Genomic DNA, 144179 nt, shown 5'->3' on the forward strand with positions numbered 1-144179 from the left:
CAAGTGAAATCAGTGCAACGCTTAACAGAGAGCTGCAGTTAGTTTAAGAATGGGTGGCAAGGAATAAGTTAGTCCTAAATATTTCTACAAATAAAAGCGTTGTAATAAATATTGTGGAATTCGAGCAGGTTGAGGTGACTAAACTGCCTGGAGTAACCCTGGATTATAAACTGTCATGGTCCAAACATGTTGATACAACCGTAGCCCCCCTTTTACACCGCTGCTACTCTCTGTTGTTATCTTCAATGCATAGGCACTTTTAATAACTCTACCTATATGTACAGTACATATTACCTCAACTAACCGGTGCCCCCGCACATTGACTCTGTATCGGCACCCCCTTGCATATTATCTCGCTATTGTTATTTTACTGCTGCTCTTTAATTTTTACTTTTATTTCATATTCTTCTTCTTTTTTTTATACTACATTGTTGGTTAGGGGCTCGTAAATAACCATTTCACTGTAAGGTCCTGTTGTAGTCAGCGCATGTGACTAATAATATTTGATTTGAATCATTGTTTTTGAGACAAGTGAAAAGCAGTGAAAAATGTTTTCTTGCAACAGCTCCATCGTGTAGATCCCCCACATAGTGCCTAAATTCACCCATGATATTGTGCTCTACACTGTGAAAAACAAGTTTTATTTAAGAAGACCAGGAGTGGGGCTTTTATTGCTCATTCGTGCTGATTCAAAAACAAAAAACCCATAGAGTCACTTTTGCTATACTTAAAGGGGCAATCTGTAGTTGCTGTATTCATTTTTGCACTTATAAATGAATAATACATACTCAATGATTCTTGAAGAATATAACTTATAAATGCCTTATAAGCTTAGTTCAACTGTCACAAATTGAGATTTTGTGTCACTGGCCTACACACAATAACCCATAATGTCAAAGTGGAATTATGAGTCAATAAGTATTCAACCCTTTTGTTATGGCAAAAATATTCCAAAACATGCACCGTTTGCCAATAAGTCACTAAAGTTAAACTGCAAAAAAAATGGTAAAGAAATTAACTTTATGTCCTGAATGAATAACGTTATGTTGGGGCAAACCCAACACAACACATCACTGAGTACCAGTCTTCATATTTTCAAGCTTCATCATGTTATCGGGTCATCTGCAAGGACCAGGGAGTTTTTTAGGGCTAAAAGAAAGGAATAGAGCTAATGACATGTAAAATTATAGAGGGAAACCTGGTCTGCTTTCCAACAGACACTGGGAGACAAATTCAACTTTAAGCAGAACAATAACCGAAAACATAATGCCAGATATACACTGGAGTTGCTTACCAAGAGGATTTAAATCGGCTTGAAAATCAATGGCAAGACTTGGAAATGGGGCGGGGGGATAAGTTGTTAGTATCAACTGCATTATAATAAATCCAGTGGTGTAATTGGAGGGTAAACACAGTTTGTGGCACCCAAAATTGATTTGAAAGTATAGGAAGCGTTACTTTTTTTCACCGTGACGGTCGATCAGAGTTTACACACCTATTACAGAGTTTACCAGAGTGTATTAGGTTGAAATGGGGACCCTTTTAATCCTCATATCTTTACTCCTACATGGAGTTGTAAGCAATCAAAGACCCTGATATTTCTCCTTATATTGAAAAGAGTCTCGTAAGATGTGCTGGTGCTGAGAAATACACACAAGACTAAAGTGTGACAACCGACGCCGGTCTTCTCGAGTTGCCATTGTCCCTGTCCTCACCCTGCACTCGAGAGACTCAACAATGGGGCAACGTCAGTGGCTGACCCTGGCCCCACACTAACTTTGTGCGGAGCGTCTCATGGGAATGGCGGGCAGGAGAGTGCTATGTCAAGGCTGCCGCGAGTTTAATCTCCTGCCAAGGATCATTGAGAAGTGCTGATTTTAAGGGGTGGGAGAGGAAACAAGACAGCTATACTTTTTGTTCCTTGGGAAAAAAATATGGTTTTGAGGCAGCAAACACATGATCCAATGTAATCATGTGCGGACTTTTGGTTTCAAGGCTGAGAACAGCATATCGCCACAATTGTCAATGTGGGCAGATTTTGTTTGGTCTGCAAATTTAACAATATAGGAGAGGTGAGTGTTAGATTGGAAATCTAACACTCACCTCTTTTTTTATTGAATAAAATTAGAGCAAGTAATATAATAATAACCTCCCAGTCCCCACACATACGATTTCTCTCTTCTGCTCTCTCTACACAACACACATACAGTTAAACACACTGACACATAGTTGCACGCTGCATGTCCAAAGTGCCGTGCTGCCTACTTGCGATTGTTGCACTGATAGCTGACATAAGAAGCTGCGTGAGGGATGAGAGCGGCAGGTTGCTGCAGGTAAACACAGCCGCTCATGTGGTTCTGTCAGGTTTGACAGCCAAAGACCATCAATCACACGCTCCCAGCATTCTTTCCCAAACAATCCAGAGCACACATTGGCAGCACAAGACACAGGTGTTTGCCATTTATCTTGCCGTTTACTGATAATCATGGCAGAGCATCATTTTATGAGTTAAATGAAATTCACCATAATACACTGTGTTGATCTTGTACCCCGATGTTCTCTATTCAAGGTGATTTTTGGAAACAATAGAGAGTTCCTGGAAAGGGTTCTTTCCCCTGGCAGTTCTATCAACCTGGTTCAACACTTTAACATTAATTGTTAAAATACAATGAACTAATATTGAAATGGTAATTTCACTTTGAGTTCTTTGAGATTCTAACACAAACGTCTCTATGTGGAATTTATACCAGCTAGTTATCAATTGTGTTGAATTATTTGCTCTTAGTACCAGAAAGTATCTATTGTTACCACATAGTTTCTTATTTAAAGTCATGTAGGCTGTAAAATAACATGTTACAGGTTTTGCTATGGATTAGTTTGCGACAATTTAAATGAGCATTGCAAATCAATATTTTTTTTTACAAGTATCCATTTGCCTCTCCTTAATTAAAAACAGGTGTCGCATTCCTAAACTCTAGCCGCCTTCCTGAGACCAGGACCTGTGTGCAGACTTTTTCATTTCCTGGTTCGCTATCATTTTACGCTTTTGTCCGAGAGAGCCGTCAAAATAGGATTATGGTCTTAATAAAAAATGATTTCAAAGGTGAGGATTTCATTCCCATGAGAGGGATATGGCTAGTATATTACTTCAGTGTGTAAGACCAACATCGCTATTCCTCTATGCAGTGAGAAAACCACAAGACGGGGGCCAACAGGAAGAATGTCTCATTCAAAGTTAGGATTCCTCTTTGTTTGCGTAGCCACGTCTCTCTCTGCATAGGCATTGAGTTTAAAGTCTTTGTAGCGTAAATAGACTGCTGCTTTCCATACAGTATCTAGAGAGGGGAAACGAACACAAATTAACTTAGCGCTTTGGGCAGATAGAAAATGAAATCAATTGGATCCATAGCATGTAGCGTTAATAATTTCTTCATTTTCGATTGTACAGTATCTCTAAGTGACTTAATTGTTCCATTACACAATTACAGACATATTCATTTCGAGACAAATTATTATCAATAGTCCATTATATCATTTGGCAGCCCTTATATGGAAATGAGAATCTGTTTTGATGTGCTTAAGTCTAATCACATTACAATTATAAACGAGTTTGAACTACCACACATATACATAAATGTGAGGACACAGAGAACCTATGATAGTGAGCCAGGGATGGTCTGCAATTGTCAATGAATGCTGTGTTATGAAAATTCCAGTGGACCGTTAACAAAACACTGAAGTAGAACCACTTCTACATTCAACAAGGAGTTCCGACCATGGTCTTTGATATAACTTGGAAAAGCATGCACTGCTAAAGAAAGTCCTTGAATATAAAGCAAGAAACATTGTTTTTGAGTAGTGCCCATTTAATAGTGAAAACAACTTCTGAGCCAAAAGAGCCTACCAACAGCAAAAGCATTAACCAATGAGAGTCAGCTAGTTTGAATTTTGTATAAGCAATACGTGACCGACCGCCTTGATTCGGTCTTACGTAGCAAAATTTGAAATTGTGTTTTTTACATTGGAAAAAACTACAGAGAGCTCTTCTTTGTCTACACCCATTCAGCATCGTTCACACCCTCTTAAGACTTAGCCCCACCCATCTCTTTCAGGGTTGATCTGAGCGTTCTGTCCTAACAACAACAGTCAAGCACCCAAGCTAACTGGCTAACGTTGGCTAGCTTGCTAGCTATTACCAAACACAAATGTGAGAGAACAGCTCACTGACCATTTTACTCGCCTGAGCAGAGCTGGTTAGGCAAATTGTGTTATCCAGAGAGTTGGTGACTGCAACTGTGACGCTGGCAACAATTTATTATTTTTTGCCAACGTTTACTGACACAGGCCATATTCAATGGGTGTTGAGTGTTCGTAAATTTGACAGTTATTCTGCGCTCTGGCACACTCAGACGAGTGTGCTCTGAAAACGGAGTTGATAGCCAGAGCTAATTTACCAGCTATGTCTATTGGGGCAAAAAAAGTATTTAGTCAGCCACCAATTGTGCAAGTTCTCCCACTTAAAAAGATGAGAGAGGCCTGTAATTTTCATCATAGGTACACTTCAACTATGACAGACAAAATGAGGAAAAAATCCAGAAAATCACATTGTAGGATTTTTAGTGAATTTATTTGCAAATTATGGCAGAAGATAAGTATTTGGTCACCTACAAACAAGCAAGATTTCTGGCTCTCACAGACCTGTAACTTCTTCTTTAAGAGGCTCCTCTGTCCTCCACTCGTTACCTGTATTAATTGCACCTGTTTGAACTTGTTATCAGTATAAAAGACACCTGTCCACAACCTCAAACAGTCACACTCCAAACTCCACTATGGCCAAGACCAAAGAGCTGTCAAAGGACACCAGAAACAAAATTGTAGACCTGCACCAGGCTGGGAAGACAGAATCTGCAATAAGTAAGCAACTTGGTTTGAAGAAATCAACTGTGGGAGCAATTATTAGGAAATGGAAGACATACAAGACCACTGATAATCTCCCTCGATCTGGGGCTCCACGCAAGATCTCACCCCGTGGGGTCAAAATGATCACAAGAACGGTGAGCAAAAATCCCAGAACCACACGGGGGAACCTAGTGAATGACCTGCAGAGAGCTGGGACCAAAGTAACAAAGCCTACCATCAGTAACACACTACGCCGCCAGGGACTCAAATCCTGCAGTGCCAGACGTGTCCCCCTGCTTAAGCCAGTACATGTCCTAGGCACGTCTGAAGTTTGCTAGAGAGCATTTGGATGATCCAGAAGAAGATTGGGAGAATGTCATATGGTCAGATGAAAACAAAATATAACTTTTTGGTAAAAACTCAACTCGTCGTGTTTGGAGGACAAAGAATGCTGAGTTGCATTCAAAGAACACTATATCTACTGTGAAGCATGGGGGTGGAAACATGCTTTGGGGCTGTTTTTCTGCAAAGGGACCAGGATGACTGATCCGTGTAAAGGAAAGAATGAATGGGGCCATGTATCGTGAGATTTTGAGTGAAAACCTCCTTCCATCAGCAAGGGCATTGAAGATGAAACGTGGCTGGGTCTTTCAGCATGACAATGATCCCAAACACACTGCCCGTGCAACGAAGGAGTGGCTTCGTAAGAAGCATTTCAAGGTCCTGGAGTGGCCTAGCCAGTCTCCAGATCTCAATCCCATAGAAAATCTTTGGAGGGAGTTGAAAGTCCGTGTTGCCCAGCAACAGCCCCAAAACATCAAATACCAGCAACAGTGTGTGAAAAGCTAGTGAAGACTTACAGAAAACGTTTGACCTCTGTCATGGCCAACAAAGGATATATAACAAAGTATTGAGAAACTTTTGTTATTGACCAAATACTTATTTTCCACCATAATTTGCAAATAAAAAATCCTACAATGTGAGTTTCTGGATTTCTTTTTCTCATTTTGTCTGTCATAGTTGAAGTGTACCTATGATAAATTACAGGCCACTCTCATCTTTTTTATGTGGGAGAACTTGCACAATTTGTGGCTGATTATTAAATACTTTTTTTGCCCCACTGTATGTCATTGACATTCATTGTCATATTCAATTGATTCTATAAATACCTTGGGCAAAGAACAACCTGTGTCATATTTGTCCTTAGTTCTAGGAATATTCCAGTCTTTGACGTCTCAACCGTGTTCTTTTGGAGTTAAAAGAGCTCACAATGACTCCATCTAATTATGACGTGACTAACAAAAGGCCAGATGCTCATTTATTAATGTGTGAATAAACACAACAGCAGGTTTCTACTACCTGAACTTTATAAAAGAATGCATCATCATTATAAGCGCCATTATGGATTTGACTAGTCTATGCTTTTCATTGATAGAAAATGGTTGACATTTCCTCCTAATGCTTTCTTTGAGGGTCATTAGCAAAGGTGGTTGAGGCGGAAGACGGAAGATATTAGAGAAGCAGAAAGGTGACGCGCATGGGAGACTTATATAACTTTCCAGATAAATCTGAATGAAATGGGACATTTCATTGTCAAAGTGACTCTGTAATTGGGCTCGTAGCTCCGGTACAAAACCCATGGAAACTATAACCTGGAGTCGTGGAACGTGATGTTCTCTCTTCTCTTCCACCTGGGGGAAGCTGACATCTCACCCATTCAAGAGGTTCTGACTCACCATGGGGGCTGAGCTCTCAGAATAGGTGGAGATTGATTGGCATGATGGCATTTCACAGAGGAAGCAGGGGAGAACTGATCATTAGCTTGGTGATGAGCGTGGTTGCCTATTATCCTACCATTAAAAATGAAGACATTACTTGGGGCCTGTTTGATTGGAGTCTCGGATCCTTGCAAGATAGCTTGCTCAGTGGTGGTGGGCAAGAAGCTAAATGGGAATTTGAATGACTTCAAAGAATGAGCCGATGCAGCAGACATTTTGCATGAGGGGATTGGGGGTGCATGCACTCAGGCCAGGAGATGGAATATCCAACCTAAAGCCAACCTACTGCTAACTCATTATTTATACAGTATCATCAAATTATATTAGATTGAATTTCCTTTTGATCAAATTTATCAAATCAAATGAATGTTTCTTTATCACATGCGCCGAATACCACAGGTGTAGGTAGACCTTACCATGAAATGCTTACTTACAAGCCCTTAACCAGCAATGCAGTTAAAAAAATAGAGTTAAGAAAATATTTACGAAATAAACTAAAGTAAAAAATATGAAATAAAATAAAAAGTAACACCATAAAATAACAATAATGAGGGTGTATATAGGGGGAGCTCCACCGAGTCAATGTGCGAGGGTACAGGTTAGTCGAGGTAATTTCTACATGTAGGTAGGGGTAAAGTGACTATGCATAGATAATAAACAGCAAGTAGCAGCAGTATTAAATTAAAGGGAGGGGGGGGGTGAATTGAAATAGTCTGGGTGGGAATTTGATTAATTGTTCAGCAGTCTTATGGTTTGGGGATAGAAGCTGTTAAAACCTCTTGCGACGAGCAATCCCGGATCCGGGATCGTAATCATAGCCTCAAATGCATTAGCATAACGCAGCGGACATAAATACCCCTAGAAACTTTTCCTATTCATGAAAATCACAAATGAAATGAAATAAATATATTCAATCACAAGCTTAGCCTTTTGTTAACAACACTGTCATCTCAGATTTTCAAAATATGAGTTACAGCCAACGTTAGACAAGCATTTGCGTAAGTTTATCATGGCATAATGCTATGCTAGCTCTGCTGGAAGCAGGCAACATTTTCACGAAAATAAGAAAAGCAACCAAATTAAATCATTTACCTGTGAAGAACTTCAGATGCTTTCACTCAGGAGATTCACAGTTAGATAGCAAATATTCCTTTTTTCCAAAAATATTATTTTTGTAGGCGAAATAGCTCCCGTTTGTTCATCATGCTTGGCTGAGAAATCGACTGGAAAATACTACCACGACAACGCCAAACTTTTATCAAAATTAACTCCATAATATCGACAGAAACACGGCAAACGTTGTTTAGGATCCATCCTCAAGGTGTTTTTAAAACATCGATTCGATTATATATCCGTCGAGGCAATTGGTTTCTCATAAGAAGCGATTGGAAAAATGGCTACCTCAGTATTTTACGCAAGATTTTCTGTGGGAGACACCATGTAACCACTTGCTATATAGGGTCCCTTACGGCTATTCTTCAATGGAAATGCGTAAAAAGACGTCACAATGCTGTAGACAACTTGGGGAATACGTGGAAAACGTAACCTCATTCGTAGCTCATTCACAGCCACTTCCTGGTTAGATTTTTATCTGGGTTTTGCCTGTAACATCAGTTCTTTGGCACTCAATATCAATATCTTTGCAGTTTTGGAAACATCAGAGTGTTTTCTTTATATGCATAGTCGAGCATCTTTTCGTGACAAAATATCTTGTTTAAAACGGGAACGTTTTTCATCCAAAAATTAAAATAGCGCCCCTTAACACCTTTTTGGTCCAAGACTTGGCTCTCCGGTAACGCTTGCCATGTGGTAGCAGAGAGAACTTCAGTGTCTACGGTCTTTTTGGGGGCCTTCCTCTGACACCACCTAGTATACAGATCCTGGATGGCAGGAAGCTTGGCCCCAGTAATGTACTGGGCACTACCCTCTGAGGTGCCTTAAAACAGTTGCCATACCAGGTAGTGATGCAACCGGTCAGGATACTCTTGTTAGTGCAGCTGAACATTTTGAGGATCTGGGGACCCATGCCAAATCTTTTCAGTCTCCTCAGGGGGAAAAGGTGTTGTCGTGCCCTATTGACCATGATAGCTTGTTGGTGATGTGGACACCAAGGAACTTTAAAGTTCTCGACCCGCTCCACTACAGCCCTGTCAATGTTAATTGGGGCCTGTTCGGCCCTCATTTTCCTGTAGTCTACATTGAGGGAGATGTTGTTGTCCTGGCACCACACTGCCAGATCTCTGCCCTCCCTATAGGCTGTCTCATCACTGTCGGTGATCAGGCCTACCACTGTTATGTCATCAGCAAACGTAATGATGGTTTTGGAGTCGTGCATGGCCACACAGTCATGGGTGACCAGGGATTACAGTTGGGGACTAAGCACACACCCTGATGGGCCCCAGTGTTGAGGATCAGCGTGGCAGATTTGTTGCTGTCTACCCTTACCACCTGGGGCAGCCCATCAGGGAGTCCAGGATCCAGTTGCAGAGGGAGGTATTTAATCCCGGGGTTCTTGAGCTTTGTGGGCGCTATGGTGTTGAGCTGTCGTCAATGAACAGCATTCTCACATAGGTGAGATTTGGGGCGTTGGGGCGGTATGTGAATTGGAGAGGGTCTAGGGTTTCCAGGATAATGGTGTTGATGTGAGCCGTAACCAGCCTTTCAAAGCACTTCATAGCTACTGGCATGAGTTTTACGGGTCATGAATAATTTAGGCAGGTTACCTTCGCTTTCTTGGGCACAGGGACTATGGTGGTCTGCTTGAAACATGTAGGTATTACAGACTCAGTCAGGGAGAGGCTGAAAATGTCAGTGAAGACACTTGCCAGTTGGGCCGCACATGCTTTGAGTACACATCATGGTAATCTGTCTGGCCCTGCGGCTTTATGAATGTTGAACTATTTAAAGTTCTTACATCAGCTACAGAGAGCGTGATCACACAGTCATCAGTGTTGCTTCCCATGAAGCAAGCATAAAAGGCATTCAGCTCGTCTGGTGGCTCGCGTCACTGGGCAGCCGGGTTGGGTTTGCCTTTGTTGCCCGTAATAGTTTGCAAGCCCTGCCACATCTAACGAGCAACAGACCCTGTGTGGTATGATTCAATCTTTGCCAGTTTGATTGTTTGTCTAACCTGTTGCGACGAGCAATCCCGTATCCGGGAGCGTAATTATAGCCTCAAGCTCATTACCATAACGCAACGTTAACTATTCATGAAAATCGCAAATCGCAAATGAAAAGAAATAAATATATTGGCTCACAAGCTTAGCCTTTTGTTAACAACACTGTCATCTCAGATTTTCAAAAAATGCTTTCAACCATAGCTACACAAGCATTTGTGTAAGAGTATTGATAGCTAGCATAGCATTAAGCCTAGCATACAGCAGGCAACATTTTCACAAAAACAAGAAAAGCATTCAAATAAAATCATTTACCTTTGAAGAACTTCGGATGTTTTCAATGAGGAGACTCTCAGTTAGATAGCAAATGTTCAGTTTTTCCAAAAAGATTATTTGTGTAGGAGAAAATCATGGCAAAAGTTGTTTAGAATCAATCCTCAAGGTGTTTTTCACATATCTTTCGATGATAAATCATTCGGGACAGTTGACTTTCTCTTCTGAACCAAATGGAAACGTGCATGCACCTGGAGATTACACTCCGGTTTTGTTCATCACATTTGTCTAAGAAAAAAACGTGTCCGGGAGTGTAATTATAGCCTCAAGCTCATTACCATAACGCAACGCATCTTTTAACTATTCATGAAAATCGCAAATTAAATGAAATAAATATATTGGCCCACAAGCTTAGCCTTTTGTTAACCACACTGTCATTTTTGAATATCTTGTTTGTAGGATAGTCTTAATCTTAGATCATCCAGGTTATTTTCCAATGATTGAACGTTAGCCAATAGTACGGATGGTAGTGGTGGTTTACTCACTCGCTTACGAATTCTCACAAGGCACCCCAACCTTCGCCCCCTTTTTCTCAGTCTTTTCTTCACACGAATGACAGAGATTTGGGCCTGGTCTCGAGAAAGCAGTATATCCTTTTCGTCAGACTCATTAAAGAAAATATCTCTGTCCATTTCGAGGTGAGTAATCACTGTTCTGATGTCCACAAGCTCTTTTCGGTCATAAGAGACGGTAGAAGCAACATTATGTACAAAATAAGTTACAAATAATACGAAAAACGAACAAAATAGCACATTTGGTTAGGAGCCCATAAAGCGGCAGCCATCCACTCTGGCGCCATTTCATTGCAACACTATTTAACCACAACATTCTTCTGCAAATGTTCCTTTGCTAAGTGAGCTCTCATGCTTCAATAACGGTTGACTTGATAAAGTGTTCAGAGTCTGTTTTTTGTGTTTTAACCTTACCATTACGACCTCTTATTCTACTCCTATCCCTAACCCTCAAATAATGGGCTTGATCAATGACCTAACCTTAAAGTTGAGATAAGCATAAGGTGAAACAGCATCACTGATCGCCCCAGGCGCATTTGTTATTGTTTTAATGGGGAGCAGGGAAGCATCCTGCATTGCGGGAAAAACAATCAGTACATTTGTACACTTGGTTGACAGTGATTTTATTTGTTGTTATGTATTGATCATTACAAGTGTTCCCATGTCTGTTGTCCCAGTTACAGTGGGTATCGCCCCCTTGGATGTTTTCACATTTCGTTGCGTTACAAAGTTGGATTGAAATAGATTTAATTGTGGATTTTTTTTGTCATTGATCTACACATAACACTCCAAAACCTCAAAGTGAAAATAATTAAAAGAAATGTATAAAAATGAAATAACTACAATATGGGTGTTGCATAAGTATTTACTCACTTAGTTTAGGCATGCATAAATTAATTCAGGAGTAAAGTTTGGCTTAACAAACATCAAAGATACAGTCGTCCTTCTGAACTGCAGGACATCAGGATGTCACCATGAGGCCATTGGTGATTTTAAAACAGCTACAGAGTTCAATGGCTGTGATGGGAGAAAACTGGGGCTGGAAAAATAACATTGTAGTGAAAATAAGAATACAAATACAGTGCCTTGCGAAAGTATTCGGACCCCTTGAACTTTGCGACCTTTTGCCACATTTCAGGCTTCAAACATAAAGATATAAAACTGTATAAACTGTATGATTGTGTCCCACAACAAGTGGGACACAATCATGAAGTGGAACGACATTTATTGGATATTTCAAACTTTTTTAACAATTCAAAAACTGAAAAATTGGGCGTGCAAAATTATTCAGCCCCTTTACTTTCAGTGTAGCAAACTCTCTCCAGAAGTTCAGTGAGGATCTCTGAATGATCCAATGTTGACATAAATGACTAATGATGATAAATACAATCCACCTGTGTGTAATCAAGTCTCTGTATAAATGCACCTGCACTGTGATAGTCTCAGAGGTCCGTTAAAAGCGCAGAGAGCATCATGAAGAACAAGGAACACACCAGGCAGGTCCGAGATACTGTTGTGAAGAAGTTTAAAGCCGGATTTGGATACAAAACGATTTCCCAAGCTTTAAACATCCCAAGGAGAACTGTGCAAGCGATAATATTGAAATGGAAGGAGTATCAGACCACAGCAAATCTACCAAGACCTGGCCGTCCCTCTAAACTTTCAGCTCATACAAGGAGAAGACTGGGAGACTCTGTCCATAGGACAACAAGCAGTCGTATATTGCATAAATCTAGCCTTTATGGAAGAGTGGCAAGAAGAAAGCCATTTCTTAAAGATATCCATAAAAAGTGTTGTTTAAAGTTTGCCACAAGCCACCTGGGAGACACACCAAACATGTGGAAGAAGGTGCTCTGGTCAGATGAAACCAAAATTGAACTTTTTGGCAACAATGCAAAACGTTATGTTTGGCGTAAAAGCAACACAGCTCATCAACCACAACACACCATCCCCACTGTCAAACATGGTGGTGGCAGCATCATGGTTTGGGCCTGCTTTTCTTCAGCAGGGACAGGGAAGATGGTTAAAATTGATGGGAAGATGGATGGAGCCAAATACAGGACCATTCTGGAAGAAAACCTGATGGAGTCTGCAAAAGACCTGAGACTGGGACGGAGATTTGTCTTCCAACAAGACAATGCAAGACAATACTTCCGCAAGGCACTGTAGCTTGTCCAAAAAAAGTGGTATCTTGTCAAAACGTACCTCGGGTATGGGGTAAGTTGAGCATAGGGTCAAGGTAAGTTGAGCCGCCTTGGGGTAAGTGGGCGATGGTGTCCTGTGACCAGGGATTAAGTTGGGACAGGCCATGCCGGGTCCGAGACCCGGCACTTATGATCCAAATGAGGGCCAGGCAGAGCTGAGACCAGGTACCTTTGGTTATTTGAATTATCTAATAAAATGTTTATCCACGATTAATTTCCCACAGCCAACAACGAGTAAGCAACAGCAAAATCAGACAACCCCATTGTAGAATAGTTTACCTATTCAATTGTTCAGCCTGATCGCATTCGATGCAAGAAAATAATTTTCCTCAAGGCACTGTAACACTCGTCTGATGAAGAAGGAGTGGACCAAAGCACAGCGTCGTACGTGTTCATGATATTTATTTAAATCTGAACACGACAACAAAAATAACTAAGCGAGAAACTAACAGTTCTGTAAGTGTAACGGTTTTCGTCGTCGGATGAGGAAGAGTAGTCGGACCAAAGCACAGCGTGGTAAGTGTTCATGTTTCTTTATTAGAACTGTACACTATAACAAAATTACAAGAGAATAACTGAAACCGAAACAGTCCTGTAAGGTGCAAACACTAAACAGAAATTAACTACCCACAAAAACCATGTGGGAAAAAGCTAAATAAGTATGTTTCCCAATCAGAGACAACGATAGACAGCTGTCCCTGATTGAGAACCATACCCGGCCAGGTCGAACCGGGCTGTGGGGGAGCACTGGAGATCTGGTGCTATTCACTCGCACCTCTCCATTTGGCCCAATGCCCACTTTCGCGCAGGCATAGGATGAACTGAACCCTCCCAGCACCCCAGAGACACAGTACGCAGAGCCGGTGCAGGATACCCTGGACCGAAACAGCGCACCGGAGACCAAATGCGCTGAGCTGGCACAATCCGCCCTGGCTGGATGCCCACTCTCGTATGGCACTTGCGGGGGGCTGGCATGTAGCGCTCTAGGCTATGAGCGGGCCCTGGAGACACCGTGCACTTCACCACATAACACGGTGCCTGACCAGTACCACGCTGCTTCTGGTAAGCACTGGGAGTTGGCTCAGGTCTTTCGCCTGACTCCGCCAATTTCCCCGTGTGTACCCCCTAAACATTTTTTGGGGCTGCCTCTCGTGCCTGCTGTGCTGCCTTGACTCATATCGCCGCCTCTCAGCTTTAGCTGCCTCTAGTTCTTCCTTCGGGAGGCGATATTCCCCAGCCTGTCTCCAGGGTCCCTGTAAGTCCAATATCTCCTCCCAAGTCCAGGAGTCCTGAACCCTCTGCTTCTCATTACCACGATGCTTGGTCCGTTTGTGGTGGGTAGTTCTGTAACGCTCCTCTTCCTGTAAATGACTGGACCAAAGCGCAGCGTGGTACGTGTTCATGATATTTTATTAAATCAGAACACTTGAACAAAAATAACAAAGAGGAAAATGAACAGTTCTGTAAGGAAACTAAACAGAAAACAACTACCCACAAAAACCCTGTGGGGAAAAGCTACCTAAGTATGGTTCCCAATCAGAGACAACGATAGACAGCTGTCCCTGATTGAGAAACCATACCCGGCCAAAACAAAGAAATACAAAAACATAGAAAAAAGAACATAGAATGCACACCCAAATCACACCCTGACCAAACCAAAATAGAGACATAAAAAGCTCTAAGGTCAGGGCGTGACAGTAAGGTAACTAAAACTATACAGAAAACAACTACCCACAAACCCAGATGGGAAAAAGACTACCCAAGTATGATTCTCAATCAGAGACAACGATAGGCCGATTGAGAACCACACCCGGCCAAACACTAAGAAATAGAAAACATAGAAATAAAGAAACTAGCATGCCCACCCGAGTCCCACCCTGGCCTAACCAAAATAGAGAATAATAGCCTCTCTATGGCCAGGGCGTGACAGGCACTTTGTAATTGTGAGTGTCACACAGGGGGAGAAATATGCATGCCTAGTCATTGTACAACATTATTAATGCAGTCATGGGAAAACACACCGTTTTGATGGCCACTGATAAAATAGGTGGATGACGGAGCATTCAAGTGTTACTAGGCTACACTTATTTCTTAAATACAAAAAGGAGTAAAATGCAACATTTTACAGTCAGAGTTTTAGCAGCGGCATGGTTTATGTCATTATGTATCATTAGCGCTTGCCAATGGCACCAATGGCATTAGATGCATAGGGAACACAAGGGCTAAATGTAACATGGACCAGGTGTAACAGATAGGGGGGGTCTACATTATATTCACAGTATAGTCCAACATCAATATTTTGCTAACTAGCAACAAGATTATGACCATAGAGCTTGTGTTCTAGCTAATGATTAGCCCAATGGGGTAAATGCAGATTGGCAACCCTCAGCCCATTCAGCCTATTTATAGCTACTATGCTGCATCAGGTGGGCTACATGAGGGGATAATGTGTATCACTAAATAGCGCATCTGACTGATAATATGGACCAATATACTGGAGGGGGAAATTATATTTTAAATGTCAGCATCATTTTATTTGAATTCATTTTGGAGTAGAATTTCCTTTGAAAATGTCACCAGAACTGACCATCTCACAGTCATTCTCCCCCCTACAAATTGCAGGTCCCTCCACAACCTGTAGTATGCAGTGACGTGCTTTTGTCAGTTTATCTTCTTCAGGTGATCTGCAAGATTATTGACATGCTTAGCCAGTTCAGACTCCATGTCATCAGATAAGACCTTGTGTGCCTCTGCTACTCTGTCATAGTTATCTTCTCTTTCACACAGTCACTTGTTCTTTTTGTCTTTTTTTGTTGTCAGTGTACCGCTTCAGGTTCATTCATTCATTTTTTTCATCCCTTGCTGCTGCTCAAATGGACTTCCTCCCTCCTCTCACTTATTTGTCTGCTCTCACGAGAACCTCATCGGGGCCAGAGCCCTCGTTATTTTACATTTTGTATATTGTAAACGGGGAATGACGATGTCTGCTCTGTAACAATATAATTCACTATCTTGAGTTTATATGCATGACACATTGCAAAAATACTATCCATTCTATGCATAAAACCGATCAAATGTAATAAAAATGTAACCCATAGCCATTGGCTCAACTCATCCCAAGGCAAACATTTAGACTACATTAGCCCACACAGCTACAAGGATGCACTTTCATGCTATGTTTACGACCTCATATTGTAGATTATGGTGACCCCAAATGATGTTCAAAACAAACTTTAAACAATTTACTTTGGTTTAAATACAATCATCATGAAACCTATAACACAATCAATTAATTTGACTTTGTTAAAATCTGATTTTTGGACATTAGCTGCTTATCACTATTTCCATGTGGTTTCTTCTTTCAGAGACTCCATGAAATCATGACCTTTTTCTAAATATTAGGTCACGTGATTCATTTTGTATGTGGTTTCCAAGAAACAAGGGGTGGCTCAACTAACCCTTTGGCTCAGCCCCACCCTCCCCAAGTGCTCCTGGTCTGGGACTGGTATAAGGTGGACATCTTTATTGGGAGGAAGCTGCCACAGATGGCAAAGTGCTAAGCTTCGGTACAGGTCGTACATTTCGCCAGAATTTCCCAAAACATTTTGGACATAGTTACACATTCGACCATAACCTTGACCTTTGAGCACCACAGAGGCTTATATTACAATCCTAGGCCAAAAGTGGACATTCACATCAAGGTATAGGCCTATAACAGATGTTTTATCTTTTTTAGATTAGGGTTAAAACAAAGTGGATAGCAGAGAACATGTCTACTGTTTACTCTCACTTCTTGGACAGACCAGAGCTTTAGATATGCAGTTTTAGAAACTGATCTTCATCCTGTAAGCACAGAGCTGCTGGCCAGAAGGTTGTGGGTTTGCAGACAACCGTGGACAAGAGTAGGGGAAGAAATACCTCCTTTCTACTAAAAGCATTGCATAAATCTAACATCATATTTGCTGGTCCGAGAAAACAATGTCTTTGTAAAGATTTCATTTTTGGCCTTCCAGTTATCTTTTTGGCCTTCCAGTGACATCGGGTAGTGTAGGTGTCCTGGAGGGCAGGTAGTTTGCCTCTGGTGATGCGTTGTGCAGACCTCACTACCCTCTGGAGAGCCTTACGGTTATGGACAGAGCGGTTATGCCAAATCAGGTGGTGATACAGCCCGACAGGATGCTCTCGATTGTGCATCTGTAAAAGTTTGTGAGTGCTTTTGGTGACAAGCCAAATTTCATCAGCCTCCTGAGATTGAAGAGGTGCTGCTGCGCCTTCTTCACTACGCTGTCTGTGTAGGTGGACCAAGTTTGTCCGTGATGAGGAACTTCAAACTTTCCACCCTCTCCACTACTGTCCCATAGATGTGGATAGGGGGCTGCTCCCTCTGCTGTTTTCTGAAGTCCACGATCATCTCCTTTGTTTTGTTGATATTGAGTGTGAGGTTATTTTCCTGACACCACACTCTGAGGGCCCTCACCTCCTCCCTGTAGGCCGTCTCATCATTGTTGGTAATCAGGCCTACCACTGTTGTGTCGTCTGCAAACTTGATGATTGAGTTGGAGGTGTGCATGGCCATGCAGTCGTGGGTGAACAGGGAGTACAGGAGAGGGGTCAGAACGCACCCTTGTGGGGCCCCAGTGTTGAGGATCAGATTGGTGGAGATGTTGTTACCTACCCTCACCACCTGGGGTCGGCCCGTCAGGCAGTCGAGGACCCAGTTGCACAGAGCGGGGTCGAGACCCAGGGTCTCGAACTTAATGATGATTTTGGAGGGTACTATGGTGTTAAATGCTGAGCTGTAGTTGATGAACAGCATTCTGACATAGGTATTCCGCTTGTCCAGATGGGTTAGGGCATTATGCAGTGTGATTGTGATTGCGTCGTCTGTGGACCTATTGGGGCGTAAGCAAATTGGAGTGGGTCTAGGGGATCAGGTAGGCTGGAGGTGTAAATGCTTAAATGCTACGGGGCGGTAGTCATTTAGCTCAGTTACCTTAGCTTTCCTGGAAAGCCCTCTTGTTGTTAATAAAGTCTATCTAAAGTGAAGATGGTTGAAATTAATTTTACCTACTCAAATGTACCTACTTTCAGCACCATGAGCTGTCCATTTCCAATTGATTGTGCCGCAGTTGCTGCTTCAAGTTTCCGCACCACAATGTAAGTTACTTGAATCTGGCTTATTGTGAGGTCAATAACTCTCAGAAATATATAATGGGCAAGAAACATAATGTTTTTAATGAAATCAATTATAGTAGTAGCAAGCTATCAAAGTTGACCTCCGGTCCTCCTTCTCGTCTTCGCTCTCTCCTTCTCAAACTTAACAGAATATAGGCTATAAGCTAGTTCGCGTACAAGATAGTGAATTTTGTAGACGAGACCCAATTTAAAATAATTTATGGAAGAAGCCTTTGACTCTCCTCCTGAACTGCCAACGTAAACCTAAACAATACAGCCGTTGGTTAGGCATCACACAAACACATTTTTGACCAGCAAGAGCAGAGCATGCAGGGACAGGGTTAGAATATCCATTGCGGTGTGCAATACATCCTAGTTTTATTTCTACCATCCCAGCAGCTATCTTAGAAATGTAACTGTGCTCTGTGCTTCTCCGAGCATGCCCTTTGTAGCCTATATGCTTGAGATCACACTAAATATCACATAGGCGCATTTGATATTGTGCACCCAGTGGAGACTCAGAGATGAGGAGCATACATTGATATATAGCCTAATAAGCAACTCATTCTAAAACACTGAGAAATATTGAAATTACATAACCCTCCTTGGACTAGATATAAAACATACTAAACTCTCCCCTTGATTGAAATTGAAACAGCACAACCCTCTCTCATTTTCCTCCAGGTAACCATTCTGTAAATGTCGATCTGTTGTGATAAGGAATTTACACTCTCCATTATTGGGCTCACAACTTGAGTTCCGCCCCAAATAAGGTAACCAGCCAAGCCACCACTGCCCTATAGGGACGCTGGTACAGTTGTACCTAGTGAAACAGTCCCGCATGGAAACGGTAAGAAGAACAGTTCCTGTATCTATGGTGACAGTAAAGAGGATAAGACATCTGTATTGAGTATCAAGACTACCCAAGGGAAAAGTCAAGTCAGATATGGTGTTGTTTCCGACTTGTCCCCGTTTTGATTGGCAGAGACTGTGAGATGTTTACACTACTGATGAGGCAGCATCAGCACGTGATTGCCATGGCTCGCCCCGCCCCAACAGGCCGACCCAGACTCAGGCCCACCCACGCATCCCTACTCCTGCTCCTACTCCTGCAAAGACAGCCAGAAAGTGGCAGCCTGCTTTAGAAAGGGACTGAACAAGCCTAAAGGGGTATGCTATGCCGTGCGTGCCATAGGGTGCAACTTCCTGGAGCCCACCCACAACAAGCAGCACTTTGGCATCACTGAAAATGCAGTTAAAGAAATCTGACACCTACCGGTGAGGCGGAGAGTGCCCCATTCAAGAACATTTCCAAATGAACTGTTTTCCACTCAGTAACCGTGTTTCAATCCGACCATTTATTACAGATGGATTACCTGACAAATAAAAAAATTAATGACAGGCCTAATGGAAACAGCATTTTTTTTTTCAAATGTAATGTCAACAACACAAAATACACCTGTAATGCACTATATTTTTTTGTTAGGTGAAATAGATTACCTAACAATTGCTGTGGAGACACGTTAATGTGCAAATATTCATATAATAACCATGATGTCAAAGTAAACTTGGAGTCATTCAATATGCTGTATTTTCCTCCCACCTCGACGTGGAAAAGCACGAGTTCATTAAGCAGATTAAATAAGTTATGATGAACTTCACATGGTGATTAAGTGCCCAGTGATGAGCTTGATGCACATTTCCAATACATATAAAGGATATTATTTGTATGCTGGGGATGTGATGATGGGTGTCACAAGTAGTCTTGAAGTATCCAGCTATACATGCACTCATTTGCTTTGTCTTATGCACAGTGTCCCCATTTGTAGTGCCTGAAGTGGAATGAGAAATGGTGCCTGTACTCATTTTAATTGTACAGTACCTGTGTTAGTATTGTATAGCGAATATTCTATTGTTTTGCATGTCACGCCAGCCTTCGCTATGGTCCCCTTCCTATCTAGCTCAGGCGTTCGGCCTCACCTGCCTTCTAGCTGCTGCTGAACCTACTGCTGACAAACGCCCTTCACTCATCAACCCCGGACTTGTCTCATCATCATTATACACACTTGGTTCCAATCCCTACTCTATCACCGTATATATATATATACTCCCTCTCACATTTGTCTCTGTCGGTTATTGCAAATGTTACTCGTTTTCCCGAGAGGAATCTCTTCTACTATTTCCTGACAACGTCCACTGGCTGGAACGACCAGGCCCTGTTGACAGTTTTCAGCAGCTGGCTACAGACTGAGCTGAACCAGCTCATCGCCATGGCCATCCGCCTGGATAATCTCCTGCGTGCCCGTCGTCGCCCATCCCGTGTATTCGGGACTCTCCCAGGAACCTCCAGCAAGACTGAGCCCATGGAGGTGGGCACGAGGCACCTTCCCGCCACCGTCAAAAGGGTCACTGCTCTTACAGCGGGGAGTTTGAACACCCCTGGAAAACCTGTCCCAGAAGGAGATGCAACAGGCCGAGGAGCGATCCTGCACCTTCCCAGCTAGGGGTGGACGTGCCTTGCTCCTCTCTGTCCACCCAGCCCGTCCTCCTCCCAATCACCTTACTGACTATCCTGCCCTAGTGAACTCAGCTGCTGCAGGCAATTTCCTAGACCGGTCAGTGGCCTTATCATTACTCATTACTCTAGTCCCTTTACAACCCCCCAAGCCCAGTCCTTGCCCTAGACAACCGTCCCCTACGAACAGGACTTGTGCGCCAGACCACAGTTCCCATTTCACAGTTATTCACAACCACCATGAACGCATCACTTTCCTCATCTTAGACTCTCTTGCACACCCTGTAGTTTTAGGTTTCCCCTGGCTACAGTTGCACAACCCCAGTATATCGTGGACAGAGAGGAGGTTGTTGGGTTGGTTGCAGGAGTGTCAGGGGAGGTGTCTCTCTGTGTCTATCTGTGCCACCTCCAGGGAAAGTCTGGACCAGGCCACCCACGTCCCTATCTCGGGGGAGTACTGTGACCTACAGGTGGCCTTTTCGATGACTTGTACCACGCGCCTGCCCACTCATCACCCATGGAACTGCACCATCGACCAACAGTCTGGTTCTACCCTCTCTTGCATGCAGATAATGAAGTCATGGAGGCCTACGTCCAGGAGGCGCTGGCCCAAGGATTCATCCATCTGTCCACCTCTCCGGCCACCTCCAGCTTCTTTTTCTTGAAGGAGGGAGGTCTTCACCCCGTATCGATTACCGGACACTGAATAAGGCTACTGTTAAATTCAGTTATCCCCTGCCTCTCATACCCACTGTGATCAAACAAATGCACGGCGCTAAGAAATTTACTAAATTTGATTTACACAGTCCCTACAACCTGGTGCGCATCAGAGAGGGGGATGAATGGAAGACCGCCTTCAGCACTAGCAATGGGTACTACGAATACAGGGTAATGCCCTACGGCCTGACAAATGCACCCTTGGTGTTTCAATAATTCATTAATGAGGTGTTTAGAGACATGTTGGGTCGCTGTTTAGAGACATGTCTCCCATATCAGGTCCGTTTTGGAGAGGCTGATAGGGCCAAAGTGGAGAAGTGCCTCTAATTTCAGCAGGCAGTCTCCTTCCTGGGCTATCGGATATCCACCGCGAGAGTGGAGATGGAAGAACAGAGCATCAGTGCACCACACCACCATCCTGACTAGGGGTCACGGTCAGCCTCACCTCCGGGTACCGTCCCCAATCAAATGAGCAAGTGGAAAGGGCAGATCAGGAACTGGGTCGGTGCCTTTGTAGTTACTGTCAGAACCGGCCGGGGGAATGGGCTGTGTCTCTGCCTTGGGCAGAATACGCACAAAACTCCCTCCGTCACTCCTACACTAACCTCACACCATTTCAGTGTGTTCTAGGCTATCAGCCGGCCCTTTCACCCTGGTACTGGAGTCAGACCGAGGCTCTTGCGGTGGACGATTGGTTCTGGCGCACCAAGGAGGTGTGGAACACAGCGCACACCCGTCTCCAGGCTGTCATCCTCCGGCAGAAGGCACAGGCCGATTGCCAGCGCAGTATGGCTCCGGTCTTTCATCCCGGTGACAGGGTCTGGCTTTCTAATTTCTAAGAAGGACCTGCCCTCCGCCTGCCATGCCGGAAGCTGAGCCCGCGGTTTGTAGGGCCGTTCAAAGTACGGAGGAGAGTCAATGAGGTGACATACAGATTACACCTCCCTGTAAATTACAGCTCCCCGTCAGTATCTCACATTAATTTAATGTATCTCTCCTCAGGCCTGTGGCAGCTGGTCCCTTGGCCAGTGCTGGACCCCACGATGCACCTCCCCATCCCTTGGATGTCGAGAGGGCCACGGTGGACTCCGTCCGCAGCCTGTTGGACTCACGGCATCATGGGGGGGCTTCTCCAGTGCCTGGTCGACTGGGAGAGGTACGGTCCCGAAGAGCGGTGCTGGGTTCCGGGCGCGGGATGTCCTGGATCGTTCTCTCATTCGGGACTTCCACAGGCATCGTCCCGACTGACCCACGCTGGTAAACAACTGAGAGATGGGGCTAAAGATAGAATTCGCAGTAGGGATGAAAGAGCGCCACTGGCCACCCCACTACCGTTATTGTTTTTCGTTGCCGAGCTGAGTGTTGCACAGCATGGTAAAAAACAAATTGCAGTACATATTGTGCTCTTCTATCGTGTGAGTAATGATTGTTGAGGGGGAAAAATGGTGTTTGTTGCAGTAACTTCTTTGTTGTTTTCATATTCCAAACTGATGTGGCTGTTTTACCATTAAAGAAGCAGTCAGCAGTTGAAACAATAAAAACGTGATTCCAGCAAATGTAAGGATTCCAGCTTTAAAGCATGAATCATTTAAAGTTATTAAATGCATGATTAATAATAGCGGTTGCACTAAATCTGCTTCCGATGTTGAAACAAAGGGTGTAGACTACTCCTGGCCCATTGACTCCTACAGATCATCACTTCCTGTGGTCTGCTGTATTAATTACAGTCTATGACAGAACCTGCCAGTCCCAAATGTTTACATTTCATAATTATGTGTAATATCCCTGGGAATGGCCATATAACTGCAGGGTGAGTTCCTGATGTAGGTTGGAAGGGAAATACCTCATCCCGTGGGGAGGGGGAGAGAGGACATATGGATTAACCTGCACCGATTGGTGGAGGAGGACACATTGCAACAGATTGTGTGTGTGCATGTGCGTGTTTGGGTGTGCGCAAGACAACACTGCTTGAACAAGGTACAGAACAGCTTGACCCCCTAAACCTTCAGATAATGGAAATGGTGATTCCTGTTAGGAGAATTCGGTGGAGTGGATGGTTTCTCCATCATATTTAATTTGGTGAACGAAAAAAAAAGAACATCCAAAACCTCTTTGGAATACTCTGTTTAATATCATTGGAAAATTGTAGGCAGACCTGCACGGAAATGGGAACATGGAGGAAACCACTCAAATGGAAACCTATATTAATGTTTTTTTCTTCTTCTTCTAAACGTTTTCTGGGGACTCTGGGAATGCTATCAGTCCATTGATGGGAGAGGTGTGCTCCCTTGTGCTTTTTCGGTTTGTCGACTTAATTTCCCATGGCACCAACCTGTTTCCTCTTAAATTGAAACGTTTTGGTTTCCACACCACCTGCTGCGGCCCAGCTGAGCTCACACGTTACAACGATGTGCCCTGACAAGCGACCCTTGACCTTTGACATAAAAAAACAACGATGATTATTGGTTGACAATAGTCTACTAATGTACAGTTTTTTGCGGCTACAATGCCATGTTTATCATTTTTAGCACAGCATGTTCTGCTTGGTTTCCAGAGAAATGCATTGAAAGAGAGAAATGAAACTAACTAAAGAGGGCTTATAGATCTAACTTCTAATTTCTGATGCTTTAAATGTCTAATGCATTCATTGATCCATGTATATAGTTTACACTTACAGTTATCAAAATAACTAAGCATTACAGGTTGCTTCGCAAGTGCGAGGGACGAGCGTGTAACTCACGTGCAAAAATATTCAATATTTCCTACCAATTTCTTCACCACCCTTCACGGTCCCGAAGAGCGGTGCTCAGACTGGTAGGGCATTTTCAAAATCGAAGTAAACTATTTCAACCAGAAATAACAGGCAATGTTCTTCCATGCAAACCGAGACTCACATGAGGCATTCTGACCAGGCAATGTTCTTCCATGCAAACCCAAACTCACATGAGGCATTCTAACCAGGCAATGTTCTTCCATGCAAACCCAGACTCACATGAGGCATTCTGACCTTCATGCCACTGTTTACTGGTTGCTTTGGAAACCCAGGGGTTGACCTTCCAAAATATCCTCTGCAAAGGAAATGCTGCTGAAGACATTATGTGGTTCAGGTAGTTAAAATACACTACAGGAAAGTCAAGCATGAGTTTCTAGGGGCACTTATTACCCTGGCAGAGAAAAATATGTGTCCATTTGTTTCAGGAGATGACTGTGCATATCAGCTACAGTGCCTTCAGAAAGTATTCACATTTTGTTGTGTTCCAGCCTGAATTTAAAATGGATTAAATTTAGATTTTGTGTCACTGATTTACACACAATACCTCATAATGTCAACGTGGAATTTTGTTTGTTAAACATTTTAGAAACGAATAAAAAATGAAAAGCTGAAATGTCTTAAGTCAATAAGCATTCAACCCCTTTGTTATGGCAAGCCTAAATAAGTTCAGGAGCACAAATCACACAATCACACAATAAATTGCTTGGACACATTCTGTGTTCAATAACGGTGCTCAACATGATTTTGAAATAACTACCCCATCTCTGTACTCCACACATACAATTATCTGTAAGGCCCCTCAACCGAGTAGTGAATTTCAAGCACAGATTCAACCACAAAGACCAGGGAGGTTTTTCAATGTCTCGCAAAGAAGGGCATTGATCGGTAGATGTGTAAAAAATGAAAAATGTTATAGCTGATTATCCATTTGAGCATGGTGAAGTTATTAATTCGGCTTTGATGGTTTATCAATACATACAGTCACTACAAATATACAGACGTCCTTCCTGACTAAGTTTCTGGAGAGGAAGGTAACTGCTCAGGGATTTCACCATGAGGCCAATGGTGATTTTAAAACAGTTACAGATTACTGTTTGAGATGTGAGTTCTGAGGATGGATCAACAACAATGTAGTTACTCCACAATACTAACCTAATTGACAGAGTGAACAGAAGGAAGCCTGTTCATAAAATATTACAAAACATGCATCCTGTTTGCAACAAGGCCCTTAAGTAAAACTGCCAAAAAATCTATATATATATATATAGCACATGGGGATGTTTAAAATGTACTCCTCAGCCTGAAGTGTCCTGCTAGCGTCACCTCATTTGCTAGCTTTTGAGGTGGCGCGATGGGCTAAGACGCTTGAGCGGGGCAGTCCGGTGTGTTTGGGCAGCAGAGGAAGTTGTACTCGCTAACCAAATAGCGGGACGTCCTTAACACAAAAAAAATAAATTTTTCTTTGAATACAAACAGTTATATTTTGGGAAAATCGAACGCAACAAATCACTGAGTACCATTCAAATTCAAGTACGGTCGGGGTTGCATCATTTTATGGGTATGCTTGTCAACAGCAAGGACTAGAGAGCAAAATCTAGAGGAAAACCTGGTCCATTCTGCTTTCTAACAGACACTGGGAGACAAATTCACCTTTCAGCAGGACAATAACCTAAAACACAAGGCCAAATCTGCACTGGAGTTGCTTACCAAGACGGCATTGAGTGTTCCTGAGTGGCTGAGTTGCAGTTTTGACTTAAATCGGCTTGAAAATCTATCGCAAGACTTGAAAATGGTCTTCCTTGCAATGAACAACAATCAACTTGACAGAGCTTGAATAATTTTACAATCCAGGTGTGCAAAGCTCTTAGAAACAGCTGTAATCGCCACTAAAAGCGCTTCTACAAAGTATTAACTTAGTGTATTTCATTTTCAAAAAATTTGAAAATATTCCTAGAAACGTGTTTTCACTTTGTCATTATGGAGTATTGTGTATAGATGGGTAAGAAGAAAAACAGATTTAATCTATATTACATTCATGCTGAAACACAAGAAAATGTGAAATACTGTAAGTCAAGGGGTATGAATGCTTTCTGAAGGGACTGTACCTAACCTTCAAACTAGTAATGAGACGCATTCGAGATTAAATGGTTATCAACCACATGAGCTGAGTGGAGTGTCTCAGGGAGATATTTAAGACTGTAGACTGCTCTTGAAATTCTTCAAGCCCAAATAGACACTCACATACTGTAGATAAGGCTGCCTTGTCCATGGCCCTTTAGACAATATCACAAATAATCGTCAGTCTGGTATGCTTTTCCAAAAAGTTATGTGTTACTAGACGTGAAGCATAAATCCACACATTACATCAAATATTATTGACGCATGGATAAACATCAATCAGTCTCCGCCCTCTCTCTGTTATTACTCTGCTGGTGAGGGTTAAGTGTTTAGACGTGTTTTGACTGTGAGTTCCTAGTGCTAACTGGTTTCATGTCAACCAATGATAATGCATGGCCATATTTGCATGGTACAGTGCATTGCAAAAGTATTCATGCCCCTTGGCATTTTTCCTATTATGTTGCATTACAACCTGTAATTTAAATTGATTTGTAATTGGATTTCATGTAATGGACATACACAAAATAGTCTAAATTGGTGAAGTGAAATGAAAAAAAATACTTGTTTCCAAAAATGTAAAAATAATAATAATAATAATAATAATTGGTGTGTGCATGATCTGGTGCAACCAATTACCTTCAGAAGTAAACTAATTAGTTAATTAAAGTCCACCTGTGTGCAATCTAAGTGTCAAATGATCTTAGTATTTCCAGTTTAAGTCTGAAGTTTACATACACTTTGGTTGGAGACATTAAAACTCGTTTTTTAACCACTCCACAATTTCTAGTTAACATAATATAGTTTTGGAAAGTCGGTTGGGACATCTACTTTGTGCATGACACAAGTAATTTTTCCAACAATTGTTTACAGACATATTGTTTAACGTATAGTTCACTATATCACAATTCTAGTGGGTCGGAAGTGTACATACACTAAATTGACTGTGCCTTTCAACAGCTTGGGAAATTCCAGAAAATGATGTCATGGCTTTAGAAACTTCTGATAGGCTAAATGACATAATTTGAGTGAATTGCAAATCAAATCAAAGTTTATTTGTCAAGTGCACCGAATATAACCTTACAGTGAAATGCTTACTTACAGACTCTAATCAATAAATGTATTATGCAAAAAAGGTATTAGGAGGTACACTTGTGGATATATTTCAAGGACTACCTTCAAACTCAGTGCCTCTTTGCTTGACATCATGGGAAAATCAAAAGAAATCAGCCAAGACCTCAGAAAAACATTTGAAGACATCCATAAGTCTGGTTCATTCTTGGGAGCAATTTCCAAATGCCTAAAGGTACCACGTTCATCTGTATAAACACCATGGGACCACGCAGCCTGCATACCGCTCAGGAAGGAGACACGTTCTGTCTCCTAGTGACGTACTGAAAGTACTTTGGTGCGAAAAGTGCAAATCAATCCCAGAACAAAGGCAAAAGGAACTTGTGAGGATGCTGGAGGAAACAGGTACAAAAGTATCTATATCCACAGTAAAACGAGTCCTATATCAACACAACCTGAAACGCCGCTGAGTAAGGAAGAAGCCACTGCTTCAAAACCTCCATAAAAAAGACAGACTACGGTTTGCAACTGCACATGGGGACAAAGATCGTACTTTTTGGAGAAATGTCCTCTGGTCTGATGAAACAAAATAGAACTGTTTGGTCATAGTGACCATCGTTATGTTTGGAGGAAAAAGGGGGAGGATTGCAAGCCGAAGAACACCATCCCAACTGGGAAGCACGGGGGTGGCAGCATCATGTTGTGGGGGTGCTTTGCTGCAGGATGGACTGGTGCACTTGACGAAATAGATGGCATCATGATGCAGGAAAATAATGTGGATATATTGAAGAAACATCTCAAGACATCAGTCAGGAAGTTAAAGCTTGGTCGCAAATCGGTCTTCCAAACGGACAATGACACCAAGCATACTTCCAAAGTTGTGGCAAACAACAAAGTCAAGGTATTGGAGTGGCCATCACAAAGCCCTGACCTCAATCCTATCAAAAATGTGTGCGCCGAACTGAAAAAGTGTGTGCGAGCAAGGAGGCCTACAAACCTGACTCAGTTACACCAGCTCTGTCAGGAGGAATGGGCCAAAATTCACCCAACTTATTGTGGGAAGCTTGTGGAAGGCTACCTGAAACGTTTGACCCAAGTTAAACAATGTAAAGGCAATGCTGCCAATACTAATTGAGTGTATGTAAACTTCTGACCCACTGGAAATGTGATGAAAGAAATAAAAGCTGTAAATCGTTCTCTCTACTATTATTCTGACATTTCACATTCTTATTAAAATAAAGTGGTGATCCTAACTGACCTAAGACAGGGAATTTTTACTAGAATTAAGTGTCAGGAATTGTGAAAAACTGAGTTTAAATGTATTTGGCTAAGGTGTATGTAAACTTCCGACTTCAATTGTAAAAACCTGCTCTGAAAGGCCCCATAGTCTGCAACACAAGGGTTACCACCAAGCAAGCGGCACCATGAAGACCAAGGACCTCTCCAAACAGGCCAGGGACAAAGTTGTGGAGAAGGACAGATCGGGTTATAAAAAACAGATACTTTGAACATCCCACAGAGCACCCTTAAATCCATTATTAAAAAATGGAAAGAATATGGCACCACAACAAATCTGCAAAGAGATGGCTGCCCACCAAAACTAACAGACCAGGCATGGAGGACGTTAATCAGAGGGGAAACAAAGAGACCAAAGATAACCCTGAAGGAGCTGCAAATCTCCGCAGCGGAGATTGAAGTAACTGACCATAGGACCATTTTAAGCCATACACTCCACAGAGCTGGGCTTTATGGAAGAGTTGCCAGAAAAAAGCCATTGCGTAAGGAAAATAATAAGCAAACACGTTTGGTGTTTGCCAAAAGACATGTGGGAGACTCCCCAAACATATGGAAGAAGGTACTCTGGTCAGATGAGACTAAAATTGAGCTTTTTGGCCATCAAGGAAAACGCTATGTCTGGCGCAAACCCAACACTTCTCATCACCCCGAGAACACCATCCACACAGTGAAGCATGGTGGTGGCAGCATCATGCTGTGTGATGTTTTTCCATCAGCAGGGACAGGGAAACTGGTCAGAATTGAAGGAATGATGGATGGTGCTAAATATAAGGAAATTCTTGAGGGAAACATATTTCAGTCTTCCAGTGATTTGAGACTGGGACAGAGGTTCACCTTCCAGCAGGACAATGACCCTAAGCATACTGCTAAAGCAACACTCGTCTGGTTTAAGGGGAAACATGTAAATGTCTTGGAATGGCCTAGTCAAAGCCCAGACCTGAATCCAATTGAGAATCTGTGGTATGACTTAATTAAGTATTGCTGTACGCTAGCGGAACCCATCCAAAGTGAAAGAGCTGGAGCAGTTTTGCTTTGAAGAATGGGCATAAATCCCAGTGGCTAGATATGCCAAGCAGAAAGAGACATACCCCAAGAGACTTGCAGCTGTAATTTCTGCAAAAGGTGGCTCTACAAAGTATTGACTTGGGGGGTGGGGGGTGAATAGTTATGCACACTCAAATTTTCAATTTTTTGTATTATTTCTTGTTTGTTTCACAATATAAGTCATTTTGCATCTTCAAAGTGGTAGGCATGTTGTGTATATTAAGTGAAACAAACCCCCCAAAAATCCATTCTTAATTCCAGGCCGTAAGGCAACGAAATAGAAACAATGCCAAGTGGGAGAATACTTTCGCAAGCCATTGTATAACAAATGGAAAGGAGATGTCATCACCGCTACGGCGATTACATTAATCAAATCAAATCAAATTTTATTTGACACGTGCGTCATCAACAGGTGTAGACTAATAGTTAAATGCTTACTTACGGTCCCTTCCCACCAATGTTGAGAGAAAGAAAATAGAGAAATAATAGAAAATTAATAACACGTAAAAATAAAAATAATAACACACGGGGTACATGACCAAAACTGGACATCTGCTTGTCGAACATCTCATTCCAAAATCATGGGCAAAGTTGGAAGCACAGAATTGTTTAGAATGTCATTGGATGCTGTAGCGTTAAGATTTCCCATCACTGGAACTAATGGGCCAAGCCCATTATGAAAAACTATGAAAAACAGCAGCAGACCATTATTCCTCCTCCACCAAACGATACAGTTGGCACTATGCATTGAGGCATGTGATGTTCTCCTGTCATCAGCCAACCCCAAATTCATCTGTCAGACTTTTAGATGGTGAAACGTGATTCATGTCTCCAGAAAACGCCTTTCCACTGCTCCAATGGCGGTGAGCTTTACATCACTCCAGCCAACGCTTGGCATTGCACATGGTAATCTTAGGCTTGTGTGCAGCTGCTCTGCCATGGGTGTCCATGGGTGTCACTCGGGAGTTATTGTTGCAACCAATGTAGAGGCGATTTATACACGCTACGTACTTCAGTACTCAACGGTCCCGTTCTGTGAGCTTGTGTAGCCTACCACTTCGCCGCTGAGCCGTTGTTGCTCCTAGATGTTTCCACTTCACAGTAACTGCACTTACAGTTGACCGGGGCAGCTGTAGCAAGGCAGAAATTGTATTACTTGGAAAGGTGGCATTCTAGGATTGTGCCACGTTGAAGGTCACTGAGCTCTTCAGTAAGGCAATTGTACTGCCAATGTTTCTCTATGGAAATTGCATGGCTGTGTGCTCACGGCTGTCAGCAACGGGTGTGGCTGAAATAGCCAAATCCACTCATTTGAAGGGGTGTCTCCATACTTTTTATATATAGTGTATGTGCAAATAATGTAGCTATGGATAAAGTGACGAATCAACAGGACGTGTAATAAACATCAGCAGCAGCATATGTGATAAATCAAATAACTAGTGCAAAAAGGTGCAAAAAGGATCAATGCAAATAGTTAACCAAATAGCTACCCAGACTATCTTTTTTTCAGTCTTATGGTTTAGGGGTAAAAGAGAGTCTATGACTTGGGTGGCTGGAGTCTTTGACAATTTTTAGGGCCTTCCTCTGACACATTCTGGTATAGAGGTCCCTGGCAGGGAGCTTGTCCTCAGTGATGTACTGGGCCGTATGCACTACCCTCGGTAGCGCCTTGCAGCCAGATGCCAAGCAGTTGCCATACCAAGTGTTGATGTAGCCAGTCAATATGCTTTCAATGGTGTATCGGTAGAACTTTTTGAGAATCTGAGGGCCCGTGCCAAATCTTTTCAGAATCCTGAGGGGAAGAGGCGTTGTCATACCCTCTTCACAACTGTGTTGGTGTGTGAGGACCATGATAGATCCTTAGTGATGTGAACACCGAGGAACTTGAAGCTCTCGACCCACACCACTAGAGCCCCGTCAGTATGAATGGGGGCATGCTCGGCCCTCTGTTTCCTGTATTCTTGCAGATGTTGAGGGGAAAGGTTGTTGTCCTGGCACCACACTGCCAGGTCTCTGACCGTTTCCCTATAGGCGGTCCTATCGTTGTCGGTGATCAAGCCTTGAGGGTCAGCGTGGCAGATGTGTTGTTGCCTACCCCCTACCCTCGTCAGGAAGTTCAGGATCCAGTTGCAGAGGGCCCTTAACTTAGAGATGAGTTTAGAGGACACTATGATGTTGAACGCTGAGCTGCAGTCAATGAACAGCATTCTCACATAGGTGTCCCTCTTGTCTTGGTGGGAGAGGACAGTGTGGAGTGCAATAGCTATTGCGTCATCTGTGGATCTGTTGGGGCGGTATGTGAATTGGAGTGGGTCCAGGGTGTCTGGGAGGATGGTGTTGATGTGAGCCATGACCAGCCTTTCAAAGAATTTCATGGCTACAGATGTGAGTGCTACGCTGCGTTGCAAATTTAGACAGGTTACCTTGCCGTTTATTGGTACGGGAACAATGGTGTTCTGCTTGAAACATGTAAAAACTTTGCCATTTATTAAACAGTATTAAACAGTATCAGAGCATGACGCAACAGACATGGTGGGTGACATCACCCTTTCTCCAGGGGTCTGTGGCCCTTTCTGACAGATGTATTTTCCCAGATATGGTGATGTTTTCAGATCAACTTCTGTGATACATTTGGGTATGTGTAAAACCTTTTAGTTTAGAAAATGTCACATGATGCCAGATGTTGCCCAATCTCACCACAGAGTCAGTACGTCTCTACTTTTAGGACAAGAAGATTAACCGACTCCTCTAAACTAGTGCTATGTAATCAAACAGGGGTTTTCATCATGTGTTGCACATGGCTAGACCTCTGTGACATGCGGACACATCATTTGCCAGGGAGGGCACAGTGCAAGGCAGAGTACGGGCACTCTTTAGACATAGGCTCTCACGTGGCTTCAAACAAGTAGCAGTCTCCAAACACCACTAAGATAAGACACCAGGAAAACACACACACACACACACACACACACACACACACACACACACACACACACACACACACACACACACACACACACACACACACACACACACACACACACACACACACACACACACACACACACACACACACTGTATGACAACAGGAACAGGACCCAACATTCCCAACGAGGCAGCCCGGAGATGTCAGATCCTATCAGGCTGATTGGCCAGGAGTGGGCCCATTTTATTCCCATGGGGCATTTTGCCCAGCAGCGTTACCAGGCCTGAGGAGGATGTGGTCAGAGAGAGAGAGCGATAGAGAGAAAAAAAACAGAGAGAGCGAAAGACAGAGAAGAAAGTCGATAGGCACAATAATACTCCGCTTTGATGACACGATGAGTGATGTGTTGGCTTGACTCAGCAACTTGGTTGGCCCACAATGTTTTGCAACTACTTGACCCCTCATTGACCTGTGACGAGGCCACGAGCTCTCGTTGTCCGGGTAATGATGTGTGTAAGGTGGCCTGTGATGGGGTCCCATGGTAACTGACAGAATGATGAAGAGGCTGAACCAGATTGAAGAGTCCTAAGTCACTGTTAAGTACTGTTAAGTACTGACCGTAACAATTCTTAACAGTACTTCATACTTGGTAACCTATATACCAAAGCTGGAATACTGTCTCATCTGAATTGATCTAATACATATTGAGGGTAGTCTAACAGATTAAACCAAATGGTGAAGTGAAAACATTAACTGAGGATCTCAAGGCGACTGCTGCACCTGAATGGACGCAACATATACATGCTGCACACCGCTTTCCAACACAAATTTTAACATTGTAATCATAAGGTATTTGCACAGGTCTAGTGTACTGTAAATGGTATACTGTACTTGTATAAAAAAAACTGTGGCCCTTGTTCTCACTCAAGTGCAGACTTGGTAAAGCATGTTCGTAAGAATACAATGTTCAAATCTTTGGAATGCTAAAAATGCCTGGTTTTATGCGCCTCGGGCATAAACACATTGCTAAATGTATCCTTTTGCCAATGCCCGAGGGTGATCAAAAAGTGTCTAAGGGAAAATAAGGAGGGAGATGCCAAGTTCTTGTGGATGGAAATTATGAGTTTAGCGGAAGAGATTTAGGTTAATTACTCACAATGAGAGCAACTGGAAATACTTTGACTGTCAGTTAAAAAAAACTGAGGATTTTATCTCAGACTCCTTGTTTATGTCTCCCTAATAGATATACACACACTACTTACAGTCAAGTCCAACATTATTGGCACCCTTGATAAAGATGAGAAAAAAAGACTGTATAAAACACGTAATACAAATAAATACAGGTAACTGCCAAAATAAAGGAAAAACCAACATAACGTGTTTTAATAGGGTGTTGGGCTTCAATGCACCTTGGCATAGATTCTGCAAGTGTCGGGAACTCTGTGACACCATTCTTCCACGGGAAATTCCGTAATTTGGTGTTTTGTTGATGGAAAACGTGGAAACCGCTGTCTCGGGCATCGCTCCAGAATCTGGTGACTGAGACAGCCATGGCATATGGTTTACATTGTTTTCATGCTCATCAAAACATTTAGTGACCACTTGTTCCCTGTGGATGGAGGCATTGTCATCCTCTGGCGGCATAGCCATGGTTGGCAAAATAATGGCCTGCCCAGCATCTTTATACATGACCCGAAGCATTAACTCAGGAACCGCACCTGTGTGCGCACCTGCTATCAACATACTTTGTATCCCTCATTTACTCAAATGCTTCCATTATTTTGGCTGTTACCTGTATATTGTATGCTCAAAAAAATTGGGAAATTCTATTATTTTATACTAATACAATTCCTCAGAGAAAGAGATTTTATTTAACAAGTAAAAAGTTAGCGGTAAAAAGATGTCAAAATGATTGGCACCCCTGTTTTGAATACTCTTGCACCCTCCCCTTGCGAGAATAATGACACTGAGCCTTTTTCAAAAAAGCTTTATGAGACGATTCCTTCACACATAATAATTCCAGACTTACACATACACACACACACACACACACACACACACACACACACACACAGATACACAGGCACGCACACACATATGCAGCACACACACACACACACAGGCATGCACACATATGCAGCACATGCGCACACACACACACACACACACACACACACACACACACACACACACACACACACACACACACACACACACACACACACACACACACACACACACACACACACACACACACACACACACACACACACACACACACACACACACACACACACACACACACACACTTCAAGAGTGTGGGAAAATAGAGGCAATAATTGTGACACTGACCACAGTCAATCAGCATGTTTTAACTGACTCGTTCAAGTGCGTTGTGTAAGATAAATGTGAAAAGTCGCCTTGCATCTAGGGAAAAGGTTTTGGGAGTGCTATTTTCACAAGAAAACAACAAATAAACAATGATGAGTTTCTCTCCACCTGCTGCTGGAAACGTCATCATTCTCCTTGATCTTCGACTGCTCTCCACTCCTCCTCCTATCATAATTTCACCTCTCCTTTCCCTTTTCCGTACATATTCTTTCCTTTAATTTCTCTCCTACCCTCTTCTCCTCTCTTCTTCTCTAGCCTGAAGACTCACATGAAATGATTCCGCTGCTCTGTCATTCGCTACATACTTCAGTCTGAGACTGCCATCATTTGTGGTGACGAGGGGCACGAGGGATGTTTAACTAATCAAAGACATCAGCGATTGGATTGTCTCTAACCAATCAGAGTATCAAAGCCAGTGACACATTTTCCAACCGCCACTTTACCCATGTGTGTTCTGTCTCTAGCCCAACCCATCGGTTTCTGAACCAATCAGGCGGCACGGAATGTGTTCGCATTTGGTGAAGGGTCGGGAAGGTACTAAGATCCAGACTTATTGCGAAGAAGACACTAATAACCTTGGGCATGGCGTTGCATTTGGCCGGAGCAAGGAGTTCGGGTAGCCAGGCAACTTCTTCTCCTCTCCTCTTGTCCTCACTCTTCACTTCTCTCATGTCTTCACTTCTCCTTTCCTCTTCATTACTTTCCTGTTCTCTCCTCCTTGCATGACCTCGCCTGTCCTCTCCCCTTCATCTCTGTACCATATTCATTTTAACATCCGGGAGCTCTATGGAAAAAGTTGGAATCTTGTGAGCAAACAACTGAGTGGCAAATACAAAACATCAAATATAAGATATCAAAGCACATAGCACAGGGTAACACTTAATTTGAACTATGAGTCATACCGTAAATACCAAGGATGCAACTTTGGTTTGTTATTTACATTTGTATTTTTTTTTATCTAGTCATATAAACACTACAAACAGCCTTCTCTACCGCTCGGAGGTATCCCCATGGTCCTAAAACACACCTTCGCCTGGTTTTGTATCACATTCCAATGATAGAAATGGGGGGGACAAAAATGCAATTTCAAAATGGGGGGGGGGGGCATGTGAAAGTTGAGCCCTGGCAATGACAATATTATGACTCTGTTACAATGTATTCATTGTAAAAATTAAGTATCCAAAAGAGGAGCTAGACGGACTGCTTCAGGGTTGTGTGGCAGAAGACTTTCAAGTCAAATAGGTAACGGTCCAGAAGTCAATGTTGTGAAAGGCCATCCCGTGCCAGACTGGTTAGATTAGAATAGAATCCATGTTCATTGTCGAATGTGAATCGGAAATGTGTCTTTTGGCTGTCTGATGTTATTCCCAATCCCCCCCCCCACACACACACACACACACACACACACACACACACACACACACACACACACACACACACACACACACACACACACACACACACACACACACACACAATGGAAGCAGCACAGGGTCAGCTGCAGAATAATCACCCTCATAACAATGGTTGTCGACAAACAAACAGAAAATCCTTTCCCAAACCCCTGAGGAAGGAATCCAGTGCTTATTGACTGCTGTGTCAAGTTCATTAGGCACCAAATGGAAGAAAGTGGACTCATTTTAAGAGGTTATGCGATGCATGCCATTATGAACACGACCCAAGTCTATACTACACTTACACCAAACTCCATTTGTGAAACACTACCCATCCTGAGTCAACATGGCAAAAAAACACATTGTGGATCACCTTGCAGGTGGACTGCATGTATGAGGAATGTCGGTGTGATTAAGACACATTAAGCCATGAGGTATGAGCTTTCTGTCTGTTCGTCACTATGTCTGTCTGTTGGTCAGGTCTGTTTGTGTGTGTGTGTGTATCGTCTGGTGTGTTTCCATGCCATCAGACAATGTGTTGTGTGATATCACCGCGCTCGCCTCGTCTGTTAGCGGGGATCAGTCACTCGTGGGGAAATAGGCCAGGATTAGCAGGTCTAAGCTATATTTGGGCTGGTAGAGTGTGTCTGTATGATCGAGCGGTGTGTGTGTGCGTGTGTCAGCATGAGGCGTGGGCGGCCCGCCGCACTCTTTTTTTAACCCTTCTCTCTCTTTCACAGTAGCGCCCCGAGGCCTTCATTAAAGACAGGGAGAGCGTAAATGTAAACCAGCCCCGCCCGTCAATAGGAGTATGCCTCACACTTGTATGTGACTCATCACCCGCTCTCTCAGTGTTTTCAGACCCAGAATTCTGTCATTAATGTTTGGTAATCAATTAAAAAGTCTGTATTCCATTTCCGCCACTGTAATTTCATTGTTACTTGAGGAGCACACTTAACCTAATAGATCACCGTTAACTCACAAACATTATATTGTTTTAAATCGCAGAAATGTATACAGATTTGTAACATTTTGATGCATTCATCAAAATAATTCTATAACAAGTCCTCAATGGGTCCTAGGGACATACAGTATGTCTGAGAAGCAGGAGTAGTTGGCCGTTTTATCTGAGCCTTGGCACAACCCTAACCCGCATCCATCAAGGAAGCTCCTATTCTCTTTCCCATTGTCTGGCCAATTCCCAGCTTTGATCGGTGCCGATACACCCCAAAAGATTAGTAAACAAGCCTTTGCCTCTCCCAAAATAAATTCACAAACACACAGAAAAATATGATGGAAACAGTTCAACTTTCCGAATGTAGACAAAACCAAAATACGCTAGATTGAAATTGATCATATGACAAATGGCAGTGGAATATTGTTTTGTGCAATAGTTTATAGAATAACCATAATGTCGAAGTAATCTGCAGTCACGGTTAACAGTTCATTTGTCGGCTCCATCAGAAATGACCTTCATGTATCAAGCATGCCATAACGCGGATCTGCCGCTGATCGGATTGAATCCCGGCCAAAGGGTCAGTCCAGACAGAGAAAGTCTGGATAATGTAACACCAGGTGAGGATTCATAGGTACCTGAATCACATCGGAGGAACTTTGAAACATTACACAACACCGCTTAGTACGATAAGAGATGGCGTGATTCATTGAGGGGGAAGCCTAGTAAGGTAACACGCCCTGGTGAGATAAGCACCATATTAATAATCCTAGGGGGAAGCCCAATGACGTAACACCAGCTGGAAAGACTTGGGACTGTCTGGGCACGGGCTACTCATATTTGGAGTCATCATGAGCGAATACCAATAGGTTGTATCTAAAAAAGGGAGTTGTGGTAAACAAAAGCCTGGCATGTTGTTACCTTCCCCATGGTAATGGGTAGCAAGCTATTGGCCCCACATCCGACACGTGATTGGGTGTAACAAAAGCCTGGCATGTTGTTACCTGCCCCATAGCAGTGGGTAGCAAGCTATTGGCACCACCTCCGACACGTGAGTGGGTGTGTCGGAGTGACATTGTATACAAATTGTATTCTATTAAAACATCCCCGGGGATGTTCTTCAGGTATGATTATGTCCTTTAAGAGCAGTGTCTGGATTTCCAAAAAAATGGGCAGCAAGGCTATGAAATTCATTTTGAGACGTTTGCCATTTGCCTATGACATCCTAAACCGACCACAATTAACTTGGCTAGAATGTTTGTGCGAGTCGGTTGTTTACTTCATAGGGCCACACCCACTCAGAACAATACTCTGCTTGTTTATAGTGATTCATTTAATGAGGGACAGATTGAAACACTGAATACATGCCAAAATATAGCTGTAGGGATAAGAGCAGTTATCAATTTACTTAAATCAGTCACATCGTCTGTGAGGAATCAAATTTAGATGCAAACATAGAACAGACTCATAGAACGAGTGATTCAGTTTTCAATTATTTATTCAACCTTTTATAGTAATACCATTTGATAGAAACAAGAGGTTCCGTCTGATCACCTGGGCTAGAATCTGTTTTTAATATTGAAAAAAAATCTTTAACTCTATCATGGTTTGTGCGGTTGAGATAATGTATTTTTAAGAGAGACCACTTTGACCATCATAATGGGTGCAAAGGGCTGTAAGGAAAGGCTCATCCTTACCTATACAAAAAAATACATTTGCACATGTGAAATCGCATGTTGAGCTTAAATTCCACATGTAAAACCATATACAGTGCACTCAGAACGTATTCTTGACATTTTACACATTTCGTTGAGTTACAGCCTTATTCTAAAATGGATTAAATAGTTTTTCCCCCCTCATCAATCTACACACAGATAACGACAAAATAAAAACAGGTTTCTAGAATTTTTTTCAAACATACTAAAAATAAAAAACTGAAATATCACATTTAAATAGGTATTCAGACTCTTTACTCAGTACTTTGCTGAAAACCCCTTGGCAGCAATTACAGCCTTGAGTCTTCTTAGCTATCACGCTACAAGCTTGGTGTACCTGTATTTGGGGAGTTTCTCCCATTCATCTCTGCAAATCCGCTCAAGCGCTGTCAGATTGGATGGGGAGCGTCGCTGCACAGCTATTTTCAGGTCTCTCCAGAGATTTTGGATTGTGTTCAAGTCCGGGCTCTGGCTGGGCAACTCAAAAACATTCAAAGACCTGTCCCAAAGCCACTCTTGTGTTGTCTTGGCTGTGTGCTTAAGGTCGTTGTACTGTTGGAAGATGAACCTTCGCCCCAGTCTGAGGTCCTGAGCGCTCTGTAGCAGATTTTCATCAAAGAGCTCTCTCTATTTTGCTCCTTTCAACTTTCCCTCGATCCTGACTAGTCTCCCAGTCTCTTCCGCTGAAAAACATCCCAACAGCATGATGCTGCCACCACTATGCTTCACCGTAGGGATGGTGCCAAGTTTCCTTCAGAAGTGACGCTTAGCATTCAGGCCAAAGAGTTCAATATTGGTTTCATCAAAACAGAGAATCTTGTTTTTCATGGTCTGAGAGTCCTTTTGGTGCTTTTTTGCAAATTCCAATTGGGCTTTTTTATTATTTTTTATTTTTTTATTTTTTTTATTAACAACAAATCAATACATAAAGCACATGAGGGAACACAAGCATACATAGATTACAAACAATGGACAATCGAGCTAGGGGGTACAATATCACATTACAATTACACAAGGACCTTAAGGGACATGCATATACTTACAATTCTAACAGCTTTTTTGTTAGTAGAGCATTTAATCGTCTTAAAATAGAGTTCAATTTCTTTTTGTAGGATACGAAAATGTGGTTTTCTGTTTGTAAATTTACATTTGTGTATATGAAATTTGGCCAAAGGAATAATGAAATTAATTACATAAAAATGATTCCGCTTATTTCTATTGTATGTAAAGAATCCAAACAGTACATCTCTCCACAATAGTGTAAAATCTTCATAAATGTGTTCAATTATAAATCTACTGATGTCTTGCCACAGTTTTCTTACATGCATACAATGCCAAAAAAGATGCACAACTGTTTCTGGGTGGTCATTACAAAAGGAGCAATTTGAGTTGATGTTTTCCTTAAACTTCTTCATATAGTGGTTGGCAGGATAATATTTATGAATAATTTTAAAGGAAACTTCCTTAATTTTGTTAACAAGTAGGTATGTTTGTGGCAACATCCAAACTTTTTTCCAACAGATATTATCAGTAAAACCATTCCAATAAGGCATGACATAAGGTATAGATACAACATCCTGCTGAAACAAGGATTGTATCGCTCTGTTGTTGAATGGACCAAAAGAGAAACAAATCTTTCCTACTGATGAGTCAACAGGGTCAATAGAAGCTAGGTTCTGAGGGTCAGGTCTTGACATGTTCCTGAATAACATAGCAACACCTGAGGGAATGGCATCTAAAACAATTGCAAAATCTTTAGGTTTTACAGGGACCTTGTAAAGTGATAATAATTCTTTATAACTGAGTAAAAGACCCTCTGCATTTACCAGTTGGCTCACCAATAGGATATTATTTCTGAACCAATATTCTAAAAACAGAGAGGTATTTTTATACAATATATCCCGATTATTCCATATATAATATCTGTGTGGAGAAAAATTGTGTTTATAAATTAAGGACCATGACAAGAAAACCTGCCGATGAAAAGCAGAAACTGGGACTTTGTCAATATTATAATTGCAAAACAACATGAAGTTGAGGCCACCAAAAGTAGAGAAGACATGATGAGGAATAAAATTCCAGATAGAAATGGGTTTTCTCAGGAATTGTTTTATTCAATTGATCTTGAAAGTATTATTTAAAGTAGTAAAATCCAGAAAATTCAGTCCACCATTCTCGTAAGTGTTCATTACAACAGTTTTCCTAATGTAATGGGTACGGTTTCTCCAAAGAAAGTTGAAAAGCATCTGGTCTATCTCCTTGCTTATTTTACGGTCAAGATATAAAGATAGAGCACCATATGTTAGTCTAGAGATACCTTCAGCCTTGGTTATTAGGACTCTACCTTTTAAAGATAAGTCCCTCTGTAGCCATTGATTTAGTTTCTTCTGGGTTTTTTTAATAAGAGGGTTAAAATTTAGTAAGCCTCTAGACTTCTGATCCATTGTAATGGTTATGCCTAAATATGTAAGTTCTTCTTTTACTGGAATACCATAATATGAAGGTGTCACACAATCTTTGACAGCCATGAGTTCACATTTATTAATGTTAAGATATAGACCAGACGCTTTGGAAAAGGATTGTATCACATTGATTGATATGGGAATTTGGTTAGCGTCTTTCAGAAAAAGTGTAGTATCGTCAGCCAGCTGGCTTATAACAATTTCTTTACCAGCTATGGAAATACCTTGTACAGGACTATTATTTAAAGAATTTGCAAGAAGTTGGGTGATTAATAAAAACAGGTACGGAGAGATAGGACAACCTTGCCTAATTCCTCTCTTTAACTCAAATCTAGGTGAGGTGCCATATTTCAATTTGATAGAGCTGTTACCATTTGCATAGAGAGTCTTAATAGCCTTATAGAAAAAATCCCCAAAGCCAAGTCTCTCAAGGGAGTGGAAGAGAAACTGATGCTCTACTGTGTCAAATGCTTTATAAAACTCTAAAAATAATATGAAGCTATCCTCAGTTATTAGGTCTGAGTAGTCAAGTACGTCTAATACTAGTCTGACATTGTTAGAAATATGTCTGTTCCTCATGAAGCCAGACTGTTTCATCAATGATTGCATCTAGAACTTCTTTAATTATTTTTGCAAGTAGTGAGGCTAATATCTTATAGTCATTATTAAGAAGACAAATTGGACGCCAGTTATCGATGAGCAGCACTTCTTTTTTAGGCTTAGGTATCAGTGTTATTAACCCCTGACTCATTGTAGGAGGGAGAACATTGTTTTTAATACTCTCTAAAAAGACTTCGAATAGGAAGGGAGCTACTTGTTCAGAAAATAATTTGTAAAATTCTGATGTAATTCCATCAACACCTGGTGATTTATTGTTCTTTAGATGTTTGATAGACTCTATAATCTCTTCAACTTTGATGGGTTCATCACACTGTTTAGATTCTATATCACTGATAGAGTGAACATTATTCAGTGAGTTAAAAAACATATCTGTGGATTCCTGACAGTACGTAGAGCTATACAATTTTCTGTAAAAATTGCTGCAGTATTTAGCGATTAATTTTTGGTCATCTGTAATAACACCATCAATGTTTAACTTATGGATAGTGTTATTTTTAGAGTGAAATTTCTCAAGTCTAAAGAAATAGGATGAATTCTGTTCTCCCTCCTCAATCCATTTTTTCCTAGATCTAATAAAGGCTCCTTCTGCTTTTAATTTATATATATTATCCAGTTTATTTTGTAACTCAATTAGTTCCATCTTCTCCTCCCCCAAGAGGTCAGCTGGGGACCTATGAGAAAGGGAAGTTATCTTAATGATCACCTTTTCCTCCTCAGCTCTTCTGGTCTTAGCAAGATTACTACCATATTTTCTAAGATATTTGGACACCTCAAATTTAAAGAGCTCCCAGTTCTTGCAATAAGATTTTTCTTCACAAGCCCTTTCCCAAAAGTGTGAGAGCAGATCTTTAACCTCAAATGTAACTATATCATTATTTAATAACGAGCTATTTAGCTTCCAGTAGGATGCTCTACCAAGGTTTGTATCAGGGGTAAATATTTTGATATCAATGTAAATAGCCTTATGGTCTGTGAGGGGAGTAGTACAAATATTTGTAGTAACACACTCACTATCAATACATTTGGATATAAGCCAAAAATCTATTCTGGATTGTCTGGAGCCTGTTTTGTTACTCCAAGTGAATGATCTGTCGGCCGGAAACCTCTCTCTCCATATATCAGTAAGATCAAACTTTTCCATAAAAAGTATTAAACCCAAATTCTGATTGGTTGGCCTACCTGGGGGCCATCTATCAGTTGAATTATCTATTGTAATGTTAAAGTCCCCTCCTATCAATAATAACGAATTGGGAAATTTAGATAACCAATGAAGTATATGTTTCTCTATAGATTCAAGCAACTCATCATTCTCATTTTTGGTGTTGTACCCATATAAGTTTACAGTAATGAGTGTAATGTCATTGTAACTGATCACAAGACAAATAAAGTGACCAAAGGGGTCACATTCCGAGTGTAGAATATTACCACCAAAGGTATTTTTCATTGTAGTGACACCAGCAGAGCGTTCAGATCCATGGGAAAGCCAAATATCGTTGCCCCACTGTGACCTCCAGAAGTTGGCATCAGCAGAAATTGAGTGAGACTCTTGAAAAAAGCAAAAATCTGTTCGAAATTGTTTAGCAAATAAAAATAAGGCCTTGCGCTTCACACTGTTTTGTAACCCCCTAGCAGAGATAATATAGACAAAGACAAAACAACAAAGATTATATAAAAGTATAAACTGTAGTAGGATGAGTCAAAGACGTAGGAGCAGTGAACGTAAACGATAAGGAACCGAGATCTGCACCATTTAAGTCAATTTAAAGTGAAAATAGCTTATTCCATAATCTTTGAAATGCAACTCAACTGGAAATTATGTTCAAGACCAAACCAAGGGTTCTTGTAGTAAGAGAGACTAAAAACCCTCTTTAGTGTAATCAGGAACTATTCTGAGAAATCATACAAATAATAATTTAAATAAAAGGGTACCTACTATTTTAAGTACATATGAAAACTGATCATAAAATAATTGAATAACAAAATGTTTTACATATAAACGTTCCTAAGACCTTTTTTGGAAATAAGTATTCATAACTAAATAGAACAATAACCGTGTAAAGTCAGAACAGACCTGTATGCCATTTAAAACAGTATCTTAGTTACTGTATACATAAAACATAAATTCAGCTTTCAATCTTCTTCGTAAGTTTATAAACAAAATAGGACTTCTGGTCATACAAGAACAAACTAATGAATTGAAATACCTGAGTATTCCTTTAAACTAGTCACCTGATACTTGTTAGGTAAACAACATAAGGAAAATGAGAATACCATGGCTGAAACCATCAACCTGTTCCTTCTGGTGAGATTTTAGGGAGGAATATGGATTTCTGAACCGTTGATGAAACCTCGTCCTCCGACGAAGTAAGCAGCCTTCCCCTCACTTCGTGCTATCTTGATCATTGGCCACAACTTGTTCCTTCTTTCTATGTCTTCCGGGCTGAGATGTTCGGCGAAACGCATACCATGGCTCTGAAGGAAGGCGTTCTTCCTAGCAGCTTTCCAGACAGCATCCCTGTAGAATCTGGTAGTGAATAGGATGGTGATACCCCTGGGTCTTGAATCGCTTTGCTGTTGCTTCTTGCCGAGGCGATGTACAACGTCGATGGTATCACCAACTTTGTTCTTCTCTGCAGGCAAAACTTCTTGGCAGATACGGATAGCCTCTCCTCGCACATCTTCATTCTCCACCTCTGGCAAGCCGTAGAGTCTCAGGTTCCATTTTCTTGTGTATTGTTCCAGATCAGTGAGACGTCTATGGTAGACATTGTTATTCTTTTCCACCCTTTCCACATTTTTTCAACTTTTGTCACTCTCATTTTCACATCATTAATTTCACCACATGCAAACTCCACAGTCTTTTTCAAGCCTTCGATAACCATGGTGTTCGCGGCTACCATTTTCTCAATGGCGTCACACCTGGAGTTGATGAGTATGTCAGGATGTTGGGTTTTTGGAGGGTAGCCACGGTAAAGAGGGGAATGTCAGAGTTCATGTTGGGTTTTTGGAGTGCTTTTTGTGGAGATTTGCACCTGTGTCTCGTTTCCCCTGATTGTATTTAAAAGTTCTGTGCTCTGTGTTTGTATGTTAAGCCCTAGTGTTCTGTGTGCTCTTGTCGATTCCGGGTGACGTTCTTGTGGTATTCTGTTTTTTGTTTTTGTTTATCTTCAGCATTCCTACCACCTTTTGGATTTGCATGATATTATCCATAGGCCAAGTGTAGTTATGGCAGTTGTCTATCCGGAGACCCATGTCCTTTCTCTCTTGTTGATTAGCAATAGAACAGTTGCTATAACTTGTTTTTCCTTTCTTTTTTTGTCACGACTTTGCATGGACATGCTGAAATAAATTATCCAATTATCATTCCAGTCATAGGAAAGGTCTTATATCTTGAACAAATAAAAATAATAATGATTAAACTTTAAAAAAAACAATTTTCACAATCTTTCTGAAGTTTGGTACGGAGCTCGGTAAAAAAGCGTCTGTTCAAGCAGCCATCTTGGCCAATTCTCCTAATTCCAATTGGGCTGTCACTGAGGAGTGGCTTCCGCCTGGTCACTCTACCATAAAGACCTGATTGGTGGAGTGCTGCAAAGATGGTTGTCCTTCTGGAAGGTTCTACCAACTCAACAGAGGGACTCTGGAGCTCTGTCAGATTGCCAATCGGGTTCTTTGTCAGCTCCCTAACCAAGCCCTTCTCCCCCGTTTGCTCAGTTTGGCCGGGTGGACAGCAAAAGGAAGAGTCTTGGTGGTTCCAAACTTTTTCCATTTAAGAATGATGGAGGCCACTGTGTTCTTGGGGACCTTACATTTTTTGGTACACTTCCCCAGAACACTTTCTGAATGCACTGTATATATTTAAATAATGTGAAAAAGTTCACATGTTCACAACAACCTTTTCACACGTGAGGAGAATAACATGTTTTCAGCTCAGATGTGAATTGCAGTCTGACATGTGAAATTTGTAGTTTCACATGTGAAAATCTGTTATGCAGTTTCACATATAAGAAAGCTCCAACTGTGAAAATCTCACTTTTACATGTGAAAACATCTTGTAACATCTTGCAGTAGCAATGTTTCCACCGATGGAATTAGGGTGACCCCTTACGGAAAAACCACAACTTCATATGTGACATATCCACGTTTTGCACACATGAAATCATGTGTTTTTGGAACACATCACATGTGATGATATTTCACATGTAATCGCATAACCTTTCATATGTGGATTCACATTTTCACATGAGATTTCACAGGTGATTCCCTGCAAACAAAAAGTAGTTATGATACAAAAAGTGTTTTCAGCATATTTGACACACAATACTATATTGTGTATGTTAATACAGAAATTACTATTCAACATGTCCTTAACTGAGATTTGAACTCACAAATCCTCTTGTTGCACTGCATTCTGATCATCCGGCTTCACCGCCATGCCTGTGTCAATAACATATTTCGCCTGTATTTCTGCACTGCAGTTCAAAGTACATCTCAGCTTTGTTGAAAATACACAAGAAAAACAATTATATTTATCATAGTGATTCAGGTGTAACATTAATACAAAATTATATACCCCACCAGCATTAGATAATTATACAGAAAACCCTCAAATTGCTGAAATATGTAAATATAATGAATGATGAGAGAATGAGAGAATAGTCAGAGTAACTGATAACTATATTAGCAGTGCAGATGGCACTCTTCTGATAAGTGCAGAGACGTATTTGTCACACCCTGATCTTAGTTTCTTTGTTATTTTGGTTAGGTCAGGGTGTGACATGGGTGATGTACTGTATGTATTTAGTCTTGTCTAGGGGTTTGTATGTTTATGGGGGTGTTTTGTATTCTAGGTGTCTATGGTTGCCTAGATTGGTTTTCAATTAGAGCATCTGAGCACAAGCGAGCTCATATAACACAGGTAAATTGCTGAACCTGGTGTTAGGGCTGGAAAATGACAGTGCGCCGTTTTTTACATGACAAAACTGCAAACGAATGTGCGTTTGACAATAGCGCCGACTTAACACCATCCAAAAACACTGCCCTTGGGGAGCAACCACACCTGGGATTTGAACTCGTGACATCTTGTATGCCAGTACATTTCTGCACATTGCTAAAAATTTCCCGGAATCAAGTCAATAATAGTGCTATTATCTGACAACACAAAAGAAGTAGTAGCAGTGCTCAGAGAGTGCTCAGAGACACTTAAGGCCTAAATTCAGATCAAGCATAAACACACAATAGCTGTCTCCCGCATAGTTGGTGTTTTGGCAACGTCAGAGGTGTAACGGTGTTATGGTATAGTGTTGTTCCCTGGTGTACAAAAAGGTCAAAGGTACACATAGGAACTCATATGGTACTGGGCAGTACCTTTTAGGGTACATGTGCGGTACATTTTTCGACCCAATATATTAAATTTAATGCTGCATTCATAACCATGTGGGAGGTGGGAATTCGTGAAGTTGTAAATACCAGTTGGATGCCTTCAGGTGATTTGAACTACTTAAGAAATGCTGATTGTCAAATGGCCAACAAGCTGGTGTAAACCATGACCTAAAAGTACAGCAAACATGCTTGTAAACAAATTATAGTATTCAAAAACCATATTTATAGATAGCTTTTTATTAATAATGTTTTGTTGTTGCATTTAACTGCCGAAATGCTGTTATAAAAGTACTTTCCTTAGTAGGTGACGTCAGAGGTCAGCATGTGGGAGAAGTGGGAGCTCAAGATAATAGCCAAATTTGCCACTAATAATCACCAGTTGGATGGCCGTTCAAGTGAATTTTCCCAGTCATATGTTCTAAATTCCCACTTCCCACTTGGTTACATGCTAGTCGGAACTAGGAAACTCAGAAACGTCCGAAATGCTAACTGGTTGTAGTTATTTCACGTGTCGAGTTCAACAAATTAGCAAGTCGGAAATTTCAGAGTTCCAACTTGCATGTGAATGCAGCTATACTGCACTTTGAAATGTGGGTGGGGGCAATGTCTTGGTGAGGGTTCATTAACATATTTGGGGGCATGGTCTAAAATATGTTGTATTTGTCCCAACCGTTAGTTGGAATATTGTACCAGTTTAAGTGGTGTTATCTTTGTGTTGATCATTGTTGAGCAACTTTGGCACTGTCAGTTCTGCAATCTTTGTAAAAGCTTGTGATAATCAAGAGCTGTGCTGTAAAGAATTTACTGTGCAATTTCTGGTAGGTTGATGGCAGCTGGTTCACAGGAAGTTAATCTTTTTTTTCAATCATTTAAGTTCAACTTGCGCAAGTGTATTATTGAGAAACTCAGATAACAAAAGGATCTCTTGTAGTACATGTACTTATCTAGGCTGCAGAACTGACAGCTCTGTGTTTATGAACAGAATACAACAGACGAGATTGACTGGGATGAGATTCCCTCTAATGGGAGACGAAAAAATAAATAAAAAAGTCTCCTCCAATTAACTACACCTGCAGTCTTCTGCCAGATCCTACTGACTTCGCCATGGTTCCGTTGCCTTTTCCGATTCCAAGCTGCTTTCAAGCACCGACCTCTAGTGGACACCGTACTTAGAAATATAGTTAGGATTTTGTACAAAATGTTTCACCTGACTGGTAGTTTAGCAGGTAGAGTAGGGAACTTTTTTAACATAGTATGAGCTTCTGTCTTAAGCATCCTAAATAATGTCATAGATTATGTTTTTTAAGTTGCAAACCTGGTATTCTAACTGATTATAGGCTACTAAAGCCAACAACTTAATGATGCACCACAGAGATGTGATTAAAAACGTATCACATGCTGACATTTATTGCTGACCAGCAGATGTCACTAATTTGCATTGCGAATAGATAATTTACTTTTTTGGGAGGGGGGACAGGTTAATGGATCACATTCAAATGACCTGCTGCAGCATGAAGGCACTACCTGTTAAAGGCACAATCCTTAGTGCTACATACATTTTTGGACTCTTTTTTTGGATAAACTAATGATATGTACCCATTTATTCTTGAAGAATATAATGTATAAATAACATAACTCCAAATACAAGTTTAATTTGAGAGTGGTTGCATTGCTCCAGTCTCATCCCTCATTTATTTACTGAAACTGTGGCAGGGAAGACACTTTATTAATGTTTCAATTAAGGTTTACCACTTTAAGCACGTTTAACTGAGTAATAGTGTTATTATGGTGCAATCCTCTAGTGAGTGAGTTACTTTTGTAGTCAAGAACAACATTCTTAGTATTGCAAACAAAATGAATGGTATTGAAAGAAAAACACAACACTATTGATAGCAAAACAAACAATTACAAGGTATTACTTTCGAAATGCAAGAACAAATTAATAGCACATGGATGAAAAAAAGTTTTCAGTAACCAGGTTTCCATCAAACCTTTTAATGCGAGTAAAGTATACAGTACCAGTCAAAAGTTTGGCCACACCTACTCATTCAAAGGTTTTTCCTATTATTTTCCTATTTGCTTCATTGTAGAAAGTAGTGAAGACATCAAAACTATGACATAACACATATGGAATAATATAGTAACCAAACAAGTGTTGAACAAATCAAAATATATTTTATATTTGAGATTCTAGCCACCCTTTGCCTTGATGACAGCTTTGCACACTCTTGACATTCTCTCAACCAGCTTGGCTGGTGTGTTTACAGACATATTCAATCAATCCTTATCTCAGTCTGCTGTTCCCACATGCTTCAAGAAGGCCACCATTGTTCCTGTTCCCAAGAAAGCTAAGGTAACTGAGCTAAACGACTACTGCCCCGAAGCACTCACTTCCGTCATCATGAAGTGCTTTGAGAAACTAGTCAAGGGCCATATCACCTCCACCCTACTTGACACCCTAGACCCACTCCAATTTGCTTACCGCCCCAATAGGTCCACAGACGACGCAATCGCAACCACACTGCACACTGCCCTAACCCATCTGGACATGAGGAATACATATGTGAGAATGCTGTTCATCGACTGCAGCTCAGCATTTAACACCATAGTACCCTCCAAACTCATCATTAAGTTTGAGACCCTGGGTCTCGACCCCGCCCTGTGCAACTGGGTACAGGACTTCCTGACGGGCCGCCCCCAGGTGGCGAGGGTAGGTAACAACATCTCCACCCCTCTGATCCTCAACACTGGGGCCCCACAAGGGTGCGTTCTGAGCCCTCTCCTGTATTCCCTGTTGATCCACGACTGCGTGGCCACGCACGCCTCCAACTCAATCATCAAGTTTGCAGACGACACCACAGTGGTAGGCTTGAATACCAACAAAGACGAGACGGCCTACAGGGAGGAGGTGAGGGCCCTCGGAGTGTGGTGTCAGGATAATAACCTCACACTCAACATCAACAAAACAAAGGAGATGATCGTGGACTTCGGGAAACAGCAGAGGGAGCACCCCCTATCCACATCGACGGGGCAGTAGTGGAGATGGTAGAAAGTTTTAAGTTCCTCGGCGTACACATCACGGACAAACTGAATTGGTCCACCCACACAGACAGCGTGGTGAACAGCTGCATGGTGGACAGCTGTAGATATTCGTCTTGCCACCAAAAGCACTCACAAACTTTTACAAATGCACAATCGAGAGCATCCTGTCAGGCTGTATCACCGCCTCGTACTGAAACTGCTCCGCCCACAACCGTAGGGCTCTCCAGAGGGTAGTGAGGTCTGCACAATGCATCACCGTGGGCAAACTACCTGCCCTCCAGGACACCTACACCACTCGATGTCACAGGAAGGCCATAAAGATCATCAAGGACAACAACAACCCGAGCCACTGCCTGTTCATCCCGCTATCATCCAGAAGGCGAGGTCTGGTGCATCAATGCAGGGACCGAGAGCCTGAAAAATCAGATTGGTCGGACCAGCGTTGGACAGACCTCAGCGTGGGAGCTTCTTGTTTTAGTTTCTGTCTGTAGGCAGGGATCAACAAAATGGAGTTGTGGTCAGCTTTTCCGAAAGGAGGGCGGGGCAGGGCCTAATATGCGTCGCGGAAGTTAGAATAACAATGATCCAAGGTTTTGCCAGCCCTGGTTGCGCAATCGATATGCTGATACAATTTAGGAAGTCTTGTTTTCAGATTAGCCTTGTTAAAATCCCCAGCTACAATGAATGCAGCCTCAGGATGTATGGATGTGTCATCAATGTGTCTGCTTGGGGGGGAATATATACGGCTGTGATTATAATCGAAGAGAATTCTCTTGGTAGATAATGCGGTCGACATTTGATTGTGAGGAATTCTAAATCAGTTGAACAGAAGGACTTGAGTTCCTGTATGTTTCTGTGATCACACCACGTCTCGTTAGCCATAAGGCATACGCCCCCGCCCCTCTTCTTACCAGAAAGATGTTTGTTTCTGTCGGCGCGATGCTTGGAGAAACCAGCTGGCTGCACCGACTCCCATAGCATCTCTCCAGTGAGCCATGTTTCCGTGAAGCAAAGAATGTTACAGTCTCTGATGTCCCTCTGGAATGCTACCCTTGCTCGGATTTCATCAACCTTGTTGTCAAGAGACTGGACATTGGTGAGAAGAATGCTAGGGAGTGGTGCACGATGTGCCCGTCTCCGGAGTCTGACCAGAAGACCGCCTCGTTTCCCTCTTTTACAAAGTCGTTTTTTTTGGGTCGCCGGCTGGGATCCATTCCGTTGTCCTGGGTGAAAGGCAGAACACAGGATCCGCTTCGCGAAAGTCATATTCTTGGTCGTACTGATGGTGAGTTGACGCTGCTCTTATATTCAGTAGTTCTTCCCGACTGTATGTAATGAAACCTAAGATGACCTGGGGTACTAATGTAAGAAATAACACGTAAAAAAACAAAAAACTGCATAGTTTCCTAGGAAAGCAAAGCGAGGCGGCCATCTCTGTCGGCGCCGGAAGTACATACTATAAGTACATACTACAAGGCCATCAGACTGTTAAACAGCCACCACTAACATTGAGTGGCTGCTGCCAACATACTGACTCAACTCCAGCCACTTTAATAATGGAAAAATTGATTTAAAAATGTATCACTAGCCACCTTAAACAATGCCACTTAATATAATGTTTACATACCCTACATTACTCATTTCATATGTATATGCTGTACTCGATACCATCTACTGTATCTTGCCTATGCAGTTCTGTACCATCACTCATTCATATATTTGTATGTACATATTCCTCATCCCTTTACATTTTGCGTATAAGGTAGTTGTTGTGAAATTGTTAGGTTAGATTACTCGTTGGTTATTACTACATTGTCTGAATTAGAAGCACAAGCATTTCACTACACTCGCATTAACATCTGCTAACCATGTGTATGTGACAAATAAAATTTGTTGATTTGATTGGATTCATGAGGTAGTCACCTGCAATGCATTTCAATTACATAACAGGCGTGCCTTGTCAAAAGTTAATTTGTGGAATTTCACTCCTTTAATGTGTTTGAGCCAATCAGTTGTGTTGTGACAAAGTAGGGGTGGTATACAGAAGATGGCCCGATTTGGTAAAATAGTCCATATTATGGCAATAACAACTCAAATAAGCAAAGAGAAATGACAGTCCATCATTACTTTAATAAGACAAGAAGGTCAGTCAATCTGAAAAATGTCAAATATTTTGAAAGTTTCTTCAAGTGCAGTCGCAAAAACCATCAAGCGCTATGATGAAACTGGCTCTAATGTAGACCACCACAGGAAAGGAAGATTTTCTTTTTTACATTTTTTTAATACAATCGCTTACACAATAAAAGTGGCACTTGAGGCACACTCAGTAAAACCATGAACTCACGTAACTAATCTTCACACCAGGTCTGCAAAACTGCAAGCACAGTATCTGCATTACACTCAGTTTGCAATTATAGAACACACTTTTTGCAAAACACTAAACACAGTTCTCTACATTAGACACATCATTCAAAACTAACAGGTCTTGTGTTTTGTTTGGAAAACACTGCCATTCAAAATTTTATTTACTGATTACCTAGACACAGTGCTGACGTGTGAAAACACGTATAGCTAATTTCTTCACTTAGAAATCAGAGTTTGAGCACTATAAATAGGCTTCAGGCTGGCTTTCTTGGTTTCAGACAACAATGGAGACCAATTTTGGAGAGCGAGTTAGAGGAAGAGGAGTGAGTGTATGAGGAAGAGTAGTGAGAGTATGAGGGGGAGGACAAGGATGAAGAAGGAGAACGAGGACTTTGAGTGGGACAATTTGTAAGTCGCTCTGGATAAGAGCGTCTGCTAAATGACTTAAATGTAAATGTAAATGTAACAAGGAAGAGGAGGAAAGAGAACAATCACAGATGCGATCCCGGCCACTTTGGTTGACTGTATTCCATTTAATTGTGCTACATATTGACTGCTCTGTCTATTCATACTGCCAAACAATGTTTTGTCTTGTCTCTTTCAGAGTTATGGAACTAGATGCTGCTGCAGAGCATCATGATTTCCTCTACGTTGAGGTCGGCTTTAACCTAGCCAAAACAAGACTCGGGAAGAAATCTCATAGGACACCGCGCCATTGTCAATGTCCCTGGACAGAGTGGTGGCAACATCACAATGTGTGCAGCCATTAGTCAGAAAGGTTTCCTTCATGACACTCTTGATCCTTATAATACTGCCCACATTATCACCTTCCTTGATATCCTGCATAATATCCTCATTCCCAATGACCAGAGGAATTTGGCCAGAGCAGTCCAGGGTTTGTTGTCATCTGGGACAACGTAAGTTTCCCCCGGGCTGCTCTGGTCCGTAATTGGTTCATTGACCATCTGCAAGTTTTGATGCTCAACCTGCCACCATATTCTCCATTTATAAACCCAATAGAATAGTTATTTATGGCGTGGCATTGGAAGGTATACGATTGCCAACTCCACCGATGCATTCCCCTTCTCCAGGTGATGGAGGAGTCCTGTGGTGACATAGACGAGGGGGCATGCCAGGCCTGGATATGCCACTCCAGACGCTACTTCCCCCTCTGTTTAGCCAGCGGGAACATCGCTTGTGATGTTGATGAGGTGCTGTGGCCAGACTCAAATAGGACACAGGATGCACCCTAATAGTTTTTTCTTTATAGTAACAAGCCTATTTGTTTATCTTCTACTGTATTTTTGTCTTACTGTTCACCCTGAAATCTGGATGAAAATGCATTGTTTTGAGAAAGAAATACATTTATTTCCCGCCCTTGAATATCTGTATATAGTGTAAATATATACTGTATATATTTGTGCACATACATGTACGTGTGAGTGCTATGACAACCTGCAGATGACTCCACTGAACATGCCAAATGCACAAGATAGTAGTGTTTTACATTTGTTACATCCATATGTAGAGTTTTGATGCAAAAACACAATTTTGAGAAGAGTTAAAATCGTTGAGTGAAGTGTTTGGTTTTGCAAGAGATGTGTGACGTTGTGTGTGTTGGGGTTTTGTCTAGAGAAAAGGAGCCATAGTTTCAGAAATCATGTGTAAGCAATTGTCAAACTATAAATATTCTGCAGAGGATAAGATAATTAGAGTTACCAGCCTCAGAAATCGCATCCAAATAAATGCTTCAGAGTTAAAGTAACAGACACCTCAACATCAACTGTTCAGATGAGACTGTGCGAATCAGGCCTCCATGGTCACATTTCTACAAAGGAACCATTACTAAAGGACACCAATATTAAGAGACTTGCTTGGGCCAAGAAACATGAGCAATGGACATGAGACCAGTGAAAATCCGTCCTTTGGTCTGATGAGTCCAAATTTTTAGAATTTTGGTTCCAACCGACTTGTCTTTGTGAGAGGCAGAGTATGTGAACAGATGATCTCCGCTGTTAATTTGTGGTGGTGCTTTGTTTGGTGACATAATCAGTGATTTAATTTGAATTCAAGGCACACTTAACTAGCATGGCTACCACAGCATTCTAAAGCGATACGCCATCCCATCTGGTTAGCGCTTAGTGGGACTATTTGTTTTCAACAGGACAATGACCCAAAACACACCTCCAGGCTGTGTAAGGGCTATTTGACCAAGAAGGAGCGTGATGGAGTGCTGCATCAGATGACCTGGCCTCCACAATCACCCAATCTCAATGCAATTGAGATGGTTTGGGATGAGTTAGTCTGCAGAGTGAAGGAAAAGCAGCCAACATGTGCTCAGTATATGTGGGAACTCCTTCAAGAGTGTTGGAAAAGCATTCCAGGTGAAGCTGGTTGATTGAATACCAAGAGTGTACAAAGCTGTCATCAAGGCAAAGGGTGGCTTCTTTGAAGAATCTTAAATATAAAATATATTTTGATTTGTTTAACACTTTTTTGGTTACTACATGATTCCATATTGGTTATTTCATAGTTTTGATGTCTACAATGTAGCAAATAGTAAAATAAGAAAAACCCTTGAATGAGTAGGTGTGTCCAAACTTTTGACTGGTACTATATGTCAAATGATTTTAATGACAGAACTGATGTATAGAACAAATTTGTCAGTCAACTTTTCAAATGTGGACAAAACAAAATATGCTGGACAAGGTGGGAAATGGCGGTGGAAACGCCTTTATGCTCAATAATAATAATAACCATTATATTGAAGTAAACTTGGAGTCATATCGCTCGTTTCAACTGTTCTGCCTGCGGCTATGGAACCCTGACCTGTTCACCGGACGTGCTACCTGTCCCAGACCTGCTGTTTTGAACTCTCTGGAGACAGCAAGGCAGTAGAGATACTCTCAATGATCGGCTATGAAAAGTCAGCTGACTTGTTGAACCCTCGACAACTACTGTGATTATTATTATTTGACCATGCTGGTTATTTATGAACATTTGAACATTTTGGCCATGCTCTGTTATAATCTCCTTCCGGCACAGCCAGCAGAGGACTTGCCACCCCTCATAGCCTGGTTCCTCTCTAGGTTTCTTCCTAGGTTTTGGCCTTTCTAGGGAGTTTTTCCTAGCCACCGTGCTTCTACACCTGCATTGCTTTCTGTTTGGGGTTTTAGGCTGGGTTTCTGTACAACACTTTGATATATCAGCTGATGTAAGAAGGGCTATATAAATACATTTGATTTGATAATCTGATGTGTGGTCTTCCCTCTAAGACTCAGGAAAGCATGCAATTTATTCTGCTACAGACGCAATTAGTTATGATGAACTTCATAGGTGGGTGAAAGTGCATAGTGATCAACTTGATGCTCCTTTCCAATAAATATTGAGGGTCTCATTCTGGTGACATAATGATCGACGCTTGACTGCTGTTTGACAAATAAAAATGATCTTGCTCTTTTGTCCATAATAATCTCATCATGTAGGTTGCCTACATACACTTTATCTGCAAGCTTTTGGCGAGAGCACATGTCCCAAGACCAGATTGGGCACATTTGCTATATAACGCAAAACAAATTCTGGCAAAACCATCCGAAGAGTTGAAAATGCAATGGAAACTTTTTATTTGGTACAAGGGAATTTGACCGCAAAAGTTATTTGTATGTGCACTATGTCATCACACACAGCCTTTCGTTCACAAGTCAATTCGATGGAACCACATCTCTGGTGGGAAAAAGCACATATTGTTTTAATGCAGATTTTAGAAAATGGTCATGAAAATCTGTCACCAATTTGATGGAAACGTAGCTAATATATATTTTTTTTATGATAACGCAATTAAATAAAACACCTCCTTCTTTCCTGCAATTTTCCCTATCTCTGGTTATGTTATCCTGGTCTTTGCTTTCATTGCCTTTTTTCCAGTTGCAAGGTTTGACATATTCATTCTAGGAACAGTACGCTGCATCCCACTGCTGGTTTGTCTGTGAAGCTAAGCAGGGTCAGTCCTGGTTGGTGTCTGGATGGGAAACCAGATGTAGCTGGAAGTGGTAAATGTGGGGAGAAAGAAATGTGTGGAAAAAGTGATCATGTGGTATTTTTGGAGGGGGAGGGAAAACCTGTGAAAATTGCATATGTGAAACTTGTGAGGATTTCAATAAAAAAACAACAACGACAAAAAAACTAGTGTTAGGAAACATCACAAAGGGCCTTTTTGTGGCGAAACTCACATGATATGCGGTTTCACTTGTTTGCATCTCCTGTGCTCTTAATCCCTGATCTTTATTATGTCTAGACTTTCTGGAGAGCACCCCTACTCTGGGCCCACACTGGGGTCATGATGAGCGCTCTGCCTCACAGAGGACCATGAACATGAGATCACTGCTAGTCCGGTCACACTAAATAGCTTCCTGAAACTAAGCAGTCCCCAATCAATTGACCAAAGTAAACAAGGATGGTTTTCCAATGTTCCTTAGAAATAGGGAGATATTATTTGCACTATAGCTATTTCCCAGAGAATTACGTTCAAATGGGGTTTTGTTTTAAGGGATCTGTTTCCTCCCCAACATAAATGTGCTCTCCTGAATCGACATGATTATTCATTGCATTTCATGCTGCAGCACGTCACACTTTACTTTGAAGGGACCTTCATTTCAGACAAATTTGAGTGGAATAGCATAATTTATTTTATTTAACCCTTATCTTACCAGGGAAAAAATGACTGAGAACACATTCTCATTTACAGAAACGACCTGGGGAATAGTTACAGGGGAGAAGAGGAGGAAGAACGAGCCAATTGGAAGCTTTAGATGATTAGGTGGCCATGATAGTATGAGGGCCAGATTGAGAATTTAGCCTAGACACTGGGATTAACACGCCTACTTTTACGATGAGTGCCATGGGATCTTTAGTGACCACAGAGTCAGTCCACCCGTTTAACGTCACATCTGAAAGGTGGTCTGTAGGTATCTTATAGCAGCGTTTCCCAAACTCTGTCCTGGGGCCTCGTCCTGGGTGCCCCTCTGGGTGTAGGTTTTTGCCGTAGCACTACACAGACGATTCAAATAACGCAGGCTTGATGATGAGTTGGTTATTTGAATCACCTATGATGTGCACCCAGAGGGGGTTCCAGGACAGGAGTTTGAGAAACCCTGCCTTATAGTAGCCACAGTTAGTCTTAATGTAATGCCTGTATACAGCCACTTACAATTGTCTTAATGTTGTTGTCAAGTGCTAGTCAGAACTAGGATATGCTGAAATGTCCAACTTTCTTACTGGTTGAACCCGGCACGTGTATAACTACAAACAGTAGGAAATGCTTGAGTTTCCTAGTTCCAACTAGCATGTGAACGAGGAATAAGAGTGCCTGTTTGACTGCTGAACCTGGGCCATGTTTATTTGGAAGCAAAGAGAATAAAATTGACTGAAAATGTGAGGGACTACATAACGTGCCTTAATGAACACCCAGAATACCCTTGTTACAATTGTTCTATTAATACAAAAGCTAAGTTTTAAGTGAAGCATTTAGCTTTTGTCTGAAGCTGAAAAAGAGAAAAAAATTGAGCTATGCACTAACAGGGCTTTTCAGCATACGGTGCCTTCAGAAATTATTCTCACCCCTTGATTTTCTCCAATTGAGTAGTGAATTTCAACCACAGATTCAACCACAAAGACTGAGGATGTTTTTCAATGCCACGCAAAGAAGGGCACCGATTGGTAGATGTGTAAAAAAGCAGACGCTGAATATCCCTTTGAGCATGGTAAAGTTATTAATTAGGCCTTGGATATTGTATTACTGTAATACACCCAGTCACTACAAAGATACAGGCATTCTTCCGAACTCAGTTGACTCAGTTGTCCTCAATACAAAGTGTATGTTTGGGGCAAATCCAACACAACAAATGACTGAGTACCACTCTATGTATTTTCAAGCATGGTGATGGCTGCATCATGTTATGGATATGCTTGTCATTGGCAAGGACTAGGGAGTTTTATTTGGATAAAAATAAACTGAACGGAGCTAAGCACAGGCAAAATCCTAGAGGAAAAGCTGGTTCAGTCGGCTTTCTAACAGACACTGGGAGACAAATTCACCTCTCAGAAGGACAATAACCCAAAACACAAGGACAAATATACACTGGAGTTCGACATTGACGACATTGAACGTTCCTGAGTGACTTTGACTTAAATCATCTTAAAGATCTATGGAAAACTTGAAAATGGCTGTCGAGCAATGATCAACAACACACTTCACAGAGTTGTGCAAATATTGTACAATCCAGGTGTGCAAAGCTCTTAGAGACCTACCAATAAATACTCACAGCTGTAATTGCTGCCAAAGGGGATTCTAACATTTATTTACTCAGGGGATTGAATACTTATGTAATCAAGACATATTAGTGTTTAATTTTTCATATATATATATATATATATATATATTTTTTTTTTTTACAAATCTTCAAAAAAAATTCTCCACTTTGACATTACAGAGTATTTTGTGTAGCTCGTTGACAAAAAATGTGAAGACCATTTGACCACCTTGTAACACAACAAAATGTGGAGAAAATCAGGGGGTGTGAACAATTCTGAAAGCATCGTATAGCAACTTACAAGGGACGTCTTCAAATATGTTAATGAGCCAGTGATTCTTTCTCCTCCCACAACATTTCTCCACAATGCACTATAATTTACAGTATGCTGCAGTAAATATATATCAAAACAGCAATACAGCATTATGGTATTGTGGGATTTTATCGAGAGAAAAAAGAAGCAATTTCCGACATTGAGTATTCAATTTAGTTTACAGCATACCAACTGATATTATTATTTTTTCTATCACTCACACTTTAGGAACAACAATACCATGCACACACTAGTTTTCAAAATGTTTTTGGTGCTCCTAAAATGCAGAATGGGACTGTATTGTGAAATACAACAAATTACTGGCAGCAATTGGCTAGTAAGTTACTGTAGAGTTTCAGGACAATATTTTCACACAATGCACCATAACTAATACTGTAAAACAAATATTACGGTATTTTACTGAGAATTCTACGGTAATCTATTGTATTAGTGTCATACTGTTGATCAATACTGTAAGTTACTGATGATATTACAAAAGTGGCTAACAGTGTGGCTTATTTTGGACTCAACCTTACATAGGATTTTAACTGACAATTTCTTGGTTGCTAGGTCTGTGGACATAATGGAGATTGGCTATACATACTGTATATTGCCAAGAACACATTTTGCACTTTGCTTTAAGTATATACAACTGGAAGGTGTTATTTCTATGAAATTAGAGTATGCTGCTGCATTCTGATTTCAATTAGTGTACAAAAAAAGTATTATATTGTACTGTGACCACACTTGGGACTCAGCCTTAACTGGTATTTGAACGTTTAACCTCTTGGTCGCCAGCAACCTAAAATGTCCTGCAACACCACCAGATCAGTGAGCATAAAATAGATATGGCTACTGAGTTGTTGGCAAGAATACATTCCAGCACTTTGCTAAAAGAAGCCAATAATCAAGTAAATAATTGTCCAATTGTCACCACCAACGTTACACTAGCAGTGCTCAAGGACACCTGACATAGAGTACACATTCATATTTTGGGGTTTGAACCTCTTGGTTGAGTGCATCAATGTTTTGCAGTTCCACCAGGCTCATACTGATTTCTTGAAACATGTATTACAGCTTTTTTTTTTTTTTTTTTTTTTACAATCGCTTACACACTAAAAGTGGTACTTGACGCACACTCAGTGAAACCATTAACTCATGTACCTAATCTTAAGACTTTGTCTGCAAAACTACAATTATATTATCCGCTTTACACTCAGTTTGCAATTGTAAAACACACTTTTGGCAAAACACTAAACACAGTTCTCAACATTAGACACATCATTCAAAACTAACAGGTCTTGTGTTTCGTTTGGAAAACACTGCCATTCCAAATGCCTCACTTATTTACCGATTAGCTACACCCAGTGCTGACGTGTGAAAACACGTATAACTAATTTCTTCGCTTAGGCTTGCTTGGTTTGGACAACAATGGATGCCAATTTTGGAGAGAGATTTAAAGGAAGAGGAGTGAGAGTTAGAGGGGGACGAGGGGGCATGCCAGGGCTGGATACGGCACTCCATACGCTACTTCCCCCACTGTTTAGCCAGAGAGAACATCACTTGTGATGTTGATGAGGTGCTGTGGCCAGACCCAAATAGGAGACCCTAATTGTTTTTTCCTTATAGTAACACGCCTATTTGTTTATCTTTTACTATATTTGTTTTTGTCTGTTACTGTTCATCCTGAAATCTGGATGAAAATACAATGTTTTGAGAAAGAAATACATTTTATTCCCCCCCCCTTGCGTTTCTGTTCATAATGTAAATGTATACGGAATATGCATACATACTGTATATATTGGTGCGCATACATGTATGTGTGGGTGCTATGACAAACTGCCGTGGACTCCACTGCACACTGAACATGCAGAAGACACAAGATAGTAGTGTTTTACATTTGTCACATCTGTGTTGTTGGTGTTTATAAAAGCTAATCATTTGATGGTTTGTGTGTAGAGTTTTGATGCAAAAGAACCCTTTTGAGAAGAGTTTGGTTTTGCAAGAGATGTGCAACATTTGGCATGTTGCGTGTGTGTTTTGGGGTTTTGTTTGTAGAGTCTAGAGGAAAGGAGCCATAGTTTCAGAAATCATGTGTTAAGCAATGGTCAAAAACTGTAACACACACACACAAAAAGACAGGAATGGTTCACTGTGGTACAAAAAAAGTCAAAGGTACACTTCACAGGTACACACAGGTACACATATGAACAGTACAGTACGGTACCATGTAGGTACATAATGTACGATCATCACTGCGATCATCACTGCGCCATGATAGGTGATGCAGTGTACAGTGTCTTGCGAAAGTATTCGGCCCCCTTGAACTTTGCGACCTTTTGCCACATTTCAGGCTTCAAACATAAAGATATAAAACTGTATTTTTTTGTGAAGAATCAACAACAAGTGGGACACAATCATGAAGTGGAACGACATTTATTGGATATTTCAAACTTTTTTAACAAATCAAAAACTGAAAAATTGGGCGTGCAAATTTATTCAGCCCCTTTACTTTCAGTGCAGCAAACTCTCTCCAGAAGTTCAGTGAGGATCTCTGAATGATCCAATGTTGACCTAAATGACTAATGATGATAAATACAATCCACCTGTGTGTAATCAAGTCTCCGTTCAAATGCACCTGCACTGTGATAGTCTCAGAGGTCCGTTAAAAGCGCAGAGAGCATCATGAAGAACAAGGAACGCACCAGGCAGGTCCGAGATACTGTTGTGAAGAAGTTTAACGCCGGATTTGGATACAAAAAGATTTCCCAAGCTTTAAGCATCCCAAGGAGCACTGTGCAAGCGATAATATTGAAATGGAAGGAGTATCAGACCACTGCAAATCTACCAAGACCTGGCCGTCCCTCTACACTTTCAGCTCATTTTATTTTTTATTTTTTTTTACCTTTATTTTACTAGGCAAGTCAGTTATTTTCAATGACGGCCTAGGAACAGTGGGTTAACTGCCTTAACTGCCTGTTCAGGGGCAGAACGACAGATTTTGTACCTTGTCAGCTCAGGGATTTGAACTTGCAACCTTTCGGTTACTAGTCCAATGCTCTAACCACTAGGCTACACTGCCGCCTCATACAAGGAGAAGACTGATCAGAGATGCAGCCAAGAGGCCCATGATCACTGGATGAACTGCAGAGATCTACTGCTGAGGTGGGAGACTCTGTCCATAGGACAACAATCAGTCGTATATTGCACAAATCTGGCCTTTATGGAAGAGTGGCAAGAAGAAAGCCATTTCTTAAAGATATCCATAAAAAGTGTTGTTTAAAGTTTGCCACAAGCCACCTGGGAGACACACCAAACATGTGGAAGAAGGTGCTCTGGTCAGATGAAACCAAAATTGAACTTTTTGGCAACAATGCAAAATGTTATGTTTGGCGTAAAAGCAACACAGCTCATCACCCTGAACACAACATACCCACTGTCAAACATGGTGGTGGCAGCATCATGGTTTGGGCCTGCTTTTCTTCAGCAGGGACAGGGAAGATGGTTAAAATTGATGGGAAGATGGATGGAGCCAAATACAGGACCATTCTGGATAGAGACATACCCCAAGTGACTTACAGCTGTAATCGCAGCAAAAGGTGGCACTACAAAGTATTAACTTAATGGGGCTGAATAATTTTGCACGCCCAATTTTTCAGTTTTTGATTTGTTAAAAAAGTTTGAAATATCCAATAAATGTCGTTCCACATCATGATTGTGTCCCACTTGTTGTTGATTCTTCACAAAAAAATACAGTTTTATATCTTTATGTTTGAAGCCTGAAATGTGGCAAAAGGTCGCCGAATAGGGGGCCGAATACTTTCGCAAGGCACTGTATATGCTGCAGCTATTCTATCATATATCATGATGCCTAGTCAGCTTATTCCTATACATATCTATCCCTACTCCTTCAGTATCCCTGCACATTGTCAATATGGTACGGTTTTGGCACTGACCATGTAACTGACCCTGTATAAAGCTTACTTAATTTCTCGTGTTCTTATTTCAATTTCTTGTGTGTTTTTGTTCTACTTTACTTTTTTAATAATAGGCCTACTACTTACATCGATTATGGCATTGTTGGGATAGAGTTTGCAAGAAAGGCGTTTTTCTGTACTTGTGCACGTGACAATAAAAACGTGTAACATGAATGCACTCCGGATAAAAGGTCGCGAGTTCAAATCCTGAGAGAATTCATGTCAAGTGTCCCTGAGCACTGCTACGTTTTCGCCGGTCTTGTCAGCTAATTAAACAATTATTGACTTGATTCTGGGCAAATTTTAGCAGTGCATTGCCAATAAATCTGTTGCCGATCTCTGTCATGGGCACCAACCTGGCGGCGTAGCAGGAAATCGAAATTGCTGGCATCCCCGTTATGGACATGACTTCTCATGGAAAATCAGAATTTCATGTGAAAACATGTTTTTGGAACACTTCACATAGTGACATTCCCACACAGAAAATGTTCCAATGTAGATGCTTTAGGTAGTCTCAGCGCTTCGTTTTCCTAACCCTGGCACTCATTCTGATTACACGTTGGAGTTTTGAACAACCATTCCCGCCTTTTGTTACGTGCTGACTAAAGACCTAGGTAGCCAGTAATTAGTGATGGGGAAACAAAGCTCATGGAAGCATTGAGAATTTCCAGGCAATTGTGTTGAACATAGGTTCATTACTTGAGGCTTTGGGGAACACAGTGTACACTAGTGGCACCTGCTGGTCAAAATAATTTAGAACAGCCACATTTTTACATATGACGCCATAGCGCATGTGCAGTGTAGCCTTTTTGTTTTCTACCTAAACCCATACCAAACCAATCAGGTGGCTATTCAACTAAATGAAGCTTCAGGCGTCACTGATCACGTGCTTCTGATAAAGCTTCAGCACACTTCTTCTTCTTCTTAAATGAGGTTTAACGACGGTTGGTATCCAATAAATGTTGCATAACTGCCACCTACTTTTGTAGACTGGAGTATAACTCCCTTACACTTTGCTTGAAGAAAAATAAACAAATACACTACCATCTAACACTACACTCACTAAAAAAGAAAATAATAAAAGTAGTAAATAAATACCATACTAACTACCATACCATACCAAATACCATAAATAAATACCACACCACCACTTAACACACCCTGTAACTTTTCTGACGTCAACTCTCGCACACCCAAATACCTCTCTGCAGCTGCCACCACAACCTACATTTTCTGTGATTCACGTTTCATCCCTGCAGTACCGTTGATAACCATTGTTATGAATGTAAAATATCCAATGTTACTGAAACATATATAACTTGTTGGTTTATCCCTCCATACTGGTACTACTCACACCACTCCTCTCAGGATCCCTACCGCTTGACCCATCTTCCTCTCCTTTCTTCACTGCATATGACATCTTCTGCACTACTCTAACCCTGGAAACCTCAACCTGCCTCTCTTGCAAGGGACATTTCTGAACCCTGGCCCCATGGACACCCCTACCATTAACACATGCCACTACTTTCCCCAGTGTCTCAACATCAAAACTCAATAGAACAGACACTGACTCTTCTGTTTCACCACTCACGCCACCCTGTCTGCGTCGCACCAAACGATGAGCATCACAAACACCGGGAATCTTCCCCTTCAGTTGGCCAGCTTTTACATTTACAGCTACCCCAGTAATCACTTCTTTCAATGGCTCTCTTTTCTTGCCCCCATTCTTTTAACATGGAACGCCCGCTCCGTCTGACCAGCAGAAACAGAAACAATTATCACAAGACAACTTCGGGTTACCCTCACCAATTCCACAGCACCCAACTCTGTTTTCACCCACCCTGAAACCAGAAATGGATCAGCCAAAAGGAAAGGGTCCAATTTTTCCAAAATCTTCACTCCTACTGTCACAGACTCATCTTTATCCTGCCCCTCGGTGCAAGCCTCGGTGTTCGAGAACTTCACCACACCTACCACCTCCGATACTTCGCCCTCATTCACTTCCATTTCTCCTCCGATCTTCAACTCACTCTGCATACACTTTCTACCATTCTTATATAACAAACCATTTCCGTTTTCCCTCCATTTTTAACCGACTCAAGCACACCCTTTTCCTTCCTCTCTCTTAGACCTCCTCCGACTCTCTTTTTCCCTCCATTCCTCCTCCGTATTCCAAGTAGAAGTTTCCTTATGATAATACTGCACTTCTGACATACATCTTGTTCTTGCCTTGTCAAGGGACGCCATTTAACCGGCTGTCACGTTTTCCATACAATCAGAACGAAATCCTCAAGACGTGACGCTTAACAATGCATCCCACTTGTAAAGCAGCTGCTTCGTCTTGATGTTCTTCTTTATCAATAGCTACCGCAACACGTTTCCATTTCAAACAAGCACACTCTCTGTCTACTGGATTCCTCGATTCGCTTGCTGTGGAGCAACACCCTTTGTCTCCATCCAATCTTGTACTCGAGTCAGCACAGTGCTTGAAATAAACTGCTTAGTGATTTTGACACATGCTTCAGAGCTCCAGTAACTAGCTAACACCAGACACAGATGAAAGGGGATCCATATAAGTATTTTTGCCATAGATTAATAGAGTAAACAGTTAGCTGACTCCCTACTGGCACCAGTAAAGTAGCAAACTTGCTATAAAACCACTCCCCTCTGCAAACACGCGTTCTCCGATGTTTAAATTAGGCAAGAGGATATCATGTTAGCGTTGTTGTATTAAAATTAAAGTTAAGGTGATGTCACCTTGTCTCCTTATTGACATGAGGGAGGGGACCAGTAACTCTATGATGAAACTTCATCAATGAAGAAGCAACAGTCATTTCATGTTTTTCATTAATTGTGATGGTACGCTTTGTTCTGGCTTCCTTAAAAAGTATCATCACATTTAATGAAAAACATGATTTTGACTGTTCATATGAGAAGGATTTCAGAGTTCCTTTTTCCATTCCCACAAAACTTCCAACCAGGGTTTCTGGAAGACCTGGGAAAGTTCCCAGGACCCCACAACTCTACCTGCAAGTAACATTATTATTTCTTGCAAATCAATGTGTAATTCTCATTGGAATCCAGATGACTTAGACTATCCAACAGTTAGCATTATTCCTCACAAGCAGTTTTCAACCACATAGGAGACTACTTAACAGATTTCCACTCGTACGAACATGACAGAAATGGGTATAAAGATACTAACAGATTGGTTTCGACCAAAAAATATTGATTAAACTTGGTGTGGCATAAGATTAATCAAACAATGCACAAAGATAAAATCAACCTGAAATAGAGCATGCTGGGAAATATGATAATGATGGGCGTGGCTTCAAAGTGACGGCCTCAAGTGCAAAAAGAGGGATACGTGCTCCAGCAGATCAGAGATGGAACCTGACGAGAGTGAGGATGAAGTACCTGTGGTGAGGATTGCTGAGTTTGTACATGATACAGAAGAATGAGGTCCAGTAGTCGTGAATTTTGGGGAGAAAGTGGACACTTGCCTTTTTGGCGGATCCATTTGTGATTTCAGGGTGGGTGAGAAAGTTGGGTGCAGTTGAATCAGTGAAGGTAACCTGTAGTGATAGTTCTTTGTGTTTCTTCTGACCAAGGGGAGCCGGCGCTCCATGTCACGCAACTTGGGTCAAGATCTGTTTCTTGCTTTGCTCTTGGGAACAGGGCACCATTGAAAGGAGTGATTTCTGGGGTAGCGTTAAGTGTTGAAGATTCCTGGCGTTTGTGACACCCGTCATTTGGTAGGGAGTCACTGTCAGTCCTTTTGAGTTTTGAGTCAGAGTCTGTACCCGACAAAGTCATGTTAGGATATATCAGTTATCCTGTTTGAGCTTTTGTGTCAAATCCACTGTGTTATTTCAGGTGTAACATTTATGGACATGTTGCTGCAGTGTGGACGAAGGAGATTCCAAGATGTGGGAAGTGTGCAGCAGGGCATGGGACAGAGGATTGTGTAGTTCTGTTGGATAAAGTTGTGTGTGTTAACTGTAGGGGTGTCAATGTTGCTGGGGATCGGAAATATCCAGTGCGAGAGAGGCATGTTGAAGTGGCCAGAGTCAGAGTAGTGCAGTGGGTGTCGTATGATGAGGCAGTAAAAAAAGTAGAGAATGGGTCAAGGTTGAGGGATACTGTGTAGTAGATTTGTGCCAGCACAGAGGGATAGGCCAACGATTAATTTATGCTTCAGTAAGTGCAATGGGTTAGTGGGTTTTTAATGAGAGTATGTGGTGGTGTCTAGGACTACATTTCACTTTCTTAGAGGAGCATGACTAATTAATGGAATTGAATGTAGGTAGGCCGTGACTGGCCTCACACTTCAGTACAATGGGTGGCAGTGTATGCACCTAAAAGTTGAATGCGATCCACCAACCAAATCCCAAAGAAGAAGAAGAAGATGAGGATGCAGCGAAGCGAGAGATTTCACTCTTGCCAACATCTGTCCAAAATAAGCTAAAAATAAGTTTCTATGGGCTTATTTTGGACCTAAGCATTTGCATTCCCGCATATGGGACAACGACTCCCATTGTTAGGGCGGAGACATGACTGAGCATCTTGTCATTATATTCAGATCTCTGGTATGAGTTTCAGGCCGTGTTTTAGGGTAAAACTAGGCCCTCAAAATAAGGCCTTATGAAATACATATGGTATTGTGTTAAATTGTTACTTTTTTAAATGATAACGTATTAGTTTAGGATCTCACTTGGTAAAGTCCATCAGACCAAAAAATGGATGAATGCAACAACCTTGTCTCTGTCATTAACAAATACAATAATGGGTGGTAATGCAATTGACTTGAAATGCAAGACACTCTGTGTCACGCCCTGGTCGAAATATATTATGTTTATTCTTCATTTATTCGGTCAGGCCAGGGTGTGACATGGGTTATTGTGGTGTGTTTTTGTCTTGGGGTTTTGTGGGATGTCTAGCGTAGTCTATTGCCAGTCAGGTGATTATCGTTGTCTCTGATTGGGAACCATATTTAGGCAGCCATATTCTTTGAGTGTTTCGTGGGTGATTGTTCCTGTCTCTGTGTTTAGTTTCACTAGATAGGCTGTATAGTTTTTTCACGTTTCCATCTGTTGTTTTTGTACATTTCGGTTTTTTCATGTCAAGTCATTTTTCCATCATTAAACATGAGTAACTACCACGCTGAATTTTGGTCCTCTCCTTCTTCAACAGAGGAAAGTCGTTACAGAATCACCCACCACAACAGGACCAAGTGGCGTGGTAACAGGCAACAGCCGCAGCAGGAGCAGGTTGAAAAAACTTTCTGGACTTGGGAGGAAATCCTCGACGGGAGAGGACCCTGGGTTAAACCAGGGGAGTGTAGCCGCCCCAAGGTGCAGCGAGAGAAGGTATGGACATGGGAGGACGAACTGGACGGTAAAGGACCCTGGGTTCAGCCTGGAGAATATCACCGTCCCAAGGAAGAACTGGAGGCGGTGAAAGCGGAGAGGCGATGGTATGAAGAGGCAGCACGGCAACGCGGTTGGAAGCCCGAGAGTCAGCCCCAAAAATTTCTTGGGAGGGGCTCACAGGGAGTATGGCTACGCCAGGTAGGAGACCTGCGCAAACTTCCTGTGCTTACCGGGGGGCTAAAGAGACCGGGCAGGCACCGTATTATGCTGTGGAGCGCACGGTGTCTCCAGTGCGGGTGCATAGCCCGGTGCGGTACATACCAGCTCCTCGTATTGGCAGGGCTAGAGTGGGCATCGAGCCAGGTAAAGTTGGGCAGGCTCGGTGCTTAAGAGCTCCAATGCGCCTGCACGGTCCTGTCTATCCAGTGCCACCTCCACACACCAGTCCTCCGGTGGCAGCTCCCCGCACCAGGCTTCCTGTGAGTGTCCTCGGCCCAGTACCACCAGTGCCAGCACCACGCATCAGGCCTACAGTGCGCCTCGCCTCTCCTGCGCTGCCGGAGTCTCCCGCCTGTTCAGCGCTGCCTGAGCCTTTCTCCTCTCCTGCGCTGCTGGAGTCTCCCGCCTGTTTAGCGCAGCCAGAGCCTTCCTCCTCTACAGCGCTGCCGGAGTCTCCCGCCTGTTTAGCGCAGCCCGAGCTGTCAGTCTGCATGGAGCAGCCAGAGCTGTCAGTCTGCATGGAGCAGCCAGAGCTGTCAGTCTTCATGGAACAGCCAGAGCTGTCAGTCTGCATGGAGCAGCCGGAGCTGCCAGTCTGCATGGAGCTGCCAGTCTGCATGGAGCTGCCAGTCTGCATGGAGCTGCCAGTCTGCAAGGAGCTGCCAGTCTGCAAGGAGCTGCCAGTCTGCAAGGAGCTGTCAGTCTGCAAGGAGCTTCCAGTCTGCATGGAGCTGCCAGTCTGCATGGACCTGCCAGTCTGCATGGAGCAGCCAGAGCTGCCAGTCTGCAAGAAGCCGCCAGAGCTGTCAGTCTACATGGAGCAGCCAGAGCCGCCAGTCAGCATGGAGCAGCCAGATCCGTCAGTCAGCCAGACTCTTCCAGATCTACCAGTCAGCCAGATTCTTCCAGATCTGCCAGTCAGCCAGACTCTTCCAGATCTGCCAGACTCTTCCAGATCTGCCAGTCAGCCAGACTCTTCCAGATCTGCCAGTCAACCAGACTCTTCCAGATCTGCCAGTCAGCCAGGATCTGCCAGAACCGTCAACCAGCCAGGATCTGCCGGATCCAACTACCTAGCTGAGCTTCCTCTCAGTGCTGGGCTTCCTCTCAGTGCTGGGCTTCCTCTCAGTGCTGAGCTCCCTCTCAGTGCTGAGCTTCCCCTCAGTCCCGAGCTGCCTCTGTCCCGAGCTGCCCCTCTGTCCCGAGCTGCCCCTCTGTCCCGAGCTGCCCCTCAGTCCCGAGCTGCCCCTCAGTGCCGAGCTGCCCCTCAGTTCCGAGCTGCCCCTCAGTCCAGTGGGGTTCTGGGTGAGGAGTACTAGGCCATGGTCTGCGGCGAAGGTGGACTATCCTAGGACGCGAGGAGGGGGGACTAAGACATTTATAGAGTGGGTTCCACGTCCCTCGCTGGAGCCAGAGCCGCCACCATGGACAGACGCCCTCCCGGACCCTCCCTATTGTTTTGATGTGCGTCCGGGAGTCTCCACCGTAGGGGGGCGGATTCTGTCACGCCCTGGTCAAAATATATTATGTTTATTCTTCATTTATTCGGTCAGGCCAGGGTGTGACATGGGTTATTTTTGTGTGTTTTTGTCTTGGGGTTTTGTTTGATGTCTAGCGTAGTCTATGGCTGCCTGAGGCGGTTCTCAATCAGAGTCAGGTGATTATCGTTGTCTCTGATTGGGAACCATATTTAGGCAGCCATATTCTTTGAGTGTTTCGTGGGTGATTGTTCCTGTCTCTGTGTTTAGTTTCACTAGATAGGCTGTATAGGTTTTTCACGTTTGGAGCTCCCAAACTTTTTACTCGTGGCCCCCTTCCAGCATTTGGGAACATCCTGCACCCCCCTGCGTGTGCGCACACACCACATCTATTTCTATACATTTACATTTACATTTAAGTCATTTAGCAGACGCTCTTATCCAGAGCGACTTACAAATTGGTGAATTCACCTTCTGACATCCAGTGGAACAGCCACTTTACAATAGTGCATCTAAATCATTAAGGGGGGTGGTGAGAAGGATTACTTATCCTATCCTAGGTATTCCTTGAAGAGGTGGGGTTTCAGGTGTCTCCGGAAGGTGGTGATTGACTCCGCTGTCCTGGCGTCGTGAGGGAGTTTGTTCCACCATTGGGGGGCCAGAGCAGCGAACAGTTTTGACTGGGCTGAGCGGGGAACTGTACTTCCTCAGTGGTAGGGAGGCGAGCAGGCCAGAGGTGGATGAACGCAGTGCCCTTGCTTGGGTGTAGGGCCTGATCAGAGCCTGGAGGTACTGCGGTGCCGTTCCCCTCACAGCTCCGTAGGCAAGCACCATGGTCTTGTAGCGGATGCGAGCTTCAACTGGAAGCCAGTGGAGAGAGCGGAGGAGCGGGGTGACGTGAGAGAACTTGGGAAGGTTGAACACCAGACGGGCTGCGGCGTTCTGGATGAGTTGTAGGGGTTTAATGGCACAGGCAGGGAGCCCAGCCAACAGTGAGTTGCAGTAATCCAGACGGGAGATGACAAGTGCCTGGATTAGGACCTGCGCCGCTTCCTGTGTGAGGCAGGGTCGTACTCTGCGGATGTTGTAGAGCATGAACCTACAGGAACGGGCCACCGCCATGATGTTGGTTGAGAACGACAGGGTGTTGTCCAGGATCACGCCAAGGTTCTTAGCGCTCTGGGAGGAGGACACAATGGAGTTGTCAACCGTGATGGCGAGATCATGGAACGGGCAGTCCTTCCCCGGGAGGAAGAGCAGCTCCGTCTTGCCGAGGTTCAGCTTGAGGTGGTGATCCGTCATCCACACTGATATGTCTGCCAGACATGCAGAGATGCGATTCGCCACCTGGTCATCAGAAGGGGGAAAGGAGAAGATTAATTGTGTGTCGTCTGCATAGCAATGATAGGAGAGACCATGTGAGGTTATGACAGAGCCAAGTGACTTGGTGTATAGCGAGAATAGGAGAGGGCCTAGAACAGAGCCCTGGGGGACACCAGTGGTGAGAGCGCGTGGCGAGGAGACAGATTCTCACCACGCCACCTGGTAGGAGCGACCTGTCAGGTAGGACGCAATCCAAGCGTGGGCCGCGCCGGAGATGCCCAACTCGGAGAGGGTGGAGAGGAGGATCTGATGGTTCACAGTATCGAAGGCAGCCGATAGGTCTAGAAGGATGAGAGCAGAGGAGAGAGAGTTAGCTTTAGCAGTGCGGAGCGCCTCCGTGATACAGAGAAGAGCAGTCTCAGTTGAATGACTAGTCTTGAAACCTGACTGATTTGGATCAAGAAGGTCATTCTGAGAGAGATAGCGGGAGAGCTGGCCAAGGACGGCACGTTCAAGAGTTTTGGAGAGAAAAGAAAGAAGGGATACTGGTCTGTAGTTGTTGACATCGGAGGGATCGAGTGTAGGTGTTTTCAGAAGGGGTGCAACTCTCGCTCTCTTGAAGACGGAAGGGACGTAGCCAGCGGTCAGGGATGAGTTGATGAGCGAGGTGAGGTAAGGGAGAAGGTCTCCGGAAATGGTCTGGAGAAGAGAGGAGGGGATAGGGTCAAGCGGGCAGGTTGTTGGGCGGCCGGCCGTCACAAGAAGCGAGATTTCATCTGGAGAGAGAGGGGAGAAAGAGGTCAGAGCACAGGGTAGGGCAGTGTGAGCAGAACCAGCGGTGTCGTTTGACTTAGCAAACGAGGATCGGATGTCGTCGACCTTCTTTTCAAAATGGTTGACGAAGTCATCTGCAGAGAGGGAGGAGGGGGGGAGGGGGAGGAGGATTCAGGAGGGAGGAGAAGGTGGCAAAGAGCTTCCTAGGGTTAGAGGCAGATGCTTGGAATTTAGAGTGGTAGAAAGTGGCTTTAGCAGCAGAGACAGAGGAGGAAAATGTAGAGAGGAGGGAGTGAAAGGATGCCAGGTCCGCAGGGAGGCGAGTTTTCCTCCATTTCCGCTCGGCTGCCCGGAGCTCTGTTCTGTGAGCTCGCAATGAGTCATCGAGCCACGGAGCGGGGAGGGGAGGACCGAGCCGGCCTGGAGGATAGGGGACATAGAGAGTCAAAGGATGCAGAAAGGGAAGAGAGGAGGGTTGAGGAGGCAGAATCAGGAGAAAGGTTGGAGAAGGTATGAGCAGAGGGAAGAGATGATAGGATGGAAGAGGAGAGAGTAGCGGGGGAGAGAGAGCGAAGGTTGGGACGGCGCGATACCATCCGAGTAGGGGCAGTGTGGGAAGTGTTGGATGAGAGCGAGAGGGAAAAGGATACGAGGTAGTGGTCGGAGACTTGGAGGGGAGTTGCAATGAGGTTAGTGGAAGAACAGCATCTAGTAAAGATGAGGTCGAGCGTATTGCCTGCCTTGTGAGTAGGGGGAAGGTGAGAGGGTGAGGTCAAAAGAGGAGAGGAGTGGAAAGAAGGAGGCAGAGAGGAATGAGTCTAAGGTAGATGTGGGGAGGTTAAAGTCGCCCAGGACTGTGAGAGGTGAGCCGTCCTCAGGAAAGGAGCTTATCAAGGCATCAAGCTCATTGATGAACTCTCCGAGGGAACCTGGAGGGCGATAAATGATAAGGATGTTAAGCTTGAAAGGGCTGGTAACTGTGACAGCATGGAATTCAAAGGAGGCGATAGATAGATGGGTAAGGGGAGAGAGAGAGAATGACCACTTGGGAGAGATGAGGATCCCGGTGCCACCACCCCGCTGACCAGAAGCTCTCGGGGTGTGCGAGAACACGTGGGCGGACGAAGAGAGAGCAGTAGGAGTAGCAGTGTTATCTGTGGTGATCCATGTTTCCGTCAGTGCCAGGAAGTCGAGGGACTGGAGGGAGGCATAGGCTGAGATGAACTCTGCCTTGTTGGCCGCAGATCGGCAGTTCCAGAGGCTACCGGAGACCAGGAACTCCACGTGGGTCGTGCGCGCTGGGACCACCAGATTAGGGTGGCCGCGGCCACGCGGTGTGGAGCGTTTGTATGGTCTGTGCAGAGAGGAGAGAACAGGGATAGATAGACACATAGTTGACAGGGTACAGAAGAGGCTACGCTAATGCAAAGGAGATTGGAATGACAAGTGGACTACACGTCTCGAATGTTCAGAAAGTTAAGCTTACGTAGCAAGAATCTTATTGACTAAAATGATTGAAATGATACAGTACTGCTGGAGTAGGCTAGCTGGTAGTGGCTGCGATGTTGACACTACACTAATCAAGTCGTTCCGTCGAGTGTAATAGTTTCTACAGTGCTGCTATTCGGGGCTAGCTGGCTAGCTAGCAGGTTGATTGCGTTACGTTACCTTAAAAGAACGACAATAGCTGGCTAGCTAACCTAGAAAATCGCTCTAGGCTACACAATTGTCTTAGATACAAAGACGGCTATGTAGCTAGCTAGCTACGATCAAACAAAAAACAAACCGTTGTACTGTAATAGTTACTACAGTGCTGCTATTAGGGGGCTAGCTGGCTAGCTACGTTAAAAGAACTACAATAGCTTGCCAGCTAACCTAGAAAATCGCTCTATGCTACACAATATTATTAGATACAAAGACGGCTATGTAGCTAGCTAGCTACGATCAAACAAAACAAACCGTTGTACTGTAATAGTTACTACAGTGCTGCTATTCGGGGGCTAGCTGGCTAGCTACGTTAAAAGAACGACAGTAGCTGGCCAGCTAACCTAGAAAATCGCTCTAGACTACACAATTGTCTTAGATACAAAGACGGCTATGTAGCTGGCTAGCTACGATCAAACAAATCAAACCGTTGTACTGTAATGAAGTGAAATGAAAATGTGATACTACCTGTGGAGCGACGCGGAATGTTGACCGGGTAGTTGGAGTTCAATTCGGTAGAGGTTGGCTAGCTGTTGGCTAGCTAGCTAGCAGCATTTCCTACGTTAAGGACGACAAATAGCTGGCTAGCTAACCTCAGTAAATTAAGATAATCACTCTAAGTCTACACACTCTAAACTGCACAATTATCTTGGATACGAAGACAGCGAAGACAACTATGTAGCTAGCTGACACTACGCTAATTGAGTCGTTCAGTTGAGTGTAATAGTTTTTACAGTGCTGGTGGACAGTGGATGTCTATGGGTACAAGCATTGTTCATGACAAACTGTTCATACCCCTCTTGTTGGTGGAGAGAAGTTTGCAGGTTTAAAGATGATTTCCTCCAATTCTACACATTTTTTCAAGGGTGCAAAGAAAATTGTGCAGTTTTAACTTCTCGGGGACAGGGTGACAATATTTTCACGTCCAGGATGAAATGCATGACAAATTCAACTGCCTGCTACTCATCCCCAGAAGATAAGATATGCATATTATTAGTAGATTTGGATAGAAAACACACTGACGTTTCTAAAACTGTTTGAATCATGTCTGTGAGTATAACAGAGTTTATGTAGGAGGCGAAACCCCGAGGACAAACCATTCAGATTTCTTTTGTTTTGAGGTCACTCTCTTTTCAATGGGTTTTCATTGGGAATCCAGATCTCTAAGGGACCTTCTTGCAGTTCCTACCACTTCCACTGGATGTCACCAGTCTTTAGAAATTGGTTGAGGTTTTTCCTTTGTGTAATGAAGAAGTAGCCCTCTTCAAAACGAGGGTCTCTTCAAGTGTACTATCAGATATAGGTGCGTGAACAGAAAGGTAGCGTCAGTTTGTTTTCTTCCTGTATTGAACACAGATTATCCCGTATTCATTTTTATCGATTATTTACTTTAAAAATACATAAAGTTGTATTACAAAAGTAGTTTGAAATGTTTTGGCAAAGTTTACAGGTAACTTTTGAGATATTTTGTAGTCACGTTGCGCAAGTTGGAACTGGTGTTTTTCTGGATCAAACGCGCCAAATAGATGGACATTTTGGATATAAATCGACGGAATTAATCGAACAGAAGGACCATTTGTGATGTTTATGGGACATATTGGAGTGCCAAAAAAGAAGCTTGTCAAAGCTAAGGCATGATTTAAATGTTTATTTCTGCATTTCGTGTCGCGCCTGTAGGGTTGAAATAGTCTTTCACTATTTGTTTGCGGAGGTGCTATCCTCAGATAATAGCATTGTTTGCTTTCCCCGAAAAGCCTTTTTGAAATCTGACATGTTGGCTGGATTCACAACAAGTGTAGCTTTAATTTGGTATCTTACATGTGTGATTTCATGAAAGTTTGATTTTTATACTAAATTATTTGAATTTATCACTCTGCATTTTCACTGACTTTTGGCCAGGTGGGACGCTAGCGTCCCACATATCCCAGAGAGGTTTTAAACTACAATTTTCTTGCAATTCTATACATTTTGCCATGTCTAATGTGAATTCATGTGATATTTGAGTGACTCAAATTTGCAATAATATCTAAAACCCTACATTAAAAACATTGATCTAGAAATTTCTGACAAGTTATAAATAGCTCTCTAAGGTGTGCAATGACTAACAAAAGGAACTGATGATGATTTCGAAATTGCATTCGACTATGGCAATTTTCGTGAGTAAGTTGAACACACATTAGACATGCTGAAAGTTAGTTTAAGGCTGGACTGAGTTCCTTTAAAAAAATGTTTAACTAATTCTGTCATTTTGCCATTTCTAATGTGTATTTAACTTACTCTTGAAAGTTGTAATAGTAGAATGCAAATTTGAATTTGGGTAGTGTGTCAACAGTTCCTTTTGTCATATTGGTCATTACATACCTTAGAGATGTTTCAGAAATGTTCAGATCAACTAGCCCATGTCAGCTAACATTTATATATATATATTTATATATTATTTAATTTATTTAAGGGGCAGCAGATAATGTAAGCTTGCTATAGCTATCCTCTTCCAACTTATATACTATCTTAAACCTCGCTAGTTAGAAAGTCAGAGCCACAAGTTAAAACCGGATGAAGAGGGAGGAGAATTCACTTTCTGTTTCATCTGCTGCTGGCTTCCTAATATTCACTCAAATACATTTGTCCACATGTAACTGATTCAATTAGATTTTTATTCCATAAAGATTGTAATTGTGCCAATATGTTGTGAATATTGTAGAAAGATCCTCACAGCCATTATCCATAGTAAAAAGTGAAGTACCACTTTGATGCGCACCAGTTTACAGTTTACAGTTTACAGGCAAAATGTTCCTCCACCGTGTGAGTCATAGAAATTATTATATTGCCTTTGTGGCTTTCAGGCAGTTTTCATTGTTTTTATATGTGGGGAGAATAAGTTGTGCAATTAATTGTAAACTTACAAAGAATGTTTTAAGTTAGAACGCATGTATATTAGTTAATGTTAGTTAATATACAGCACCAACTACATAAATATCTGATAAGGTCCATTATCTGCTACCTGGATTTTAAACACTGTTCTGGCATCTATATTTGTCCACAGACACAACACATTCAGTGTTGATTTAACACTTTTTTGTTCTTTTAAGCTAGACCTTTTACTAATCCATAATGTTGATTTAATGCAGCATGATAAATGGACAAAAAAAGAACCCGAGAGCCCAGTGCATGTTCACAAACAGACACACAACACATTCCTGGCCTCCAATGACTATTATTTGACTGTGTTGTTTTTCCCCCTTAAACATTTTCTGGGAACTCTGTTTAGGGATTTTCAGAGCAAAAAATAAATAAATGGCACTTTTGATTTCACTTGATTGAAGGGAAAGAGGGTTCACTTGAGGAACGAAGGTCACTCTGTACAGTCATGTAAGACACTATCATAAATACAGGAGAGAAGCGTGTTGCCAACTTCGCTTTCACTGCTCTCCCTTGTTTGTGTCCAGCCTCCCCATCACATCTGAATGAATGGAAGCATATGGTTTATAGATCACTGTAGCTGGAAGAAGCAGAGGGCCACCGAAACTGATCTGTAAACCGGAGTGCGTTATTTACATAATGTGAGCCTTGGGAGAGCAAACAGTGCATTTAGTAAATTCATTAGTTATTGAGGAGACACCGATGTGTTTGTGGAAGGAAAAAAAGTCAAGGGGTTTTGAATTATGATTCTCCTTGCTGATAAGGGATGTTGGGTTACAAGTCTACTCATACACATAAGCCAGCAGGGGGATCCTTATAGCTACAGCTTATGTAACTTTCCAGACAGACTTACAGCTGTTAGAGATTAATGTAAAGAGGCTATTGTTCCCCCGAACAAGTACGTTCTTTTGTTTTCCTTTTATTTGCAGTGGCCTCCAATGTTCACACGAAGCCTATCCACTGTATGTAAGAACCATTTAGACATTCCCAAAGAACAAAATACAAAATGATAGAATATGCTCCCCAGACAACACAAATGCACAGCACCCAGTTGCGAATAGCACAAAGTCAGCCGCAAGGCTTAGAGGTTAATTGTCTTGCTCAAGGGCACAACGGCAGTGGATGGTACCGAGGATCTGAAACTGAGATGTTCCAGTTGTCTCCCACTTTTATTGTCCTGCCATGAATTCACCCCCTAAAGATAAAAGACACAAAAAAATGTAACCAGGAAGCCAAAACAGATACCTAACATTTTGTTAGAGAGCAGGGGATTAACAATAGCCTGGTCACATATAGGTTTGTGCTGTCTTGTCAACTGCTAGACAGCGCCAACAGATCTGGGACCAGGCTTGATTATCTATAATCATAGATGCATTCGATGATACATTCGGGCCATCTCCAACTATCCAGGGCTTCAGATGGGATGAGTCACTGCTTGACATAAGGCACAGCAGCCAGTGACGCAAATGTGGCTGCCCCATATCCAGGACATTAGCTAGGTTCGATGACGGAGCAGTTGTTGAATGACAGCGCCATTGATGAGAGGGAACACGATTACACAGCCAATCCCAACTTGCGGTGGCACAGGGGGCACATGGGTATCCGGAACCAGATGCATTGGATTATGCTCGCCCCCTGAAGCTGCTGCTTGAGGATCATGGGATGTGAGCGGGGAGTGGATGTTTGTTGATGAGTGCTGCCATGTGAATATCAGAGACGGAAGAAGAATGCCCACATCCTCAACTGGCAAAACTGTAGCACTATACTTGAACCCTCCGTGATAAAGTCTCCATAATACTGTCATAAGGGCCCCATAAAGTTGTCATAATCATGATGCAACAGGTGTCATAACCAAACAGTCATGACAGCTGGTGTCAGCCAATGACAACAGACTTTACACATTTCATGAGAGAAACTGTTGTTAAGGTCAGCCAATGATCGCAAACATAGCTTGCCTAGGTTATACTTTGTCAGGATGACTGTGATTAATGTCATCAAAACAACGGATGAGATGCTGTCTGTTGTTTCTGTTATCGTTCGAACGACTGTTGTTCTAGTTCCAATAATAGACACAGCAAACACAAGCGCACACACCGGATCACGGCTTTGTGTCCTCATGTCATCAGTGGATTCAGTCAGTCGGCTTTCACAACTGTGAGTATAGGCAAAGATCAGAGAGGGTCCTCGTGGAAGGATGCAGATCAGGAACTTGGGTGACACACATTGAAGGCGTCATGCAACCGAATACAGAAGCACTGATGACAAACTTTGCTGTCTAGGTTTAAATTTCAGTATAATTGTCCACCATAATTTGCAAATAAATTCATTAAAAATCCTACAATGTGATTTTCTGGATTTGTTTTCTCATTTTGTCTGTCATAGTTGAAGTGTACCTATGATGAAAATTACAGGCTCTCTCATCTTTTAAGTGGGATAACTTGCACAATTGGTGGCTGACTAAATACTTTTAGCCCCACTGTACATTCTACCTCAATAAGCCTGACCAGCACGCGCTCCAGCAGGTGTATCTCAAATAAAGCCAACACATTTTTCATTCCAGTACTCTGCTGCCTGTGACTGAACGAATTGCAAAAATCCCTGAAGTGGAGACTTTTATCTCCCTCACCAACTTCAAACATGTGCTATCTGAGCAGCTAACCGATCGCTGCAGCTGTACATAGTCTATTGGTAAATAGCCCACCCATTTTCACCTAGCCCCTTCCCCACACTGTTTTTATTTATTTACTTTTCTGCTCTTTTGCACACCAGTATCTCTCTACCTGTACATGACCATCTGATCATTTATCACTCAGGTGCTAATCTGCAAAATTGTAATTATTCGCCTACCTCCTCATGCCTTTTGCACACAATGTATATAGACTCGCCTTTTTTGTACTGTGTTATTGACTTGTTAATTGTTTACTCCATGTGTAACTCTGTGTTGTCTGTTCACACTGCTAAACTTTATCTTGGCCAGGTCTTGTTCTCAACTAGACTACCTGGTTAAATAAAGGTGAAATAAATAAAAAATAATAAAAAAACAGGTGTCTGTATATAGCCTTGCTACTCTTTTTTCAAATGTCTTTTTCTTTACTACACACACACACACACTCACACACACACACACACACACACACACACACACACACACACACACACACACACACACACACACACACACACACACACACACACACACACACACACACACACACACACATCTTTTTCCCCGTACCATTGGTTAGAGCCTGTATGTAAGCATTTCACTGTAAGGTCTACTACACCTGTTGTATTCAGCGCACGTGACAAATAAACTTTGATTTGATTTTGTGGTACTGGTGTTTCAAAATAAGAGCCCTCTCTCTACTCTGAATGCCATAATGATTTCACTTTCTGATGTCAAGGTCCTTTTTACAACCAGTATACAACCTGACAGTGACGTCACAAAAGACAACAGCCTGATGTCACAGCAACCAGTTTGACCCGCTTGTAAAGATTCTATCCTTTCAACTTTTATGGCTTCAATGTCCTCGCCCTCGAGTTGCTCTGAGTTGAAGCCTAGCTTGTCTAAATGTGATATATGAATATAGGAGCCAGAGAACTCTGCCTGAGTTATGCCTTCAGGTGCCTGGAGCGGTGGGCCTGGGCAAGGAATTGGAAGTGACAGGTGAGCATCATCTCCGGATTCCACAGATTAATCCCAGATTGCAACCTACACACAGGGAGCCAGAGGGCCTGTCATTTGAAATCCAGAGTCTGCGAGAAAAATATGCGTCCATCTGAGACAAATCTCCTGTGACGATGTAACAGATAAAAGATACAAAAGATTAATAAAGCCTACACCAGCGAGATAACGTGCATATTTTATTTTTATTTTTTACCTTTATTTAACTAGGTAAGTCAGTTAAGAACAAATTCTTATTTACAATGACGGCCTACACCGGCCAAACCCGGACAACGCTGGACCAATTGTGCGCCGCCCTATGGGACTGAATGACATTTTTTTATGGAATACATTGAAAACTAATATTGGTATATCACTTTTTCCATACAACGATGCAGTGTAAACACCAATATATTTTTTAATCAAATTCCTCTTGTAAGGCAAACTCAAAGTCAATGAAAAGCCATAATTACTTAAAATGTTTATGTGGGGTCTCCCGAATGGTGCAGCGGTCTAAGGCACTGCACTTCAGTGCTAGTGGCGTCACTACAGACCCGGGTTCGATCTGGGTTGTATCACAACCGGCCGTGATCGGGAGTCCAAATGGACGATGCACAATTGGCCTAGCGTCGTCTGGGTTAGGCAAGGGTTTGGCTGGGGGGGCTTCACTTGACTGGGCGCCTGCAGGCTGACCTCGGTGGTCAGGTGAACAGTGTTACCTCCGACACATTAGTGCGACTGGCTTCCGGGTTAAGCAGGCGGGTGTTAAGCGCGGTTAGGCGGGTAATGTTTCGGAGGACGCATGACCAGACCTTTGCCTCCCAAGCCCGTTGGGGAGTTGCAACAAGAGACAAGATCAAAATTGGGGGGAAACGACTTGACTCGACCTTTGCCTCCCTAGCCCTTTGGGGAGTTGCGACAAGAGACAAGATCGAAATTGGGTAGAAACGTGGTAAAATGCACAAAAAAATGTATGTGGCACTGACTCAAGTTATAACAAATTAACTTTTCACCAAACATGGTCTACTGCAGGTTGATCTGTGTATTTGCAGGTACATTGAGTGATTGATTGATTAATCTTATGCGACACGAAAATAAATAACATACATTTTTCTAACACGTTTTTTTTGCACCCGTTACTGACATGGTTGTTCCTTTAAATGGCTTAGGTAGTCTCCTCACACTGTTTCTAACCCTGGCAGTCATTTTGAAGGCAGGTTGTGGATGAATAAAAATTCCAGCTCTTTGATAGTCTAACTCTGGCTGGATTCCAATAGGAAATATACATCACTTATGCCTGCCTGATGTGACTTGCAGCTATGGTTGCAAAATCTGGTACATTTACCAGGTTTTCCACAAATCCCGGTTGGATGACTGTCACGCTCTGACCGTAGATTGCTTTGTATGTTTCTATTTTTAGTTTGGTCAGGGTGTGATGTGGGTGGGTATTCAATGTTGTAGGTCTAGGTTTTCTTTTTCTACGTATGTGTTTGGCCTGGTATGGTTCTCAATCAGAGGCAGCTGTCTATTGTTGTCTCTGATTGAGAGCCATACTTAGGTAGCCTGTTTTCCCATTTTGAGTTGTGGGTGATTATTTTTCATTTCAGTGTTTTCACCATACGGGACTGTTTCGGTTTCCCTTTATTATTTTGTTTGTTTGTATTCAGTGTTCAGTTTATTAAAGGCATCATGAACACGTACCACGCTGCGCTTTGGTCTACTCCTTCTTCCACCAACAAAAATCGTTACAATGACAAAAATCTGGGGAGAGTTACTGGAATTTTGCAACCCTACTTGCAGGCCTAATGTGGCCTGTAAACCATGAGTTTCAGACAGCTGTATTAGGGTAAAGCTAGGCCTCAACATTTGACCTTATGAGATATGTAATGTATTGTCATAAAGCGTTTAATGGCAATATTCACCTATGAACTCACTTGGTGAAAGTCGCAGGACTGAAAATCAACAAATTCAACAACCATGCCTCTGTCATTAACAAATACAGTCTTTGGTGGAAACTCTACAATTCACTCAAAAAGACAAGGGACAATGGGACATTATATTGAAGTCGTGGCATAGTGGTGGCGTTACATAAAAAACTGCTACAACTTAAATCAGGACCCCCTATTTGGTCACAGTGACTATTAGTTTGATTAATGACTACAAAATCACTTTAAGTAACTGTACTCAGATATAATAAGAGCAATGGGTTTCCTCAAAAGTGTGGGGTTTACAGTGAACATAAACTGTTCTGGTATTAGAAGGGCTAATGTGAACATGCATGAAAATGTACATTTTATTATCCTTGTTAGGTTGGACTGATTGATATTCATGTGAACTGCTTCTTACAAAAACACAAGAACCTGCAAGTGCCTTTTACGTAACTCTCTCTCAAACACTTCAAACTCACCTTGATGAGTCACTCCATGTACTTGGAAGAACTATTTATGTTATGCCGATTGAATCGTTACTTGAGTGTTCCACATCATCATGACCCCTGCCCTCACTGGTTACACTCCGCCTCCCCCAGGCAAGCTTGTCGTGCCTCTCCAGCTTGGCGCCACTAACCTCAAAACAGTGAGGCGCCCCCTTTTAGTCTCCCACTGCAGTAGCGAAATGAAGGAGAGTTCAGCAGCAAGACAAATGTATTCACTTACAATGGCTTTATTCATATCCCACGTCCACTTTCGCAGCTTCATTTTAAACGTAGGTTCCCCTCTAAAGGGACAGGCTACAGAAAGAAAGGAGGTGATCATTTAACCCAAGGCTTCGATAATCTGTTTCGCAATCCTCCTTTGCACCGGGCATGTAGAGAAACGGAACCGACAGGGACATTTCCATTGGACAGAAAGGTAGGAGCAAATACAGTAAAATCTATGTCACACAAGACTAACAAACACTGTTCCGTTGGACGAGCCAGTGAAAGCAAAGGGGTGGCCATTACATGACAGTTAGTTGAGAAGTGGAAATACGCTACCCACTTGGTTTATGTAGCGAGGCCAAACAATGCATGCTGTAGTGTTGAGTTCCTAATCAGCACATAATTCCGATCATTTTATATAACAATATTTTCAGGGTTTTTATTTATGTGACAGAAGCAATAGCCCTGCCCTCTTACATGGCCAATAAATGCTCTCCCCGAGCGGACAGAGAAAGGCTCCTTGTAATGTTCCATGCATGTGATGATTAATATACACCATGGCAACACACAGGAAAGACAGTGTTTCTCCAGTCTCATATACTAGAGCAGTGAGGGGCAGGCGGTGAAGGTTTGACTGCACCGCAGTATCCGCTGTTCCGGGTTTATCATGGGGGCCGAGTGCACTGAGGCATCTCCACTCAACACTGTCTAAAACAGAGCTCTCATTAAAACACACGGGGACATGTTGTTCAGTGCGCTTGAGGATTCTCAGAGGTATCTCCGAGACAAATGCTTTGTCTGAGGCACTGTGTTTTTGTGTTTGTATGGGTGAGCATGTACAAATATAATAGGGAGGTAAAGTTCAAGAGGGCGCCGTCTTGTTCAAGAGGAGCTCCGTAAAATGCCCTGTAAGATCTATTTTCTTTAAGGTAACCGGTCCTCACTTGGTTCCTAATGATGTGGTGGATAGACAAGGGTGGCATGGGCAGAGAGAGCTCCAGCTTGTGAAGTGTGCTGCTTCTGGATGAACTATCTGCAATGGCCTTTATCTACACTCCTCGTTCCCCTGGGCTGGAGAGGGCCAGGTGCCTCCACTCACTGCTGTGAGTCACAAACCCACAATCCATCAGAGGTGTGGGAGGCACAACTCGCCAATCAATGGAGAACTTTTACTCAATTCCTTTGTTACACTCAAAATAGGCAGCTCGTGTTAGTCTGTCTGAGTACAGTCTGTCCATCTATGCATCCCACTAACTAAATCTGACTGTTATCACAATGAGGTATAAAATACAATTAATTGGAAACCACTCGCTTGCATGCCTCAACTTAACCTTACCCTACCACTTACCCAACCTCTCAATACCATGACTAAATCTAACCTGTCGCGATTGCATGTAAATTTGGGCGTTTTGCAATTCGGTAAAATATGAGCGTTTCTCAAGTTGAACTTAAAATATATCTGCCCCACTTTTTCACCATCTAACTTTTCAGCTCGCCAACCCCTCACCGCCTCACCCCCCCTTTCTGTTATTCTCTCTTAGCCGTATATGATGCATCCATTACAATCAAACACCAGCTGCAAATCTAAAATATAATCTAATGATTAACCTGTTCACCTTGATTGGCGGTGAGATGGGGGCTGCATCTGCACACTGACGAAGAGCTACCCAAAGACAGGCGCACAATGACTGTCACCCCCTCTGTGGCTCTGTGACATTGACACTAAAGCAGCCACTCCACTACCACACTCCACCTAATTAGGCAATTAGTGTCTCTGCTCGACTTGCCTGCAAGCTTTGAGTAACACGTCCAAACATTAGATGAAGCAAAGAAATGAAACATACTTATACCCAAATGATCTCTCAAACACAATAAAAATGTACACCACCATTTAAAAGTTTTGGGTCACTTAGAAATGTACTTGTTTTAAAAGAAAAGCACATTCTTTGTCCATTAAAATAACATCAAATTGATCAAAAATACAGTGTAGACATTGTTAATGTTGTAAATGACTATTGTAGCTGACAACGGCAGACTTTTTATGGAATATCTACTACAGAAGCCCATTATCAGCAACCATCACTCCTGTGTTCCAATGGCACGTTGTGTTAGCTAATCCAAGTTTATCGTTTTAAAAGGCTAATTGATCATTAGAAAACCCTTTTGCAATTATGCTAGCACAGCTGAAAACTGTTGTGCTGATTAAAGAGCCAATACAACTGGCCTTCTTTATACCCTGACTGCACCGCTCACGTCGCAAAATAAATGTAGGAATCTATGTTATTCAATTATTGCACCCACACTGCTCGCACGCGTCAAGGGCTAAAATAGAAGTCCTTTCTATTTCTGATGCAGATCGAGCTGCAAGTCCTGCCTCTCACATTTCCTCATTGGTTTATAGAAGCAGGTACCCACGTGTCATCTCCTCATTGGTCATACCCACGTGGGCGATTGAAAGACGAACTGTGTTGCTGGTTGTCATGGTAATACTATGAAAGTTTAGATGCCAATCACCATATAAGTTCAAAGATGGAAAAAGCCTGGAAGGAGGAGAGATGACTAGAAACGATTCGGTTGATCGTTTTATGTGTGGAATAATTGTCGGAGTAGAGGACCTTGTGCATTTCAGGTAAAATAACAACTCAATGTTTATATCCCAAGACAAATTAGCTAGCAACAGCAAGCTAGCTCAATAGGACAAATTAGCTAGCAAGTGCAAGCTACCTAGCTAAATTGCCAAACTTGTTTAATGTTTTTCCACCTGTCCCAAAATTAATGTCATTGGTTCAGAGTTTGTTTTGATATTTTAACCTGCGTGCCGTGATTGCAATTGGTGTAGGGGGACAAAATAAATGTATGCATGATAGCGCACGATGGCGCATGCATGCAGCCGGTTTGGGTTCCGTGTTAGACTTGTTGAGTATTTGGACCATCAGCATATGTGGATTTTATTATAGGCTCAAAATAGCCAGAAATCTTTCTTTCATATCTTTCTTCTGAAACTGGTCAGTCTATTCTTGTTCTGAGAAATTAAGGCTAGGAGTGAGAGGTCCCGGTGCACAACTGAGCAAGAGGACAAGTACATTAGACTGTCTAGTTTGAGAAACAGATCCCTCACAAGTCCTCAACTGGCAGCTTCATTAAATAGTACACACAAAACACCAGTCTCAACGTCAAAAGTGAAGAGGTGACTCTGGGATGCTGGCCTTCTAGGCAAAGTTGCACAGAAAAATACATTTTAACAAAGATAAAAGATTAAGATGGGCAAAAGAACACAGATACTGGACAGAGGAACTCTGCCGAGAAGGCCAGCATCCCGGAGTCGCCTCTTCACTCTTCACTGACCCCAAACTTTTGAACGGTAGTGTATGTGTATGTGCGTGTGTGTGTGTGTGTGCGTGTGTGTATGATTTCTAGTGGATTCAGAAGAACAACGAACAAGGGAATGATAACACAAGAGGGAGCGACGTCATATACACCCATCCACACACGCAAGCAAGCGCATCAGTGGCAATTCCTAGAATTTCCTCCATGGATGGAAATACCCACCTGTCTATTGAGTCATCATTTGGTGTTACCGTTGTCATCAAAGCTGATAGTGGGTAGTGGTAACGTGTTTTGTTCCTTAACTTTTCTGAGGGGGAGCCAATCACCTTTTGTGTTTTGATTCTTGGAAGCCGTGTCTGTCTGACTGTTCTAGCGTGAGCCACCCTTGAACTGTCCATCAAATTATGTACGTGGACCAACACAACGGAAGAGGGAAAACTGGTTGCTTAAGGTTGTTTGCAAGGCTGTTTTATCACTTTCTTTACTACCTGAGTATGTTTGTGAGGGGGGATGGAGAGACTTCCCACTGGGCACAGATATCAGTTCAATGTCTAGTTTTGATTTACATTTGGTTGAGTTGTCAACTAACGTGAGTTCAACAAATTTCACCAAGTCATAAGATCAAATCAAATCAAATGTATTTATATAGCCCTTCTTACATCAGCTGATATCTCAAAGTGCTATACAGAAACCCAGCCTAAAATCCCAAACAGCAAGCAATGCAGGTGTAGAAGCAAGATTTATGTTAAAAGAAATGCCCTTATGTTGATGACTTTTTGCAAATCCAATCAGTTTTCCGCGTTGATTCAACATTGAATTGTTGTGTTGAAACGCCAAGCATTCAACGCAAGCATTATATGTTCGTGCCCAGTGCTGGGCATTCATTTCTCGGTGGCTCCTGAGTGGCGCAGTCATATAAGGCACTGCATCTCAGTGCTCGAGGCATCACTACAGACACCCTGGATCGAATCCAGGTTGTATCACAACTGGCTGTGTTTGGGAGTCCCATAGGGCGGTACACAATTGGCCCATCATTATCTGGGTTTGGCCGGACTAGGCTGTCATTGTAAAAAATATGCACGCGATCTAGCTGGTGTAGGCTTTATTAATCTTTTATCTGTTACATCGTCACACGAGATATGTCTCAGATGGACGCATGGATGTTTCTCTGTCATTGTAAATAAGAACTTGTTCTTAACTGACTTGCTTAGTTAAATAAAAGGTCAAATTGAAAACAATGTTGTTTCATTCAGTTTGTCCAGTGTGTTTGTTTGAAATATGAGGGGGGTCACTATTGGTGACAGTCCACAGCTAACACTTAATGTTTTAAGTATTGTCACAATAATCTCTGCCATGCACAGTTACAAAACATAATATGTGTGTGGCCCAAGGGAAGTGAAAATGCTCATGCAGCTCATACTCCCATTTCATTGTGTTTCCAGTTCATCAGGTGTAGCACGGAATTGGGATGAAAAATTGTGACCAGCAAGTTCAGCATGGTGACAGCACTTTTACTTTATGTGTTTGTTTTAAATGTCACTGGAAAAAGGTGCATCTGCAATCTAGATCAAAGAATAGTAAACAATTGTCAGCAACTTCTCAAGTCATGCAAACACTTTTGATGGTATCCAGCACTTCAGATTTGGAAGAAATGTTATATATCAAACTTTCTTAGCAACTTGGCACAAACCAAAACGATCATCAGTCTGAAATGTCAAATTAATGGTGGAGATCTTATAATAACTCTATGCCTTCTCTTATCGGGTGATATTGATCAATGCACTGGACCTCAGTTTATCACGAACACCATCAAACGGCCTATGCACCCATGCTCCTCATTGGATAAAGAGTAACAGCAAAGCTTTGGTATGTTTGGAATGCGTGCAGTGGATTCATCTTAAATGCAGCGATGCTAGCTTTGGGCATGGGGTCAATGAAGCTTACCTTTGCTTACTCTGTTGTCAGGAAGGATCGGAATTGGAATGATGGGCGATATGTGCATTTGCAAGATCAGACATAGCTTTTAACGTCTGATCGTCTGGCTGGATATCTGCCTTCCCAAAACTAAGTTGATTTTGTTGGGGGTGTGTTACAGGCCGCCCAAGTAGAATGCATTCTATGAAGGTCACAAATGGTGTTGTCAAGCTGTATTAATTCCTTGGTGAAGGAAATAATTATGTTAGGGGATTTCAATACTGATGTCTGCAAAAAGTATCGCCCAACTCACAATGTATTTATTCACTTCTGTAGATCACTTGCTCTGACTCAAATGATAAAAGATCCCACCAGGATATGTGAAACAGTGCAAAGTACGATTGACTTAATATTGGTGTCTGATAAATCCAAAATATTGCAGAATGGAGTAATAGTATATGGAATCAGTGATCATTTTATTACATTTTGCACAACAAGGATTTTTAAAGATATCTTTACAGTTGAAGTCGGAAGTTAACATACACTTAGGTTGGAGTCATTAAAACTCGTTTTTCAACCAGCACTTGTATAGCCTTAGAAAGTATCAGAATTGTGCAGAAAGCAGTTTGAATGCATTTTATTTAAGAGAAACAATAACAGTCTTGAACGGTTTTGGCAAAATAGTGATATGTTCATATACTGTACAATGAGGAATTCAACTACAAAATACTAGTCTTCTCACATTTTTTAACCATTGCCCCCACCTACAAGGTGTATAAACAACAACAATAAATAATAATAAAATAAAATAAAACATACAAAACAAAAATGTGAAGAACATAAATCAATCAACTCTAATTAGCAAAAGTATGACAGTATGCAAGTGTGCATGCTTAGACTTTGCAGGTGTATTTCTCACATGTGCAGCACATAGTATTTATTTTACAGTCCTACTTCGGGGGTCAGAATTAGCATCTCCTCCTCTTACCTGCCCCAGCTGCAGCCTCAGGTGGATCAGGACAAGATTTAGCCTCCAGAACAGCTTTCACAAGCGCTGCAGAGGCTGCTGTGCGGGGGAGGCGCTCCCTTCTTTGAATGTGTGGGGTTACAAGTGCCTTTCCCAGCTGTTCCAGGAACACCCTCCTCTTGTTCCGCTTATCAGGTATCCAGGTAGGGTTGATATTGTTCCATATCACAAAGGCATTCTATGAGAACACATCAACAATGTTATGGAAGATGACCAGGGGCCAGCGGGCAGCCATCCTCCTGCAGCTGTAAGTTCCAATCACCTTGTCCAGGTTGTCCACGCCTCCTTTCTTGTGGTTGTAGTCCAGAATGATGGCTGGCTTTCTGTCCTCACAATCACTGATATCAGCCGTTTCGTGCAGTGTGCTCAGGAGGACCACATTCTTGTTCCTCTTTGGGAGGTAAGAAACTAGAGTGGTGGTGGGGGTGAAGGCAAACTTTGATAAGAAGGCCTCTCTCCCCCTTGTTGCGAGGAGTGCAGAGGGGAGCTCATGCTTGTTATTTCTAACTGTGCCAACCATGGTGATCTTCCTCTTCAGGAGCTGCTGGCCGAGTTCAATCAGTAGCACACATAATCTCAATTTCTCTTTGTGTGTGTGTGTGTGTGTGTGTGTGTGTGTGTGTGTGTGTGTGTGTGTGTGTGTGTGTGTGTGTGTGTGTGTGTGTGTGTGTGTGTGTGTGTGTGTGTGTGTGTGTGAGAATTATTTTATAACTGCTGGGTCAAAAATTACCTTAAGACAATCTTTATAACCTTGTGGTGTACAGCTCTCATGGAAATACTAACAAAGGCAATGTTTCACTTTTTCTAATGTTGGGGTCACTTTAGGAAAAGTAATCCAATTTTAAATTGAGGGATTATCATCTAGAGGGATTTCTCTGCTGTTAAACATAGTGGTGGGTCATGTTTTAGCCTTAAGACAACACAAGTGTTCAGGAATGTAAGAACTCTCAAGAGCAGTCTGATTTTGTCCTATGTTAACTTCTTTGGGACTGGGGGGCAGTATTGAGAAGCTTGGATAAAAAGGTGCCCAAAGTAAACTGCCTGCTACTCAGTCCCAAAAGCTAAAATATGCATATAGTAGATTTGGATAGAACACACTCTGAAGTTTCTAAAACTGTTTGAATGATGTCTGTGAGTATAACAGAACTCATGTGGTAGGCAAAAACCTGAGAAGAAATACAACCAGGAAGTGGGAAATCTGAGGTTTGTAGTTTTTCAAGTCATTGCATATCGAATATACAGTGTCTATGGGGTCATATTGCACTTCCTAAGACTTCCACTAGATGTAAAGTCTTTAGAACCTTGTTTCATGCTTCTACTGTGAAGGAGGGGGAATGAGAGCTGAATGAGTCATGGGTCTGGCAGAGTGCCATGAGCTGATCAAGTGCCCTCTCGTGAGAGTTAACTGCGTTCCATCGCATTTCTACAGACAAAGTAATACTCCGGTTGAAACATTATTGAAGATTTATTTTAAAAACATCCTGAAGATTGATTCTATACTTAGTTTGACATGTTTCTACGAACTGTAATATGACTTTTCGTCTGAACTTTCACCTGGACTTGCCCGCGCCTCCTGAGTTTGGATTGTGTACTAAACGTGCGCACAGAAAGGAGGTATTTGGACATCAATTATGGTCTTTCTCGAACAAATCAAACATGTATTGTGGAACTGGGATTCCTGGGAGTGCATTCTGATGTAGATCATCAAAGGTAAGTGAGTATTTATAATGCTATTTCTGACTTCTGTTGACTCCACAACATGGCGGATATCTGTAAGGCTTGTTTTGGTGTCTTAGCGCTGTACTCAGATTATTGTATTGTGTGCTTTTTCGGTAAAGTTTTTTTAAATCTGACACAGCGGTTGCATTAAGGAGTAGTGTATCTCTAAATTCCATGCATAACACTTGTATCTTTTAGCAATGTTTAATATGAGTATTTCTGTAAATTGATATGGCTCTCTGCAAAATCACTGGATATTTTGGAACTACTGAACATAACGCTCCAATGTAAACTGAGATTTTTGGATATAAATATGAACTTTATCGAACAAAACATACATGTATTGTGTAACATGAAGTCCTATGAGTGTCATCTGATGAAGATCATCAAAGGTTAGTGATTAATTTTATCTCTATTTCTGCTTTTTGTGACTCCTCTCTTTGGCTGGAAAAATAGCTGTGTTTTTCTGTGATGCACGGACGCAGACCTCTATCCTTCTTCTTCACAAAAAAGAAGCTCGAGGAGACGGGTGATGCGGAGGGCCAAATGTGCCCCTGTCCCAGCGATTCAGCAACATATGTTTCCATCGCTACCGTCTCCTCCTGGGACAATGGATACACGTGACTCCTAGGAAGTGCAGCGTTCTCCAGAAGGTATTTCGCGCAGTCCTCTCGACGATGGGGTGGTAATTGGGTCGCCCTCTTTTTACTGAAGGCGATAGCCAAATCGGCATATTCAGAGGGAATGCGCACGGTGGAAACCTGGTCTGGAATCTCTACCGTGGTCGCACCAACGACAACTCCTATACACCTACCTGAACACTCCTCTGACCACCCCTTAAGAGCCCCCTGTCGCCAGGAAATCACCAGGTTGTGTTGAGCTAGCCAGGGAATTCCCAACACCACTGGAAATGCAGGTGAATCTATAAGGAACAGACTAATCTGCTCCTTATGATCCCCCTGCGTTACCATGTCCAGCGGCACCGTAGCCTCCCAAACTACTCCAGGGAAAGAAGTCAACACATACATATGACCGACAGGAAGCTCTGGGTGAGTCTGGTGCTTACTCACCTGGGGTGATCGAGTAGTGCTCCGCCTGCCCTCCCGACTCCCAGACGAGTTCCTCCAGCACCGGTCGGCCGTGTGCCCTCGTCGACCACAACTGGTGCAGGAGGACACTCCTCCTCCGGTCCCCCTCGAAGCCGCCCCTCCTAATTCCATAGGGATAGGGGCAGGAGGGCTGGGAAGTGGAAACGACAGGACCTGATCCGAACGCCCGCTGGCAGCCAGCAGGTTGTCGAGACGGATAGCCAAGTCAATGAGTTCATCCAGTGTGAAGGTGGTGTCCCGACATGCCAGCTCCCTGCGGACGTCCTCCCTGAGACTGCATCGGAAATGATCGATCAAGGCCCTGTCGTTCCACCCTGCTCCTGCGGCTAAGGTCCTGAACTCCAGAGCAAAGTCCTGCACGCTCCTCGTCTCCTGACGCAGGTGGAACAGCCGTTCATCCGCCGCCCGTCCCTCTGGTGGATGGTCAAACACAGCTCGGAATCGGCGGGTGAACTCTGGGTAATTATCCCTCGCCGAGTCCGGACCATTCCACACCGCATTGGCCCACTCGAGGGCTCGCCCAGTCAAGCAGGAGACGAGGGCGCTCACGCTCTCCTCTCCGGAGGGAGCAGGACGCACGGTAGCCAAGTATAGTTCCAGTTGGAGAATGAAACCCTGGCACCCAGCCGCCGTTCCGTCATACTCCCGTGGGAGTGTCAGCCGAAGAGCCCCGGAGCCAGATGGGGTTGCAGGAACAGGAGGTGCTGCAGGAGGGCAGGGTTCAGAGAGCAGGGTTCAGTAGATTGTCAATTTATTCTCCGGCGCACAAAAACGGTCACGCCAACACACAGGCCGCATACAATTGACCAGCCCAAACACAGGACCAAAATAGTCCAGGGAAAATACACACAAAAACCACCATACAACAGAGTAACAAAAAACAATCCCGCACAAAACAAGGGCGGGACAACCTACTATATATAAGGACGCTAATTAAACTAAAATATTTACATTTACATTTAAGTCATTTAGCAGACGCTCTTATCCAGAGCGACTTACAAATTGGTGAATTCACCTTCTGACATCCAGTGGAACAGCCACTTTACAATAGTGCATCTAAATCATTTAAGGGGGGTGAGAAGGATTACTTTATCCTATCCTAGGTATTCCTTGAAGAGGTGGGGTTTCAGGTGTCTCCGGAAGGTGGTGATTGACTCCGCTGTCCTGGCGTCGTGAGGGAGTTTGTTCCACCATTGGGGGGCCAGAGCAGCGAACAGTTTTGACTGGGCTGAGCGGGAACTGTACTTCCTCAGTGGTAGGGAGGCGAGCAGGCCAGAGGTGGATGAACGCAGTGCCCTTGTTTGGGTGTAGGGCCTGATCAGAGCCTGGAGGTACTGCGGTGCCGTTCCCCTCACAAAATACACACAGGTGAAACTAATAAGACAAAACCAACAGGCAAACGAAAAAGGGCTAGTAGGACGGTGACGACGACCGCCGAGCACCGCCCGAACAGGCAGGGGAGCCAACTTCGGCGGAAGTCGTGACAAGCACAGAGCAGGATGGATGAAGCTAAGCGGGGTTACTTTGCTGAGAATATAATTGAGAACAAAAATGACCCTAAAAAGCTTTGGAAATCTTTTAAGGAGCTAGGCTGCAGTATTACTACCAAAAAGAAACTAAACTGTTTTGGACTGAACATCGAGGGAGATGCTATATGAAAAAACAGAGGTTGCCAATTATTTCAACAAGTGTTTTACTTCTGTTGAAAGCAAGCAGGATAGCAAGCTGCCCACCAGTTCTAGATTGTATGGGAACAACCAATAAGTATTATGCAGAGTTAGGGGTCCAGCCAAACCCTTTTTCTTTTGCAAAAGTAGCAACAGCAAAAATAGTCAGTTTGCTAGCAGAGCTTAAATGCTCCAAAGCCACAGGCCTGGATAATACTCCTGCAATGTTTCTTATAGATTCTGCTGAGCAAATTGGCCCTTGTATTACGCATATCGTTAATCTCTCTCTTGAACAAGGCATCTTTCCCAGGGACATGGTACAAGCAAAGATCCTGAAGAGAGTTGTACATGAGCAAATGCATGAATATGTCAACAAACAAAGTCTAATGTATGATTTTCAGTCGGGATTTAGAAAAACACACTCCACTAATTCATGTCTACTTTACTTGATTTCTGGTGTCTACTTCACTTACATTTCTGGTGTCTCACAAAACTATGTTGGAGAACATACTTAGCACAGAGCTTATTAACATTAGCAAATGGCTTGGAGGTAAGATAATAAGCTATCTCTGCACTTAGGGAAAACCGAGGCAATTATTTTTGGATCCAGACCTAAATTGAGTAGGTCCTCTGAAATCAGAGTGGAGTTAGGGGGTGAGGTGCTGACTACTAAAACCTCTGTTAGCTACCTGGGATGTATCTTTGATGGAAGCTTGGGAGGTGTGAGCATGGCCAATAAAGTGTGAGGGAAGGTTAATGCTAGGATTACGTTTTTTGCTAGAAAGTCCAAGCTGCTTGATAAGAACTCCATGAAAGTGCTAGCCACTGCCCTCATTCAATGCCATGTTGACTACGCTAGTACATTCTGGTTTGGGGGCTTATTTAAACTTATGAAGGAGAAGCTCCAGATAGCGCAGAATAAGCTGATCAGGGTAGTATTGAAGGTGAGTCCACGTACTCACATAGGCAGGAGCTGCTTTCGGGAGCTAAACCTGTTGAGGCTAGGGTGTCCCAGTTTAGACATGGTTTGGTTTACAAGAGTATTTATGGTTCTGCCCCCAGATATCTAACTGATTACTTTCCTCGTGTTAGGTATGCACACAATCACAGCACCAGATCAGGTGTTGCTGATGTGTGACTATACAGGTTCAGGGGTAATGCTGCGAAAGGTACTTTCTTATATGCTGGAGCCTCAGAATGGAATGAGTTGCCTCTGCCCATAAAAACAACGTCCTCTCTGGGCAGCTTTAAAAATATAGAAAAAATATGTTTGCTGTCTTCTGTGCCCATATAAATAACCCCTATGATGTAACTGCAATGATGAGATAGATGTTCTTCTTCTTTGTTTTGATGTTTTATTATCTCCATGCCATACTGTGTTTAACTGTGTTCGATCTTGCCTAGCCATCTTGTCTCAAGAGGACCACAATGGAAATAAGTTCCAGACTTTATTGTGTGTTATCCTCAATGATTTTACTCATGTGCATCTATGGCTTTTTCAAGTTTTATGTGTGCTTGTTTTTTTTAAATGGTTGAAATAATCAAGTAAAGAACTGAACTAAAAAGCAAAGCCGAGAATACAGTCTAAGAACTCTGGGGGAAAGGGTGAGATGGAGAGCTCTCCGGGCTCCAATCATGAGCCATTACTGATGCAGGTTAATCTAGAGATGTGTACTCTATGAGACAGTGGGGAGTAGGCAGAACTGTCATTCAAAGCCCTGCTGTGTGTCTTGTGTAGGGCTTGCTTGCGACAACCTCATGGGGGGACAGTCACAGTGGGGGATGAGGAGGAGCGGGGATTGGAGCAAGCACAGAGAGAAAGACTACACCAAGGGAGCAAAGAGCATGGAAAACAACAGGAGAAAACAACTGGAAAACAACAGAACACCTGACCTCGTTCACTGGTTTAAACAGGGAGATCTTTGACACGTGTGTAAACCCTGGGAGAAAATCTGCTGCTCTCTCACCAATTGGGATTGCAGTGACCTCAACCAGGACAAATTGATAGAGTAAGAGAACTCACCTTTGAACTTTGATAGAAACTTCCTCTGCAAAGATGCCAAGATGACAGATGCACTTGCATTGTCCCTTCTATGCTATGTATTGCACCAACACTCATGGGCAGGCTTCATTATTACATCATTACCACTGTATAAGTGCCTCATTAGATTATTTGACTCTAGAGTACAAAAAAAATAACACATGGATCTTCAATACCAAATTGACCTGTAAAATCACATATTATCTGAGGTCTGACCCAGTTGTATGTGAAAACTTGAAAAGTAAGGCAGCGCTTCAGCTGTCTTGGGACGCTTTGTGTTGTAACAAGAGAGATCAGGAATCCAAAGGAAATTATCAAGGTCGTACTAGAAATAATACAAGTGATCATAGGATGTGTCTTTGGCTGACAGAAACAGTTAGGTCCTCGCCCTTTCACAGCCCTTCTTTCTGCTAAAGCATTCAGGGGGTGTTTGGTCAGGGCAGGACTGAGCCTGTTCATGTGATTGGAAAAACGTACACTTCCTTTGTGTTGCATGGGTCAAGAGTGGAAGCCCATCCCCCCCGCCATTTCATTGGACTGAACTTTCTCCCAAAGTGAACTCTCCGGAAAAGAAAATCCCTGAAGGAGACTGTAGACTCCCTCTCTCTCTCTCTCTCTCTCTCTCTCTCATTCTCTCTCTCTCTCTCTCTCTCTCTCTCTCTCTCTCTCTCATTCTCTCTCTCTCTCTCTCTCTCTCTCTCTCTCTCTCTCTCTCTCTCTCAAGAGGGGGTCAACAGTTGCGTCTTGTATTTGCGGAAAACGTTTGCCATTTTCCACTCAACGTGATGACACACTCTACAGTAGTGAGAAAGTAGAGTGAACAACAGGCACCTACGGATTAGGCCGCAAACTTGTCGGAGCATCGAACAGAGCGAACTCCATAGGTAGCGAAGCCTGAACCAGGGCCCTCTGAATGTGATGAAAGGGAGGAGCATCAGGCTTTTTTTATAGGCCCACGCACCTCTGAGTAACAGCTGGACTGGCTGTTTAGACTGGAACTGCCTCCCCACCCCTCATTTCCCAGAGCTCCCAGTAAACAGAGCACGCCCATGGCAAGACTTCAGAAGGGACGGCAGACAGTTGCACTTCCAGCACTGCACTGCATAGGCATGTGGGAAATGGAGGCTTATATGGGCCATGATGCCGTGTGAGGTCCTCTATCGCTGCTCAGACACCAGATTGATGCAATAGTTTTTTTCTGTTTAATGTCTGAGGTGGTGGACTTTTTTTTTTTAAGAACAAAACACGTTCAGAAAGCTACACAGAATTTGGAAAAGCTGCAGCCTGTTGTATTAACATACAAGACTGACATCTTGGTCATGGTACATTTGCAGCCGCCATCCTAAAATATATTTACAGTACATGCCAATTGGGTTTACTTTAACAGAGGGGCAGAGGTGTAGCTTGGGGTGTAAACAGAGGTCAGTTTTCTCATCAACACCTTTCAATAGAATTCTACCATGTCATCCATTGCCTTCAATTAATACTGTTTGCAAGAGGTTTCAGCCATGGTGCTTTGCCACCAATGTTGAACTGTTATGAGTGTTTTCTTAGCAAAGAAAATACAGCATGAATGAAAAGAGGTTGACGTAATTGAATATTATGTGACTCTTGGAAGCCCACACAAGGCCCTCTGTTTGATATGCTACTGCGTCGGGGGAGAACTGGGTGTGCGAATGGGAATGTGTTTTTTGGATATTTCTTCTCCACTGCGATCTGTCATCTCCGTTTCCCTCTCAGCCCCACCTCGGTGTCATCCCACCCCCATGTGATGGGGCCATAACTGGGGCAGGCTGCCTGGGAAGAACATCTGGGACACGTCTGTGTAACCATGAGTGATTACTCTCTCAGCAGAAGCCTCAGCTATTGCTCACTGTCCTGTCCCTACAGTAACAGGGCAACCAAGCACTCAGAGAGAGAGGAGAGAGAGAGAGTGAGAGAGTGAGAGAGTGAGAGAGAGACCCAGGTAAATATTATATGGAGATTTCCTAATTTCTGCATGTCCAGTTTACCGTTAGTTAGGGGAACGTTCTATCTATGTTAGCAAAAACCCTTTTTTTTTGCATGCTTTTGTGTTAAAGTTAGGAGAACATTCCCTTAATTTCAAGCAGAACTTACCTACACTGAACAAAAATATAAATTCAACATGGAAAGTGTTGGTCCTGTGTTTCATGAGCTGAAATGAAATATCCCAGAAATGTTTCATAAGTACAAAAAGCTTATTTCTCTCAACTTTTGTGCACAAATTTGTTTACATCTCTGTCAGTGATAATGTTTGCCAAGATAATCCATCCATCTGGTAGGTTTTTTTTTTTACCTTTATTTAACCAGGCAAGTCAGTTAAGAACACATTCTTATTTTCAATGACGGCCTGGGAACAATGGGTTAACTGCCTGTTCAGGGGCAGAACGACAGATTTGTACCTTGTCAGCTTGGGGGTTTGAACTTGCAACCTGTTACTAGTCCAACGCTCTAACCACTAGGCTACCCTGCTGCCCCAAAAGGTGTGGCCTATCAAGAAGCAGATTAAACAGCATGACCATTAGACAGATGCACCTTGTGCTGGGGACATTAAAAGCACACTCTAAAATGTACAGTTTTGTCACACAACACAATGCCAAGTATCAAGTTGCCAGAGAATTGAATGTTCATTTCACTACCATAAGCCACCTCCAATGTCGTTTTAGAGAAGATCCAACCGGCCTCACAACTGCAGACCACGTGTAACCATGCCAGCCCAGGACCTGCACATCCGACTTCTTCACCTGCGGGATCGTCTGAGACCAGCCACCCAGACAGCTGATGAAACTGTGGGTGTGCACAACCAAAACATTTCTGCACAAACTGTCAGAAACCATCTCAGGGACGCTCATCTGCATCCTCACTAGGGTCTTGACCTGACTGCATTTCTGCGTCGTGACCAACTTCAGTGGGCAAATGCTCTCCTTCGATGGCCAGTGACACGCTGGAGAAGTGTGCTCTTCACGGATGGGTCCCGGTTTCTAGTGTACCAGACAGATGGCAGACAGCATGTATGGTGCCCAGCGGGCAAGCGATTCTCTGATGTCAACGTTGTGAACAGAGTGCCCCGTGGTGGCAGTGGGTTTATAATCCTGAGGCCCATTGTTGTGCCATTCATCTGCTGCCATTACCTTGTGTTTCAGCATGATAATGTTGGCCCCATTTGTACACAATTGAGCATGTTTGGGATGCCGTGGATCGTGTTCTAGTTCCCACCAATATCCACAACTTCGTACAGCCATTGAAGAGGAGTGGGAAAATATTCCATAAACTACAATCAGCAGCCTGATAAACTCTATGCGAAGGAGATGTGTCGCGCTGCATGAGGCAAATGGTGGTCACATACCACATACTGACTGGTTTTCTTATCCATTCCCCTACCTTTATTTAAAGGTAGTATCTATGACCAACATATGCATATCTGTATTCACAGTCATGTGAAATAAATAGATTATGGCCTAATTTATTTATTTCAATTGACTGATTTCCTTATATGAACTGTGTGTAACTCAGTAAAATCTTAGAAATTGTTGCATGTTACATGAATATTTTTGTTCAGTGTAAAACGTGGTTCCAAAGTTCTCCAAATATACAACAATGTTCTAGACAGGATTTATGGGACATTGCAAGAACATTAATGCGTCCAGTTTTGTGAAGATTATGAGAATATTCCATCAAACATACACAGGACATGGTTGCCATGCTCTCAAAATATACAATATTAATGTACTTGACACACTTTATGGAAACATTGCAAGAATGTTTCTGTCTTTCAGTTGTCAGGACATCACCTGTTACACATTGTCACTGTTGCCAAGCCCAGCAAAGCCCTGATTGATGAACCACTGATCCATTTACAGCTCTTTTTGTCTGTTGGCAAGGTTAGGGTGACACACAATGCTTTCAACTTACATATTTGACACAATTGATTACATTGTGCATGTTGAGTTATAAAGTAATTAGTATTCAACATGTCCTCACCTGGGATTTGAACATTACAACCTGTTGGTTCACAGCATTCTGAGATTCCTGCTATGCCACCTTGTCTGTGTCAGTTATCAGATAACTTGACTATTCTCTCATCATTGATTCTCTCATCAACAATTTAAGGGCTTTTTGTATAGTTGTCTCATGTTGCTGGGGCATATTAACCTGTTTTAATGACACTCTTGAATCACTATGATAGATAAAGGTTTTTCTTGAGTGTACTTTTAAGAGAGCTGATATTTACTTCAAAGTGCATAACCCTATTGCTTACATCTATCAAGTTGTTTTTGATCTACACAATATATCCCTTATTGGGACAGTGGTTAGGTCAGGGGTGTCAAACTCATTCCATGGAGGGCCTACTGTCTTTCTTGTGTCTATCGTCAGAATAAACACCAATCAACTGGGATCGGTGGCTGGACAGTACTTTTTTAAAACACAATGCAAGAGAAGTACGATCACATCTGTTACTCTAGTGCTGAGACCAGTCTTCTTGTCTTCGCTGGACAGCTGTTACACAAGCTCCCAGCTACTATCTAATCAACACAACATTGACATTATTCCACACCTGGTTAACCACTATTGGCTTAATTAAAAAGGCAAACCTAGCATGCTGACCACACTGCTTGCGTCGCAAAATAAATTTACACATACATGTTACCCAATCTATGATCACTTGGCCCTATGATCACTTGACGACATAGCTGATGCCTGCTGGACTGTTCATTAATCACGGTTCTCCATTTTGTTTATTTGTCGGCCCAGCCTCGAACTCAGGCCCTGTGTGAAGTTAACTTACCCTCTCTGCCCATTCATCACCATTTTACCTGCTGTTGTTGTCTTACCTGTTGTTGTCTTAGCTAACTCTCCCAATCAACACCTGTGATTGCTTTATGCCTCGCTTTATGTCGCTCTCAAATGTCAATATGCCTTGTATACTGTTGTTTAGGATACTTATCATTGTTTTAGTTTACTGCGGAGCCCCTAGTCCCACTCATGCCACAGATACCTCCATTGTCCCACCTCCCACACATACGCTGACCTCACCCAGCATAACTGCGTCCAGAGATGCAACCTCTCTTATCGTCACTCACTGCCTGGGTTTAACTCCACTGTACCCGCACCCTACCATACCCCTGTCTGTACATTATGCCCTGAATCCATTCTACCACGCCCAGAAATCTGCTCCTTTTATTCTCTGTCCCCAACGCACTAGATTACCAGTTTTGATAGCCTTCAGCCGTACCCTCATCCTACTCTGTTCCTTGGGTGATGTGGAGGTTAACCCAGGCCCTGCGTGTCCCCAGGCGCTCTCATTTGTTGACTTCTGTAACCGAAAAAGCCTTGGTTTCATGCATGTTAACATCAGAAGCCTCCTCCCTAAGTTTGTTTTACTCACTGCTTTAGCACACTCCGCCAACCCTGATGTCCTTGCCGTGTCTGAATCCTGGCTTAGGAAGGCCACCAAAAATTCAGAGGTTTCCATCCCCAACTACAACATTTTACGTCAAGATAGAATTGCCAAACAGGGAGGAGTGAGTTGGGGTGGGTATTATATGTTCTATGTTGTGTAGTTCTATGTTTTGGCCGGGTAGGGTTCTCATTCAGGGACAGCTGTCTATCGTTGTCTCTGATTGAGAACCATACTTTTGCTGCGCTTTTTTCCACCTGTGTTTGTGGGAAGTTGATTTTATTTATGGCACATAGTCTTCAGCTTCACGGTTTGTTTCTGTAGTGTTTATTGTTTTGTTTGGCATCATTTTCCAAATAAAGAGAATATGTAAGCTCACCACGCTGCACCTTGGTCCTCTTCATTCAACGGCCGAGACAAGGAGTTGCAATCTACTGCAGAGATAGCCTGCAAAGTTCTGTCATACTTTCCAGGTCTATGCCCAAACAGTTCGAGCTTCTAATTAAAAATATTAATCTCTCCAGAAATAAGTCTCTCACTGTTGCCACCTGCTATAGACCCCCTCACCTCCCAGCTGTGCCCTGGACACCATATGTGAATTGATTGCCCCCCATCTATTTTCAGAGTTTGTTCTGTTAGCTGACCTAAACTGGGATATGCTTAACACCCCGGCAGTCCTACAATCTAAGATAGAGGCCCTTAATATCACACAAATTATCAAGAAACCCACCAGGTACAACCCTAAATCCGCAAACATGCGCACCCTCATAGACATTATCCTGACCAACTTGCCCTCCAAATACACCTCTGCTGTTTTCAATCAGGATCTCAGTGGTCACTGCCTCATTGCCTGCATCCGCTATGGGTCCGCGGTCAAACGACCACCCCTGACCACCCCTCATTACTGCTTCCTAAAACTCTTCTGCGAGCAGGCCTTTCTAATCGACTTGGCCCGGGTATCCCGGAAGGATATTGACCTCATCCCGTCTGTCGAGGATGAGTGGTCGTTCTTTAAAAGTAATTTCCTCACTCATAAGCATGCCCCTGTTCAAAAAATGCTGAACTAAGAACAGATATAGCCCTTGGTTCACTGCAGACCTGTCTGCCCTATACCAGCACAAAAACATCCTGTGGCGGACTGCACTAGCATCAAATAGTCCCAGCGATAAGCAACTTTTCTGGGAAGACAGTTACCAATACACGCAGTCAGTCAGGAAAGCAATGGCTAGCTTTTTCAAACAGATATTTGCATCCTGTAGCTCTAACTTCAAAAGGTTGCAACACTCTGCAACACTTGCAGCTACTTGCCCAAGCCTCCCCAGCTTCTCCTTCACCCAAAACCAGATAGCAGATCTTCTGAAAGAGCTGCAAAACCTGGACCCATACAAATCAGCTGGGCTAGACAATCTGGACCCTCTCTTTCTAAAATTATCCGCCGCCATTGTTGCAACCCCTATTACCAGTCTGTTCAACCTCTCTTTCGTATCATCCAAGATCCTTAAAGATTGGAAAGCTGCTGCGGTCATCCCCCTCTTCAAAGGGGGTGACACTCTAGACCCAAACTGTTACATACCTATATCCATCCTACCCTGCCTTTCTAAAGTCTTCGAAAGCCAAGTCAATAAACAGATCATCGACCATTTCGAATCCCACCATACCTTCTCCGCTGTGCAATCCAGTTTCCGAGCTGGTCACGGGTGCACGTCAGCCACGCTCATGGTACTAAATTATATCATAACTGCCATCAATAAAAGACAGTACTGTGCAGCCGTCTTCATCGACCTGTCCAAGCCTTTCGACTCTGTCAATCACAGTATTGTTATCAGGCAGACTCAACAGCCTTGGTTTCTGAAATGACTGCCTCGTCTGGTTCACCAACTTCTTCTCAGATAGAGTTCAGTGTGTAAAATCGGAGGGCCTGTTGTCCGGACCTCTGGCAGTTTCTATGGGGGTGCCAAATGGTTCAATTCTAGGGCCAACTCTTTTCTCTGTATATATTATCAACAATGTCGCTCTTGCTGCGGGTGATTCCCTGATCCACCTCTACGCAGATGATACCATTCTGTATATATCTGACCCTTCTTTGGATACTGTGTTATCAAACCTCCAAACGAGCTTCAATGCCATACAACACGCCTTCCGTGGCGTCCAAATGCTAGTAAAAGTAAATGCATTCTTTTGAACTGTTCACTGCCCGCACCCGCCCCCCCCAACTAGCATCACTACTCTGGACGGTTCCAACTTTGAATATGTGGACAACTATACATACCTAGGTGTCTGGATAGACTGTAAACTCTCCTTCCAGACTCATATTAAATATCTCCATCCAAAATTAAATCTAGAATTGGCTTCCTATTTTGCAACAAAGCCTCCTTTACTCATGCCGCCAAATATACCCTCGTAAAACTGACTATCCTACCGATCCTTGACTTCGGCGATGTCATTTACAAAATAGCCTCCAACACTCTACTCTGCAAACTGGATGCAGTGTATCACAGTGCCATCCATTTTGTCACCAAAGCCCCATACACCACACACCACTGCGACCTATAGGCACTCGTCGGCTGGCCCTCGCTACATATTCGTCGCCACTGGCCATATTCGTTGCCACTGGCCACTGGCTTCAGGTCATCTGCTGGCTCCAAGTCTTTGCTGGGTAAAGCTCCGCCTTATCTCAGCTCACTGGTCACGATAACAACACCCACCCAAAGCACGCGCTCCAGCAGGTTTATCTCACTGGTCATCCCCAAAGCCAACACCTGCTTTGGCCGCCTTTCCTTCCAGTTCTATGCTGCCAATGACTGGAACTAATTGCAAAAATCTCTGAAGCTGTAGACTTATATTTCCGTCACAAACTTTAAACATCAGCTATCTGAGCAGCTAACCGATCGCTGCAGCTGTACATAGCCCATCTGTAAATAGCCCATCCAATCTACCTACCTTATCCACATATTGTTTTTATTTACTTTTCTGCTCTTTTGCACACCAATATTTCTACCAGCCCATCATCATCTGCACATCTATCACTCCAGTGTTAATTTGCTAAATTGTAATTACTTTGGTACTATGGCCTATTTATTGCCTTTTGCACACACTGTATATAGACTTTATTTTTTTCTATTGTGTTATTGACTGTACGCTTGTTTATTCCATGTGTAACTCTGTGTTGTTGTTTGTGTCGCACTACTTTGCTTTATCTTGGCCAGGTCGCAGTTGTAAATGATAACTTGTTCTCAATTAGCCTGCCTGGTTAAATAAAGGTGATATAAAATAAAATAAAGAATTAAATAAATAAAAATCATTGTGGCCAGGCGCTAAAATAGAAGTTGGTTCTATTTGTGACGCTCAACGTGCTGCAAGTCCTGCCTCTCCCATCTCCTCCTTGGTGTTTAGGAGCAAATACCCACGTGCCATCTCCTCATTGGTTTTTAGGAGCATTGAAAGATGAACTGAGGTCCACACTCCGGCCGGTTGTGGCATTTCAGGCAAAATAACAACCCAATGTTTATATCACAGGACAAATTAGCTAGCAACAGCAAGCTAGCTAGCTAAATTGACAGAAATGTTTAATGCTTTTTGACCTGGCCCCAAATTAATATAATTGGTTCAGAGTTTGTTTTGATATTTCAACCTGTGTGTCCTGATCGCATCTGGTGTGGGGGGACAAAATCAACAAGTGTAACACAATGACTGCAAATTATTTTCTAGCAATATTGCCCCTGTCTGTCTTTGTGGTTCGTGTGCATTTCTTTATCACTCTATGTAACCAGTTGATGTGATAACCGTCTTTGACCGTGGTTTGACAGAAATTGTTTCCCCAAAACCTTCTCAGTTAAATGTTAACTGCAAAGTAGGCTTACCTGGCAGAAGTATATCATGATTATGTGTATCATTTGTATCTATTATTTGTTATTAGCTAAATTTGTCATGAAATGAGCAGCAGCACTAGGCCTACAGAACCATCGCTAGACCGACACATTAGATGGCACATTCCTCACTTGCTAGATGGGCAATTAAAAGGGCCAGATGCGCAATTCAATTGGAATTACACTCAAAAATCTACATTTGTTAGATCTGGAAGAAAAATGTAATTAAATGTATTCTTATGTGATTTAACATGGACATGGACTCTGTCACGTTCGCTGGAATAATTATCGTCCCAAGCTGCAGCTCGATATGGTTTCTACATATAATTTTTTGGAAACGCACAAAACAACAAAGAAAGAACGAAACAATCTGCGAATCGTAACAAAGAGGTGTAACATACACTAACTCAAAACAATATCCCATAAAACACAGGCGGAAAAAAATTCTACTTAAATCTGATCCCCAATTAGAGACAACGATAGCAAGCTGCCTCTAATTGGGAATCATACCAAACACCAACATAGAAAAAATAAACTAGAACCCCACATAGAAAATAATAACTAGAAAACCCCCCAGTCATGCCCTGACCTACTATACCATATAAAAACAAAGACAATCTATGGTCAGGATGTGACAGTACTTAGAAATGTCCTTGTTTTTGAAAGAAAATGCATTTTTTCCCATTAAAATGACATCAAATTGATCAGAAATACAGTGTGGACATTTTTAATGTTGTAAATGACGATAGTAGCCGGACTTGCCCTACAATCGATCCTCGTTTAAAGTGTACTCGTTCCAATTGCAGGGCCTCGAAAGAGTCCTGTATTGTTATTTTTCGTCACTCCCTCCCCAAGTCGGGAGTGGATAATTTGCACGCCTACTGCCTTCCTTAGATGTGGTATCCATTTCTCAGGCTCCCTCTCCGAAATTGAAGCCCGATTCCCCATTACCCGTGGTCACCATGGTAGGCACAAAATGTACCATATAAAGTTGATAGGGCAGACATTCAAATGTGACATCATCGCCACAAAGGGTGCGCGATCGGCTCGAGGTTATCTCGAGTCACCAAAGCGGCAGGGGCACCCAGGAACACCCCGCATGGGTTTTGGGTCTGATAAATTACATTTCTTCTAGGCAGAAATGTATCAATGAGATTGCAACTTATATACACCCACTCAAAAAGACAACCAAAGGTTAGTTGAATTTCCCATGTGTTATCACTGTGCTTTCCACCATTTAAAAGCATAGTAGAGATATTTTGTTTATTTATACAACAGATGAATGTGTTATCACAGTGCTTCATCTAATCGCAGAACCAAACTGGATTGCAGTTGAGTTTACATTAAAAGTGATCAATGCAGTTCACGATTGTGCACCAATTTGTACAGCTATTGTGAAGTTCTCTATAGACCTGCGACAACCTATACATGCTATCTTGAACATGCACGCTTTATTTGATTACATAAGGCTATCCGGCCTACCTACAGAGGAGAAGAAGACAATGAACGAGGTGCCTGATGGAAAATCTCCATGCAATCGAAGGTCTCTACGCTTAAGATACTGCCTAGCCTTTCTGAACTGCCTATCTGAACAACACCTTATCATGTCCAGCTGTGGAAGACCATCGCGCAAGTTTGCTTTTGTTTGTTTTTACAGTTTCTTTGAGATTCTCTATGTAATGAATAGAGCTTTATAAACTAGATGGCCATTTACTCTTTAAAAGCATTTTTTTGTGGTAGAAGGTAAAAAATAATTTTTACCTTTACCATGTAAAGCAAAACAGTTACATATAGTCAAAGTTAAATGTAGTAAAATATCTGGTCTGATTACGTTTATAGACTACTATATCAACCATATTAATTTGGCTTGTGGGGCAGTTAGATCACAAAAATGTCTAAACTACAGTAGTTGAAGATATATGTAGAATAGGTTTGTATGTAGGCCTACTGATAGCTAGCTGTAGTTCTATCTAATAAATCAACTCTAGGCTAAAAGTACATTTCTTGAAGAAAATGTTGTTGTGTTGTGTTGTGTTTGCTAGCTTGTTTAAAAGTATGTATGGTGTAGAAATACGTTATAGTAGTAGTAGTATCTGCAGTGGTAAGGATGGTGACTGGTTATAGTTGAAAAAGTAGGTATATGAAAAGTTGAACATACAAAAGTTGGTTTGGTGTAACTAGCTTGAATGGTTACAAGAGTTACATGGTTACAAGAGTTACCGTTGATGGGTTATTTTATTGAAATGTATACAAATTGATATACCTATAGCTGATAAACATTTTACCGAATTAGAAGTTAGGATAGCCTGAACATGTATGTGAAAGTTGGTGGTAGTGTCTGCAGTAGTAATGGTGGTAACTCGTTATAGTTGAACATGTATGTAGATGAAATGAAAGTTGGTTTGGTTTGAACGGTTAAGAGAGTTACAATTACTGTTGGTGGGTATTATATGCTAATTTATGATTACTTATTTAAGTAGTTATAATGTATAGTGAAGACCACTGCTGGACCAGAGCTAGTGCAGACAAGAGTAGTATTTCTGGTCAGTAGTTGTGGTTGGTAGTTGTGTCGTTGTGTTGCAGGTTGTTTGCAGGTTCTACAGTATGGACGTGGTCAGTACTTGTGGTCAGTAGTTGTGGACAGTAGAGGTCAAGCAATACTCCTTAATAGAGGATGCTGGCCTACTAATCTCATTGCGACCCCCCCAGGTCTCTGATCACTACTTTGTTTCCTTTTCTTTTCCCTTTCCTCCAACCTTAAACACTCAGCCCCTACCCAGATGGTGATGCACTATCAAATTCTTCACTCTCTCTATCCCACTACTCTCTCCTCTTCTATGCTATCATCTCTCCCTTCTGCTAATCCTTTTCCTTCCTGTCTCCTGATTCTGCCCCTTCCACCTTAATCTCCTCCCATTACGCATCCTATGACAAGCACTGTCCCCTTTCCTCCCGGCCGGCTTGGCACTCTCCTCCTGCCCCGTGGCCGAGGGACTCATTGCAAGCTTACAGAACAGTGCTGCAGACATATGAGCAAAAATGGAGGAAAACTAAACTTCCGGAGGACCTATCATCCTTTCACTTCCTTCTCTCTACCTTCTCTTCCTCTGTGTCCACTGCTAAAGCCACTTTCTACCACTCTGAATTTCACTAGGAAATTTTCCACCTTCTCCTCCCTCCTTAATCCTCCACCCTCCCTCCATCTCTGCCGACAACTTTGTCAACCACTTTGAAAAGAAGGTTGAGAACATCCGCTACTCATTCAGCCTACTAAGTCCACTGGTCTCACTCACACATAACTACCCTATACCTTGACCTCTTTCTTCCCTCTCTCTCCAGATGACATCATGTGACTAGTGAGGTCTGGCCGCCCATCAAACTGCCCGCTCGACCCCATTCCCTCCTCCCTTCTCCAGACCATCTCTGGAGACTTTCTCCCATTCCTCACTTCATTCATCAACTCACGCCCTGACCTTAGTTATCTATGTTATCTTTATTATTTTGGTTAGGTCATGGTGTGACTAGGGTGGGTATGCTAGTTTTTCCTTGTCTAGGTTTTTTTTATCTAGGGGTATTGTAGTTCTTGGTATATTTTTGTCTCTGGTGGCCTGATATGGTTCCCAATCAGAGGCAGCTGTTTATCGTTGTCTCTGATTGGAGTCCATATTTAGGTAGCCATTTTCCCTTGGGTATTTGTGTGTTCTTGACTATGTGTAGATGCCTGTTCAGCACTCATTTGTATAGCGTCCCGGTTTGTTTTGTTAGTTTTGTTCAGTGTTCATTCTTGTAATAAAGAAGAATGCACGCATACCACGCTGCGCCTTGGTCTCCTCCTTTTGAAGGCCGTGACACCAGCCCTTTGTCCACTGATCTCCATGGATGGTTGTCGGCATGGTTGTATGCCCTGCAAAAACACATTCACGTTTTTAGAACACAATCATTTTTATTTCACCTTTATTTTAATTGCTGATTTTTTTACACAGTATGCCTACACATTGATAGGCTATATACATATTGTTTTAAGAAACCAATATACCTTTAGTTTTGGTGATCCTCTCAGTTCCGGCTCATTTTCAAGTGGTTAAAATCCTAACCCTGGAATGGGTAGCACCATAGAAAGCAGCTGGCCTGATGAAAACAATGTCCATTTTGTCTGTTCTCTTTGGTTGCAATTACATTTTTTTTAGATAAACAGCTCGTTTTTGAATGGTAACTGTGTTAAGGGTGGATATTGGGGTGGGGTGAGGAGTTCTGGAAAGGTGTGACTTTCAGTTTACAACAGGCCATAGGTATACAGCAGATCGCCGATTGTCCTCACTTTGATTATGCTGCTAATCGGGCCACAAGTGTTTGAAAAACTGTTTTCAACATGCCACCAGCTGTCCATCACTACTGTAAATAAAATGTTATATTTAATAACATCTGTCCTCTAAATTCATATCTATGGGGCATTTTTCATATCATTATTATTTACATTGTTTTATTTTGAAAGTGCAGACTGGCGCTAAGAACAACGTGTACATTTCCCAAGTCAGCGCCATTATTAGTGCAGTGCCCCTTAAAATGTTGCTCTGTGCTACCCAGTGGGGCGGGGGTCCACTCCTCCTTCCACTTCCTCCCTTCCCCATGGGCTAGGTCCGTCTTCTGTGTGCGGCTCCTTCCCTCATGGCTTGAACCACTGCTATTTCAGTGGCTACAGCTGGAGAATTGTAAGGCAATCCCATTGTGTGCCACTAGGGAGCCATGACCAATATATATTTTCCTGCTAATAACACGGTTAATAATATATCTGTGAGAATATCCAAGGGGCTTTTATATAATTCTGAATGAATACTAATAATAATAATCGCTTTGTTAAAAAAATTAACAATATTTTGGAAATGAATTCGCCACTCAGGTGCTGTACAAAGTGACCAGTCGGGAGTAGGCTACACTACTAAAGTAAGGGCAAATTAATCCTAACATTTCCACATCCTTAGTGTAACAACTGTTTTAGTAAGTAATACTGAAGTTGTGCACAATTATCAGTTTCTATTTAGGTTTATGTCGCCCATTCATTGTCAGTTCGAGAAACAGTAGCACCTTGGGACACAAAAGCATAATCAGTGCTCTAACTCCCCCTTGCGCTGGTCTGGAGCAATGAAGAGTGACACTAAACCACAAATTACATCTAAATCCAGCAGCATAACCGCAAAACCTTTAGTGGAGCAACCAAACTTTTGACTGGTACTGTATGTAAATGAGATATTTCTTTATTTAATTTTCAATACATTTTCTAAAAATATGTTTTTATTTTGTCATTATGAGCTACTGTGTGTAGATGGGTGAGAATTGTTTTTTAAAATCCATTTTTAATCCATAATCCAGTCTCTGCAGCGACACTCCCCATCCAACCTGACAGAGTTTGAGAGAATCTGCAGAGGAGAATGGGAGAAACTCCCCAATTACAGGTGCACCAAGCTTTTAGCGTCATACCCAAGAAGACTCTAGGCTGTTATCGCTGCCAAAGGTGCTTCAACAAAGTACTGAGTGAAGGGTCTGAATACTTATGTAAATGTGATATTTTTGCAAACATTTCAACAAACCTGTTTTTGCTTTGTCATTATGGAGCATTGTATGTAGATTGATGAGGGAAAAAACTGTTTAATCAATTTTAGAATAAGGCTGTAACGTAACAAAATGTGGAAAATATCAAGGGGACTGAATACGTTCCGAAGGCACTGTATACGGGTAAGAGTCTAGCTACAGTATATTTTCTGATATTACACATTTCTAATTTTGGCAGAAAGATGTTTTCCTTGCAAGTTAATCTTGATACTCCCCATCCCGGATCCGGGATCGTAAATAAAGCCTCAGGCTCATTAGCATAACGCAACGTTAACGATTTCTGAAAATCGCAAATATAATGAAAATAATGCGCCTGCTCTCAAGCTTAGCCTTTTCTTAACAACACTGTCATCTCAGAATTTCAATGATTTTCAATTTTCAATAACCAAATAAATAAAATCATTTACCTTTGAAGAGCTTCGGATATTTTCAATGAGGAGACTCTCAGTTACATAGCAAATGTTCAGTTTTTCCTGAAAGAATCTTTGTGTAGGAGAAATCGCTCCGTTTTGTACATCACATTTGGCTACAGAAACGAACCGATAATTCAGTCACCAAAACATCAAACTTTTTCAGAATTAACTCCATAATATCGACCGAAACATGGCAAACGTTGTTTGGAATCAATCCTCAAGGTGTTTTTTCACATATCTCTTCATTGATATGCAGTTCGTGGAAGCCTGCTTTCCCCTCAGAATCGCATGGAAAAATACTTGCAGCTGAAAAAGACGCACCAATTTCGACGGAGGACACCGGGCGGACACCTGGAAAATGTAGTCTCTTATGGTCAATCTTCCAATGATATGCCTACAAATACGTCACAATGCTGCAGACACCTTGGGGAAACGACAGAAAGGGCAGGCTCATTCCTCTCGCATTCACAGCCATATAAGGAGACAATGGAAAACGGAGCCTCAAAAATCCTGCTGGTTTCCTGGATGCCGTTTCATCTTGGTTTTGCCTGTAGCTCCCGTTCTAGGGCACCCACAGAGAATATCTTTGCAGCTCTGGAAACGTCAGAGTGTTTTCTTTCCAAAGCTATCAATTATATGCATAGTCGAGCATCTTTTTGTGACAAAATATTGCGCTTAAAACGGGCACGTCTTTTTATCCAAAAATGAAATAGCGCCCCCATAGCATCAAGAGGTTTTAAAGAGTACTGTTAGCTAGCTAGCCAACTTTAGAGTGCTGACTCGCTTCCTAACATTGCGTGTATGATCTGTGTAGTATTAGTATTTGTATCTCAGAAAGCGATTTGCATTGCTAGTTATAGCCTAACGTTAGCTAGCTAGCTAACATTGAACCTAGTTGGCTAGATTTTGCTACCTGCAGATTCATCCTACGGCATTTCATGCATGGTGGCTAGCCATGACGATCCGCCCAAAAGGTCACAAGAAAACAGGGGAGATGGATGATACCTTTCCTGTGTGTCAGAAAAAATGCTGTCCCACAAACTGAACACAGGCCTGCCAGCCTCTGCCACCTATGAGTGTCTTTTTAGCTGTGTTGGACTGTTGTTCACTGCAAAGTGAGCCAGGGTAGACTCGATTCATTTGAAAATCAGCGCCTGCTGAAACTGAGCAGCAGATTCAGAGAAGGGGTGTTAGAACTCCACTGTTTTTGCTCAAGGAACACTACATAACCTGTATTCTGTACATGTAGCCTATATACAGTTTGCCAATCTAATGCAACATCCAAAGCTCCTTCTCTATTTCAGGGGGTTTGCTCATGAATTTTTATTACCATGATGTTCCAGAGCTTATTTGACATATAATCATTTTGGTATGTATAGTGTGCCCTGACACTCCCCATTTAGCCTTTGATGGTTGAGTGAGTGAGAAGACATTCTACCAGCCAATGGCAAAATCGACCAGCATTTTACTGTTGGCTGGTGTTATTCTCACCCTGAAAATGAACCTACCAGCCCAAAACAATCTGAATTGAGTTCTCAGGGGCCCTTTACCATATCTCTTTGTTATGTTTTCACCAAAGAAGAAGTCAACCATAGGCTGGGCAGGCATGTGAACCCAGTAAGTACGTATGGAGAGCGTGCCATTGTCAGAGGTAAAATTTCCGCTTCCTGCTACCTCAGACCATGAACCCTTTGTGATCCCTTGGGGGAACAGAGTTCAATACACCCAGGATGGGTAAGGATTCAGCATGCAGCTGAAACTATTTATATACGGGTGGAAATTGAGTTATTTATTTTATTTCCATTTGACGAGCACAGGAGAGGAAGGGGAAAGAGGAAAGCCAGGACAAGCCGCAACAGGCAGGGCACAGTGTCCTCCTCAAAGAATACATGCTTAAATTATTACCCTATGAAGGGGAAGCCACAACAAGGACACAATGCATGTTATCACAATAAAACAAATATTAAATGGACGAAAACATGGATAATGGAAGACATGAACAAATGAGAGAGATTGCTTAAGCCTGTGGTATGTGGAATAGAGCTTGACATGGGACAGGACTCTTGCAGGTCTTGTGGGTCCCGCGTGAAGTTCTCGAGTCAAGTTCAGGACAGTAGAGGTTGACAAGGGAGTGAATATTCATTCCTGTCCTGTCTTGTCAAATAGTTTCCCATACTTGCCTGATCCCGCAACAGTTCCTTAGCCTAGAACAGTTCCATAACCTAGAACTTTCCTGTCCCATTCTGATAAAAATCACTCCCGTCCCTTCCAGTGCTCATTTTTACACACAAAAATAAAAAACAACTTCCTCCCAGTTACTAATCTTTCTGTCTCCACTCTGCGGCATTAGTGGAAACCAAGACTGTTCTCCGGGCAAGCTTTGTTGTACCCATATATATTTGAGTCATGTCAGGGACAATTTTAGCATTTTACCTCATCCTAACCCCTTTCCTAACCTTGACCTAATTATCCTAACCTACCACGCTAATTTTCCCAATTCTCGTAATTCTCCTATCTGCTACGAAATGCCACTTCTGCTAGCTATATCCGGCAGATATGCCCTGAGAACTAATTCCACTAATGCAATACAGCCGCTCTGCTTGTGAGTAGCCATAGAAACTTCTCAGATTGCTGCTGCTCAGCGCTCAGTTGCCTGGACAGAGGTGATTTTGGAAATGAAGGCAGCCCTTGTACTTACCCAGAGTTGGCTTGAATATTCACTCCTGTATCAACCTTTAATGTGGATTGAAGACCAGGTATTTGAAAACTTAAATTAGTCGACTTGCTTCGCGTTCTTGCTGATCGATCAACTCTTTCCTGCCTGTCACGATAATGTCCCAAATGGAATAGACAACTTCACGAAAATGGATGTTCAAGATAGCTAGCAACAATGACAAGAAGCTGCAATGTGGGGATTCATTTGTGGCTCGTTTCAGCTTGTTGTATCTTGTTATTGGTACCATGTTTTGAGGTGTTTTGATTCGTCAAGTGTATGCTAATATGGCTAAAATTCAAAACCTAGCTAACCAACAACTGTAACGATGTATCCCTCCCGATTGGTGCAGTGGTCTTGACATTGCATTGCAGTGCTAGCTGTGCCACTAGAGTTTCTGGGTTTGAGTCCAGGCTCTGTCGCAGCCGGCTTCAACCGGGAGACCCATGGGGCGGCGCACAACTGGTCCAGCGTCGTCCGGGTTAGGGGAGGGTTTGCCAGCTGGGATGTCCTTGTCCCACCACACACTAACAACTCTTGTGCCGGGCCAGGCTCAGTGTACGCTGACATGGTTGCCAGGTGTATGGTGTTTCCTCTGACACATTGGTGCGGCTGGCTTCTGGGTTAAGTGGGCATTGTGTCAAGAAGCAGTGTGGCTTGGTTGGGTTGTGTTTCAGAGGACGCACAGCTCTCGGCCTTCACCTCTTCCGAGTCCATACAGGAGTTGCAGCAATGAGACAATAACTACCAACTGGATATCATGAAATTGGGGAGAAAAAAAACAAACTGTAACAATGTATTTGAGAGACAGCAAGTTCTCTTTGTGCAATTGTATTTATATTTTCAATAAAGATTTGGAAAGGAAATATAGTTGACATGTTGTCAACAATCCTTTGATTCTTAGCCAACCTCGCCTGTTGTGCTCCACACTTGCACACACATCAGTTTTGTTGCTATTTCTGTAGTCATATTTCGTAGGAAGTTAACAGAAGATCAGTAAATCAGTAAAACTGGGAGGTACCATCTGTCCAATAAGAAACACTTGATTTTATTTTCATTTACACTTAGCTTGCTCAGTCAATGATATTAAAGGAGGGTTATTGATATTACTTGATATTACTTGATAATAAGTATTTTCTTCCTGTAGTACCAGTGAATTGAACTGCTCGCCACATGAAATAAAGAAAGCTAAAATACTTCCATATTCCTCAGGCAGCCACACAGATGTGTTATGCATTCAACCTCTCCTGTCCTTCCCCAGCACTTCAGTTAAAACCATAGATTCGTCTTTGGTCTGGTTATTTAATCTCATTGCATGTTATTTCTTTAGAAAATATGGGGTAGGGGTGGGAATCAATTGCTGCTATGGAAATGGGGTACACACATGAAACTGGAAGTGATGGTGATGCGGTTCAGTTCCCATTGGCTGAGGCCAGGGCAGTGCAGCGTGGGCCGTGGGGGGAAAGGTAATGTCATGAACAGCTGCCCCAGCTGGATAATCGGTCCGTCCCCTTAAAGCGTCAGCAGACCGCATACGGAAAACAGGAAGTCTTTTCCACTGCTCTCCTCAGACTTCATCTCAATGTGCTCGAAATGAGATGAGGTCTTATATAAAATATTACATAAAAACAACATTGCTTGAACTTTGGACCATTTCTTGTTTATCTTTGGTATTTCGTGCATTGCTCCTCTTTTATTCACCAATTTGCAACCGAATTCTGAACAATGAATGTTTATCAGATATATTTCCCAAAACACCAGCATCCCTACTGTATAATCGCTCCCGAGGGAGACAGTCTGAAAATGGAAGTATAAAAACATTATAATGTGCATCACACTATCCGTCCGCTGTGGTGGCTGTAGAAACATAATAATATCCATGGGCCCTTATGTCATGTCAATTTGCATGACACCCATAGCAATTCAAGTTCCCTGTTCGGTTACTCCATGTTTAATCATCATTAGGGCTCGACTCAGTCTTCAATCGTGGAAGATGCATGTTATAGTGTGATTTAAATTTGAAGACAATCCTCCCGCATTGGCAGACTGCATTCACGGTAAACATTGCATATGTCGGCTCATTCGGAAATTACCTTTACATTTAAATCACGCTACACCATGGATCTTCCACGATACAGATTGAATCAGCCCCTTACTTCCTCCCTTCCTTGAATAATCACTGTTTTGTCATGACTAGATTGGGGTAAAATAGCTTTCCATTGCAAGGCTTTCACCATTTATGTCTTGTCAGATTAGTGACTTTAAAGAGGCGATGAAGGAAGGATGCACTTGAAGAGATTTCGAACAGGGCCTAGTTCAGGATTGTTCATAGTGGCTGTGTATTCCTGAGGTGTATTCACCATGAACGAAATGGAAGCAAACAGGTCGAAACTGGGAGGGACTAACCTGCGCTTATCCAATAAGAAACGTTTGTTTCCATTGCAGAAGCATCACTGTAACTCATAAGAATTAGAGCACGTAATAGCACAGGAGTGACTGAAGTTGCTCAAGACCACCACATTTCGGGTTATGATCAGAGGGATTATGTTTAAAACAGCAGTATACAGCATTTTATTTATAATTTCATTGCACATAGATAGTAAGAGCTATTTGAATGAGAAATTGTAAGCACTGTCAATATAATGCTGGAAATTATTTTTTTTAAACCCACTGGTAAGCCCGTTAATTGCTATTTAAAAACATAGTAACAAAAACAAAATATGTAGTAAGCATTTAGGTTTAAACTTACTTACTAGTAATCAAGCAAGTAAGCACTATATACTTAATTAGTAAATAAAAAAGTACATTTGTTTTATTATAGGTAAATACAAGTAAAAAGGAGGTATAACTAAGTAACAGCTAATAACTACAGTATGTAAATACCTAGTCACGCCACTATTTCAATATAATATATAAGAAACACCAAGGAACACAGTCACAAAATGTATACTAACACATTTTAGTCCTAAAGGTAAGTACAAGTAAGAACCAGCTTAATACTATGGGAATACATAGTCATGCCAGTCTCTTTCAAAGCAATACCTAAGACATACCAATAAACATACATGGTAATTTATCATTTATTACCACGTAATTACCAAAAAAATACCTTCCAAGTCACCCTAGTGTTTATATTATCTCCAGTTATTTCAATGTACTTTACCTTTACCTACCATGTACTGTACGTTCGTAGCTTGGTGTGGCTGAAGATGATGTGTTAGCGATGGTGTCTTTCAAAACTTACCCAAATCAAAAACCGTGGATTGATGGCAGCCTTGTCAGGAAACTCCAACACTCAGACATCATTTTTAAATGAATGATGTTCTCTTGATAAGTGTGTGAATTGGACAATTTTCCTGTCTTGCTAAGCATTCAAAATGTAACGAGTACATTTGGGTGTCAGGAAAAACGTCCGGAGTAAAAGGTACAGTATTTTCTATAGGTATTTAGTGAAGTGAAAGTAAAAGTAGTCAAAAATATGAATAATAAAGTCATGTACAGATACCCCAAAGAAATTGACCAGGGTGCCAGCTTTGGAACTTCAGCGACGAGGCCTGGGTCTAGGATGTCTCTAGCGGGGACCCAGCAGCTCTCCTCTGGGCCACAACCCTCCCTTTCAACCAGGTACTCGAATCCCCTGCCCCGTGATCAAACCATCAGGAGTTGCATCATCGTGTATGCCGGTTGGCTGTCGATGACATGGGGAAGAGGGGTGGGCCTAGAAACAGGAGACTGTGAGACATAGGTTTAATCCTAGACACATGAAAAGTGGGATGCATACGGAGGGTATGGGGTAACAGAGGACGAACAGCAGAGGGGCTAATAATCTTGGAGATGCGGAAAGGGTCGATAAAATGGGGGGAAAGATTGTGGTACTCCACCCGGAGGGGCAGGTCTCGAGTGGACAGCCATACCCGCTGCCTGAGATGATACCGGGGAGTTGGGGTTCGGTGGTGATCGATACCTGCAGGTGGTCTTGAAGAGCTGACCGGGCTCTCTTCCAGGTACGGCGACAGCGGCGGACAAACATCTGGGCTGAGGGTATGCCGACCTCTTTGAAAGCCCAGTGGCAGAGCAGGGGAGGATGTTGCGGGCTTATTCAACCCACACGAGTTGCTGGCTCCAGGTGGTGGGGTTGGTGGAGACAAGGCAGCGAAGAGTGATTGGCTCACTGACTGGCCAAATGGACTGAGGGTGGAACCCAGAGGACAGGCTGGCCGATGACCCAATGAACATGCAGAATGCCTTCCAGGAACGGGACGAGAACTGAGGACTCTGGTTGGAGACCATGTCCACCGGGAGTCCATGGATCCGGAAGACGTGTTGTACCATGAGCTGGGCCGTCTCTTTGGCAGAGGGTAGCTTGGGGAGGGGAATGAAGTGGGCGGCTTTGGAAAACCATACTTCTTCATTTTTCAAAGAAAAAACATCAACCAATTTCTAAAGACTGTTGACATCTAGTGGAAGCCATAGGAACTGCAACCAGGTGCCTCACCAGGTGTCTCACAGAAATCATTTTAACAGTTTTAGAAACTTTAGTGTTTTCTATCCAAATCTACCAATTATATGCATATCCTAGCTTCTGGGCCTGAGTAGCAGGCAGTTGACTTTGGGCACGCTTTTCATCTGGACGAAATAGCCTAGCATAGCATTATGCCTTGCTAGCAGCAGAAAACCTTGTCACAAATCAGAAAAGCAATCAAATGAAATTGTTTACCTTTGATGAACTTCGGATGTTTTCACTCACAAGACCCCCAGGTAGATAGCCAAAGTTCATTTTTCCCCAATATATTATTTTTGTAGGTGAAATAGCTCCGTTTGTTCTTCACGTTTGGCTGAGAAATTGCCCAGAAATTGCAGTCGGGAATAAATAAACGGCGAAAAATATTCAAAATTAGCTCCGTAATATGGACAGAAACATGGCAAACGTTGTTTATAATCAATCCTCAAGGTGTTTTTCTAATATCTATTCGATAATATATCCGTCGGGACAATTAGTTTTTCAGTAGGACCGATTGGAGTAATGGCTACCTCTGTATTTTACGCGAGATTCACTCTGGGAGTCATCAGGTGACCACTTACGCAATGTAGCCTCCTACGGCTATTCTTCAACATAAATGCATAAAACTATGTCACAATGCTGTAGACACCTTGGGGAATATGTAGAAAGCATAAGCTAGATGATAGCACATTCACAGCTCAATAGGGACTAATTGGAACGCAGCGCTTTCAAAATATAAGGCACTTCCGGATTGGATTTTTCTCAGGCTTTCGCCTGCAACATCAGTTCTGTTATACTTACAGACAATATCTTTACAGTTTTGGAAACAATAGAGTGTTTTCTATCCAAAGTTGTCAATTATATGCATATTCTAGCATCTTGTCCTGACAAAATATCCTATTTAAAACAGGAACGTTTTTAGAGTCGCAACAGGTTAATGACTGGCAGGCCCCAGAGTCAGGGAAGGCAGAATGTTCAAAAACTGGAAAAGCTAGAAAACAGGAACAAGAGACAGAAAAGAGCATTGGAAAAATGCTGGTAGGCTTGACGAATCAAAACTAACTGGCAACAGACAAACAGAGAACACAGGTATAAATACACTAGGGATAATGAGAAAGATGGGCGACACCTGGATGGGGGTGGAGACAAGCATATAGATAGGTTAAACAGATCAGGGTGTGATAAACGACCCTATGGACACAGCCAAGAAAACACAGGAGTTGCTTCGGGACAAGTCTGAATGTCCTTGAGTGGCCCAGCCAGAGCCCAGACTTGAACCCTATCTAACATCTCTGGAAAGACCTGAATGTAGTGCAGCGACGCTCCCCATCCAACATGACAGAACTTGAGAGGATCCGCATAGAAGAATGTGAGAAACTCCCCAAATACGGGTGTGCCAAGTTTGTAACGCCATACCAAAGAAGAATGGCGCCAGAGAGAATGGTGATGTTTTACGTGCTCCTAACCAACTGTGTAATTTGTTCATTTTTTGCATTGTTTGTAACTTATTTTGTAACTTATTCTGTACAATATTGTTGCTACCGTCTCTTATGACTGAAAATAACTTCTGGACATCAGAAGAGTGATTGCTCACCATGAACTGTTAAAAGCTTTTTCCTTAAACCTTTCTAGCGCAGGCGTTCCGCTAGCGGAACCCCTCGACAACATTCCGCTGAAAGGGCAGTGCGCAAAATTCAAAAATAGATTTTTTTAAATATTTAATTTTCACAGATTAACAAGTCCAATACAGCAAATGAAAGATACACATCTTGTTAATCTACCAATCATGTCCGATTTCAAAACTGCTTTACAGCGAAAACACAACATATGATTATGTTAGGTCGTAAGTAAAAAAAACAAAGCCATTTTTCCAGCCAAAGATAGGAGTCACAAAACATCCGGTGATTTTGTAGAAAAACTCATAATAAACATTGATAAAAGATCAAAGTGTTATTCACAGAATTAAAGATAGACTTCTCCTTAAAATCTCTTAAGGCTAGGGGGCACTATTTTCATTTTTGAAAAAATAACGTTCCCAAAGTAAACGGGCTATTTCTTAGAATAGAAAACACTCTAAAGTTTCCAAAACTGTAAAAATATTGTCTGTGAGTATAACAGAACTGATATTGCAGGCGAAAGCCTGAGAAAAATCCAATCAGGAAGTGACTCTTATTTTGAAATCCCTGTGTTCCTATGCATCCCTATTGCCCATTGAAAGGGATATCAACCAGATTCATTTTCTATGGCTTCCCTAATGTGTCTACAGCCACTAGACATAGTATCAGGCTTTTATTTTGAAAACTGAGCGTGAGCGACAACATTGCGTCAGTGGTCAGGTGGTGGCTCTCAGAGTGATTTGTGTGTAATAGACAAAGGCGGCCATTGTTCCTCTCGCTCCAAATGAAAAGCCAATTGTCCCGGTTGATATATTATCAAATAGGTATTTGAAAAACACCTTGAGGATTGATTCTAAAAAACGTTTGCCATGTTTCTGCCGATATTATGAATCTAATTTGGAGTTTTTCGGCATTGTCGTGACCGCAATTTCCGGTGGGTTTCTCAACAAAATGTGGACAAGAAACGGAGGTATTTCGGCTATATTAAATAATCTTTATGGAACAAAAGGAACATTTGCTGTCTAACTGGGAGTCTCGTGAGTGAAAACATCCGAAGCTCATCAAAGGTATACGATTTAATTTGATTGCTTTTCTGATTTTTGTGACCAAGCTTCCTGCTGCCAGCTGGACATAATGCCTTGCTAGGCTATCGATAAACTTACACAAATGCTTGTCTTGCTTTGGCTGTAAAAGCATAATTTCAAAGTCTGAGATGATAGGGTGATTAACAAAAGGCTAAACTGTGTTTCACTATATTTCACTTGTGATTTCATGAACATGAATATTTTCTAGTAAGATTTTTGTCCGTTGCGTTATGCTAATTAGTGTAGTTGATGACAATTCTCACGGATCCGGGAGGGGTAGTTCCAGGAGTTAATGCAACCGCTGTGTCAGATTTTTTTTTTTACTTTACGGACAAAGCATAATCTGAGAACGGTGCTCACTGCCCAAAACAGCCAGAGAAATAACTGACATTTTGTGGTCAACAGAAGTTAAAAATAACACCACAAATATTCACATTTGATGATCTTCATCAGAAGGCACTCCCAGGAATCCCAGTTTGACAATAAATGACTGATTTGTTCCATAAAGTCCATAATTTATGTCTAAATTGCCAATTGTTGTAAGCGTGTTCAGCCCACTAATTCATCTTCATGAGGCGCAAGCACTTCGTCCAGACAAAAACTTGAAAAGTTCAGTTACAAAAGTTCAGTTAGAAACATGTTAAACGATGTATGGAATCAATCGTTAGGATGTTTTTAACATAAAACATCAATAATGTTCCAACCGGAGAATTCCAATGTATGAAGAGAAGCACTGAAACGAGAGGTAACTCTGTCGGGAGCGCGCGTCATGAGACCAAGGCACTCTGCTAGACCACTGACTCAAAGAGGTCTCATGAGCCCCTCCTGTATAGTAGAATCCTCATTCAAGTTTCTAAAGACGGCTGACATCTAGTGGAAGCCGTAGGAAGTGCAACTTGACTCCATGGACACTGTGTTTTCGGTAGACCAAGCTTTGAAAAACTACAAACCTCAGATGTCCCACTTCCTGGTTGGATATTTCTCAGGTTTTCGCCTGCCATATGAGTTCTGTTATGATCACAGACATCATTCTAACAGTTGGAGAAACTTCAGAGTGTTTTCTATCCAATACTACTACTAATAAGACTAAGGAGATGGTGTGGTCTACAGGAAAAGAAGGACCGAGCACGCCCCCATGTTCATCGACGGGCCTGTATTGGAGCAGGTTGAGAGCTTCAAGTTCCTTGGTGTCCACATCACCAACAAACTAACACGGTCCAAGCACAAGACAGTGTGGAGAAGGCACGACAAAACCTTTTCCCACTCAGAAGACTGAAAAGATTTGGCATGTATGCTCATATCCTCAAGGTTTTACAGCTGCACCATCGAGAGTACTGGTTGCATCACTGCCTGGTATGGCAACTGCTCGGGCTCAGACAGCAAGGCACTACATAGGGTAGTGCGTATGGCCCAGTACATCACTGGGGCCAAGCTTCCTGCCATCCAGGACCACTATACCAGGTGGTGTCAGAGGAAGGCCCTAAAAATTGACAAAGACTCCAGCCTCATAGACTGTTCTCTCTGCTACCGCATGGCAAGCGGTACCGGAGTGCCATGTCTAAATCAAATCAAATCAATTTTATTTATATAGCTGATATTTCAAAGTGCTGTACAGAAACCCAGCCTAAAACCCCAAACAGCAAGCAATGCAGGTGTAGAAGCACGGTGGCTAGGAAAAACTACCTAGAAAGGCCAAAACCTAGGAAGGGGTGGCCAGTCCTCTGCTGGCTGTGCCGGGTGGAGATTATAACAGAACATGGCCAAGATGTTCAAATGTTCATTAATGACCAGCATGGTCAAATAATAATAATCACAGTAGTTGTCGAGGGTGCAGCAAGTCAGCACCTCAGGAGTAAATGTCAGTTGGCTTTTCATAGCCGATCATTAAGAGTATCTCTACCGCTCCTGTAGTCTCTAGAGAGTTGAAAACAGCAGGTCTGGGACAGGTAGCATGTCCAGTGAACAGGTCAGTGTTCCATAGCCGCAGGCAGAGCAGTTGAAACTGGAGCAGCAGCTCCAGGTCCAAGAGGCATAGGTCCAAGAGGCTTCTAAACAGCTTCTACCCCCAAGCCATGAGACTCCTGAACATCTATTCAAATGGCTACCCAGACTATTTTCATTGCCCCCCCCCTCCCCTGTTTTACACTGCAGCTATTCTGTTTATTATCTCTGCATAGTCACTTTAATAACACTACCTGCACGTACATACTACGTCAATTACTTTGACTAACCGGTGCCTCCCACATTGACTCTGTACCGGTACCCCCTGTATATAGCCTCGCTATTGTTATTTTACTGCTGCTTTTTAAGTATTTGTTACTTTTATTTCTTTCTTTTTGGGGGGTATTTTTCTAAAAACTGCATTTTTGGTTAAGGGCTTGTAAGTAAGCATTTCACTGTTTTCGGTGCATGTGACAAATAGAATTTCATTTGATTTGACTTAAGGCTGTAATCGCTGCCAAAGATGCTTCAACAAATACTGAGTAAAGGGTCTGAATACTAATCAGACGTTTCTTTTTTTATTTATAATACATTTGCAAAAATGTCTAAATGCCTGTTTTTGCTTTGTCATTATTGGGTATTGTGTGTAGATTGGTGCGGGAAAAAAACTATTTAATCAGTTTTAGAACAAGGCTGTAACGTAATGTGGAAAAATTCAAGGGGTCTGAATACTTTCCGAATGGATTGTACAAGCGAATATATTGATAAAAGGCACCTTGTCCTAGAGAGATTTACACGGTTATCAAAATGTCACGCCAGGGTAAGCCTATTCGAAACAGCCATTATTTTAAGTGTTTCAAAAATCCCCTATGGGAAAAATGAATGGTCGAAAAACAATTGCAAACATTTCCCTGCATGACCGCTAGGTTTCATGGGTATTGTGACTGATACTGTGGTACTCTATTGCCATTGGTTTATCCATTCAAAAGGACCCATGTGCATGTCATATTGGGAGCATGTCAAATTGGGTGTCCAATGAAAGATGAGTCTATATATTTTTTTTTTTTAAATTAAGACATATATACATTTTTCAACAATCTTCCATCCTAAAATTAGGAATAAGCAAATGCTTTGATTTCTGGTCAAGCAAATGGAAAAGGGGTCTCAGATGACATATACCAGAAAAAAGTCTTAAAGGGTATTAGAAATACATTAAAACACATTAATGTTGAAGTAAAGACCCATACCAACTAATATCAAAACTTATATTTAGTTTTGGAGAAATTAATTGCCTTGTGTAAGTTTAAGAAACATTTCCTTGTGCCTTGTAGTTCCGTTACCGAAAACCAACAAATCTTTAAGATATTTTCTAATTTCTCCCTCATGAGGAAGAATAATGAAAGTTCACAGAAGTAACAAGTAAATGCTTAAATATCAATAGTTATAGTGTATTTACAGATATCAAGTTTGTTTATGAATTATATAGTGATGAAACTCATAATTCTGTGACCAAATCGGTAATGGAATTACTGAAAAATCCATAATGGAATTATTGCAATTGAATTGTCTACAATGGGAAATCATAGTAGTCACAAACCACAGTTAGATTACTTGTTACTGTCCTCCCTTATACTACCTGTCACGACTTCTGCAGAAGTCAAAGCCTCTCCTTGTTTGGGAGGTGCTCGGCGGTCGACGTTACCGGTCTTCTAGCCATCATTGATCCATTTTTCATTTTCCATTGGTTTTGTCTTGTCTTCCTACACACCTGGTTTCAATCCCATTCATTACCTGTTGTGTATTTAGCCCTCTGTTCCCCTCATGTCTTTGTCAGAGATTGTTTGTTATGTCAGTGTTGTATATATTTTTGTATTGGTGCGCGATGGGTCCTCGTACCTATTTTTGTTATTTGTTACATTTAGTGTTTGGAGTATGTTTCATTTATTGTTATTAAATAACTCCATTACACTCAGTTTGATTCTCCTGCGCCTGACTTCCCTGCCACCTATACACACGACTCTGACACTACCACACTGTTATGTTCAGCTAAATAACTGGTTTTTTTTCCCCTCTTTCTGTCATTTGGTGGTCAAAGCAAGACTGTGAAAACAGTTTGGGCAACGCCTTCCTCTCACTCTTCCTCTCTCTACCCCTGGCAGGAAACAATCTCAGAAGTTTATGTTTCACAAGTTTGGACAGCACAGTACAGTACATTAAAGAAAAGTACAGTAATATACAGCAGAGTAGGGTACAGTATAATGTACCGTACTAAACATATCTACTTTACTGTACTGTGCTGTGATGTCCAAACTTATGAAACAAAGACGTCTATGATTGTTTCAGATTTTGCCTGGTCCTTTACCAACCAAATGTGATCTTGTTTGGGGTCAGAGCTCATTACCATTATAGCCCGTGTGTAGAATTGTCACGTTCTGACCTTAGTTAATTGTTATGTCTTTGTTTTAGCATGGTCAGGGCGTGAGTTGGGTGGGTTGTCTATGTTCCGTTTTCTATGTTGTGTTTTGCGTTTGGCCTGGTATGGTTCTCAATCAGAGACAGGTGTCGTTAGTTGTCTCTGACTGAGAATCATACTTAGGTAGCCTTTTCCCACTTGTGTTTCGTTGTTTATTTTCTGTCTAGTGTTTTCTGCACTCTTCAGGACTGTTTCGGTTTTCGTTAATTTCACGTTGTTATTTTTGTATTTTCAGTGTTCAGTCAATAAACATCATGAACACATACCACGCTGCGCATTGTTCCGGCATTTCTTACTCCTCGTCAGAGGAGGACGAAGAATTCCCGTTACAAGAATAGTACCCAAATATGCCAAAGAAGGATATTAGACAGTTCTACAGTTGTAAATACCTATTCAGGGTACAGCACCATGAAGAGAATGATATTCATATGCATTTCGGTATAGTACAGATCAGGGACCCATGATGTAATTCCGTTACCGTAATTCCTTCACCTAGTGTAGTTTACTAACACAAATATATTTGTTCAAACTCAAGGTGTCATGTCATAGCTGACACCCCACTCTTGGAATCTTAATTCGGAACAGATATTTAACAGAGCTTTTTGGAAAACGTGGTCACATAAAAAAAAGCTGAGGGAGAATTTACTGTAATTCTGTTATCAAACTCTGTATCTGTAAAGTTCTTCCAGTAAATGTGTTTTTGTGAAATTTCCTGTGTAAATTGTTTAAAATAGTCCTTGTGCATAGAGTTGTATGGTTCGTTAAACTTTGATATCAATGGTTATTGTTTGGCAAACATTTTTAAGTGAAAAATCTGATTCAAAGAGTAATTCCATTACTGTGGAATTGCCCCATTACATGGGACATTGTGATCTGTAACATCCACTATATATCCATCACACCCAAGACATTGCAGACAAGAGAGTTACATTTCTCATCCTTTTTAAGATTCAGATTCCTTTTTGCAACATTAGTTAGAAGGACACGTCCATTTTAAACATCAGATAAAAAATATTTTTTTTTGCTGATTAATCTTTTCATTTGAGTGGTTTGAACCATAAGAAATGTTTACTTGCAATAGCTAAGAGGCAAAACATAGCTAATGGTCACAAGACAAATAGTCCAGTGAAATAACAAGAACAATGTTCAGAACCATTTTATTTGTTGCTAATGAATGTCAGGTTAACAATTACAAATCACCTAGTTGGACCTCACTGGTTGATAATAATTTCTTACATGTGTAAAGCACATTTCATTACAAAAATAATTTATAAGTTCCTTAAAAGAAATGTTGTATGCATCTCCAGCACAAACGTGTACTTGGCTGAACATGGATCAACTCTGGATATGATATAAAGGATTTAAGTGCAGTACTGAGTGATGACTGACCACCAAGATAGCATTAAGCAATATCCTTCCAAAGGCTGAAATGTTTTCCTTATTTCACTGGCCTGAGTGAAATGTCAGACCTACGGTAGAGTGTGTCATATTGATCAATCATGTGATCATGTCAATCAAGTGATGCCATTGAGACCAAGGAGAGAAGCAAATAAAATGCTAGTTGGCTAAGGAAAGGGTGTGTACGTACATCATTATGTCATTATCGCTACATTGGTGGTTTAATTTTGCTCGCTGATGGTTATTCATGGTTTATAAAAGCAAAACCTTTGTATCAAGTAAGTAACACAAACAAATCCTGCAGAGTGGTCCAAACAGGGCTTAGGTGGAAATCCCTGAGATATCTGGAAAACCTAGGAATTTTGGGAAAGTTAGCAGCATTTTGCAACCCTAGGTGGAACATGAAGGTTTTCATTGGTTAATAGTTGTGCTCCATCCATGGTGTGCAAATTGCTCATATACCAATTTCACCCGTGCTCTTTCTCAATGATTATTTTCTAGATTCTTTGCGTCCGCTCTCTTCACCTCCTTTATGTGGTGCTTATGTAGTTATTGAGATAGAGCACAGTTCTCAATGCACTTCATTCTGGGCAACTGTCCCTGATGCCAGCAGCTGATTGATGACATCATCATTATAGGACAGGCTGTCTCTGAGAACTTGCACAGTGTGTTGACCAATCACGGGAGGGGGCATCGGCTCCCTGCTCTCAAAGGTGCTGAATCGGACCGCTGGCCCTGTGGAAAAAGAGTAGATACAAATTGGTTACACTAAAAACAAACTACAACTTCCGACTTTTGGTGAAGCTTATAAATGCTTCATAAAGCCTTCATAAACACTACATGTGTTACACATATTCTAAAGCCGTATGTAATGCTTTATAAAGGGTTCATAAATGTGGCATAACTGTGTGACATAACCACCCATGTCAAATGTGACATAACCCACTATGTCAAATATGACATAAACCTGTGCTTTATAAAAGGTGGCATTAGCACCTCTTAATAAAGGCCTTATAAATCATATTATTGGGGATTCACAAAGCATTTATAACCATGCCATGCATCTTGGTAGAGCATTGCAATGCCAGGATAGTGGGTTTGATTCCCGGGACCATCCATGCATAATAATTTATTCACACATGACTGTAAGTCACTTTGGATAAAAGCGCCTGATAAATTATATATATATATTATATTACTCTAAAACATTTATAGGACGGCCCAACCTCTTTCCCTCTTGGGTGCATTGTCAATATTGGACCTGACCTTAACCTTCTCCGAAATGCTCTACTGCCTTTTAATTTTTTTTATTTTTTTTTATCCCCGAAATTAGATTCTCATTCTTTCAGGTTTTCCCATTTTGTTCACACTTAAAAAAATATATAGAAAACAACCAAATGTCATTTTCTGTCTTCACAACAATGCATCACCACATCAGGGGTAGACTTTTGAGGTTTGGGAAAAATCTATGAAATTTTGATATTTTTGTGTGGTTTCCCTTTAATTCAGTGAGCATGTCCTGCAATGTTGTTTGGTTAGCAGGTTTTCTGTAGAGTAGTAATTGCATGTGATGATTATTTATTCCATATACAGTGATTCGATTTGTGGTCCCTATGGAATGGGTAGAGTAAAAAGCCAGCAACACTTCATATTATACAGAGCCCCATGAAATGACACTATATTTACAATCTACAGACCCTACTGAGTATTCTCTACAATAATTTTACTGCGGCACCCAGAATAGTACTCGCTCTAAGCCAATATCTATTCCATATACAGTGATTCGCAATGGGGGCATTTATTTGACCTTGGAACATCTTAAAACCAACATTTAATGCAAATGTCACTTAAATATGAACAAATATGAATCATTGTTAATGTTTAGATAAATTGTTTCATATATATCATGAATAAATACAGGTTATTGACACCTTTTTACTATTACGTGGGGGACTTTTATTTTGATAATTTGAGAAATTCTGACGTTATTTTTTAGTGTTGATGACTTGACGCTGATCATATGGCGAGTCCGCAAATCAAATGCACACTTGTGGTGCCACTGGAAAATGAACGACAATTGACGTACCCTTTGTTTATTTAAATACTGCTGAACACAAAAATAAATACATAATGGAACAATTTCAAAGATTTAACTGAGTTACAGTTTATATAAGGAAATCAGTCAACTGAAAAAAATTAATTAGGCCCTAATCTATGGATTTCAAATGACTGGGCAGTGGTGCAGCCATGGGTGGGCCTGGGAGGGCATAGGCCCATCCACTCGGCAGCCAGGCTCAGCCACTCGGGAGACAGGCCCAGCCAATTAGTTTTCCCCACAAAACACCTCAGATGATCCTGTAGGTGAAGAAGCCGGATGTGAAGTTCCTGGGCTGACGTGGTTACACAAGGGATTATATTAGCAAAGGTGAAATTCATACGAATGGGGATGAAAACAAATTTGTGCACAACATTAGAGAGAAATAAGCTTTTTGTACATATGGCACATTTCTGGGATTTTTTAATTTCCGCTCATGTAACATGGGACCAATACTTTACATGTTGCGTTTATATTTCTGTTCAATGTAGTTTGTAGTAGTTGAGTTAGATTACATTGTAGCTACCTCAATTGTTATTTCAAATACTTTTGGTGACTTCACAGCAATTGCTAACTAGCCTGAATGTAGCTAGCTAGCAGGCTCAGCTATATAAAAATTGAAGAGGAATATAATAATACGTATCAAATGGAGTTTCTACATCTCCCCATTTAGAGTTCCTGGCACAGCACAGACATGCCTTATCCAGATGGTGTGACATAAGCATTTCATAACAGACATGCTACCTTTCTTTGTTGTTACTTTTAAGGTTAGAACCAACATGCAGTACCTCCAGCAGGCAGAGAACCATTTGTCTGCCCGCTCAGGGTCGAGCTACACTATTCACAGCCCTTTGCAATGTTCAATGTAATTGCATTGCTGGACATTGTGAAAGTTAATGTATTTGAATTGTTTTAAAACTGTATTGAGAACCATACCAGGCCAAGACATAGAAATACAAATCATAGAAAAAGGACATAGAATGCCCACCCTAGTCACACCATGGCCAAACCAAAATAGAGAATAAAAAGCCTCTCTATGGCCAGGGAGTGACAATGGCCAAATGTGTCGGAATTTATAGTAAGTAGACGTCATATGAAAGGTGGCTGACTGATACAAGCCAGTAGCCTTTATGTGCAGAATGGCTGTCACATAGACCAAAGCGTGGTAAACGTACATTTGAACTTTATTTAAAAATGACGCCAACAAAACGAAGAACAAAAATACAATGCTTTGGGCTATGTGGTTTAAAACATGTAGACAGCTTTATTTGAAATTTAGAAAAAAGGACAGCTAGTCACACCATGGTGATAATTGGCCAGGGCGTGACAATGGCCAAATGTGTCGGAATTTATAGTAAGTGTTGAATAACATTTATGTTTGTGTGACCATACATCATTAAGCCTTTGATACAAGCCATTTATGCAGAATGGCTGTCACAGGTGGACTGAAGTTGAAGACTCAAGGATGATCAATGTCAAGTCTCATAGCAAAGGGGTACGGCGCCGACAGAGATGGCCGCGTGGTTCCTAGGAAACTATGCATTTTTTTCTTACATTGGTACCCCATGTCAGCTTAGGTTTCATTACATTCGAGAAGAACTACTGAATATAAGAGCAGCGTCAACTCACCATTAAAATATGATCCTGTGTTCTGCCTTTCACCCAGGACAACGGAATGGAACAGACCCAAAAACAACTTTTTAAAAGAGGGAAACGAAGCGGTCTTCTGGTCAGACTCCGGAGAACTGCACCAAGCATCCTTCCAATGTCCAGTTGACAACAAGGTTGATGAAATCCCTGATTTAGAGATTTCTTTGCTTCACACACTGGATAGACAAATCGGTCAGCCTGCTGGTTTCTCCACGCATCGCGCCGACAGAAACAAACATTATCTACGTGGTGTGGTCACAAAGCATACAGGAACTCAAGTCTCTTCTGATTTATAATCACACCGCATTATCTACCAAGGGAATTCTCTTATATAATCACAGCCCCCCCAAGCAGACACATTGATGGCTCTGAACAAACTTTATTTGACTCTTTGCAAACTGGAATCCATATATCCTGAGGCTGCATTCATTGTAGCTGGGGATTTTAACAAGGCTAATCTGAAAACAAGACTCCCTAAATTGTATCAGCATATCGATTGCGCAACCAGGGCTGGAAAAACCTTGGATCATTGCTATTCTAACTTCCGCATTCATTGTAGCTGGGGACTGAAAACAAGCATATAAGGCCCTGCTCTGCTCTCCTTTCGGAAAAGCTGACCACGACTCCATTTTGTTGATCCCTGCCTACAGACAGAAACTAAAACAAGAAGCTCCCGTGCTGAGGTCTGTTCAACGCTGGTCCGACCAATCTGATTCCACACTCCAAGACTGCTTCCATCACGTGGACTGGGATATGTTTCGTATTGCATCAAACAACAACATTGACGAATACGCTGATTCGGTGAGCGAGTTCATTAGAACGTGCGTTGAAGATGTTGTTCCCATAGCAACGATTAAAACATTCCCAAACCAGAAACCGTGGATTGATGGCAGCATTCGCATGAAACTGAAAGCGTGAACCACTGCTTTTAATCAGGGCAAGGTGACCGGAAACATGACCGAATACAAACAGTGTAGCTATTCCCTCCGCAAAGCAATCAAACAAGCTAAGCGTCAGTATAGAGACAAAGTAGAATCTCAATTCAACGGCTCAGACACAAGAGGTATGTGGCAGGGTCTACAGTCAATAACGGATTACAAAAAGAAAACCAGCCCCGTCACGGACCAGGATGTCTTGCTCCCAGGCAGACGAAATAACTTTTTTTGCCCGCTTTGAGGACAATACAGTGCCACTGACACGGCCAGCAACCAAAACATGCAGACTCTCCTTCACTGCAGTCGACGTGAGGAAAACATTTAAACGTGTTAACCCTCGTAAGGCTGCAGGCCCAGAGAGCATCCCCAGCCGCGCCCTCAGAGCATGCGCAGACCAGCTGGCTGGTGTGTTTACGGACATATTCAATCAATCCATATCCCAGTCTGTTGTTCCCACATGCTTCAAGAGGGCCACCATTGTTCCTGTTCCCAAGAAAGCTTAGGTAACTGAGCTAAACGACTGCCCCGTAGCACTCACTTCCGTCATCATGAAGTGCTTTGAGAGACTAGTCAAGGACCATATCACCTCCACCCTACCTGACACCCTAGACCCAATCCAATGTGCTTACCGCCCAGATAGGTCCACAGATGATGCAATCTCAACCACACTGCACACTGCCCTAACCCATCTGGACAAGAGGAAAACCTATGTGAGAATACTGTTCATCGACTACAGCTCGGCATTTAACACCATAGTGACCCCCAAGTTCGTCATCAAGCTCGAGACCCTGGGTCTCGACCCTGCCCTGTGCAACTGGGTACTGGACTTCCTGACGGGCCATCCCCAGGTGGTGAGGGTAGGCAACAACATCTCCACCCCGCTGATCCTCAACACTGGGGCCCACAAGGGTGCGTTCTGAGCCCTCTCCTGTACTCCCTGTTCACCCACGACTGCGTGGCCACGCACGCCTCCAACTCAATCATCAAGTTTGCGGACGACACAACAGTGGTAGGCTTGATTACAAACAACGACGAGACGGCCTACAGGGAGGAGGTGAGGGCCCTCGGAGTGTGGTGTCAGGAAAATAACCTCACACTCAACGTCAACAAAACTAAGGAGATGATTGTGGACTTCAGGAAACAGCAGAGGGAACACCCCCCTATCCACATCGATGGAACAGTAGTGGAGGGCAGCAAGTTTTAAGTTCCTCGGCGTACACATCACAGACAAACTGAATTGGTCCACCCACACAGACAGCATCATGAAGAAGGCGCAGCAGCGCCTCTTCAACCTCAGGAGGCTGAAGAAATTCGGCTTGTCACCAAAAGCACTCACAAACTTCTACAGATGCACAATCGAGAGCATCCTGTCGGGCTGTATCACCGCCTGGTATGGCAACTGCTCCGCCCACAACCGCAAGGCTCTCCGAGGGTAGTGAGGTTTGCACAATGCATCACTGGGGGCAAACTACCTGCCCTCCAGGACACCTACACCACCCGATGTTACAGGAAGGCCATAAAGATCATCAACAACCACCAAAGACAACAACCACCCGAGCCACTGCCTGTTCACCCCGCTATCATCCAGAAGGCGAGGACAGTACAGGTGCATCAAAGCTGGGACCGAGAGACTGAAAAACAGCTTCTATCTCAAGGCCATCAGACTGTTAAACAGCAACCACTAACATTGAGTGGCTGCTGCCAACACACTGACACTGACTCAACTCCAGCCACTTTAATAATGGGAATTGATGGGAAATGATGTAAAATATATCACTAGCCACTTTAAACAATGCTACATAATATAATGTTTACATACCCTACATTATTCATCTCATATGTATACATACTGTACTCTATATCATCTACTGCATCTTTATGTAATACATGTATCACTAGCCACTTTAACTATGCCACTTTGTTTACATACTCATCTCATATGTATATACTGTACTCGATACCATCTACTGTATCTTGCCTATGCCGCTCTGTACCATCACTCATTCATATATCTTTATGTGCATATTCTTTATCCCCTTACACTTGTGTCTATAAGGTAGTAGTTTTGGAATTGTTAGCTTGATTACTTGTTGGTTATTACTGCATTGTCGGAACTAGAAGCACAAGCATTTCGCTACACTCGCATTAACCTGTTGAAACTCTGGGGGCGCTATATCATTTTTGGATAAAAGGACGTGCCTGTTTTAAGCGCAATATTTTGTCACAAAAAGATGCTCGAATATGCATATAATTGGTAGCTTTGGAAAGAAAACACTCTGACGTTTCCAGAACTGCAAAGATATTTTCTGTGCGTGCCCTAGAACGTGAGCTACAGGCAAAACCAAGATGAAACGGCATCCAGGAAATGACAAGGATTTTTGAGGCTCTGTTTTCCATTGTCTCCTTATATGGCTGTGAATGCGAGAGGAGTGAGTCAGGCCTTTCTGTCGTTTCCCCAAGGTGTCTGCAGCATTGTGACGTATTTGTAGGCATATCATTGGAAGATTGACCATAAGAGACCACATTTACCAGGTGTCCGCCCGGTGTCCTGCGCCGAAATTGGTGCGCAAAAGTCAGCTGCAAGTATTTTTCCACAGAATTCAGAGAAGAATGCAGGCTTCCACGAATGATATATCAATGAAGAGATGTGAAAAAACACCTTGAGGATTGATTCCAAACAACGTTTGCCATGTTTCGGTCGATATTATGGAGTTAATTCGGAAAAAGTTTGACGTTGTAGGTGACTGAATTTTCGGTTCGTTTCGGTAGCCAAATGTGATGTACAAAACGGAGCGATTTCTCCTACACAAAGACGCTTTCAGAAAAAACTGCACATTTGCTATGTAACTGAGAGTCTCCTCATTGAAAACATCCGAAGCTCTTCAAAGGTAAATTATTTTATTTATTTGGTTATCTGTTTTTTGTGAAAATGTTGCGTGCTAAATGCTACTCAAAATGCTAAGCTAGCTTAGCATACTCTTACACAAATTAGTGAATTGCTATGGTTCAAAAGCATATTTCGAAAATCTGAGATGACAATGTTGTTAAGAAAAGGCTAAGCTTGAGAGCAGGCGCATTATTTTCATTTTATTTGCGATTTTCAAAAATCGTTATAACGTTACGTTATGCTAATGAGCTTGAGGCTATAACTGGATACAGGTTTTTTCATAGCCAAACGTGAACAAAACGGAGCGATTTGTCCTACACAAATAATATTTTTTGAAAAACTGAACATTTGCTATCTAACTGAGAGTCTCCTCATTGAAAACATCTGAAGTTCTTCAAAGGTAAATGATTTTATTTGAATGATTTTCTTGTTTTTGTGAAAATGTTGCTGGCTGAATTCTAGGCTTATAGCTATGTTAGCAATCAATACTCTTACACAAATGCTTGTTTAGCTATGGTTGAAAAGCATATTTTGAAAATCTGAGATGACAGTGTTGTTAACAAAAGTCTAAGCTTGAGAGCAAATATATTTATTTCATTTCATTTGCGATTTTCATGAATAGTTAACGTTGCGTTATGCTAATGAGCTTGAGGCTATAAATAGAATCCCGGATCCGGGATTGCACGACACAACAGATTAAACTCTGCATCTGTTTTAAAGTCACCATTGGCTTCATGATAAAATCCAAGAGCAGTTTCCTTCCTCTCCAGCAACTGAGTTAGGAAGGACACCTGTATCTTTGTAGTAACTGGGTGTATTGGTACACCATTCAAAGTGTAATAATAACTTCACCATGCTCAAAGGGATATTCAATGTCTGTTTATTTTTTATTTACTGATAGGGGCCCTTCTTTGCGAGGCCCCTGATAGGTGCCCTCCCTTTCTGTTTGTGTGGTTGGACACAGGTGTGCTGGAGCCAGAGCGGATCCTCACTAGCTGCAACCCGTTCCATAATCAAGACCTCTTACAAATACTCAGTCCTGCCACTTCCACTCTGCTGGATCGTAATCTCTGTTCAGTCATGCTTCTAGCTATTTGTTGTTATTTAAGATCCTGTCTCCTGCTGTGCCTATTTCTTTGCCTGACGCTGTTTCTCTTCTCACTGCAATTTTGCCGCTCTGACTCTGGTTCCTGTCTCCTGTTCCACATCATACTACCCTGTTCTGGATTCAACTCATCATCACTCCCTTGGATTCCCCTCTAGACCTGTTTACCCTGTCCCAACCCAGCTCACTCCAACCTCCGCCTCCACATCTGGTTTCCTACAACTCATCCAAGCTTCCCTGGATCTGCACTTCATCCCTCCCTGTGTTACAATAAATATCTTGGTTCATTCATCCCCACTCCCTAGTCTGAGTCTGCTCTTGGGTTCCCCTGTGCTGCTCCGCTTAACAGTACGATCCGGCTGAGATATGAACCCAGCAGACTCGAATACTCTCCACCAAATTCTCAATGGTCAAAGCACACTGCTCAATCAACATGACAATCCCTAAAATCCCTTCTGGAGACTATCAATGAGTTTTCACTGAACCTGTCTGTTCTACAGAGTCAAACCTTCGCCCAAAGCTCACAACCTGTTCCTACTCCCGAGTGCTACGATGGAAATCTCGGAGCTTGCAGAGTTTTTCTAGTACAATGTTCACTAGTATATGAGCAACAGCCCAGCTATTATGCTAGTGAAAGAGCCAATATTTTGTTTTTGATTGGTTGCCTCTATGGTGCTGCGCTTTCCTGGGCCACTGCTGTGTGGGAAAGACTGTCACCCATTGGCTTCTCCTATAGCAGATTCATGGAGGAGATGAGGAAGGTCTTCGACCACCCAATCTGCGGAAAGGATGCTGCTAAACGACTCCTGTCCCTCCGTCAAGGCGCCCAGAGTGTTGCTGAAATGGCATGTGAGTTCCGCACCCTCTGAGTTGGCATCCATGGACGGATACTGATCTTGCTGAACTCCTTTCTCTCACTATCCGCATTGACAACAGCCTCCGGGCGCGTCGGAGGGTAGGTAGGGTTGCAAGTTCCTTAACATCTGCTTCAGTGCCTTTCTCTTCTCCTCCAACTGCATCCTTACCCCAGGCATATTCTAAGCCTGAACCAATGCAGCTCGGCTGGACCAGTCTATCTCCAGAGGAGAGGCAGCGGCGTGTCTATACTGTGGCCAGGTTGGCCACCTGGTCTCCGCTTGTTCCCTGCGTCCAGTAAAAGTTGGGCCTGGACACCAGTCCACTTAACGCCCCTCTCGATGCCAAGCTTCTCTTCCGTGTCTGTGAGAAAACCATTCCAGTCATCCTACGTCTCTCTGGTAATCACCAGGAAAAGATCAGTTTCCACATAATTAACAGTCCCAACTCTCCCCATGTTTCTGGGTCATCCATGGTTAAAACTTTAAAAAAGACGCTCGGAAATTAATCTCAGCTGGCTCGGTCTGTGTCCGGTATAAAACATCCACCAAACCTACATCCGGTCTGCTTCGCCCTCTTCCCATACCCAGTCGCCCCTGGTCACACTTAACTCTGGACTTCATTACTGGCCTTCCTCCATCTAACGGTAACTCAGTCATCCTCACTATTATTGACTGATTTTCCAAAGCGGCTCACTTCATTCCCCTCCAAGCTTCCTTCCTCCAGGGAGACTACGGACCTACTGGTATCCCATGTATTGTGGCTGCATGGCATCCCTATTGATATCGTTTCTGACAGGGGACCCCAGTTTACTTCCCAGGTATGGAGAGCCTTCTGCACAGCACTTGGTATTAAGGTTAGCTTTTCATCTGGATATCACCCCCAGACCAATGGCCAGACCGAGCGGGCCAATCAGTAGTTGGAGACTGCCCTATGCTGTGACTTCGGCTAACCCTTCCTCCTGGAGTGCCCAGTTACCCTGGGTGGAATATGCCCACAATACCCTCATCAACGCCTCGTCAGATATGTCACCCTTTGAGTGTTCCCTGGGTTTCCAACCAAACTTGTTCCCTGCCCAAGAGGTCGAGGTGCCCTCAGTCCAGGACCACATGCGCCGTTGTTATCGCACCTGTAGGAGGGCCCGGGCTGCTTTTTGGGTGCCTCCACCAGGACCCAATCTCAAGCTAACCGTCGATGTGCTTCAGCTCCAGTCCAAAGGGTATAGCTCTCGTCTAAGGACTTGCCCTTGAAAGTGGCTTCCAGAAAACTAGCGGCCCGATTTATTGGTCCATTTGAGATTGATCATGTCATTAAGCCCTCTGCTGTGCATCTAAAACTCCCAAACTCTCTCTAAATCCACCCCATCTTCCATGTGTCTTTAATTAAACCAGTCTGCTCCAGTCACCTGTCTCCCCCTGCAGCTTCTCCTCCACCCCCTCGGCTCATCAATGACCATCCTGCCTATACTGTCCAGCGGCTTTTGGATGTACTCCGTCGGGGTCACGGTTGCTAGTATTTTGGTGGACTGGGAGGGATACGGGCCTGAGGAGCGCTGCTGGGTGCCCTGTCACATTCTGGACCCATCCCTCCTACAGGATTTCCATTCCTCACACCCTGACAATCCAGGTAGTGCGCCCGTAGGGGGGTGTACTTGCACATCTGCTCCTGCCACACCCCCTAATGGACATCCGGTGTCTCCTTAACCTGCAGCCACTCCCCCAGTACACTCTCTCTCCAACCACACACAAACAGAAAGGGAGTGGAGATGGGTGTGCTGGAGCCAGAGCGGATCCTCACCAGCTGCAATCCGTTCCATAATCAAGACCTCTACAAATACTCAGTCCTGCCACTTTCACTTTGCCGGATCGTAATCGCTGTTCATTCAGTCATGCTTCTAGCTATTTGTTATATAAGATCCTGTATCCTGCTGTGCCTATTTCTTTGCATGACGCTGTTTCTCCTCCTCACTGCAGTTTTGCCGCTCTGACTCTGGTTCCTGTCTCCTGTTCCACATCTCACCACCCTGCTACCCTGTTCTGGATTAAACTCATCACTCCCTTGGATTCCCCTCTAGACCTGTTTACCCTGTCCCAACTCAGCTCAATACAACCTCAGCCTCCACATCTGGTTTCCTACAACTCATCCAAGCTTCCCTGGATCTGCACTTCATCTCTCCCTGTGTTACAATAAAAATCTTGGTTCATTCATCCCCTTTTCCTAGTCTGAGTCTGCTCTTGGGTTCCCCTATGCTGCTCCGCTTAACATAAACTGATGAGTATCCTGTACAATCCCCCTCTTGGTCAAAATCTATGTCATGTATACAAAAGCTTTTCATTGACTATCAAACAGTGAATTTCAAATAAAGGTCCCTTACTGTTTGACGAACGATATCCAACCCCAGAAGTTAAACAATTGTGGGTAATGCAACACAAGGACACCGACATTGCGGTAAAGCAACCCGAAAGCAGAGTTTTGGTATGCAGTAAAGTCTGTCATCTGGTATTTACACCACATATCAATCGCTGTGCTTTTCAATAGCTTTGGAGACTCGCGGGGGATGTCAGACAAAAACAAGCCATTTGAGGATAAAGGGCCACATCTCCACATCCTCAGAGGGATCCGATCAAGGTCTGAACATTCTATAACCATTTCCTGACGCTTTCTATGATTGCATTTCTGTAGAGGACATACGTTTTCGGCAGACTGGAAATAGCGATTTTTCAATTGGTGGGCGCTGCCATAAAATTTGTCGTTGCTTCACTGCTTTGATTCCAGTTTGTGATTTTTCTCTCTGCCACTGCGAGTAAATACATCCGTTGATCTAATGACTGTTTGCTGGAACCATGACATACTGCATTATGAGATACAGTTTAGATGTAGAGAATATTGAAAAATAAGAGCCATACAATGCTTTTCCAAATAAACCACAAGGGCTGGACTGAAACCAATGCCCCATATGACACCCAAATCTCTGTACCAACTTTTCAGACGGGAGGTTAACTACAAAACTGAGAGAACGCACCAAAGGACTGAGGCTGTTTTCAATGAAAGATGAGGCCAGGCCGTAAAATGTGAGATCAGAATGAAAAGCAAAGATGGGAGGGAAAGAAAGGAGGGGAGAACAGGACCCTGAACATGGCTGTGTGCGTGTGTGAGGACACGTGCGGTTTCCCTCTGCCTTTCGATGCCTCAGCAGTTATGAACGATGCCCTCACCACATCCTCTATTTCCTCCCCCTCTCCTTCGATACGATGGGCGGCCGCAAGGCCACATCTGCTTTCCCACACTGTTCCGTTATCGGAGGAAGATGCTCCTCGTAGTCTCACCACAAAAAGCTCTCTGTTCTGTTCGGGTCTTTCCATCTTTCCTTTTCTAGTCCTCCGCTGGGTCTTACAACAGACTGATTCTCTCTCCCTCAATCTAGAGTCTTTCCCAACCTCTCTGCTTTCATTTCTATTGGAGATCAATTCATCAGGTGAAAAACTCAAGGCCTCATCGTAAATCAAAGGGATTTATCCCTCTATTGAAATATGCATGTACACACACACCCACCCACCCACATTCTGTGCCCAGCAGTTCCATAGCCGGTGCCAACTCATTACTGGCCATGGCTCAGCTCCAGAGTATTGTAAATGGGATGGATCGGTCCGATGCAGACAGTCCCATTCAGGAAGCAGCCTTTTGGGGGACACGGATGGAGAGAGACAGGGAGACTAAGCCAGTGAGACAGAGGGCATCGGGGCTTCCTGGCCTCCTAAGGAAATAGCATGCCGCCGAGCCTGAGGTTTCAGTGCTCAGTGGCCCATGAGTCAGCCAACAGACCCACAGGCCCACAGGAGATTTGTGGAAAAGTCAAGAGAATTTGATAAATACCTAAATAAGCGGTGAGTCAACACATACTGGAGCTCTCTGTATGGCCCATTCCTGACGTTACTCTGTGAAACGACAGACGATTGAGATAAAGAATTTAAAAAGACTGTCTGCCCAGTGGGTTGGCACAAAAGGGCCAAGAATGGGACAAAAGAGCGGTGCTCATGTGCAGTCCTATGCCCTTGAGGTTCTTGGTTCCTGCTGGTTGCGCGGGGTGGGGGCACATCCGGGACAAAGATGAAGTGAGAGGGGTTCAAACTCTGAAACCACACATAACCCCTGACGACAGTGGTTTGAGACACGTCTCAGCCACTCTTCTGTCTTTGCCCCTCGCTACCATGTATCAAACACTTTTCTTTCGCATCTGTTTGATCAAGGAAAATAAAATATGTGGGAGGGAGAATCAGAATGTAGATCTTCTTAAAAGCAATAACTAAACCAGTCAGATGAAGTAGGGCTATGAGAAGAGAATACTTTCCGATGTATCGTGACAAAGTATTGCTCATTATATTAAAAAGAACAGTGTGACACTGTGTCCCTCTCTCCTCTCTCTTGCAATTGTTACTCTCTTTGGCTCTTATTCCAGTTTCAAAGAAAATGATGGAGAGAGGAGTGGAGATGGGGGGAAGACTCATTCACAGCATGAAGCTCCACAACAGAGCTGTCGGTTGAAGTACATCTTCATCCTCTGCACTTTGAACCCACGCAACAAGTCACCCCTTTTCAGTCTCTTTAATCAGCCTCCCTGGCTTCCCTTGAACGGTGGAATACATGTTTCATGGGCATTTCTCTCGTGAGAAATGGATACAGAGTGGTCTGTATGAAAAAGTCACATTTTTGATCTCACAGAAAACTTTTTATCCTCCCTGATTATTGCCATACAATTTTTAAAACACACCCCGACTGTATACATGCATGTACTTTATGTAGCCATGTGCACGCGCACACACACACACACACACACACACACACACACACACACACACACACACACACACACACACACACACACACACACACACACACACACACACACACACACACACACACACACACACACACACACACACACACACACACACCACACATTTCTTGACTTTGTTGCATCACGATTCCACCATCCACCATAATAGAGTTTAAGAAAATAAAAATGTGTATTTTACAACGAATGCTTCATTGAGGGATCTACATCCAGCAGAGAGTGACCTAAATGCTCTGTAATATAAAATGGCCTGAGGAGGAAATGCAGCTTAAAGAACCTTGATGTCAGAGTTAAGAGGCCTGGTGGTTCCCTCAGCACCCAAGCAGCTCTTTGAGAGCGAGTGCTTCGGTGGGTTTGCAGTGGGGAGGAGATAGAGATGTTTCAGCCTGGGCAATTCACGCTGGGACCCTCCCATTAACGTCAATAGCTGCCATAGTGTACAGAGTGGCAGACTGTTTGTAGATAACAAGAACCTTGTACTGTCATTCCTGTACCCCTGGGGCCAGTGAGGTGCCTATTTCATCTGAAAACATGCTTGAGTTTGACAGATTGGAGTTTTGATCTATATTGTTGAATCAGTTGAAACCATACCGCAACCCTGCTCTTCTTGTCTGTGCTAAATTCTTGCCACCGGGAATGAAAAGGAGATGCCATTTCTATTCAGGATTAAAAACATGGTAGAAAACAACAAAAAACGCAGGGGGTTGTGTACAGAGCTGGTGTAATAAGTGAGTAAGGGAGTTTTCCATTGTGACATATTATAATTAAGCAATAAGCCCCAATGGGGTGTGGTATATTCTTATGCACGACGCAACGCTGATTGCCTAGATACAGCACTTACAGTGCCTTGCGAAAGTATTCGGCCCCCTTGAACTTTGCGACCTTTTGCCTCATTTCAGGCTTCAAACATAAAGATATAAAACTGTATTTTTTTGTGAAGAATCAACAACAAGTGGGACACAATCATGAAGTGGAACGACATTTATTGGATATTTCAAACTTTTTTAACAAATCAAAAACTGAAAAATTGGGCGTGCAAAATTATTCAGCCCCCTTAAGTTAATACTTTGTAGCGCCATTTTTGCTGCGATTACAGCTCAGCTGTAAGTCGCTTGGGGTATGACTCTATCAGTTTTGCACATCGAGAGACTGAAATTTTTTCCCATTCCTCCTTGCAAAACAGCTCGAGCTCAGTGAGGTTGGATGGAGAGCATTTGTGAACAGCAGTTTTCAGTTCTTTCCACAGATTCTCGATTGGATTCTGGTCTGGACTTTGACTTGGCCATTCTAACACCTGGATATGTTTATTTTTGAACCATTCCATTGTAGATTTTGCTTTATGTTTTGGATCATTGTCTTGTTGGAAGACAAATCTCTGTCCCAGTCTCAGGTCTTTTGCAGACTCCATCAGGTTTTCTTCCAGAATGGTCCTGTATTTGGCTCCATCCATCTTCCCATCAATTTTAACCATCTTCCCTGTCCCTGCTGAAGAAAAGCAGGTCCAAACCATGATGCTGCCACCACCATGTTTGACAGTGGGGATGGTGGTCAGGGTGATGAGCTGTGTTGCTTTTACGCCAAACATAACGTTTTGCATTGTTGCCAAAAAGTTCAATTTTGGTTTCATCTGACCAGAGCACCTTCTTCCACATGTTTGGTGTGTCTCCCAGGTGGCTTGTGGCAAACTTTAAATGATATTTTTATGGATATCTTTAAGAAATGGCTTTCTTGCCACTCTTCCATGCCACAATATACGACTGATTGTTGTCCTATGGACAGAGTCTCCCACCTCAGCTGTAGATCTCTGCAGTTCATCCAGGGTGTCATCTTGGGCATCTCTGATCAGTCTTCTCCTTGTATGAGCTGAAAGTTTAGAGGGACGGCCAGGTCTTGGTAGATTTGCAGTGGTCTGATACTCCTTCCATTTCAATATTATCGCTTGCACAGTGCTCCTTGGGATGTTTAAAGCTTGGGAAATCTTTTTGTATCCAAATCCGGCTTTAAACTTCTTCACAACAGTATCTCGGACCTGCCTGGTGTGTTCCTTGTTCTTCATGATGCTCTCTGCGCATTTAACGGACCTCTGAGACTATCACAGTGCAGGTGCATTTATACGGAGACTTGATTACACACAGGTGGATTGTATTTATCATCATTAGTCATTTAGGTCAACATTGGATCATTCAGAGATCCTCACTGAACTTCTGGAGAGAGTTTGCTGCACTGAAAGTAAAGGGGCTGAATAATTTTGCACGCCCAATTTTTCAGTTTTTGATTTGTTAAAAAAGTTTGAAATATCCAATAAATGTCGTTCCACTTCATGATTGTGTCCCACTTGTTGTTGATTCTTCACAAAAAAATACAGTTTTATATCTTCATGTTTGAAGCCTGAAATGTGGCAAAAGGTTGCAAAGTTCAAGGGGGCCGAATACTTTCGCAAGGCACTGTAGCCTGTTGGTATGTATGTGGACACCC

Source organism: Oncorhynchus masou, chromosome 28 (assembly GCF_036934945.1).
Source record: "Oncorhynchus masou masou isolate Uvic2021 chromosome 28, UVic_Omas_1.1, whole genome shotgun sequence".
Taxonomy (NCBI): domain Eukaryota; kingdom Metazoa; phylum Chordata; class Actinopteri; order Salmoniformes; family Salmonidae; genus Oncorhynchus; species Oncorhynchus masou.